Genomic DNA, 131482 nt, shown 5'->3' with positions numbered 1-131482 from the left:
GGAATTCTGGAAAAACAGCTATACAGGAATGGTGACCCATTTCTGCTATGTATGGTAAATGACAGTAGCAAGATTAAGGTTACTTTGAAGTTTGAAAACCTTGGAAAAAGGCCAAAACAAGGCACACCAATAGTACTGGAGCAACCATATATTGTCCTTTTTGGATTTTGGGCTATCTTTTGATCCTTTTTGGGATCTAACAGTGGCATTGCTTAGCTTTTTGCTGCAAATTGCAAGCCAACAAGAATATGAGCTAGCTTTTTGTTTTCTTATAATGGGAAAGTCTATGATGCGGAAAAGATATGGTATGGGAAGAATTTTACCAATCAAAACTCACCCATAAATTTTGATAAACAAGACCTGATTGACTACCATATTTATGATTACAGTTGACTGGTCAGAAGTTTTTCAGATATTATATCTTTTCCCTATCATAGTTGATCCCGAAATAACAATAATACTGATCAGTCTCAAGGCTATGGATTTGTTTGAGGTTGTAGCTTTATTCAGTCAGATGGTTTGTTATTCTTTAAGGATCCAACAAGCTATGGGCCCTGAACTGAATACGGGTCGAAATATTCATTCTTTCAGCTAGATGTGAGAAAGAAAAACCGAAATTAAAACCAAACTGAATCAAAGAAACAAACTAAAACCGAACAAAAAATCAAGATAACAGAACTGAACGGTTCGGTATTTTTAAAAAAGCTGAAGGTATTGATTTAGTTTCGATTAACTAATATAGAAAATCAGTAGTTAATCAGCAAACAGACTGGTATATATATAATATATATATATATATATATTTCTATATATTTTATGTATATTTATATATATTATATATATTTATATATATTTTATATTTCCTATATATATTATAAATTAATAAATATGCATTATATAAATATATCTATTTATAACATATAATATATTATTTATCATTAAAATAAATTGATAGTACCAGTTTGGTTTCAAAAATAGGCCCACAGTTATCGGTTTGGTTTCATTATTTAAATAGTTACTATTTATTTTTTATTTTCAAAAATTATAAAAAGTGAAAAATAAATTAACATTGTACAATATATTAAAAAAATAATTCTTAAAGAAGAAATGTAAATTGCTATATGGATATGATAGATCATCCACAAAATTATAGTATATTTGATCATTGTGATCTAATGATAAATTATAATTAATTATTAATTATTTTTTACTTTTAAAAATATACAAATAAAAAATTTATTAAATAAGAAATTTAATTGCTCTATGCATATGATAAATCATCCATAGAATTGTAATATTTTGAATTGTAGTGATAAATCCAAAGATCTAAAACATATTATGTCTTTATAAGCAGATAAAAAATTACCCTTTCAAACTTTTTGTTTATTTATATTCTCTCAAATCTCTTCACAGAATTTCCATAAATCTATTTATAACACAAAAAATTGTGATTTTGAATGTAAGGAATGTAGATAAACATAGATTTAAACATTCAACAACAAAAAAAAAAAAAAGAAATCACAAGATATTATGCAATGCATAAAAACTTACATTTTTTTTGCCATATTATTTCAAAATTTGAAAAACCTTCAAAAAACAATAAAGATTTATACTTGTTTATTGCATATTTTTGCATACCTAGAACTCTAGGCATGAGGTTTGGAGTTTTAAAGTCATTTAGGATGAAAGAAGGACTATTTCAGGGGAAAGAAGCTTTATTTTCCCTTTTATTTTTTTTTCATTTTGTTCGTATCTTTTTTGTAGAGTATCAGTCGATACAGTACCGATATTCATTGATACACTCCCGGTATGGCCCGATATAGTCCAATACGGGTCCGATATAGTGGAAAAAAATACAATACCACTAATTTTCCAACACATCTTATTCCAAGATTTTAAAGATATGATACGATATGCCCCATATCGTATGTATCGTATTGAAATTTGAAACCTTGGCTATTGATCCATATTAGGCATAGTGGGCTTGTTATAATTGAAGGTCTTCTAAAGGAGGCAGCCCTAGCTAGTGAGCCAAGTCTTACCCTTGACAACCTTGATAAATTCATTTTCCTGATAGGTTTTTGTTGGCTGCTAGGTGTATCATACTAACTTTTATCTGATTTCCTATCTAGATATAGATTATGCTCAAATGAAGAGGGTAACATTTGCCACCAACAAGAAAGACAAGGAGGAGGTCATGACAAAGAAGGCTGTAGCCGTAGCTAGTAAGAAGGGATCCTAGGTCTAGACAAGGAAGGTGTTCATTGTTGAGGCAGCCAAGTAAAAGGTGACGAGGTCGTGGCAGTCTAGAAGAAGAAGAAGATTGTGGCAAGCATGAGGCTTCCTGTTGCTACTACAAGTGAGAGGCTATAGAAGAAGAAGGTTATGAGACCAAAGGCTCATGGGACACAGGGCCAAGGCGAAGGTCTGCCAGTAGCTACTCTACAATATACTCCTGATCAGGTCACTCTCCCTCCTCCCTCCGACTCTATTGATGGTGTAGAGAGCTAACGACCCTTGGTAAACCTAGTGTTGGACAGTGGTATTGGGGTGAGAACGATTACCCCTTGCACTTTAAGTCTTGTCTTTGTGTTTTTGATTCCTGACACAACCTTATCAAAGTTGATTTTATTAGAGGTTTACCTCTGTGACCTGATTGAGGCCCAGGAGAAGGCATGGAGTAGGTTAGAGTAGAAGAAGGCAATGCCACTATTTTATTTAATATACAATTAATTATATGCTGCAATTCCTATTTATTTTTCTTTATTTTCGCCAAAAGAAATTAAAGAGCTCCACTTAGATTGATTGATGAAGAAGAAACAGTACAAGGAGCAGAGAGACTGCATTTATTACATAGAATCACTAACAAAAACGAAAGAGATTATTCAACCTAATTAGCAATAGACACAGACACAGGCACTGGTGGAAGATTCATCATTGTTAAAGCAAGTAGCTTGGCCACCAAAGTTTCTGGAGCACCAGGACTTGCATAATGGGAGATTACAAATACCCGGGGTAAAAACAACCTTTCTACAATTATCAGCGTCCAGAGCATCCGAACTAGGCAATACTGATGCAACTGCAACAACCATAGCAAATTAATGAATATCAAAAAAATAAATAAGTAAATATCAATACACATAAAATAAAAGAAAGAACAACAACATATTGGACTGTTAAAGGTTGCATCATTTGATGTTATCTGGTGCACTGTGATGTAACCATGGCTGCAACATAGTGTGGGAGAAGTGTATATAGCTTGCAACCTTTGCAAATAGCAAGTTGTTTCTTGATGTTGATACAGAAAGATGTATTCGTGTATTATAGAAATGACCATGAACGTATGGATAAACAGATACAAACAAGTGAAAATGAGGAAAGTACAACAAACCTGAGAGGACTAGGAGGACGCAGAAGAAGAAGCAGCCGAAAAACTTGGCCATTATTGTATCAACCTATTCGCAAGAGTGTGCTCTATTGTGCAAGAAAACTGTGTGGTATCTATCTTATGGAATGATAATGAGTTGTGATCAGGGTATTTGTAGATAGTTCTGGGTCTGTAGATGTATTCATAAATAGCATTCCAAGGTGGGTGAATTTCAAATGAAAAGAAAAGAAAAACAAAATCTGGATCGATTCATCTTATTCAAGGCCATAAATAAGCAAGGCAGGTAGTTAATGGGTCTTTGGATGGTGACCCATTTCTGCTACGCCTGGCAACTGACAGTAGCGAGACCAAGGTTACTTTTAAGTTTGATAACTCTTCAAAATTTTGGAAAATGGCCAAACCATGTTGAGGAACTATTGCCCTTTTTGTCCTTTTTGAAAATTGGGCTATCTTTTGATCCAGTTTGAAAATCCAAACAATGGCATTTCTCTGGCTTAGGTTATTACTGTAAATTGGTAGGATCATGCAACTGCGCATGCTGGCAAAAAGGGGTATTATGCTTAACTGCTCAAACAGCCCCTAACAGAAATAATTCAAGAATTAGCTTTTTAAGGATTGATGAAAACTAATTTTTAAATGAACTATTTCTAACTTTGTCGGAATCTGCCATACTGTCATCTCTAACATTCTCAAAATCAGTGCTCGCTTGGAAAGACTGAGCGATGAACAGGGAGTACCTTAGAATATGGTAATCAAGTTTATCTGGGCCGGTAACCTCCATTACTTGATTGACTATGGTTACCTTTTATAAGCTATAACTGCTTTTTTTCACACAGACGAGGTCTTTTGTAGAAAGGTTAGTTGTGCTGTGTTTGGTTGCAATGCAAATAAATTTGCATTGATACAAAATTATGATAGTACAAATGATTTGAGTGTAAATTCTGACTTATTTTTGTTTTAAATTTTAGTTTATTTTGTTTGATTGCAATATAAATGAATTAAATTAAGACATGAAGCAGAATAATATAAAATTCAGAACCAAATTAAATAAGAATTCGCATTTCTTACATGCACTTGAAATCCCATGCATTTGTATTAGTAATAGTATAAATAAAATTGCATGCAAGCAAACACAACCTTAAGAATTTAAGACTGACCAGTATGGAGGCTCTACATTTGTTCGAGGCTGTAGTTTTCTTGAATTATATTCCTTTTAGCAAGGCTCAGTTTGGAAAGATTCAATCTTTCAGCACTTGGGAAAATGGGTTGCCCATAACTCCATTTTTTCGTATGTGAAGAAGATGACTTTTGGCGAGTCTCTTAGAACTTATTTTCGAAGAACCCATGTAATGTATGATGTAGGTTCATTATAAAACAGTTGTTTGGTTTTGATGGCGTTTATAAAATAAACGTTTTGTATGATTTTGTCTTGAAAAATGAGACAAAATATGCTTTAAATATTTTGGCATTTTTTTGATAAACAACTATTACGATTTTCGAGAGAACTGTTTATCTTATAAGTGGCTCAACTAAATAACTTTTTTGATGGTTTTTATTAAACTTGTTTGCAATGCTGAGCTGGAACCATTTCTCTGAAAAGCTGCATTGATACCAAACACGCTCCAAGTTTTAACGGGCAATTTTGTTTTGGTTACCTGTATCATTTTTGAGTTTTGCTAAAACATAAGAATTATCTTTTAGAGGTGTTTCTCTACATCTTTCTTGATTGTGCGGTAAAGAGAGGGTTTAGTGAAGCATTTTTGTGTGTTTCTCACAGACAACGCCAATGGTCAGATAATCCTTGCCAACTGGGCGAAGTCGAGGTGGAAGGGAAAAGTTGCGCAATGAGATTTGAAACCAAGAAAAGGTCAGAGGCCCGAGTAGTGACCCCTAGGTAGGTACTTCATTGTTCAAGTCAGTAGAAAGTAGTGGGCGGTCGGGTTGAGCAATTAGAGAACGATGCTGGTTCGAGTAGAGTAATGGTATGAAGTCAAAAGTTGGATAATTTACCTTGAGTGGGAGGTACCTTTATATAGCTGAATATCCATGTCCTAGTTGAATGAGGCTTTTGGGGTTGTCAGGATGAGGTTAATTGCTGAGGTCTTCAGGATAATACCTAATCTCCAGCGGAGTTGTCCCCATTTGTGTGATGATCTCCTATCTTGGTCGCATCGTACCACCTATTTTGGGGAACAAGCACCGTAGCCATGAAAGTTAGACCTATCTCCACAATGATGCGACGTTGACATTCAACAACACCATTTTGTTGGTGCATATGAGGACACGAATGTCAATGGAAGATCACCATAGTCAGTAAGAGGCTTATATTCTGTGCCTTTATCTGTCTGAACAACTTTGATTTTGTAATCCAATAAATTTTCAACATGATTTTTGAATGATAGAAATAAGGATGGCACCTAAGATTTATCAGTCATAGGAATTATCCAAATACATTTACTAAAAGCATCCACAAAAGATAAATAATATTTAAATCCTTCAAATGAAGTGGAAGGGGCAGGACCCCAAACATCAGAAAAAAGTAATTCTAAATGGCTTTGTAAGAACTAAACTACTAGAGGAGAAAGAAAGAGAATGAGCTTTCCCTATAGGATAGGCCGTATAGAAGGAAAATGATTTATTAGAAATCGGTAAATCATAATTAGAAATAATATGAGAAGTAATTCTATGACTAGGATGTCCCAAATGCAAATGCCAAACATCATTGGAGGTGTGTTCTCCAATCAAAGCCATAAGACTGCTGGAAATAGATTGCACCTTGTATAAGCCATCTTTAATTGGTCCTTTGAAGAGAGTCTTCCCTATCATCCAATCCTTTACAAGAAAACTAGAGGCATCAAATATAAACACAACATTATTATCCTTGCAGAATTGGCTTACTAACAAAAGATTTTTAGTGCTCCGAGGTACATATAAAATGTTATGTAATTCAAAGGATCCAGAAGAGGTGTGAATAGTGGAAGAGTCAATATGAGAGTTGGGTAAATGCATACCATTACCCAAAATGATTTCTTCACAACCATTATATGGATCATGCAAGGATAAGTTATTAAGATTTGCAGTGAGATGATTTGTAGCCCTAGAATCCGGATACCAGATTGAGTCATGGGAAGAACTAGCAAATGAGGTAGTGTGATAACTCTGTACTTTGATGCCTTAGCAGGCATCATTTTAGGGTTACCTAGGCCTTAGAATAGCCAAAATATGCCCTTTTCCCAGTATAACTCAATGTTGTGATGTTTGAGGGTCCCTGTGTAAATTCTAGGTAAAAACTGAGAAATTTATAGAGTTTTCTACAGATTTTGGGAAACTGGTGAGAATTCCAGCTGAGATAGGGGGCGTTTCTGTAAAAAATTGAGCACAGGAAGGTGCCTCTTATCTGCTAAGCCCAGAAAGAAGCCCCTCTTACTGTATTAGCATACTCCCCTCTCCTTGGCAAACCCTAGGGCGATTCATCACTCATTCTTTTCACCTATAACAAACCCTAGCCACCCTAACTGCTAAATCTTCACCTTCCACTCCTCCCTAACATCTAATCTCAACCATTCAAGCCTTAGCAACCCCTTATACCCTTAGATATCTCCCTAGACAGCATCCTAGCCTTACACCTCACTCCTTAAACCTCAACCAATCACCTTAGGGCGCCACATCGACCAATGAATCACATTTCTCTAGCTTTAGGTGCCCAAATAAGCTCCTTCCATTCTGGGCACCCAAATCTCAGCCCTACATAATATTAGGCACCATCTCCTTATCTTCTTAACCTTAGGATCACCTTAGAACAATCCTAACCTTCCATTCCAACCATAGGGCACCCATATTTCTACAAAAACCCAACTGCCGCCCCCCTCTTTCTCTCTAATCCTAGTTTTGTCCACCATTCTCTATAAAAAGGACCCCAAGGTCCTTGGAGAGGGGGTTGGTCAATTCACCCAGTTCACAAGGCTAAGGTTTCCTGTGGAGTTCAATGGTTGTAGAAATGAAGAATGCCTAGATCTTGTCAAGAGGGGTTCCTGCAAGTAATCCAACCAATCTATAACTACCTCCACTGGATTTGATCAACCATCCTTTTCGTTTTCTTTATTTTCTTTTATGTTATTTTTATTTTGGCAATCTTTTAGATTTAATTTCGGTTGGATTCTGCCCCCAAGTAAGACGGAATGTTGTTCTTGAGAAATTCAAAGGTAGAGGAAGAGGAGAACACCTAGGCAAGAGGAGGAGTTCCTACTTGCAGTTCGCCTAGCCACTACTACCACCTCTGAATTCGGATCCCAACTAGTTTCTCATAATTTTAGATTAACTTTTTACGCATGTTTTTATTTTCCATTATTTAATTTCCAATTTTTATTTTATTTCTGCAATTTATTTTTATCAAATTTAATTTTTTTCTTCCTTTCCACAGATCTAAAATTCGGCCAGGTAAGACGGAAGTCCCAGCTCGAGGAGGTCATGGGTCAAAGGATAGATTTAGAGACTACTACCTCTGACCGAGTTGTATATTTTTTATTTAACTTTTTTTTTTTATTTCTGTTATTTATTTATTTTTTCTGCAATTTTTACTTTCAGCATTGTTAGAATTTTATTTTAATGGGTTCCAGTTTAGTTAATTAAAATTTTGTGTTTCTACAATATCAAATATTGTTATTTTGTCCGGATCGAAGTACGTAACAAATTTTCCCTCGCTTCCTTGTGGATACGACCCCTTTCTCACCACTAACTGCATTTTGTAGTTATTTTGAGAATAAAAGAATTTATAAATATTAAAACTAGTGTTCCAAAGTGGTTATCAATATGCTTCTGGACACACCATAGTGCGAGAGAAAACATTTGCGTTCTTGTTGGAGAACTTCTTGACACTTAGAAGCTCCAAATATTTCCTGCAAGCGGCAGTAGTGTGTCCAACATATCCACAAATCTAACAAATAACAAAATGTCCTTACCATTGGGTCAATTAGAACCATTGTTAAGATGTTTCTTATTGTCGAGGAAGAAGACTATTGCGACTTATTTGAGTAATGCTGCTGTGAGTTGTAGTGGTATTCCCCCTTTCTTTCTTGCAACATTAGTGGAGGGAGAATCAATAGAAATAGCATGCTGAGATAATCACTTCTCAAAGGTAAGAAGCAGACTTTACACATCTAGCATGGTCAAACCATCCAAACAGGCAGTAACTGTGATAACAAAAGTATCATATTCTAGTGGTAAACCATCGAGAAGATAGTGAATAAGATATAAATCTGATATAAAATAATTAGAAGTAGCAAGTGCATCAGAAATACCTTTAACTTTTTGAATGTAGTATGCAACTGATAGGTCACCTTCTTTAATATGTGCTAGCTCCAGCTCCAAATCATGGATTCTGGATTTTTTAGTGGAGGAAAATAAGCGGTTGAGCCGGTTCCATACTTCCTTAGAAGTTTTGCAGCCTATGACTTGGACAAGAACAAGTTTTTTGAGAGAAGAAAGAAGCTAGCTCAATATGAGCTGATCCTGTTCATACCAGGAGACAAATTCGGGGTTGGCCTATTGATCATTAGTACCAGCAACAAACTTTGATGGACATGGCTGAGATCCACCGAAATATCCAATGAATTGATACCCATTGAGTGCAGGGAGAATTTGTATGGACCATAGAAGATATTGTATCTATCTAGACGAACTATGATAACATTCCTGAAATTGGACAAAGTAACCAATCCACTAACTTTGGATGAGGATTCACCTTGAGAGTTGATCGAAGATATTTGGGTAGATATGATGTTCGTCTTTTATAGCTCTAGTACCATGCGAGAATCAATTGAATAAGTGAATTATCATTGTATTATTTATTGAGTTTATAGGGATTTATATATACAGAGAGAAAGAATTTAAAAATTCAAAAATCAAATGTATAGATAACTTGATAAGTACAACAAAATAATAGTTATATGAGGTTGATAACAAGATAATAGTTATATGGGGTTGATAAGTCCACAGATAACTATTTATTATTGTTATGTTGATGACATGGATAACTTGCATTTATCTCTAGCAAGGGGCCAGGGGGAATGAGACCAAATCTGTATACATTCTATCAGGATTCCCATTTTCACTGATAAACGATTGTATATATTGCAGAGGAGGCAAGCTCTACCAGGGTTCCCATTTTCACTGTTGAAGGTTGCACCATGTGATGTTATGTGGTGCACTGTGATGTAACCATGGCTGCAATACAGTGTGGGAGCAGTGTAGTTTGAAAGCTTTGCAAATAGCAAGTCGTTTTCATTTTTTGATGTTGATCGAGAGAGATGAGTTCGGCTTCAGTCAGGGCAAAGTCCATTCGGGCAACTTTTGCTGCCTTGCATTAAGAATATTTCCATACTTATGTGCTATATTTCATAGGGAGATATTCCCAATGTAAGGTTGTAAAAGGCTGTTAAAACGGTGCAGATACAAATTTTCCCTGATAGAAGCTGATATCGAGAGAGATGTATTCTTGTATTATAGAAATGATCGTAAAACGAAACAAACATAAGAAAATGAGGATAGTTTTAAGAAACCTGAGAGGACTAAGAGGTCAAAGAAGTGGCAGCCGAAAAATTTAGCCATCTTTGTGTCAACCTATTTGCAAAGTGTATTCTATTGTGCAAGAAAACTGTGTATATCTTATGGAATGATAAAGAGTTGTGGGGCTATTTATAGAGTTGTTGGCCCAGCATATCTTATTAAGAAGCCTAATTGGGACTTACGTAAACATGGCTGATAAAGCTTAACTTCAAGAAATCATGTGTACTTACCCAACTAAGAAATTAGTGGATCCACTTGTTCTCTGTCCTATTAAACTAAGTTATTTGCTAACAATGTAAACAAGTAAAGCTTTTCTTGACTCTTGGTTAGGATAAAGATTACAAATACTGTAAATGTTATAATTTTGGAGATAGTAAGCTGCATATTGCTAAACATGGTTTCTTGAAGTCATCTTAATTTATAGTTTAGGCTCTTACTTGTTGGTTAAGTATTTTCATGTTGGAATACTGGAAAAATAGCTACACAGGGATGGTGACCCATTTCTGCTACGTATGGTAACTGACAGTAGCAAGACTAAAGTTACTTTGAATTTTGAAAACCTTGGAAAAAGGTCAAACCATGTTAACAAGGCACACCATAGTACTGGAGGAACTTTTGTCCTTTTTGGATTTTGGGCTATCTTTTGATTGGGTATCCAAACAGTGGCGTTTCTCAGGCTTAGGTTTTTGCTGCAAATTGCATGTCAACAAGAGTATGAGCTAGCTTTTGGTTTTCTTATATTTAGACAACCATTAACGCCTATCAATTTGGGGTAGTTTGGTAGGAACATGCAACTGTGCGTGCTATTCATCTCGCTTGTTTAGGATTGATAAAAACTAACTTTTAAATGAATTAATATTGTTTTTTGTTTTTTGTCTTTATCCCTCTGACTTTCGGCCAACTCTCAAGCAAACTATTCATCTCTAACATTCTAAGAATCGCTGTCTTTAATTAATTATACTTCATATTTAATAACTTAATTTTGTTACGTTAATTAATATTACTAAATTATTTGTTAAAAACTAATTTAGGTAAATAAATTAATAAATAAATGACTGAATTATGTAATTATATTTATTAACAATACTAATTAAGTTAGCAAAACTACATAAATTAATAAACTACTAAAAATTATATTTATTAACAATACTAATACAAGCTCATAATAAAATAATTTTATTAATAAAATTTATTTGAATTATAAAATTAATAAAAATAAAATTGTGTAAATTTCTCAAACCTCCCCAATAGTTTTTGACAATTGCTTTAACCTCCCTTGAACTTTGACCTCTCCAAAAACCTCCCTCAACATTTCCGGCAAATTCTACAAATTGACACCTTTTGTTACTTCGTTCTAGAGATGTTAACAGAAAAAGTTGATTTCATTCTTTTAAACATTAAAACGTTCCAATTTTTATTAATTAATATTTTGTGCTTTATTATTATAATTATGTCTAAATGGAGACACAAGGGTAGTTTTATAACTTATCACTCTCTAACTACTCAAACAAATGAAAGGGGTTGGTTTATTTAAATTTTCCATAAGTGAGGGAAGATTTTTGGAGGGACCAAAGTTTAGGAGAGGCTAAAGCAAAATTTCCATAGCGGAGGTTAGTAATTTATCCTAAAACTAAATAAAATCTAACATATAATGTCCTTATTTGGCATCAAATGGTGCATTATTGCATTGGTCCTGGTTAGGGATGCAAACTGGATTGTAGATGGATTGATTGAACAAAATCCAAAAATAATGCTTGGGTGGAACTTGGATCGGCAATTCGGCATGATCCAATTAGAAATGTCATTGGGCTTCTTCTGCTTTAAGTTTGATTAATAAAGCCCATGTACCATACAAGTCTGGGAGTGATGACATAATTTTTTTATTTAATTAAAATGTGTTTAAAAGATAACCATGGGAGAGGGGTTTTGGTTCCTTAGTGAAATAAGGTTGGAGATAAGTCTACTGCAAAGTAAATAACTTATCCTAAAAATTAATAAAATCTAACAATAATCCAACTAGGGGGTTAACCTAACCCTTTATAGAGCTTAGTGAAAGCTCCTCTGATCATTTTCTCGACATGATGTAACTTTTTTTTATTAATATTTAACTTATTCTTTCCTTCTATCGAGCTTTCTTAGACTGGTTAATCAAATAATCCCAAACCAAGTAAGTGATCGTTGAGAGGGTACGACTAGGCGTAAGTGGGATGTTTATCTTCACATTCTTTCCTAGGTATTTGATTACGCGACATGAAAGGGTTCTCATCTTTCCTTCTTCCTCTCTTTTTATCCTAGTTGATTTTCCAATCTCATCTGAACTTGGAGATTTTGAGAATTGCACTTCATTTCTTTCAAACTCAGCATCTCAACCATGGAGTTGTCTTGAAGATGTTCCTACTCTATCATGTCCTTAACAGACTCATCGCCTTTAGTCAAGAGATAGAAAAGAGAAGAGTTTTCTTTCAAGTCCTCACCAGAGTTTTCTTTCTTTCTTTGTTGTTTGAACGTGGCTTTGAGCTCAACGAGAATTTCCATCTGTTTCTTTAGTGACTCTCCTCTCTTCATGAATTGCAGACCATCGCCAGAGGACTTACATAGAGGCAGAGGAAGACTATCAACAATGAAATTGCCCTTATTTGATATTTTTCCAAAAAAGATACCCTATTTTGATTGTTATATAAAAGTAGTATTCTTTATTGATATTAACAACAAAAAGTTGCCCTTATCTGCTATTAGCCCAAAAATAAATGCCATATGCAAAGCTAATGCACACTTACTAATAAGTTAAAGAGGCACAAATCGACTACAAAGATTATCTATTTGTCTAATTTTGATCAAGTTAAAGGGTGTTCAAAATTCAGTTCATTTAATTAACATTCAGGGGGGGGGGGGCATTGTCTAGGCTAATACATGTAGAGTTCCCTCACTAGCTTAGAATGTACGTGTTTTTTTGTATGAGAAAGGTGTTATATTTATAGATTTTTGGGGAGGATTCTAGAAGAGAATGGGAGGATAAAATAGGGAGATTAGGGAGATCAATGGATAGGGTTTAAAGGGTTTTTGGAGGAAGACAACTATGGGAGAGATCCTCTCAATCAATCTAGAAAATAAGTTGAAAGTTTTACTAATTTACTCAAACTGAACATTCCAAGCTTAGGTGATTGGCTTGATTGATTAGAGATTCTTTGGTGAAATTTTAAATTTAAGATGGTTTTAGAGGTTAGGAGAAAGACCCGGTCGTATGGGTTTCAAGGTTCAAAGTTATAGTGAAGAAGATTCCAAACGGAGGGTCTAGATCAAGTCTAGTGCTTTGAGATCAATGCATCTATTGGGTTAGATTTTTAATTTCTAGTGAGATATGGTTCACAATAAAAAATGATCCCGATCAAACGATTGAAATCGGTTTTGGCTTTGGATCTTTAGAATGAAGGGTAAATGGTATCTGATTTGGGTGAAGTTTAGGATCAAAATGATCCCAATTGGATGATTGGAATCGATTTTGGCTTTGAGTCTTATGGTAAAGTGGAAAACGATGTCAGATTTGGGTGATCTTGGTGTCATCAGATTTGGATTTTGGGGACTTATGTACCTATGATTTTTGGTTTCTTATTTGACATGATATAAGGTTCGAGATCAAAATGATCCCAATTGGTTGATTGGAATTGGTTCCGACTTCGGACGTTAAGATTAAGGGGCAAACGACATGGAACTTGGGTTATCTTGGTGTTGTCGAATTTGGAATTCTAGACTTTATGTACCTATGGTGTCAAATATCTGATTTGAATTAAGATAGGTTTTAGGATCAAAATGATCCCGATCGGATGATCAAAATTGATTTTGTCTTCGGGTCTTAAGATGAAGGGGTAAACAATGTCAATTTTGGGTGATTTTAGTGTCATTGGATTTGGATTTTTGGGGTCTACGTACCTATGGTGTTGGATTTTTTATTTTGACTTGAAATAGGGTTGATGATCAAAATAATCTTGATCAAGCAATCAGAATCGATTTCGGCTTCGGGTCTTAAGATGAAGAGGTAACTAGTGGCATATTTGAGTGATCTAGGTGTCATCGGATTTAGATATTTAGGCTCTACATAACTATGGTATTGGATTCTAGAGGTCTAGACTTTTATAAAATCTAGGAATGCCCCCGAATCGACTAAGAAGTTAGTTGAAGTATGCTTAAAGGTCGATGTGCTAAAAAAAACTGGAAGGCATAAAAATAAGATGTCTACATATAGGGGATGGCCCATGATGAAAAATAAGAAAGAGAAAAGAATAAATACGTAGTAAAAAGGTACATTGAGACAACATTCCATTTATATATCATCCAAAGACCACTAAAGAATCTATAATCAGTTTTTCTTCAAATGGAGCTTCTGATCCTTATTTGTGCAGCAGTAATTTTCTTACTTAGTTTCTAGTAACATACAATTAATGATGCCATTTGATCATGGAGGCACCATTGAATATTTCACAGATCTTTCGATCTTTCTCAAACCAATGCAGGGCTTGGGAGGGATAAATGTATATATGTAGTCTTACCCTGACAAACAAAGCGATTGTTTTCAATATTTGAACCCCGATCATCTAAGTCGCAATGGAGCAACGACCCACCCGTCGCAATGCCATTCTTTTATTTAATATACATTTAATGTAAGGAAGAAGATGACAGAGAAATTATTTAATACAGAGCTCCACTTAGATTGATGAAGAAACAGTATAAGGAGTAGAATGGCTGCCTTTATTACGTACAATCACTAAGAAAAGGGAAAGAGATTATTTAACTTAATTAGCAATTATAGATACAGACACAGTAATTGAAATCCCCATCTTTTTGGCAATGACCATGGCCATCGTAGGCTCGGTAGCACCAGGTCATGCATCCGCGGATATACACTCGTCGCTGCCGAGCGGCTTAACTTCCACACAAGGCGGAGGACTGTCAGCAGCATCCGAACTGGGCAAGATTGAAGCAACTGCAACAATCATGCATCGTTTATACAATAAGAAAATAAAATATCAAATAAATAATAAATAAAAAAAGGCTGAAAGAGGAGGGGCCAGGGGGATTGAGACCAAATCTGTATATATTCTACCATGCAGGATTTCCATTGTCACTGATAAACGATTGCATGTATAGCAGAGGAGGCAAGCTCTACCAACTCTAGATATCATCAATAATACTTAAAAGTAAAAGAAAGAACAACAATATTATTGGACTGTTGAAGGTTGCACCATGTGAAGTAACCATTGCAAATATATAGCAAGTCTTTTTTTGATGTTGATACAGAAAGATGTATTCATGTGTTATAGAAATGATCATAAACGTATGGATAAGCAGAGACAAACAAATGAAAATGAGGATTGTTTAAGAAACCTGAGAGGACTAAGAGCACAAAGAAGCAGCCGAAAAACTTAGCCATCTTTGTATCAACCTATTTGCACAGTGTGTAAGAAAACTGTGTATATCTTATGGAATGATAAAGAGATGTGGGGGGGGGGTATTTATAAAGTTCTGGGTGTGTAGATTTATTTATAAATAGCACTCTAAGGTGGATGGATTTTCGAAAAGAAAAAAAAAAAACTGTGGATGGTATCAACATTTGATGTATCAATTAAGTAATTAATGTATCCACCTGCTCTCTGTCTATTAAGCTAAGTTATTAATTTGCTCAAAGAGTAAGCAAGTTTTCTTTAAGTCTTGGCTTGGATCAAGAAGAGTACCAAGTACAGTAAATGCTATCTTTTTATGATAGTAAGCTAGCTGCATGTTGCTAAACATGGTTTCTTTATTTACCATATTCAATTAACAATTAAATACTGTTGGTCAAGCATTGGGGCTGTATATTTTTAATCCACAATTTTGGCCAACTATCAAAGTATTGACTTGAATGAATTATACTAAGGCGTTGTTCCGTTTTTTGTAAGTAGCACTTATCTGGGTAAGTCTTTTCGGTGGATAAGTGCATTTAATCAAGTTCTTTTATTTCACATGCACACAAGACAATAACCATTTTTTACATAAAAATCCATTATTACAAGGGACATTTTTCTCCCATTCAAGTATTCACAACTTCTCCCCAAGGTGGGAAAGTAGTTATCCACTTAGGAGATGGGTATGGTAAGTGATACCCACGAAAATAAACTTTCCTTGACTTAAAAAGAACATGGGATTTTGGTTAATGGTAATCAAAATCCCATAGATCAACTTTTCCCTCTTTCAAAATCTAAAAAATGAATGCCACCTAAGTGCAAATTTCGAATGACTCATCTCTACTAAATTTTATTTTGAATTGAAGATGTTTCAATTGACCCTTCGGTGGTGATTAATGCTAAACAGGTCAACAGTACAGAAGCTCTAGCTCTTGCGTTAGCAGTAAAGAAGCAAAAAACAAAGGGTTATTTCGGTTTTTTGTTGAATTAGATTGTCAAGTTACTCAGGGCCCAAAAGACTTGGTTTTTTTCTCAGAGAAGGCATGGCTAGCATGAGAGAAGGTATGGAGATCAGATTCAGTTGGTACCCCAGAAGTTTTAATGTAGCTGCCCATGAACTGGCGAAGCTTGGTTTCAATTCAGATTTGTGGTTTGATGGAGACTTACCAAACTGGTTACTGAATTTGTGTTATGTATACCCATTTCTGTTATAATTAGATAGTCCATAGAAGAAAACAGCTCTACAAGGATGGTAACCCATTTCTGTTATGTATGGTAACTGACAGTAGCAGGACCAAGGTTACCTGAATTTCGAAAACCCATTTCTGCTACGTATACTAACTGAAAGTAGCAGGACCAAGGTTACCTGAATCTTGAAAACTTTAGAAAAAGACCAAACCGTGTTAACATGGTTGACCAATCGTACTGTGACCTCCATTACTTTAGGCTATGTTTGGTTTGAAAGAAAAGAGAGGGAAAGGAAAGGAAATGTAGGAAATTTATACAACGCTTGTAAAGGTTTTCTTGCCTTTTCCTTCATTTTCCTATTTTCTCTTTCAAATTTATACAATGTTCCAAGTTCTCGGCAACCATGCCAGTTGGGTCAGTGAACCAGTCACAATTAAGGGTGTCAATGGACTGGTTTTGGATTGGACCTCATCCAATCCAAAATCAATTTTGATGAATTGCACAGATCAACAAAACATATTGGATTGGATCAATTTGATCGAAAATATTTATTAGATTGGATTGGACCTGATCCGTCTGTAACAAATTTATATTGGATTGGGTTGGGTTAAGCCAATATCTAGTCCATTGATATAAGATAATAATATATATTCAACAGACCGAATTTGAATTAAAACCAATCTAAATCAAAATAAATTTGAATAGATTGGATAGTCCAAACATTGAATTGGACCAATCCAAATTAATCCAAAACATTCATTGGATTAGATTGGACCTGATCCATTTATAATGGGCACACACTTGAATGGACCGATTGGACCAAATCCAGTCCAAATGACACCCCTACTCACAATACCAATTCAGGCCAACAACTCCGACCATATTTTACAAATAAAAGTATAAAACCCATTAACTTGATCAAAACCAATTGGTTGATGACTATATATTATAACAAATAATAAATAACAGAAAAGTGGTTGATGACATCACGGGTTGTCCCGTTGATGATTGAACCATTGAATCATTAACCCTGATAAAAGAACAGTTCAAGCTTCTGGTCAGATTTTAAAATATAAAAGGTGAAGGGGACAGAAAAGTGAAAGCTCTAAATATAACAATAAAAAAAGGAACGGATCTGTTATGTATGCAATATTCAAACCGTATAGAACTGTCAATATATAATACACTAGTTTTACAATTTAAAATCTAACCAAAGAACAGCTGAAAACCCTTAAAATAGTTTAGGGAACTATAAAATCAATAATGGTTTCTACAAAGGAGAAAAAAGGGATTTCACCTATTGATTAGCACTGTGGTCACCTATTATTAATCCATCTATATATACTCCAAATCTTGGTTTGGCGACATGGATAACGATCAATCAAAATCTTTCTTGTCTACCTTACCCCATTTATACTTTCAAGTCTCTAAACACATACATTCCTTCTCTATGAATGGTCCAATTATAAATCTCGTCGTGATCAAATGTCCCACAGACCAGGGTTGGGGTGGGAGTGGATTTAATGAATGTATGACTTTTGACATTGTTTTATATCTGTGTTTTGAAACCGACTTAGAGGATGAATTGTTTTTGATTGTGGGTTGTGGGTTAATGGTCCCAACCAATTAACTAGGTGATATGAGTGAGACCGTGGTATGTTCATACATCACCTTGGATGTATAGATTGCAAAAAATTTCTCAAAATAAAAAGAAAAGAAATAATCAGACAATCGAGCATACTGCAATGGCCTTTTAAAGTTTTCGGTAGTAATGGCAATGGGGCGGGGTGGGGACGGGGACCCTCTCCCCATTCCCGTTCCCGTGAAAATCCTCATCCCCGTCCCCGCTAACGGGGACAAGGTTATCCTCATCACCATCCCCTCGGGGATCCCTATCCCTGCAAGGATACCCATTTCCCATGATTCTTTATAATGCTAACCATTTTATTTTTGTTTTTTATTTTATTTAAATTAAATAAAAATAAAATAATTAACATTTATAGTCATATTAGAAAAATTCAACCATATTTTTAAAAATATTAATATATTGATGTATGTTTATATATTTACATATATATTATATGCATACATATATACAAATATATTAGTGGAGATCCCACGAAGCGGGGATCGAGGTCCTCACGAGGTGGAGAGTGCTCTCCCCATCCCCACCGCGTCCCCGTTAATGGCGATGAAAATTTTCCTATCCTTATCCCCACGGTGGAAAATCATCCCCATCGTTGCCCCATTCGAGGCGGATCCCCACGAGGATAGGAGGAAATGGGGAAAATCGCCATCCCTAATTTTCACTACATTGTCTATTATATATTTTTCATTTATTTTTTGTTATGTAAGATATATTTTTCATTTATTTAAAATATTAATATCGGTTCAAGCTTAAGCTTGGGCTGGGATCTATTTGAGAAACAGAGCTTGGCTCGCAAAAACTTGTGCTTAGTGTTTAGGGCCCTAGCCCGAGCATGTAGGCCTAAAACCTTGTCCAATCCCAATGATGAATGTCTCAAGCCAAGTCAGCCCGTCAAGCTATCAAGCCCATGAGCTACCAAGCCCAATGGATTAAGCCTAACTATTGGGTCTAGATCTTGAGTCCACTCCCAACTCTTATATAAAGATTGAAAAGAAGTTTTTTTTTTTTCTTTTGTTTTTATTCAACAACAAAACTATTTTATTTATATTAATCAACCTTGAAACCCAAAAATATTAACAGATTTCATTATAATTTGAAAGAAAGAGAATAGGAACAAACAAAACATAAATAAGTTACATATTTTTTATTATATAAAATATATTTTTAATTATATAAAATTATCAGGTTGGGCTTAGGCTTAGGCTTGGCTTTGATGAGAAAGCTGAATCCCAATGGAGGAAAAAGGTCAAGCTTAATGTTTTAGGTTTGGGCTTGAGCCCATGGGCCTAAAATCTTGTCCAAGCCCAACCATGAACAAGTCAGACCAGGTTAGTCCGCCAGGCTACATGAACCATGAATAGGTCTAATAATAACCCATTACTTTGTGTTTGGATCAATGGTTCAATCGCTTGGGTCGAATGGATTTTGACAAATTAAGTCTATGGTTTCTTAGTAAACAACGAGTTTTAGGGACCTGAAACCATAAGAATCAAATTCGTATACCCCCTTTTACCCTAACAAATCAGATTAAAATGGAAATGTCAATGCATTTAGTTAATAGATCAAATTCAAATACAGCCGGATCTGATATGCCCTGACCCGATCCAATATGTTTGTTATGAAATATTATATATGTATATTCTATACAAATTATATATAATTATAAATTATATATTATAATAGATTATTATATTATATAAATGAAGTTTTTTATTACAATCAAGTTCAATTAGATTCAAATAGGATATCTAATAAGATATCCAAATTCGAATCATAATCTTGAAAATTTATGAATTCTTGTCGACTTTGATCATCAGATTTCTTGTTGAATAGGATTTGATATATCCTTCATCGAATCTGATCCGATCTCTTTGTAGCCCTACAGTTCTACGGGTGCAATCGAGTTTAGCTAAGCCAAACATTGGCATGTCTTGGCTTGGCTTGACTAACATACTACTTGGTTGAGTTTGAGTTCATGTTCGACTCAAATTATATTTCTGGGCCCAAATTCAGCCTGATTAAATATTCAATGAATTCAAGTTTGACTCAAAAACTCGAAAATAACTGTATTTATTTGTGATATATATATATGATATTTTTTATAATAGATAGTATGTATATACATATGCATGTATATGTATGTATATATATGTATAGACGTACGTATGTATATATGTATTTATGTATGTACATATGTATGTATGTATGTATGAATAATATTTATATACGTACATATGTATGTGTTCAAACTCGATTTGAGCTTGATTAAAATCGAACTCAAATCGAACCTAACCCAATTCAAGCATGAACTATTTGATTAGAGCTCAATTTACACTACACTGATCCTAAAAACCCCCCACCTTCCTTATGCTTGTAAGGGTATTGCATTATTTTGGAAGAGTTACATATGGGGTTGTTTAGTAGGGTTAACAAGTTTGTTTTAATGGGCTCCATCCTGTATAAAGCGCATTGCTTCAAATGAATTTTTATATATAAGGCATCAAAATCAATATTAGGCTTCTGCAATACCTACTTAATAACACTTCTTGTGTTTCTTATTTGCCTAATTAAAATGGTTCCTTGCCCTCAGTCTAGCGGAGAGAACGAGGGCAATTCAGGTAGTTTAAAATCAGATGCTTCTTCTGGCAGCCTAGATTATCTTCCTGGTTGTATGACATTTTAGTAGCTAATCCTATTCTTCGAGGCACTAGTAGCTCCAGGGGGAGAGGTAGGAGAGGTCGTGGCAGACACCCGTGACGCAAGAAGCTATCTAATTTCCTTCCTTTTTTGCACCCTCCCGTGGTTTTATGATGGTTGTTGTAGAGTCAGGGGTGCAGGAGCTGTTTGATTGGAGGCTATTTGTATACTATAGTCATGGTGGGGATTGTAGACACTCACAATTCCCGGTTTCCCTTTTGGTTTATATAGCTTCTTGCTCTATTCGGTGGCAACTATACAACTTGTATGTTCTCTTTCTAGTTTCTTAATAAATTATTCAAAAAATAAATAGTTAAGTTGAATTACCTAGATTAATATGGTATTCAAATTGTTGATAGCCTAACTTTCTATCATATAGGGTATAATTCCTTGTGATGATGCACAATCTAGTAATTGCTTGTTGGATGGTAATTTCGATGTTGATTCACTTTGCTGGCTAGTTGAACTGCAAGGAAGTAGTATTTAGAGAATCCGGGGTGGTTTATCCAGTGTGGGTGCTTCGATGCTGAAGTAAGTATTTTGGTATTCGCGCTGAAAGTTTGGATGCTAGAGAGTTAGTGAGAAAGTAATCATGCATACCTTCTAAGGTTAGGGGTAAGGCCCTTATATAAGCATGGTTTGGCATGAGCTTCATGCACCGCGTCTGAGATCTCTAGGAAGACGTGCCTAACCGGTCCGAAGTCATCGGAGGTAGTCATACATGTAGACCAGTCTTTTCGCCTTATTCGGTTTCCTTTGGAACATTTGGTGTAAGAGCCAACTTCCGAGAGACCCAGGAGTGATGGGATCCATGTAGAATTGGTCAGTGAGCACACCTCGCAGGTCACCACCTGGACCTCAATCAGGTTGGAAAGCCTTCGAGGGAGGTCGCTACATACGTCGAGGCCACTTCGACTAGTACTGACGAGGTACCACAGGTGGGCCCTGAACAAGGTGCTGCTAGTCACCCTGTTGGGGTGCCCAAGTTGTGAATGATATCGCCAGGTTGGCGGAGGTAGGTCACTAGGTCGGTGGAAGCAAGTTGCTAGGTCGGTGGAGGCAGGTTGCCAGGTTGGCTGAGGTAGGTTGCTAGCTTAGACTTCATTATTTTGACTAAGGCAAGTCGTTGCCTTCGAAATATTGAGGTATCGTCCTGCTCTTTTCAGATGCCATTTGTCATGATGCCACTAGAGGGATATTAGAATGCATAAGAGATTACCTGTAGTTGGTAATTCAATCTTATAGGCAAGGTTCCTCCCAAAGGCGATGCAATGGGTTGTTCCTAAAGGTCCTGCATGTTGGACACCATTAAGACTCTATCTATAAGAGAATTAAACCTATTCAAAGACCTCACTTAACAGCTTAAGCTTTTAGGTTGAATGGTTCTTTGAAATGGTATAAGAGTCACTTTGACCAAGTGGTCTATTGTTCGATTCTTGTCACTCCCATTATAATTAATTAAGTTTCAATACAAGGCATGGGTGGGCTTGTGCTGTCTGCGATTCAAGCCCAATATGCTCTCGTGTGAGGGAGCATGTTAGAGAATAAAACCTATCCAATAACCTCACTTAACAACTTAAGCTTTTAGGATGAATGGTTCTTTGAGAATATTACATGCCCTCACTTCATGCCGAAGTGAAGGTTGTCATCTTGTCTTTAATCTTGGTGTTGGGTGATGGAAGTACTAGACTACTAGTAGATTATTCAAGAAGGTGCCATCGTTCTAGTGTGATGTCCTTTTCGCCTTTACCTATTAGTAAAGACAACGATTTGGGATTGAGGGTAGTAACTGCTCTAGACCACTCAGTTTAATGGATGAAGAGTTGGTTCATGATCTATCATCTTTTGTTTGGCGTCATTTTGGCTCCCAACGCAATCACCACATTGAATTCATGCGTATGGAAGACCGTTAAGGAGCAACCCTGGCAATTGAACAAGGCTGATCTGGATCATTAAATCTCCTACAAAAGGAGTTCTAGAGGGCTAGAAATTGTCATTTATTGCTTGAGTGTCTTTTGAGAACTTTATGACCAACTCAGACTTCTCGCAACGTTTACTCTTTAAAGTTCTTGCTTTTCTACATTCTTTTTAGTAAGTTTTCATCAGTTTCCATCATGTCCTTTGATTCAGACCAGCAGGATTATGAACTCTCATACTGGTCCATAACTAATGGGACTTGTTCCTCCTCCCATGGGTCCAAGTTAGATTCTAAGAGCTCTGCTCAGCTCCAGTGGTAGCGGTCCTGGGAAGGAGTGTTAGGTTTCTTGGGGCTGAGTGCAACAAACCTTCTTGCTTTGTTATAGGTGAGGACGAGGTGAGGAATTGGTCGAGTGCTAGAAAAGGTGAGACTTCTAGATAGACTTCAAAGTATCGAAAAATGCCAAGGGTATCTGAAATATATTTATAAAAGACATATTGGGATACGTCTCAAATTTGGTATATATACATTAAACTAATATATTTTAATGATTTTATGAAAAAATACATTATAGTTAATTATAATTTCGTTAAAAGCTTGTACTTAACTATAATTTGTAAATAGTAATTCTTAAGTTTTATGGGATGGGAAAAACCCAACTATCCTATCCAATCATAAAAAATACATTAACACAAATTCTAAGTGAAAATATAACTAATAATTGTTCATTATTTAAATAATTACAATTTATTTTTTATTCACAAAAATTATAAAAAGTCAAAATTAAATAAACATTGAACAATGTATTAAAAAATAATTAATTATTATTTATTTTTTAATTATATAAATGTAAAAAAATATTTTTTAAATAAAAAAGTTAATTACTCTATAGATATGATAAATCATCCACGGATTTATAATATATTCAATCATTGTGGTCAAATGATAAAACATAATTATTTATTTTTTGAAATAGTAAGGTATAATTTATTGAAAACAAAGAAAGTAGTTTACAAGAAGTATACAAAAGATGAGAGACTGAATTCAAAATTGGCCTACCAAAGAAACCAGGAAAACCCACAAAAAAACCAAACCTAAAACAACAAAAACCAAACCAGCGGACCCATACCACAAGGTACTACAAGACAACAAAAAACCCAACCCAAGCTACAGAGAAAAACCACCTCGATACTTAAACTCTTCCTCTCCTTCCTTTACTGCCTCTTGCAACCCCTTAATAGAGGTTTGACCACTACATCACCATAGAGATCCGCAATTTCCTTTGACCTTCTATTACTAGTAAGACAACCCAGGCTGCCAATGGAGCTGTTAGAGAAAGCACAATCAGTTTCTACCTCACTCCTTAGGTTGGGGCCCAAAGAAGATGCCTGGGTTTTAAATACTGAGGTCTCCTTAGAACTCATCCACTCACGTACTTGGGATTCTTTACCTTCAACAACAAAAGGCACACCAAGAAAATTTCCAAAAGCCAACAAACGATTCACATGCTCCACCACATCGTTGATCTGGGAAGGGGGGACTCGTTGGGGCTGGGCATCTTCATTGGCCAAAACCGGGTCTTCAACTGGTTCCTCCAAAGGACCTAAACCGGTCTGTTGTTGATCAAAAGCAAAATCCACCGAGGTGGGATGAGCCACTGCACCCAGTACGTCAACACTTAGAAGGATGTCCACATCACCCACCTTTCTAGAATCTAGGTGTATATCCTCTGTCCCAGTGGGCCCAAGTAAAACCTCAAATCTCTGCCAAACATCACGAAGAGGAACCAAACCATTGGATTGTTCGTTCGGAAGCACAGTCATAGAGAGGTCAATCGAACCCACACAAAATCTGTTCACGTTTACCCACATAACATCGATTACAACCACATATGAAGAATATCTCATTCTCCTACATAGTCTTATGCAGAGGAGATGTTCCCAATTCACAGGAGATAGTGTGTTATCGGTAGATGTGGACAGAATTCTCTTGGGCAGGATATCGGGAGTCACTTTTGAAATGGATTGAAAAAGGGACGCCTTCTCCATCCTATCACAATGCAAATTTTTGAAATTTGAAAAGCCTGCCTCATGGGGAAGCGAAACCAAAGCCTGAAGTGGTATGATCTGGAGATTGGTCTCCGGCATTGCTGTCATCCCCCCACCCTCCGCAAAGGACAATGGAGGACTAGCAGAAAGTGGCGATGTTTGTCCACCCGCCCTCATTGGCCAGTTTCACTTTCTTCGTCTCCATCTTCATTTCTTCTGTCTGTTCTTGGGGCTCAACGTCATTGAACCCCCTCTAAAGGTGGTAATTTTGCTCCCAACCTGCTGAAACTACCCAACCCACCCAGCATCTAACCTACCCAACCCACCCATTTACTTGGCGGGTTGGAAATGGGTTTGATTGCCCATTGGGTCAATTTAAATAGGTTAGATTGGGTTGGGTTGTGAATAACCATTAAAGATATAAGTGTTAATCCCTTAACCAATTTTTTTAATTTTCTTCGTTTGGATGAAATAATTTATAATTAATGCACTAATTTTCTATTAATTATTGTCTAAAGTTAGTTTTGTCTCAAATCAACACGCTTCACCCAAATAGACATAAATCCAAATCAACTTGACCCGAGTCCAAACCAGCTCAACTTGGTTTAAATATGAATAGATCCGATCACCTCGGTTCAGTTCGTTTGGGCTGGACAACCTAGACCGAACCTAACCTGAGCTAGGGCATGTCAATCCGAGTTGACCCAAATCCAAAGGGGGTTAGGTGGGGCGGGGTCTGGATCCCTAATCCACCCCGCTTGCTTTGCTCATTTGGATTATCCAACCCGACTCGTATCTGTACAACCTAACCCAAATACAGATTGGTCCAATTTACTTCTCTTGACGCACTTTGAGCCAGTCAGTTCATTCCCAAACCCATGCACAAAACTAATATGGGCCAATTCTAGTCACTCCACCATTGACTGAACCGGTTTGGTCTGATCCGACTAGACTGATCTAAATCTAAGCGGTTCAACCACTCTTGCTGTGATTAACTCGAAGACAATCTAATTAGATAGATCAAGTTGGTGTGACCGGTTTGAACCTAAGTAGTTCAATCAAATCCAAAACCCGAACATAGTCAAATGGCTTTGCCACTTGTGTAGAAATAATATGAATGTAATGTGATTTGAACTTTCACCACTTGTGTAAATAGCAATTACTATTATCACTAAGCTATAACCAACTTATTTGTCAAGAGAGAATTCATTTTTTGTTTTAAGTGCATAAATATAAGATTAATGGGTTTGGGCAGATTGGATTGGGTTAAAGCGGGTTTGGGTTGAACCCAACCCTTTAATTTTATAGAAATGGGTCATTAATGGGTTGGCGGGTTAGATGGACTGAGTTAAAACTCAACCCAAACTAAACCGGACCCAACCCGCCCAATTTCCACCACTAACCTCCTCACAGGGCAGGCTATTATCTAATGAGGTGGCACTCTTGGAACATTAACAATGTCCTCCACCACATGTTTTGAAACACCCTGACCAACCACATTTGTCCACTGCTTTGTAGGAAAAAACAGAGGGGGGTTCAATTTGAAAGGAAAATTGAGTCTTCCACCACCATGCAAGCATAAATCTCATGCCATTGACCACCAACTCGATGAATTTAGATATAAAACATATTAAGTCTTTATAAGTAGATAAAAAATTACCCTTTCAAAATTTTTGTTTATTTGCACTCTCCTAAATCTCTTCATGAATTTCTATAGATCTATTCATAACACAAAAGAATTGTGATTTTGAATATAAGAAATGTAGATCAATATAAATTTAAACATTCAAGAAAAAAAAAGAAATCATATGTTCTTGTGAAAAGTTTATAAAACTTACATACTTTTGCCATATTATTTCAAAATTTGAAAAACTTTCAAAAACATTAAATATTTACACTTGTTCATTGTATTTTTTGCATATCTAGCCCTCTAAGAATGATGTTTGGAGTTTTTGAGTCATTTAGGGTGAATGAATGATTATTTCAAGGGAATGAAGTTTTCTTTCCCCTTTATTTTATTTTTTCATTTTTGTTCATATCTTTTTTGTATGTATTGTTCGGTACATTACCAATATTCCCTGATACACTCCCGATATGGTCCAGTACAATCCGACGTTGTTGAAAAAAATGATACTACCAATTTTCAATCATGTCTCATTTCAAGCTTTTCAAGATATGATACGATATACCCCATATCGAATGCATTGAATTAAAACTTGAAATCTTAGCTATTAATCTAAATCAAGCACAGTTGGCTTGTTGTAGTTGAAGGTTTTCTAAAGGAGGCAGCCCTAATCAAGCCTAATCTTACCCTTAGCAACCTAACTTTATTGATAGGTTTCTGTTGGCTGCTAAGTGTAGCATACTAACTTTATTGACTATGTAAATATGGATTAAGCTCAAATGAAAAGGGCAACATTAATTTGCCACTAAAAAGAAAGACATAGAGGAGATCACGACAAAAAAGGTTGTAGCCGCAGCTAGTAAGAAGGGATCCTAGGTCTAAGGAAGATGGTCATTGTTGAGGCTGCCAAGTAAAAAGGTGACGAAATTGAGAAAAAACTAAAAAACAAATTATGTATACTAAAGTCCACACTACCCAATAAAAGAAACATTAAGAAAAACCACTACAATATTTGAAACATATTGAAAACCTAATTCAATAATTTTAGCATTTATTGAAATGATGAGAATTCCTAGAAAAGTTAATTAATGTAGTCATGTTCTACCCCAAATTCCTTAATCAATCTGCCCTTGTTGCACCAATCACATGTCCATTTGGCCTGATTGATTTCTTCTAATGTTTTTCCCAACCAAATGAGAACATTTTCAGTGATTGTATATACCTATTATTTGGCCCAACATATAAATAAACTCTGTTGAAAGCTTAATACTTTTCTGCAGTAACTATCAAATCAAAGCAGATTTCAACCATGTTTTCTAGGTTCTAGGATTGATGGTTATGAATATCTATGATTGAAGATAAAGCTGTTCTGACAACAACGGTATAGTAGGCTTGTGGGAGTGCTTGAACGCAATGGAGGTATTCTCATATAAATGATCCCAATCAGGTGATTAGAATTGGTTCCGAGTTCGGGTGTCAAGATGAAAGGGTAAATGACATGGAACTTGGGTGATTTTGGTATCATCGGATTTGAAATTTTAGGTTTTATGTATTTATTGTCTAAAATTTCTGATTTGACTTGAGATAAGTTTAAAGATAAAAATGATTCCGATTACACGATCATAATCAATTTCAGCTTCAGGTCTTAAGATGAAGGCTTAAACGGTGTCGGATTTGGATGATCTTGGTGTTGTTGGATATAGATTTTTGATATCTATATACTTATGGTGTTGGATTTCTGATTTGATTTGAGATAAGATTGAGGATCAAAATGGTCCTGATCGGGCAATTAAAATCGATTTCGGTTTTAGGTCTTAAGATGAGAGGATAACCAGTGTTGGATTTGGATGATCTACATGTCATCGGATTTGAATTTTTGGGCTCTATATAAGTACGGTATTGGATCTCGTAAGTCTAGAATTTTATAAAGTCCAAGACTGCCCCCAGGTCAACTAATATGTTAGTTAAAGTATGTTTAAAATTTGAGATGATGTTGAAAGACTAAAGGGCATAATGGCCGTGATGAAAGAAAATAAGAAATAGAAAATGAATAAGTAATTAGTAAAAAGGTCCATGAGGCCACATTCCATTCATATATCATCCAAATACCACTAAAGAATCTACAATCAGTTTCAGGTGGAGCTTTTGATCCTTATCTATCCGGCAGTAATTTTCTTATGTTCTAATAACATACAATTAAAGATGCGATTTGATCATTGAATACTTCACCGGCCGATCTTTCTCAAGCCAGTGCAGGGATTGGGAGGGATAGATGGATATATGTAGCCTTATCCTGGCAGACAAAGAGATTGTTTTCAATATTTGAACCCCGATCATCTAAGTCGCAAACTCGCAATAGAGCAACGACCCACCCGTGGCAATGCCATTCTTTTATTTAATATACACTTAATTTAAGGAAGATGGCAGAGAGAAATTATTTAGTACAGAGCTCCACTTAGAATGATGAAAAAACAGTACAAGGAATAGAGTGGCTGCCTTTATTAGGTACAATCACTAAGAAAAACGAAAGAGATTATTTAACTTAATTTGCAATTATAGACACAGACACAGTTATTTTCATTTCCATCTTTTTCGCAATGACCATTGCCACCATAGGTTTGGGAGCACCAGGCCATGCATGCGTGGATATTACACTCGTCGCTGCCGAGCGGCCGAACTTCCACACAAGTACCACCGCCAGCAGCATCGGAATTGGGCAACATTGAAGCAACTGCAACAACCATGCATCGTTTATACAATAAGCAAATAAATATCAATAAATAAATAAATAAATAAAGGCTGAAAGGAGTGGGAGAATTAATGAGAGCAAGTCTGTATATATTCTACCAGGATACCCATTTTGTCACTGATAAACGATTGCATGTATAGCACAGGCGGCAAGCTCTACCAACTCTAGATATCAATAATACTTAAAATATATAAAAGAAAGAAGAACAATATTATTGGACTGTTGAAGGTTGCACCAATGTGATGTAACCATGGCTGTAACACAGTGTGGGAGAAGTGCACCTTGAAACTTTTGCAAATATATAGCAAGTCTTTTTTTGGATGTTGATACAGAAAGATGTATTCATGTATCATAGAAATGATCATAAACGTATGGATAAGCAGAGACAAACAAATGAAAATGAGGATAGTTTATGAAACCTGAGAGGACTAAGAGCACAAAGAAGAAGCAGCCGAAAAACCTTGCCATCTTTGTATCAACCTATTTGCACAGTGTGTTCTATTGTGCATGAAAACTGTGTATATCTTATGGAATGATAAAGAGTTGTGGGGGGTATTTATAGAGTTCTGGGTCTGTAGATTTATTTATAAATAGCATTCTAAGCTGGATGGGTTTTCAAAAAGAAAATAAAAAAACTGTTGATGGTATCAACTTTTGAAGTATCAAATGGGGTCCAGTATATCTTATTAATTAAGAAGCCTAAATATTGGAACTTAATTACGTAAACATGGCCTTTTTTGTTGGGCAGCGTGTGGCCCTCTCTCAGATGAATCCCTTCTGATGAGAGAAGCTCTAGCTGTTGTGTTAGCAGTAAAGGAAGCAAAAAACAAAGGATTATTTCGGTTTTTTGTTGAACTAGATTGCCAAGTTTTGATCTCATATCTTAACAGCTCGCCCACTCAGGGCCCAAAAGACTTGTTTTTCTTTCTCAGAGAAGGCATGGCTAGCATCAGAGAAGGTATGGAGATCAGGTTCAGTTGGTGCCCCAGAAGTGTTAATGTAGCGGCCCATGAACTGGCGAAGCTTGCTTTCAATTCAGGTTTTGTGGTTTCATGGAGACTTACCAAACGGTTACTGAATTTGTTGTAGCTTTGTTTTTGTCTCAGCTCTTTAGGTTTGTTAGGTTGTTTCTGTTGTGGTCCTTAATTGATAGCACCCCAATATACTTCTTGTATGCTCTGTTTCATGTTGGAATGCAAATTTGAATGGGATTTAAGGCCTGAAATAAGCTGGCAGGTAATTAATAGGTATTTGACTATTTGTGTTATAATTAGATAGTCCAGAGAGGAAAACAGCTATACAAGGATGATAACCCATTTCTGCTATGTATGGTAACTGACAGTAGCAGGACCAAGGTTACCTAAATTTCGAAAACCCATTTCTGCTACGTATGCTAACCTCCGTTACTTTAGAAGTTATAACTGCTTTTCTCACAGACGATAAAAGCAGTCACAATAAGAGTACTGCATGTGCTTTTTGGTATGGAGAAGTGGGGCAGGGATCAGTGATGAGTTGTAAAAAAATAAAAACAGTGTTTCCAAGTTCTCGGCAACCGTGGCAGTTGGGTCAATGAACCAGTCACAATTAAGGGTGTCAAACGATTGGTTTTGCATTGGACCTTATTTTTAAGGGATTGGACGGACCAATAAATCTAAAACATATTAGATTGGATAAATCTGGTTCAAAATATTTATTAGATTGGATTGGATTTGGTTCATCCATAAAAAAATTATATTGGATTGGGTTGGATTAAGCCAATATCTGATGCATTGATATAAGATAAGAATACATGTGTCAATGGATGAATTTGGGTCAAAACCAATTTAAAGCAAAATGAATTTAAACAGATTGGATGATCCAAACATTGTATTGGATCGATCCAAATTAGTCCAAAATATTCATTGGATTAAATTGGACCTGATTCATTTATAATGGACTCATACCGGATTGAATTGGATTGGACCAAATCAAATCAAATTAACACCCCTAGTCATAATCCCAATTCAGGCCAACAACTCTGACCATATTTTACAAATAAAAGTATAAAACCCATTAACTTGATCAACAATCAAGTGGTTGATGACTACTACAAACAGAAAATAAAAAACAGAAAAATGGTTGATGGCATCATGGGTTGTCTCGTTGATGGTTGAACCATTGATCCATTAACCCTGGTAAATGAGCTTCGGTTCGGATATTAAAACATAAAAGGTGAAGGAGACAGAAAAGTGAAAGCTCTAAATATAACAATAGAAAAGGGACGGATCTGTTATGTATTCAACCAAAATCTACACACATACATTCCTTCGTTTTGTTTGGATAATGATCAATCAAAATCTCGTCGTGATCAAACGTCCCACAGACCAAGGTTGGGGTGGGAGTGGATTTAATGAATGCTTGACTTTTTGCATTGTTTTATCCAGTGTTTTGAAACCGACTTAGAGGAAGAATTATTTTTGCTTCTGGTTGTGGGTTAATGGTCAAACAACTAGGTGATATGAGTGGGTTAATGGTATCATCAATCGGGAGATGTTCCAATACATGGAGGCGATGTTGTGGGGAGCAATCTTATTGGAGCTGATTTGATCTTGTATATTATAACTATAGATGTTCACAAGATGTGCAATCTAGTTTTAGGCTGGGATTTGCCTCTACAGTAATAAATATACCTGTTCACAGGCTAGTGGGGCTGCTTTTGAGCCTTGATTTCCCTCTATATTAATAAAACATGTCTAGGCCTGAGCCTGAACCTGACCCTTGTATAAAGCCCCATTCTTGGGTTCAAGCTCGAAGCCTCACCAAGAACTTGGGCAAGAAGATTTTTATTATTCTTTATTCAACAATAAAAATGATTTATTTATATTAAATAGCTTTAAACCCAAAAATAGTAAAGGACCTCACTTGACTTGAAACAAGAGAAGAGGAACAGAGAAAAAAATATTGACTTGAGAAAGTCAGAGCTTGGCTCGTAAAAACTTGGGCTTAGTGCTTAGGGCCCTAGCCCGAGCATGCAGGCATAAAACCTTGTCCAATCCCAATGATGAATGGGTAAAGCCAAGCGAGCCCGTCAAGCTATCAAGCCTATGAGCTACCAAGCCCAATGGATTAGGCCTAACCATTGGGTCTAGATCTTGAGTCCGCTCCTAACTCTTATATAAAGCCTGAAAAGAAGCTTTTTTTTTTTCTTTTGTTTTTATTCAACAAAAAAACTATTTTATTCATATTAATCAACCTCAAAACCCAAAAATACTAAAAGATTTCATTATAACTTGAAGAAAAGAGAAGAGGAACAAACAAAACATATATAAGCTACATATTTTTTATTATATATAATATATTTTTAATTATATAAAATTATCAGGTTGGGCTTAGGCTTAGGCTAGGCTTTGATGAGAAAGCCTATTCCCAATGGAGAAAAAAGGTCAAGCTTAGTGTTTTAGGTTTAGACTTGAGCCCATGTGCCTAAAATCATGTCCAAGCTCAACCATGAACATGTCTTGGCTCCACTTAACTAAAATACTACTTCATTCAAGTTTGAGTTTAAGTTTGACTTTTACCATATTTTTTGGCCCAAGCTCTGTCCAATTAAATATTCAACGAGTTTGACTTTGGCTCAAAAGCTCGAAAATAACTGTATTTATGTGTTATATATATATGATCTTTTTTATAATATATAATATGTATGTATGTATTTATCAAGCCAAACTCATAAGCTTTCAAGCAAAACATTTTTTTACTTGAGTTTAATCTTGAATAACTAATCGAACTTACCCGAAGGTTAAAACTTAACTAATCGAACTTAACCGAAGGTTCAACGAGCTTTATTAGAGCTCAATTTAATTACAGTCTTACACTACACTACACTGATCGTAAACAACACCCCCCTCCCCCCTCCCCCACCCTTATGCTTGTAAGGGTATTGCATTATTTTGGAAGAGTTGCATATGGCGTTGTTTACTAGGATCAACATGATTGTTTTAATGGGCTCCACCCTGAATAAAGCGCATTGCTCCCAAATCATTATGTTGATCTCCTAGCTAACAAAGGAACTAATGAAATAGGCATGCTTAAAGTGATCAATTGTAATTCCCAAATTCCTAGAGATTTGGCTCATCTTTCCTATGCTTAGAATTAATTAGGTTTTTCTAGGCCTCTTTTCTGTGGGCCGACGATGGTGAGGGAGAGCTATCTATGCTTGGGTAATGGAGTAAGGCAGGCTAAGTCCTCCCCTGTTATTACAAATTTTCTTTTTAAAAATGGTTAACAAAATTTAAGATGATCACCCCTCCACTTGAAGTAAAGTTTGGGGTTAAAAAGAAAAGGTATTGAACCCACATTCCATTTAAATATCATCCAAAGACAATAAAGAATCTACGAGGTGGAGCTTCTGATCCTTATCTATCCAGCAGTATTTTTCTTACTTATTTTCTAATAACATACAATTACTAACGACATTTGATCATTGAATATTTCACCGGCTAATCTTCCTCAAGCCAATGTAGGGTTTAGGAGGGATAGATGTATACATGTAGCCTTACCCTGTCAGACAAAGAGATTGTTTTCAATATTTGAACCTTGATCATCTAAGTCGCAATGGAGCAACGTCCCACCCGTCAATGTCACTCTCTTATTTAATATATATTTAATGTAAGGAAGAAGATGACAGAGAGAAATTATAAAGAGCTCCACTTAGATTGATGAAGAAACAGTACAAGGAGTAGAGTGGCTGCCTTTCCTTTATTACGTGCAATCACTAAGAAAAGCGAAAGAGATTATTTAGCTTAAATTAGCAATTATGGACACAGAAACAGTTATTGTAATTTCCATCTTTTTGGCAATGACCATGACCATTGTAGGTTCGGTAGCACCAAGTCATGCAAGCGCTAATATTACACTTGTCACTGCCGAGCGGCTGGACTTCCACACAAGTACCACCGTCAGCAGCATCCGAACTGGGCAACATTGAAGCAACTGCAACAACCATGCACCGATAGTTTATACAATAAGCAAATAAATATCAAACAGGAAATAAATAAATAAAGGCAGAAAGGAGAGGGGGAATTAATCAAAGCAAGTCTGTACATATTCTACCAGGATTTCCATTTTGTCACTGATAAACGATTGCATATATAGGAGAGGAGGCAAGATTTATCAACTCTAGATATCAATAATATTTACGCCCATTCTCTTTTTGGTAAATTATTTATCTAGATAATGGTAAATGTATTTATTCATGTTTTTTTATTTTCCATGTAAATAAGATAATGTCATTTTAATCAAAAAAATACATTATTACAAGGGACATTTTTGTCACATTTACGTGTTGACAACTTTTCCCTAAGGCGGGAAAGTTATTTACCCACCAAGGAGATGGGTATCACTAATCCAGGTAACTGATACCCTGGTAAATAAACTTTCCCTGTTCCCCCAATAAATCTGAAAAAGAATATGGGATTTTTGGTCAATGGAAATCAAAATCCCATTGACCAAGTTTCCCCCCTCTCAAATTCCTGAAAAAAAATGCCCCATAAAGTAAAAGAAAGAACAACAATATTATTGGTCTGTTCAAGGTTGCACCATGTAATGTAACCATGGCTGTAACACAGAGTGGGAAAAATGTAACTTCAAACTTTTGCAAATATATAGCAAGTCTTTTTTTGATGTTGATACAGATAGATGTATTCATGTATTATAGAAATGATCATAAACGTATGGATAAGCAGAGACAAACAAATGAAAATGAGGATAGTTTATGAAACCTGAGAGGACAAAGAGGACAAAGAAGCATCTGAAAATCTTAGCCATCTTTGTATCAACTTATTTGAAGAGTGTGTTCTGTTATCTTTGATAAAGAGTTGTGGGGGTATTTATAGAGTTCTGGATCTGTAGATTTATTTATAAATAGCATTCTAAGCTGGATGGATTTTCAAAAAGAAAATAAAAAAACTGTGGATGGTATCAACTTTTGATGTATCAAATGGGTCCAGCATATCTTATTAAGAAGCCTAAATATTGGAACTTAATTACGTAAACATGGCCGATAAAGCATAACTTGAAGAAACTTTAATTAGTACTAACGACCTAATCATGTGTACTTGCCCAAATAAGTAATTATTATATCCACCTGTTCTCTGTCTATTAAGCTAAGTTATTTATTTTTTCAAAGAGTAAGCAAGTTTTCTTTTACTCTTGGTTAGGATCAAGAAGAGTACCAAGTACAGTAAATGCTATCTTTTTATGATAGTAAGCTAGCTGCATGTTGCTAAACTTGGTTCCTTTATTTACCATCTTCAATTTTGGCCAAATATCCAGCATTTGGGGCTGTAATTTTGGCCAAATATCAAAGTATTATTGACTTGAACGAGCTGAACTGAACTGAGTTCTACCATGAGTTATATTTGCAAATCTCGATCGACTCATCTCTACTAGTTTTTGTTTTGAACTTAACTGAACTAGTTTTTATTTTAAAGAGGTTTCAATTGACCCCTTGGTGGTGATTAATGCTATGAACAGGTCGACAGTAGAGATATCTCTACTCTTGCATCAGAAATTGGAAAACATTTCAGGTAAGGAGGGTTCCAGGATCCCACTTCTTTTTTATGGTATCCCCTCCTTGAGATGGCTTTGTGAAGATCGATGTGGACGGAGGTTTCAACGATCATAATAAAGCTTCTTTTGGTTTTACTGCAAGAGACTCAGCTGGCCTTTTTTGTCGGGCAGCGTGTGGCCTCTCTCACCTGAATCCCCTTTGATGGCAATGGCAGAAGCTCTAGCTCTTGTGGAAGCAATAAAGGAAGCAAAAAACAAAGGATTATTTCGATTTTTTGTTGAATTAGTTTGTGAAGTTTTGACCACATATCCTAACAGCTTGCCCATTCAGGGCCGAAAAGACTTGGTTTTTCTCAGAGAAGACATGGCTAGCATCAGACAAGGTATGGAGATCAGGTTCAGTTGGTGCCCCAGAAGTGGTGATGTAGCTGCCCATGAACTGGCGAAGCTTGGTTTCAATTCAGATTTATGGTTTGATGGAGACTTACCAAACTGGTTACTGAATTTGTTGTAGCTAAGTTTTTGTCTCTGCTTTTTAGGTTGTCTCTTTTCTGGTTCTTTTCCTGGTTGTTAGTGCTCTCTGGTCCTTAATTGATAGCACCCCAATATACTTCTTGTATGCTCTATTTCATGTTGGAATGCAAGTTTGAATGGAATTTAAGGCCTTAAATAAGCTGGCAGGTAATTAATGGGTTTTTGAATATTTGTGTTATAATTAGATAGTCCATAGAAGAAAACAGCTAAACAATAAGGATGGTAACCCATTTCTACTATGTATGGTAACTGACAGTAGCAGGACCAAGGTTACCTGAATTAATTCGAAAATCCATTTCTGCTTGTATCACATAGACGAGAAAAGCCGTCCCAATGTTTTTTGGTATGGAGAAATGGGGCAGTACAATTGGTGATCGATCAGTGATAAGTTGTTAAAAAATAAAAACAACGTTTCCAATTAATCTCATCGGCAACCGTGCCAATTGGGTCAATGGACCAGTCGCAATAAAGAACAGTTCAAGCTTCGGATCGGATTTTAAAACAGATATAAAATGGTGAAGGAGATCAGAAAAGTGAAAGCTCTAAATATAATAATAGAAAAGGAAACGGATCTCTTATGTTTTCAATATTCAAACCGTATAGAACTGTCAATATCTAAATGATCTAGAGGCATTCCACCGTGCAAGTGACAATATAGATATTAGAGACAAGGTTTTGATTTTCCATTTATTGTTTTCTTATGATATATATAACAAACTAGTTTTACAAACATAAAATCTAACCAGAAAAGGTATTATTAATACGGAGGAAGCCTTGTCCTTTAATTTAGAACAGTTGAGAACCCTTACAAAAGTTTAGGGAACTACAAAATCAAGAATGGTTTCTACAAATCTTGGGTTGACGATGTATAATGATCAATCAAAATCTTTCTTATCTACTTCAACCCACTTAAATTTTCTACCACGGTTTTTAAACCGATTTAGCCAACAAACCGGTCGGGGTCTGGTTATTGGGTTGAATAAGTCCAATACTTTGAAGTTTGAACTGAATGGACAGCATATTCTGACAAAAAATAAAAAATAAAAAAACAGACAAACCATTGAATAGTTCAAACAGTTCAACCACCTTGGTCAGCTGTTTTTTCATCAAATCATTGGTTTTGGGGAAAATAATGGTTCTAAGGTAAAACAGAACCAGTCATGTAATTAATTCTCAGTTTTTTCCGTCCAATCATTCGGTCAAGTCCGATTTTGAAAACCACGCTTTCTAAACACATACATCCCTTTTCTATGAATGATCAGTATTCATTGCTTATCTCTAAGTATGAGAATAAATCTCATCGTGATCAAATGTCCCACAGACTAGGGATGGGGTGGGAGTTGATGGTGCACGATCTGGTCGCTCCTACCTGGATGGCAGCTCGGATGTCAGTTGCTCAGGTGGACGGTCAAACTATAAGACAGGTAGGATCATAGAGCCCGGTGACTAAGCCGGCGTGTCACTCCGATGCTTAAGTTAGTAGCTATGATGTTGTGAACTAATTATTCGAGAATAAGAGAGCTAGAATGCACTGAATTACGCGTACTTGAGTCCCGAGGGCTGGTGCCCATATATATATGAGTTGTCCTAGCTCTCACGAAACACCTCCGAGATCCTCGGCCCGTGCTGTTAGGAGTCCGTTCCACCCTAGGAGTTGGATAACGTGCTAGCCAATAACATCTATCATATCCGTCCGATCCAAGCGGGATGAGGATAAGACCAATGGTCATGCGGCATGATCCCGAAGAGCTCAGAGATAGTTGGCATGCTTTTAGAAGTCTGCTACGTGTCATCTCGGTTGGTTCGGCCATTCCCGAGCTACTCGGACCTTGGTTTTGGCCGAGGTGCCCAAGACACCCAAAGTGGCCTAACTCATAGAGGTGACGGTGAACACTTATGTGGCAGAAAGATGCCTAGTCATAATCCAGTCATCAAGTTGTGTCCACGTGTTCATTTTTCATTAGGTTGGGCCAAATCATCCCTCATCAATTGCCCTCCACTCCTAGCGCTAGGTGTCTTGACCTAGTGCGGGGAGTTCACGACGAGATTAGGTGGATTGGCCCGGGTTCCTTCTAGGTCCGACAGTCAGATCATGATGACTCGCTTGGCTCGATCGTAAAACTAGATTGCATATCAAGGATGCATAGACGTCACGCAGGTTAAAAGCTCCATGGACGTCAAAACGCATGCTCAACCAATTCCGGCCTTGGGAGGCATGCAATCGGTTTTCACGAGAGTCGTCGAATCGTGTTGATCTGGACCATCTAGGATCGACTATTGTGGCTATAAATTGGGGCCTTGGGGTCCCATTTGCCTCGTCTCATCTCAAGTGTTTGAACTTTCAATATGAGTAGTAGTAGTAGCACGGGTAGCCTGCTCGACATGAGCAATGAGTGCGTTGGGGTCGAGGTGGGCACCTCGGTCCAGGACATGGAGTCTGGTCTAGCCAAGATGGCCACGTCTACCCACAGCCCGGAGTCCAGCCCAATCGAGCAGGGCACCTCAGGTCAAGAGCGAAAAGCTTCAAGTAAGAAGGCTTCATCCTCTGGTCGTACTTGTCCTTCTCAGGGTCTGGATTGCTTTGCTCCTTCTACCTTGACAAGGGAGAGGGTTAATGCACTGACCACCGACTTCAAATTCCCCGATGACTATGACTATAACGTTCTTTTAGAGGGGTTTCCTTGGGAGCATGACCACAATGAGGTTGTGGTATTCGAGGAGCAGCTAATTGTGGGGTGGCGCTTTCACTCCATTCTTTCACTATTGACTAGCTTCGTCCCAATTCTGTTCGTACCATAGTTAGTCGGGACCATCTTTGTCTTTCATGACTTCAACATGCCTTTAGACTAGACATCTTCAATTCGATCTGCTCCATTAAGAAAAATCATGACATCCTCCCAAGGGTAGATATGCGTAGTTATTATATTTCTTACCGACCTAGGTACAAAATTTTGCATAAGTGTCAAAACAAAGTCCTGGACTAGAAATGTAGGTACTTTGTCATTTCTTCTCTCGATGGGGTGGCCCTTCCTGACGCACTAGAGGATGGGCATTAACGACCCTTGGATAGGCTCAATACGAAGTAGAGGAAAGAGATTCGCTTCTCGGTAAACCCCAGTTTGCAATTGAAGGATTATTTAGCCGAGGAGAAACTAGTGAAAGCTGGACCAAGTCCTTTTTCTATATTTATCACTTCGACTAACTTGTTGCTCGTTTGTCATAGGCATCATGACAGACATTCCAATCACAAAGCTTTTCCCTAACATGAAGAAGGGGAAGAAGAGGAAGGCTACCTGCGATGTCCCTCAGGAGATGGTGGCTGAGCCCATTGTTCAAGTTGCACCTACTAGGGGTGATCATTTCAGCTCGACCTAGAAATTCAGGGCTTGGGCATGGGTTTTGTGTTTAGGCCCGGACTGGGCATGGGCCCATATTAGGCCTACAAATTTTAGGGTTGGGCTTGGGCTTAATACTTCATGCCCAACCCGGGCCCGACCCAGCCCACATATATTTAAACTTTCACATTTTGTGTATAACGTATACACATGCATACATGTTATTTTACATTATATTATATATTTTATATATAAATATTATAACAAGACCTGTTTAATTTATATTATATGTAATATTTTATATTATATAATATATAAAATAAAAGTTTATATGCATGTTATGTCATTTAATATAAAATGTTATAGATATGCAATGTTTTATATATGAAAGACATTGGCCCAGAATCAAGCCTGACCCAACCCAGGCCCGTGTAGACCTAGGCTAGGGTTTATGTTACAAGGCCAGAACCCCGGGCCGGGCCCAGACCTAAGCTATAGCCTTATCATAAGTGCAAAGGCCAGCCCGGCCCATGATCACCCCTGGTGCCTACTGCTCCAACCAAGGAAGGGATCCCTGTCGTCGACCTGGTTGAAGAAGATCAAGTCACGAGATTCACGCCTCGTGATGTGACGACGGAGAAAAGGCGCATTGACAAGCTAGTGAATGAGGTCAAGGAGGCAAAGAAGCATGTCGAGGAGGCCCGAAAAGATTTTTCTTCTTGTGAGGATGCTCTGACTCAGGGGATCAAGAATGCTGAGGTCCTTGCAGTTCAGGCTTACAAGAATTCTCCAGAGTTCGACAAATTTTGTGACGACGTCGCTACAAAGGCCTTTCAAAAGGGCTTCAAGCTTTCCCATTGGTTGACTAGGCATGCCTTCCCTTAGCTCGACTTTGTAGCTATCACCACCATCGGGGTCATCATAGAGATGGTACTTCGATCCGAGAAGGAAGACCCTGACTCCAAGGAGGAGAGCGACAACAACATCGATGAGGGAACTGTTGAGAAGCCGAGCAGCCCGGGTACCATTGTCGGAGAAGCCATGGAAACCGATGAGGTTGGCATTGCTGAGGATGCTATGGAGAATGAGCTAAGGAAGAATTCTTCTGAGGATGCTAAAGGTGGGGACGAGGAGCCCTGTGAGAACTGAAACTTGCCTCTTTTCTTAGACCCCTGTAAATGCAATGTGTACCGAAACTCCGAGCTTGGTTTAGGAGACTTTATTTTTTTCTTTCTCTCCTTTTTCTTTGCTTTTTTTTATTATGAATGTAGCAATCACTTTCCTTTGTTTTTGAAAAAAGTAATCAAACACTCTTCTTTTTGTCACTTCGTAGGTTACCCGAGGTGCCGAACAGACGAACTAGACACAGTGTGAAATAACCCAAAATCAATGTAACCCAAGTAAAAAGATGACGAGGTTGAGAAAAAACTAAAAAGCAAATTATGTATACGAAAGTCTATACTACTCAAAAAAGAAACATTAAGAAAAACCACTACAATTGAAACATAATGAAAACCTAATTCAATAATGTTATAAAATGCTAATATAATTAAGCTCTCTTCGGACATCTATTTAGTATTTGTTGAAAAGATGAGAATTCCTAGAAAACTAAGAAAAGGTAACAACTAATTGAATTCAAGTGGAGTACTTGACAGGGAATGTGATCTAAGTATATATCAAAACATGTAGGAATAGTTAATGTAGTGATGCTCTGTAACGCTAAATTACTTAATAAATCTTCCCTTGTTGCACCAATCACATGTCCATTTGGCCTGATTGACTTCTAATGTTTTTCCCAACCGCATGAAACCATTTTGAGTGATTTTATATGCCGAATATGTGGCCCAACATATAAATAAATTCTGTTGAAAGCTTAATAATTTTCTGCAGTAATCATCAAATCAAAGCAGATTTCAACCATGTGCAGGATTGATTTTTGGAGGCTTTTGGTTTTCTCAGCTTTTGGGTGAAGTGGAAAGGGAGTTGTTGTCGTGGGACCTAAATCCTAGGTACCTAAGATGAGTGGGAAAGGTTATGAATATCTATGAATGAAAACAAAGCTGTTATGACTACAACGGTATAATAGGCTTGGGGGAGTCCTTGAACGCAATGGAGGTATTCTCATAAGTTTGGACGTGGGACGTGGGTTAGGGAAGGTGGGAGTTGCTTTGGGACGTCAAGTGGGGGCATTGTCTGGGCTAATAGATGCAGGTAGATGCAGAGTTCCCTCCCTAGGCCAGAATGTGTGTTTTTGTGTGTGAGAAAGGGGGTGGTAAATGATCTTAATCAGGTGATTGGAATCGGTCCCGAGTTCGAGTGTTAAGATGAAGGGGTAAATGATATGGAACTTGGGTGATCTTGCTGTAATCAGATTTGAAATTCTAAGTTCTATGTACCTATGGTTTAAAATTTTTGATTTGACTTGAGGTAAGTTTCAGGATAAAAATGATCCCGATTGAACGATCGAAATTAGATTTTTGGGATTTGGGTTATCTTGGTAACGTTGGATTTGGATTTTTGAGATCTACGTATTTATGGTATTGGATTTCTGATCTGATTTTAGATAAAATTGATGATCAAAATAATCCTAATTAGACAATTAGAATTGATTTTGGCTTCGGGTCTTAAGATGAAAGGGTAATTGGTGTTGGATTTGAATGATTTAGATCCCATTGGATTTAAATTTTTGGGTTTTACATAACTATGGTATTGGACCCTAGAGGTCTAGTCTTTTGTAAAAGTCCAAGAATGCCCCTGAATCGGCTAAAAGATTAGTCGAAGTATGTTTCAAATTCAAAATGACGCAGAAACACTAAAGGGCATAAACAGAAAAGTATGTACAGGTCCAATGCAGATTTCTGAATTCCACTATAGGGTTATAAACATTCAAAATATCAAAAATCCTCATTTTATACACCAATGCCCTCCCCTGAATTTGCATCAATTCCAAGTTGACACCTATCCCAATTGTACTTTGGGCTTAAAAGTTCTGATGCTGTGCTGAACCGTCATTCACCCTAAAAATAGTGTCTATATAGAAAAGAGGGCACACGATGAAAAATAAGAAATAGAAAAAAAGAATAAGTACTTAGTAAAAAGGCCCACTGAGCCCACATTCCATTCATATATCATCCAAAGACCACTAAAGAATCTATAATCATTTTCAAATGGAGTTTCTGATCCTTATCTATCCAATAGTATTTTTCCTACTTAGTTTCTGATAACATACAATTACTGATGAGATTTGATTATTGAATATTTCACTGGCCAATCTTCGTCAAGCCAATGCAGGGTTTGGGAGGGATAGATGTATATATCTAGGCAGACAAAGAGATTGCTTCCAATATTTGAACCCCGATCATCTAATTCGCAATGAAGCAACTACCCATCGGTCGCAATGCCACTCTTTTATTTAATATACATTTAATGTAAGGAAGAAGATGACAGAGAGAAATTATTTAATACAGAGCCCCACTTAGACAGGAGTAGAGAGGCTGCCTTTCCTTTATTACGTACAATCACTAAGAAAAGCGAAAGAGATTATTTAACTTAATTAGCAATTATAGACACAGAGACAGTAATTGAAATCTCCATCTTTTCTGCAATCACCATGGCCATCGTGGGCTCGGTAGCACCAGGTCATGCATGCGCGGATATTACACTCCGCGCTGCCGAGCGGCTGAACTGCCACACAAGGCGGACCACCGTAAGCAGCATCCGAACTGGGAAACATTGAAGCAACTGCAACAACCATGCATCGTTTATACAATAAGCAAATAAGTATCAAATAATAAATAAATAAATAAATAAATAAAGGCTAAAAGGGGAGGGGACCAGGGGGAATGAGACCAAATCTGTATATATTCTACCATGATTCCCATTGTCACTCCATTGTCACTGATAAACGATTGCAAGTTTAGCAGAGGAGGCAAGCTCTACCAACTCTAGATATCAATAATACTTAGTAAAACAAAGAACAACAATATTATTAGACTGTTGAAGGTTGCACCATGTGATGTAACCATGGCTGTAACACAGTGTAGGAGAAGTCTATCTTGAAACTGTTGCAAATATATAGCAAGTCTTTTTTACTGATGTTGATACAGAAAGAAGTAATCATGTATTATAGAAATGATCATAAACGTATGGATAAGCATAGATAAACAAATGAAAAGGAGGATAGTTTAAGAAACCTGAAAGGACTAAGAGGACAAAGAAGAAGCAGCCAAAAAACTTAGCCATCTTTGTATCAACCTATGTGCACAGTGTGCTCTATTGTGTAAGAAAACTGTGTATATCTTATGGAATGATAAAGAGTTGTGGGGGGTATTTATAGAGTTCTGGGTCTGTAGATTTATTTATAAATAGCATTCTAAGGTGGATGAATTTTCAAAAAAAAAAACTGTGGATGCTATCAACATTTGATGTATCAATTAAGTATCTACCTGTTCTCTATCTATTAAGCTAAGTTATTTCTTTGCTCAAAGAGTAAGCAAGTTTTCTTTTACTCTTGGTTAGGATCAAGAAGAGTAACAAGTAAATGCTATCTTTTTTTGATAGTAAGTAGCCGCATGTTGCTAAACATGGTTTCTTTATTTACCATATTCAATTAACAATTAACAATTGTTGGTCAAGCATTTCGGGCTGTATATTTTTAATCCACAATTTTGGCCAATATCAAAGTATTGACTTGAATGAGCTGAATTGAACCGAGTTCTACCATCAGTTATATTAAAGCCCTGTTCGCTTTTTGGTAAGTTATTTATCCAAGTAAATGCACTTATTTGGGTAAGTGAATTTACCAATGCATTTTTATTTTACATGCAAACAAGACAATGACCATTTTTTCCCTAAAAGTCCATTATTACAAGGGGCACTTTTGCCCCATTCAGTGTTGGCAACTTTCCTCCAAGGTGGGAAAGTTATTTACCCAGACATGAGATATGTATCATAATTGATACCAATGAAAATAAACTTTACTTGGTCCCCACATAAATTTGAAAAAGAACATGGGAAATTTTGTCAATGTGAATCAAGCTTTTCCCCCTCTCAAAATCCAGAAAAAGAATGCCCCCTAGCTAAGTTTAAATCTCGAATGACTCATCTCTACTAGTTTTTATTTTGAACTGAACTGAACTAATTTTTATTTTGAAGATATTTCAATTGACACTTGGGTGGTGATTAATGCTATGAACAGGTCGACAGTAGAGACATCTCTACTCTTGCATCAAAAATTAGAAAACTTTCTAATTAAGGGGGGATTCCAGGACCCCTCTTCTTTTCGCTGGGTCCCCTCCTTCAGATGGCTTTGTGAAGATCAATATGGACGGAGGTTTTAACGATCATAATAAAGCTTATTTTGTTTTCATTGGAAGAGATTCAGCTGGCTTCTTTTGTTGGGCAGCATGTGACCCTCTCTCCGCGGAATCCCCTCTGATGGTAGAAGCTCTAGCTCTTGTGGAAGCAGTAAAGGAAACAACAAACAAACGATTATTTCTCAGAGAAGACATGGCAAGCATCAGAGAAGGTATGGAGATCAGGTTAAATTGGTGCCCCAGAAAGCTGCCCATGAACTGGCGAAGCTCAATTCGGACTTGTGGTTTGATGGAGAATTACCAAACTGGTTACTGATTTTGTTGTAGCTTAGTTTTTGTTTCTGCTTTTTAGGTTTGTTAGGTTGTCTCTTTCCTGGTTCTTTTCCTGGTTGTTAGTGCTCTCTGGTCCTTAATTGATAGTACCCCCAAATACTTCTTGTATGCTCCCTTTCACGTGGAATGCAAGTTTTAATGGGATTTAAGGCCTTAAATAAGCTGGCAGGTAATTAATGGGTCTTTGATTATTTGTGTTATAATTAGATAGTCCATAGAAGAAAACAGCTACACAAAGATGGTAACCCATTTCTGTTATGTATGGTATCTGACAGTAGCAGGACCAAGGTAACCTGAATTTCGAAATCCCATTTCTGCTGCGTATGCTAAATGGAAGTAGCAGGACCAAGGTTACCTGAATCTTGAAAGCTTTAGAAAAAGACCAAACCATGTTAACAAGGTCGACCTATCTTACTGTGACCTCCATTACTTTAGACTAAACTTTAGACTATGTTTGATTTGAAGGAAAAGGTAGAAAAAGAAAAGGAAAAGTAGGAAATTCATACAAAGTTTATAAAGGTTTTCTTGCCTTTCCCTATTTTTAGTCAAACCAAACACAACATTAAAAGTTCTAACTGCTTTATGGAGAAATGGGGCAGGGATCAGTGATAAGTTGTTTAAAAATAAAAACAATATTTCCAATTAATCTCTCGGCAACCGTGCCAGTTGGGTCAATGAACTAGTCACAATACCAATTCAAGTCAACAACTCCAACCATATTTTACAAAAAAAGTATAAAAGTATAAAACCCATTAACGTGATCAATAACCAAGTGGTTGATGTCATTATAAAAACTAATAAAATTAGAAAAATGGTTGATGACATCACGGGTTGTCCCGTTGATGGTTGAACCATTGATCCATTAACCTTGATAAAAGAACTGTGCAAGCTTCTGGTCGGATTTTAAAACATAAAAGGTGAAGGAGACAGAAAAGTGGAAGCTCTAAATCTAACAATAAAAAAGGGAACGGATCTGCTATGTATTCAATATTCAAACCGTATAGAACTGTCAATATATAATAATTAAACTAGTTTTACAATTTAAAATCTAACCAAAGAAAATGTATCAATATGGAGCAAGCCTTGTCCTTTAGGCTATGTTTGCTTTGAAGGAAAAAGTAGAGAAAGGTAGAAAAACCCATACAAGGTTTATAAAATTTGTTTACCTTTTCTTTCTTTTCCCTACTTTTTCCTTTAAACCAAACACATCCTTTATTTACAACAGCTGAAAACCCTTAAAAATGTTAGGGAACTATAAAATCAAGAATGTTTTCTACAAAGGGGAAAAAAGGAATTTCACCTATTGTTAATCCATTATATATATTCCAAATCTTGGTTTTACGACAGGGATAATGAATTAATGATCAATCAAAATCTTTCTTGTCTACCTTATCCCATTTATACTTTCTACACACATACATTCCTTTTCTATGAATGGTCCAATATTCATTGTTCATCTCTCAAGTATGAGGAATAAATCTCGTCGTCATCAAATGTCCCACAGACCAGGTTTGGAGTGGGAGTGGATTTAATCAATGCATGACTTTTTGCATTGTTTTCTCCAGTGTTTTGAAACCGACTTAGAGGATGAATTGTTTTTAGCATACTGTCATGGCCTCATGAAATTTTCAGTGCATTGTATATTATAACCATACAAGTTCACAAGCTGTCTAATCTAGGTTTAGGCTGGGATTTGCCTCTACAGTAATAAATATATTTATTCACAGGCTGGGTCGGGCTGCATTTGAGCCTAGATTTGCCTCTACATTAATAAAACATGTCTAGGCCTGAGTTTGAGCCTGACCCTTCTATAAAGCCCGATTCTGAGGTCCAAACTCGAAGCCTCACCAAGAACTTGGGCAAGAAGATTTTTATTGTTCTTTATTCAATAATGAATCTGTTTTATTTATATTAAATATTTTTGTTATCTAAAATATTAATATCAGTTCAAGCTTGTGCTCGGCTAGGGTCTTTTTGAGAAAGTCAGAGCTTGGCTAAAAAAAACTTGGGCTTAGTGTTTAGGGCCCTAGCCCGAGCATGTAGGCCTAAAACCTTGTCCAATCCCAATGATGAATGACTCAAGCCAAGCCAGCCCGTCAAGCTATCAAGCCCAATGGATTAGGCCTAACCATTGGGTCTAGATCTAGAGTCAGCTCCCAACTCTTATATAAATCTTGAAAATAAGTGTTTTTTTTTTTTTGTTTTTATTCAACAGCAAAACTATTTTATTTATATTAATCAACCTCGAAACCCAAAAATACTAAAAGATTTCGTTATAACTTTAAGAAAAGAAAAGAGGAACAAACAAAACAAATATAAACTACATATTTTTTATTATATAAAATATATTTTTAATTATATAAAATTATCAGGTTGGGCTTAGGCTTGTGCTAGGTTTTGATGAGACAGCCTAATCCCAATGTTTTTAAAAAATGTCAGGCTTAGTGTTTTAGATTAGGGCTTGAGCCCATGAACCTAAAATCCTGTCCAAGCCCAACCATGAACAAGTCAGGCCAGGCTAACCCACCAGGATACATGAACCATGAACATGTCTAATAATAACCCATTACATTGTATTTGGATCAATGGTTCAACCACTTGGTTCGAATGGATTTTGTCAAATTAAGTCAATGGCTTCTTACAAAACAATGAGTTTTAGGGACCTAAAACCAAGAATAGGACCAGGTGATTGTTTGATCATCTAAATCAACAGCATTGATCTTAGTATCTCTTTTCCACTGATCTAGGGCTGCAAATAAGTTGAATTAGATTCGACTTGAATAAGGATTCTATCTAGTAAGAATCAAATTAGGATACCCCCTTTGACCCTAACAAATTAGATTAAATTGGAAATGCCAATGCATTTAGTTAATAAATCAAATTCAAATACAGCCCGATCTGATCTGCCCTGACCTGATCCAATATGTTTGTTATGAAATGTTATATATGTATATTCCATACAAATTATATATTATAATAGATTATTATATTATATAAATCAAGTTTTTTATTACGATCCAAGTTCAATGAGATTCAAACCAGATATCTGATCCGATCCCTTTGCAGCCCTACAGTTCAAGGGGTGCAATTGAGTTGAGCTGAGCCAAACTTTGGCATGTCTTGGCTCGACTTAGCTAAAATGCTACTTAGTTTGAGTTCGAGTTCAAGTTCGACTTGAACTATATTTTTCGGACCAAACTCAGTTAAATTAAATATTCAATAAGTTCGAATTTGACTCAAAAACTTAAAAATAACTATATATATATATATATATATATATATATATATGATAGTTTTTATAATATATAATATGTATGTATGTATTTATGTATGCATATATATGTATGTATGTATGCATATATGTACGTTTATATGTAAAATTGAATCCAATTCAAACTTGAACTATTTGATTAGAAATCAATTTAATTACAGCCTTACACTACACTGATCCTAAACAACACCCCCCCTCCCCCATCCTTATGCTTGTAAGGGTATTGCATTATGTTGGAAGACTTGCATATCGCGTTGTTTACTAGGACCAACATGTTTGTTTTAATGGGCTCCACCCTGTATAAAGCGCATTGCTCCAAATGGTGTTTTATATACAAGGGTTCTGCAATACTTACTTGATAACACTTCTTATTATGGTAGAAATTATTGTGTTTCTTCCTTGCCTAATTAAAATAGTTCCTTGCCCTCAGTCTACCGCAGAGAACGAGGGCAATTCAGGTAGTTTAAAATCAGATGCTTCTTCTGGCAGCCTAGATTATCTTTCTGGCTGTATGACACTTTCTATTCGATGGAAGTTCAGATGTTGGTGCACTTTGTTGGCTGGTTGAACTGCAAAGAAGAAATACTCAGAGAAATACTACCTCGATACTTAACCTCTTCCTCTTCTTCATCTTCTGCCTCTTGCATAAGTGCTACATGACCCCTTAACAGAGGGTTTGACCACTATATCACCATAGAGATCGCAATTTCCTTTGACCTTCTGCTAAGAGTAAGACAACCCAGGCTGTCAATGGAGCTGTTAGAGAAAGCACTATCAGTTTCTACCTCACTCCCTAGGTTGGGGCCCAAAGAAGATGCTTGGGTTTTAAATACTGAGGTCTCCATAGAACTCATCCACTACGTACTTGGGATTCTTGAACTCCACAAAAGGCACACCAAGAAAACTTCCAAAAGCCATCAAACGACCTACGTGCTCCACCACATCGTTGATTTGGGAAGGGGGGACTCGCTGGGGCTGGGCATCTTCATTGGCCTAAACCGGGTCTTCAACTGGTACCTCCGAAGGACCTAGCCCGGTCTAATTTTGTTCATCAAAAGCAAAGTCCACCGAGGTGGGATGAGGCACTGCATCCAGTTCGTCAACACCTAGAAGGGCGTCCACATCACTCACATTTCTTGAGTCCGGGTGTATATCCTCTCTCCTAGAGAGCCCAAGTAAAACCTCAAATCTCTGCCAAACACCACGAAGAGAAATCAAACCAATCGATCTCAATAAAGGTTGAAACAATGAAAGAATCTGGATCTCCTACCCACACAAACTATGCTCACGTCTACCTACATAATATCATGCAGGAGAGATATTCTGAATTCATAGGGGTAGTGTGTGGTGGGTAGACGTGAGTAGAATTCTCTTGGACAGGAGATCCAGGAGATCCAGAGTCACATTTGAAATGGGTTGAAAAAGGGACTCCTCCATCCTATCACAATGCAAATTTTTGAAATTTGAAAATCTCCCCTTATGGGGAAGCGAAACCGAAGCCTGAAGTGGGACGATCTGGAGATTGGTCTCCTGCGTTGCTGTCATCTCCCCATCCTCCCCAAAGGACAATGGAGGAATAGTAGAAAGTGGTGATGTTTGTCCACCCATCCTCATTGGCCAACTTCGCTTTCTTTGTCTCTTTCTTCGTGTCTTCTGTCTGTTCTTGGGGCTCAAAGTACCGCGGGATGCATTTCCTGGTCGTTGAACCCCCTCTATAGGTGGCAATTTTTCACCCAATCCACCCAGCATCTAACCCACCCAACCCACCCATTTACTTCGCGGGTTGGAAATGGGTTTGATCAGCCATTGGTTCAATTTAAATGGGTTAGATTGGGTTGGGTCGTGGATAACCATTAAAGATATAAGTGTTAATTTTTTAGTCATTTTTTTTAATTTTCTTCATTTGAATGAAATAATAATTAATTAATACATTAATTCATAGCAATACACTTCACCCAAATAGACATAAATCCAAATCAAGTTGACCTGAGTCCAGACCAGCTCAACTTGGTCTAAATATGAACAGATTCGATCACCTTGGTTCAGTTTGTTTGGGCTGGACAGCCCAGTTTGAATTTGAAACAGGTCGGGTGGGACAGGAACAGGATCCTAAATCCACCCCATTTGCTTTGCCCGTTTGGATCATCCGGCCTGACTCGTATCTTTACAACCTGACCCAAATCCAGACCGGTCATATTTACTTCTCTTGACCCTCATCAAGCCAGTCAGTTCGGTTCCAAACCGTGCACAAACCTGATATGGGCCAATGCTAGTCGCTCTGTCATTGACTGAACCGGTCCTGTCTAGTCCAACCGAACTGATATGAATCTAAACAGTTCAACCACTCTTGATGTGATTAACTCGAAGACAATTCAATTAGATAGTTTAATTTGGTCTGACCGGTTTGAACCCAAGTGGTTTGAACCTTCACCACTCGTGTAAATAGCAAATATTATTACTAGTAAGCTATAATCAAATTATTTGTCAATAGAGAGTTAGTTTTTTTTTTAAGTGCATAAATATAAGATTAATGGGTTTGAGCGGGTTGGATTGGGTTAAAGTGGGTTTGAGTTGAACCCAACTCATAGGGTAGGTTAAATAAATTGGGTTCAAACTCAACCCAAACCCCAACCCAATCCACCTAATTGCCACCACTAACCCACTCATATAGGGCAGGCTATTATCTAACGAGGTGTCCTCCACAACATGTTTTAAAACACCATGAGAAACCACATTTGTCCATTGGTTTGTAGAAAAAAAACGGAGGGGTTGAATTTGAAAGGAAAAGTGAGTCTTTCACCCCATGGGAGCATAAATCTAATGCTATTGACCACCAACTTGATAAATTTAGAAATAAAACATATCAAGTCTTTATAAACAGATAAAAAATTACCCTTTCAAAATTCTTGTTGATTTACATTCTCCTAAATCTCTTCACGAAATTTCTATAGATCTATTCATAACACAAAAAAACTTGTGATTTTAATTATAAGAAACATAGATCAACATAGATTTATACATTCAAGAAAGAGAAAAAAGAAATCACAAGATCTTATGAGAAGTTTATAAAACTTACATACTTTTTCCATATTATTTCAAATTTTGAGAAACCTTAAAAAAACATTAAATATTTACGCTTGTTCATTGCATTTTTTGCATATCTAGCACTCTAGGAATGAGGTTTGGAGTTAGATTCATTTAAGGTGAAGGAAGGATTATTTCAGGGGAACAAAGTTTTTTTTACCCTTTATTTTTCTTTTCATTTTTTGTTCATATCTTTTTCATAGAGTATTGTTCGGTATACTACTGATATTCCCTGATACATGACTGATATGGCCCGATACAGTCTGATTCTATGGAAAAAAAAATGATACTGCCAATTTTCAATCATATCTCATTTCAAGTCTTTTAAGAAATGATATGATAGGCCCCATATCAAGTGTATCTAATTGAAACTTGAAACCTTGGCTATTCATCTGCATTAAGGCACAATGGGCTTGTCATAGTTGAAGGTCTTCTAAAGGAGGCAGCCCTAGTCGAGCCTACTCTTACCTTTAGCAACCTTGATAGATACATTTTCCTGATAGGTTTTTGTTGGCTATTAAGTGTAGCATACTAACTTTTATCTGATTGCCTATGTAGATATGGATTAGGCTCAAATGAAAAGGGCAACATTAATTTGCCACCAAAAATAAAGACAAAGAGGAGGTCGCAACAGAGAAAGTTGTAACCGCAGCTACTAAGAAGGGATCCTAGATCTAAGGAAGGTGGTCATTGTTGAGGCAGCCAAGGTGACGAGGTTGAGAAATAACTAAAAAACAAATTATGTATACGAAAGTCTACACTACTCAAAAAAGAAACCTTAAGAAAAACCACTACAATTGAAACATAATGAAAACCTGATTCAATAATGTTATAAAATGCAAATATAAATAAACTCTGTTCGGACATCAATTTAGTATTAATTGAAAAGATGAGAATTCTTAGAAAACTAAAAAAAGGTAACAACTAATTGAATTCAAGTGGAGTATTTGACATGGAGTGTGATCTAAGAATATATCGAAGCATGTAGGAATAGTTAATGTAGTGATGTTGTGTAACGCTAAATTCCTTGATCAATCTTCCCTTGTTGCACCAATCACATGTCCATTTGGTTTGATTAACTTCTAATGTTTTTCTCAATCACATGAAAATTGTTGGAGAAATGGGGTCATTGTAACTTTTGAGGAGAAGCTTTGAGGCGCGTCTGAAGACATCGTCTTTAGAACGTTATTTGCTCCCACTCAGTTTCACTGAGTTTTCTGTTGAGTTATAGGCAAATTCTTTTCCAGGCCTTGGGCGAGAATCTACAACCGATAAAAGAACTTTGAATTGTGCCTCTTGATCACACCCGATCAAATCGTGACCACTGATTTCATCAATAGTGATTAACGGTCAGCATCGAACCAAAATCAAAACCACCATACGCGAGCAACAAAGTATGCCTCTAAAGCGCCTCATTGCGCCACACATACGCATGCACCCATGTTGCACAATATCAAACCCCATACTCTCTTCTATTATTTCTAAGAAGTGTAAATCAGCTCTTATTAAAATACTGTCAATAAAGCTTATAATTTTCCAATGTGGGATAAGTTCAAAATTGGGTTTTGTAAGAGAAAAACTAATTTTTCAACCAAGTGTATGGGTGCAATTTCTCATGTAATCGACCAATTAAATCCATTAAATTTAACCTCTTATAAGATTAAAAATCCAACGAAAACATTTTGAGTGATTGCATATGACGAATATGTGGCCCAACATATAAATAAATTTTGTTGAAAGCTTAGTACTTTTCTGTAGTAACCATCAAATCAAAGCAGATTTCAACCATGTCCTCTATGTTCTAAGATTGATTTTGGGAGGCTATTGGTTTTTCTCAGCTTTTGGGTGAAGTGGAAAGGGAGTTGTTGTCGTGGGAAGTAATTCCTAGGTACCTAAGATGAGTGGGAAAGTTTATGAATATCTATGAATGAAGACAAAGCTGTTATGACAGCAACGGTATAGTAGGCTTGGGGGAGTCCTTGAACGCAATCGAGGTATTCTCGTAAGTTTGGACGTGGGACGTGAGTTAGGGAAGGTGGGAGCTGCTTTGGGACGCCAAGTGGGGGCATTGTCTGGGCTAATAGATGTAGAGTTCCCTCACTACCTCAGAATGTGTGTTTTTGTATGTGAGAAAGGGAGGTAAATGATCCCAATCAGGTGATCGGAATCGGTCCCAAGTTCACATGTTAAAATGAAGAGCTAAATGACATGAGATTTGGGTGATTTTGGTATTATCAGATTTGAAATTCTAGGTTTTATAGTTTAAATTTTTTTATTTGACTTGAGATAAGTTTTAGGATAAAAATGATCTCGATCGGATGATTGGAATCAATTTCGGCTTTAGGTCTTAGATGAACAAGTGAATAGTATTGGATTTGGGTGATTTTGGTATTATTGGATTTGGATTTTTGGGACTTACATACCTATGGTGTTGGAATCAATTTCGGCTTCAGGTCTTAAGATAAAAGGGTAACTGGTGTTAGTTTGAGATGATCTAGGTGCCAACGGATTTGAATTTTTGGGTTCTTCATAACTATGGTGTTGGACTCTAGAGGTCTAGACTTTTGTAAAAGTCCAAGAATGCCCCTATGTCAGCTAAGAGATTAATTGAAGTATGTTTAAAATTCAAAATGATGCAAAAAGACTAAAGGACATGAACAGAAAAGTACGAACAAGCCCAATGCAGATTTCCGAATTCTGCTGCAGAGTTATTAACATTCAAAATGTCAAAAACCCCCAATTCTACACACCAATGCCCTCCCATGAATTGCCATCAATTCCAAGTTGGCACCCACCCCAACTGTACTTTGGGCTTAAAAATTCTGACCCAGGGCTGAACCTTCATTCTCCCTAAAAATAAAATGTCTACACAGAAAAGATGATGGCCAATGATGAAGAAGAATAAGAAACAGAAAAAGAATAAGTGCTAAGTATAAAGGTCCAAAGAAATCTTTTGCAGAAATAGTTGTTGAAACTTGTGCTTTGGAGCATGTTAGAATCGGTGTTAAGTCGCCCTTTTTCACCCAATACGCTGAACCTGATGTGTTCTTCTCTGAAGAAGAAATAAATAAGGCTTGTGAGCCTTTCAGATTCGCGTTGGTTGCTAAATGCTCTTATGGTAGACCTCCCATTCCTGAAATTAAAAGCCTACTAATGAACAGATTTATTTTGAAGAAGGAGATAGTTATTTCCTCAATAGATTACACACATTTGCTGTTTCATTTTCAATGTGAAGAAGATTTCTTGAAAGTTTGGCTCCGGGAAATAATTTATCTTAAAGGCTTTCTTTTCAGATTCCTTAAATGGACACATTTCTTTAACCCTGGAAAGGATCCTACCAATTTGGATTAGTTTGCCCAAATTACCAGTCTATCTCTTTGGTGAAGATTTCATAAAGATCAATCACATGTAATGTTGGAAAAGTGTTGAAAGTCCATTTAGCAACTCTGCAATTTACCATGGCCAAGCAAGCTAGAGTTTGTGTGGAAGTAAACATTACCAAGCCGTTGATTGATCAGGTGTGGGTTGGTATAGGAAAAGATGGCTTCTTCCAAAACGTAACTTATAAAAATTTTCCAGTTTTTCGTGAGAAATGCAAGAAAATTGGTCATGAAGCCAAGGAATGTAAGAAAATCCAAAATGAAATCAGAGTTAAGGTGGAACAAGGAAAGAACAAACAAGAGAAAGAGGCAAGACCATCAAAAGAGGCAAGAATGGAGTGGAGGCCAGTGGGTGCCATTAGTAAATTTGCGGAATTAAGGTCCATAAATAATAAAGAACAACCTCATTCGGTCGAAGTTTCGTCAACATATGAAGCCATAAGCATTCTTAGCAATCAAGAATTAATTACAAATGAAATACGTCAAGCCATTGAAGATGCGTTTCAAGAAGCTTTTGTAACACCCTCTCCTTATGCAAAGTCTAAAGATGATTTAACTCCTATAATGGTAAAAGAATCTGATGGTATTGTAAGACCAAGGTCAGTGGATGGACTGAAGAATTAATTTGATAATCAAGGTACTGATACTTCAGTTTTTAATGCTTTTTATGATAGTTTGGAAAAAAGAGTTTCAGAAGCAATAAAAAGAGTTGGTGAGTAATCCACCAATGAAGAGGAAGGCTCATTTGTTGAAATTGAGGACACCAATGAATATAAAACTCCGATCAGGGAAGAAGAACATGAAACGGTGGTGGAGGAGACACCGGCATCTCGCATGGAGGTTAGACAAAACATTGAACCGAGAGCTGAACCGATTAATGATTTGGTGGTTTGTCCAAAGAGTAAGAAAAACGACTGGTTATAGAGGTGAGATCCCAACTAATTCTCCTACTTTTTAGCCATGCTAAATGCTCTTTTTTGGAATACTAGAGGAATTGAAAACACAAAAACGGATCGCCGTTTAAAAAAATTAATTCAAATCCATAACATTTCCATAACAATGGTAATGGAGCCTTTTATAGAAGCTTGTAGAGCTTCTCAAATTGCAATGGATTTTGGTCTTAACTGTTTTCTTATGGGTGATAGTAATGGCTGTAAAATTTGGGTCTTTTGGAGTCAATGCTTGGATGTGGAGCTAGTTGAAATTTCCAAGCAATTTATTACCTTGAAAGTCTCTATAATCCAAGGAGCCTATTCTTTCTATATTATTGCTGTTTATGCTAGTTGTAATTAATTAGAAAGGAGGGATATGTGGAGATGTTTAGAGATTTTCTCAAACAACTATAATTTCCCTTGGTTAATAGGAGGAGACTTTAATGTGGTTAGAAATAGAATGGAAGATTAGTAGGGAAGGTAGTGATGAGACATATTTTTGAATTTAATGATTTCATCTCTAATGCTGGTTTAATCGAGTTGGGTTTCACTAGAAGCCATTTTACCTGGTCAAATGGAACATCCTTTGCAAGACTTGACCATTGCTTGGTGAATGTAGAATGGAATTTGAATATCCAAAACACTGAAGTTTACCACTTGAATAGAAATTGCTCTGACCACACCCTCTTCTTGATTGTATTCTCAATGAAGCTGAAAGTGGTCCAAGACCTTTCCGTTTTCAAAGGATGTGGAGTTTGCACCCCGATTTCAAACAGTTGATTCATGATTGTTGGCAAATCCAGTTGAATGGAAATAACATATTTATTTTAGCTGATAAACTAAAATTGATGAAGGGGAAATTAAAAGAATGGAATGAAAGTGTGTTTGGTGATGTTTTTGCCAATGTCCATCATGCCGAATGGAAGGTGTGTGAGGCAGAAGCTAAATTAGAGAGAGACAACTCTGATGAAAATAAAATTTGGATTGATGATGAAGAAGTCCCACACATTAATAATATAAAAGTGAAGGCAGTGCATTACTTTAAACAAATTTTAATTGATGAGGGTAGTGAAAATCATGATTATTTATTTCAATATATTCCTCGTTTAATTACTAAGGAAGACAATGAAAGTTTGATTTGTATTCCTATTGATGAAGAGACCAAATCAACAATTTTTTCAATGAACCATGAAAGTGCTCCAGGAGCAGATAGTTTTGATGGCTCGTTCTTCATTAGTTGTTGGGATGTTTTTGGCATGGATGCAATTAAGGCCATTTTTACACATTGTTTGCCAACGTATTAAACTTCAACATTTATTGTTTTGACCTCGAAGAAAGAAAATCCCAAATATTTTGTAGATTTTAGACAATTTGGTGTAGGCAATGGCTGGGGAGCTTAATAGAAAATCAGGAGGAGGTAATGTTATTCTTAAATTGGATATGGTAAAAGCTTATGATAGAATGAATTGGGAATTTGTTCTTTTAGCTCTTCAATATTTTGGTTTTAGTAATATCTGGATGGAAATGATTAAATTGTGCATGTGCAATTGTTGGTTTTCTATAATTATCAATGGCACTCCAGTAGGATACTTCCATTCGACAAGAGGTTTAAAACAAAGAGACCCTCTTTCACCAAGTCTGTTTATTATAGCAGAAGAGGTATTATGTAGAGGTTTGCATGTTATTTATAAAAATGGATATGTTCCTTTTTATGCTCTTCCTAGAAGTTGTGAATTCATTTCTCATAGCCTATTTGCTAATGACACAATGATTTTTTCAAAAGGTAAAAAAAGAGGTCTGCAAAACTTGATGCAATTTATTTCAGCATACTAGTAAAACTTAAGGACAACTGGTGAATAAAGAAAAGTCTTATTTCATTGTTCAACAAAGCATGGGTGCTTCAAAGGTGAATATGATCAAACAAGTAACAGGTTTTTCTCAAAAGCATATTCCTTTTGTTTACCTGGGTGCTCCTATTGAATGTCTTCGAATTAAGGACTTTGAACCTATTTTGCAAAAAAATAAAAAACAAAATTGACATTTGGAGGTCTAAGTTTATAATTAGTGGAGGGCATCTAATTTTAATTAATCATGTCCTCCAAAGTCATTTAATCCATGTCCTTGGAGCTGCTTCTCCTCCTAAAACCATAATCCACATGGTCCATTGAATGTTAATTTGCTAATCTTTTGTGGGGAGCCTCAAAGTTTGGAAACAAAAAACATTGGATTGGAAGGAAAAAAATTTGTAACCCTATTGATGAAGAGGTTTGTGAGTGCAATCCATGTTTGATATTATTAAGGCTTTCAGGTTAAAATCATGGTTTAAAATCGTTAAAAAAGAGGGCATGTGAGCAAAGTTTATGGAATCAAAATATATAAAGTCCAGACCTATAACATTTCTCACTACTCCTTCCTCTAGTAGTAGATTTTGGAAAGAGATGTTGCATCAAAGATATTGCTATTAATTCTTGTCAATGGATAATAGGGAAAAGTGAAATTTCCTTTTTGTATGATAATTGGTTGGATTCTGGCCTTTGATTTGTCAAATTGATGAATTTGAAGTTGAAATTATGAAATTTATTTTAAATAAGATTTTCAACCAAGAGGGAGTATCTTCTTTTCGTGATGTTGAAACTATTCCTCATGCCATTCAATAGAGTGCTATAGAATCAAATTGTTGTTTAAGCAATGAAGATGATAGGTTAATTTGGAAATTTAATCAAAGTGGCACTTTCACTACAAAATCTGCTTGGAATATCATTAAGAATCATGGGCAGCACATCTACTGGCTTAAATATGTTTGGAAGGTTAATATCCCAGTTAAAATAGCCATTTTTATGTGGGGATTTATGCTTATTGTTGTTCCAGTTGATGAGATCATATCACGAAGAGGTGTTAATTTGGCTTCCAAGTGTTGTTGTTGCAGTAATCATGGGGTGGAATCATTTAATCATTTATTTTCCACCGGAGTTATGGCTTCTAAAATTTGGTCTTACTTTAATAATCTCTTTAATATTATCATTTATCCTACTCAACATGTAGTGGATCAAGTTTTTCATTGGTGGAATGTTTGTAAAAAGGATACTCAGGTGAATCAAGTTATTTAAATCACTTCGTCTATAATCCTTTGGATCATATGGAAAGAAAGATGTAAATATATATATGAAGGTAAGGGTTCTTCATCCTTATTACTTGTAGAAAATATTAAGAAATAGTTGAAGGACATCAATGCTCTTAATAATGATCCTTCAAATATGAATAATGGCCCACTTTCCAAGTAGCTTTGCTTAAAAGATGAATGCGGGTGGGGCTTGTCGCGGCAATCCCGGTCAAGGAGGAGGTTGGGGTTTACATAGAAACTCTTTTGAAACTCTCATATTTGCTTTTCACTATTACTATGGTCAGTCTACCACTACTCAAGTAGAATTTTTAGCTTTGTATGACGGTCTAAGCCTTTGTTTGCAAAGAGGCTATAAAGAGATTGGGGTTGAAAGAGATAACATGATTATTATTGACATTCTAATGAGTAGATCGGATTATCCTTGGAATTCTGTTTACATCTTGCACAGAATTGAAAACTTAGTACAGAGAATGAATATGGTGGACCCATATTTTATGAGAAGGAAATCGTTGTGCTGATCTCCTAGCTAACAAAGGAATTGATGAAAGAGGCATGCTTAAAGTGATCAATGGTAATTCCCAAATTCTAAGAGATTTTGCTCTTCTTACTCACAAAGATAATTTGGGTTTTCCTATCCTTATAATTAATTAGGTTTTTCTAGGTCTTTATTTTGTGGGCATGAGATGGTGAGGAAGAGCTATGTATGATTGAGTAATGGGGTAGGCAGGCTTAGTCCTCCCCTGTTATTACAAATTTTCCTTTTGAAAATGGTTAATAAAATTTAAGACAGTCGCCCTTCCACCTGGAGTAAAATTTGGGATTAAAAAAAAAAGGTCCACTAAGCCTACATTCCATTCATATATCATCCAAACACCACTAAAGAATTTATAATCAGTTTTAGATGGAGCTTCTGATCCTTATCTATCTAGTAGTATTTTTTTTACTTAGTTTCTAATAATATACAATTACTAATAACATTTGATCATTGAATATTTCACCGGCCGATCTTCCTCAAGCCAATGTAGGGTTTGGGAGGGATAGATGTATATTTGTAGCCTTACCCTGGCAGACAAAGAGATTGTTTTCAATATTTGTACCCCGATCATCTAAGTCGCAATGGAGCAACAACCCACCCATCGCAGTGCCACTCTTTTATTTAATATGCAGTTAACGTAAGGAAGATGGCAGAGAGAAATTATAAAGAGGTCCACTTAGATTGATGAAGAAACAGTACAAGGTGTAGAGAGGCTGCCTTTCCTTTATTACGTACAATCACTAAGAAAAGCAAAAGAGATTGTTTAACTTATTTAGCAATTATAGGAACAGAAACAGTTATTGTAATTTCCATCTTTTTGGCAATGACCCTGACCATTGTAGGTTCGATCGCACCAGGCCACGCATGCGTTGATATTACACTCGTTGCTACCGAACGGCTAAACTTCCACACAAGTACGATCGCCAGCAGCATCCGAACTGGGCAACATTGAAGCAACTGCAACAACCATGCATCGTTTATACAATAAGAAAATAAATAAAGGCTGAAAGGAAAGGGGGAATTAATGAGAGCAAGTCTGTATATATTCTACCAGGATACCCATTCCCATTTTGTCATTGATAAACGATTGCATATGTAGCAGAGGAGGCAAGCTCTACGAACTCTAGATATCAATAAAAATTAGGCCTCGTTTCTTTTTAGATAAGTTACTTATTTAGGTAGATACATTTATTCGGGTAAGTGTTTCTCAGAAAATACATACCTGGGTAAGTGCATTTATTCATTTTCTTTTATTTTCTATGCAAATAAGAGAATGATCATTTTACCCACAAAAATACATTATTACAAGGGGCATTTTTGTCCTATTTAGGTGTTGACAATTTTTCTCCAAGGTGGGAAAGTTATTTATCCACCTAGGAGGTAAGTGATAGCCAAGTAAATAAACTTTCCTTAGTCTCAGCGTAAATCTGAAAAAAAGAATATGGGATTTTTGGTCAATGGGAATCAAAATTTCATTGACAAAGTTTCCCCCCTCTCAAAATCCTCAAAAAAAGAGAATGCCCCTTTAGAATAAAAGAAAGAACAACAATATTATTGGTCTGTTGACTGCTCCATGTAATGTAACAATGGCTGTAACACAGTGTGGGAGAAGTGCAACTTGAAACTTTTGCAAATATATAGCAAGTCTATTTTTGATGTTGATACAGAAAGATGTATTCATGTATTATAGAAATGCTCATAAACGTATGGATAAGCAGAGACAAAAAATGAAAATGAGGATAGTTTAAGAAACCTGAGAGGACTAAGGAGACAAAGAAACAGCATCCGAAAAACTTAGCCATCTTTGTATCAACCTATTTGCAGAGTGTGTTCTATCGTGCAAGAAAACTATGTATATCTAAGGTGGATGGATTTTCATAAAGAAAAAAAAAAAAAAAAAAAAAAGAACTGTGGATGGTATCAACTTTTGATGTATCAAATGGGTCCAGCATATCTTTTTAAGAAGCCTAAATATTGGAACTTAATTACGTAAACATGGTCGATAAAGCATAACTTCAAGAAACTTTAATTAGTACTAATGACCTAATCATGTGTACTTGCCCAATTAAGTAATTATTGTATCCACCTATTCTCTGTCTATTAAGCTAAGTTATTTATTTGCTCAAAGAGTTACAAGTTTTCTTATACTCTTGGTTAGGATCAAGAAGAGTACTAAGTACTGTAAATGCTATCTTTTCATGATAGTAAGCAAGCTGCATGTTGCTAAACATGGTTTCTTTATTTACCATCTTCAACTTTGTCCAAATATCAAGCATTTGGGGTTGTATATTTTTAATCCACAATTTTGGCCAAATATCTAAGTAATGACTTGAACGAGCTGAACTGAACTGATTTCTACCATGAGTTATATTAAGTGCAAATCTCGATCGACTCATCTCTTCTAGTTTTTATTTTGAAGATGTTTCAATTGACCCTTTGGTGGCGATTAATGCTATGAATAGGTCGACAGTAGAGACATCTCTACTCTTGCATCAGAAATTGGAAAACATTTCAGGTAAGGGGGTTCCAGGACCACTCTTCTTTTTTCTGGTATCCCCTCCTTAAAATGGCTTTGTGAAGATCAATGTGAACGGAGGTTTTAAGGATCATAATAAAGCTTCTTTTGGTTTTATTGCAAGAGACTCAGCTGGCCTTTTTTGTTGGGCAGCGTGTGGCCTATCTCACCTGAATGCCCTCTGATGGCAATGGCAGAAGCTCTAGCTCTGGTGGAAGCAATAAAGGAAGCAAAAAAGAAAGGATTATTTCGATTTTTTGTTGAATTAGATTGTCAAGTTTTGACCTCATATCTTAACAGCTTGTCCATTCAGGGACCAAAAGACTTGGTTTTTCCTTGAGAAGACATGGCTAGCATCAGATAAGGTATGGAGATCAGGTTCGGTTGGTGCCCCAAAAGTGGTGATGTAGTTGCCCATGAACAGGCGAAGCTTGGTTTCTATTCGGATTTATCGTTTGATGGAGACTTATCAAACTGGTTACTGAATTTGTAGTAGCTTTGTTTTTGTTTCCGTTCTTTAGGTTTGTTGGGTTGTCTCTTTTCTGGTTCTTTTTCCTGCTTGTTAGTGCTCTCTGATCCTTAATTGATAGCACCCCAATTGTATGCTCTATTTCTTGTTGGAATGCAAGTTTGAATGGGATTTAAGGCCTTAAATAAGCTGACAGATAATTAATGGCTCTTTGACTATTTGTGTTATAATTAGATAGTTCATAGAAGAAAACAGCTGCACAATAAGGATGGTAACCCATTTCTACTATGTATGGTAACTGACAGTAACAGGACCAAGCTTACTTGAATTAATTCGAAAACCCATTTCTGCTATTTATGCTAACTGACAGCAGCAGGACCAAGGTTACCTGAATTTTGAAAACTTGAGAAAATGACCCAACCATGTTAACAAGGTCGACCAATCGTACTGTGACCTCCATTACTTCAGAAGTTATAACTGCATTTATCACACAGACGAGAAAAGCAGTCACAATAAGACTGCATGTGTTTTTCGGTATGGAGAAATGGGGCAGGGATCAGTGATAAGTTGTTAAAAAATAAAAACAATGTTTCCAATTAATCTCTCGGCAAACGTGCCAGTTGGGTTAATGAACCAATCACAATACCAAAGCAGGCCAACCATTGATCAGGATGGTTGACGACATCACGGGTTGTCCCGTTGATCAGGATGGTTGAACCATTGATCATTAACCCTGAGAAAATAACAGTTCAAGCTTCGGGTCGGATTTTAAGTGAAAGAAATCAGAAAAGTGAAAGCTCTAAATATAACAATAGAAAAGGAAACGGATCTATTATGTTTTCAATATTCAAACCGTATAGAACTGTCAATATCCAAATGATCTGGAGGCATTCCACCGTGCAAGTGACAATATAGATATTAGAGTCAAGGATTTTGATTTTCCATTTATTGTTTTCTTATGGTATATATAATAAACTAGTTTCACAAACATAAAATCTAACCATAGAAAAGGTATTAATACGGAGGAAGCCTTGTCCTTTAATTTAGAACAGCTGAGAACCCTTGCAAAAGTTTAGGGAACTACAAAATCATGAATGGTTTCTACAAATCTTGGGTTGACGACATGTATAATGATCAATCAAAATCTTTCTTGTCTACCTTACCCCACTTAAGTTTTCAACCAAGGTTTTTAAACTGACCTGGACAATGAACCGGTCAAGGGTTCGGTTATCGTGTTGAATGGTTCGACAGTTTGAACTGAACGAACGGCCAATTCTGACAAAAAATAAAAATAAATAAAAACCAGCCAAATTATTAAGTGGTTCAAATGGTTCAACCGCATGAGTCAGTGGTTTATTGACCAAATCAATGGTTTGGGGGGAAATAACGGCTCTGGGGTAAAATGGAACCGATCACCCGTTTAGTCCAATCAAGTTTTGAAAATCATGCTTTCTACACACATACATTCCTTTTCTATGAATGGCCTAGTAATTATTGTTCATCTCTCAAGTATGAGAACAAATTTCGTCATGATCAAATGTCCCACAGACCAAGGATGGGGTGGGAGTTGATGATGTGTGATTTAGTCGCTCCTAGCTTGATGGCAACTCAGACGTCGGTTGCTCAGGTGGACAGTCAAACTACAAGACAGGTAGGATCAGAGAGCTTGGGGTGGCTAACCCGGCATGGTTACTCCGATGCTTAAGTTAGTAACTATGATGTTGCGAGTTGATAATTCAATAATAAGAGAGCTAGAATGCACTAAATTACATGTACTTGGGTCCCAAGGGTCAGTGCCCTTATATAAATGAGCTGTTGTGGGTCTCACGAAACACCTCCAAAATCCTCAGCCCACGCCGTTAGGAGTCTATTCCGCCCTAGGAGGTGGATAACGTGCTAGCCGATAAGGCCTATCATATCCATCAGATCCGAGCGGGATGAGGATAAGACTAATAATCGTGTGGTGTGATCCCGAAGATCTTGGAGATAGCTGGCATGCTTCTAAAAGTCTGCTATGTATCACCTTGGTTGGTTGGGCCATTCCCAAGCTACTCGGACCTCGTTCCTACCGAGGTGCCCGAGACACCCGAGGTGGCCTGACTCACCAAAGTAACGGGGAATGCTAATGTGGTAGGAAGACGCCTAGTCATAGTCTAGTCATTAGGTCATGTCCATGTGTCCACTGTTTGTTAGGTTGGGCCAAATCACCTCTCATCATGAGTGGGTTTAATGAATGACTTTTTGCATTGTTTTCTCCAGTGTTTTGAAACCGACTTAGAAGATGAATTGTTTTTGATTGTGGGTTGTGGGTTAATGGTCCCAACCAATGAACAAGGTGATATGAGTGAGACCGTGCATGGCATGTTCCTACATCCCAACTCTAAGTTTTCAGTACATTGTCTATTATAACTATACATGTTCACAAGATGACCAATTTAGGTTTAGGCTGGGCATTGCCTCTACAGTAATAAATATACCTTTTCACAGGCTGGGTCGGGCTGGGTTGAGCCTAGATTTGCCTCTATATTAATAAAACAAGTCTAGGCCTGAGCCTTGTATAAAGCCGGATTCATGGGCCCAAACTCAACGCCTGACTAAGAACATGGGCAAGAAGATTTTTATTAATTTTTATTCAACAATAAAACTGATTTATTTATATTAAATGACTTTAAACCCAAAAATACTAAAGGACCTCACTTGACTAGAAAAAAGAGAAGAGGAACAAAGAAAAAATATTGTATATTTTTATTATGTAAGATATATTTTTCAAATATTTAAAATATTATCAGTTCTAGCTTAGGCTTGGGCTAGGGTCATTTTGAGAAAGCCAAAGCTTAGCTCGAAAAAAGTTGGGCTTAGTGTTTAGGTCCAATCCCAACAATGAATGGGTCAGGCCAAGCCAGCCCATCAAGCTATCAAGCCCATGATCTACCAAGCCCAATGGAATAGACCTAACCATTGGGTCTAGATCTTGAGTTGGCTCCCAGCTCTTATATAAAGCTTGAAAAGAAGATTTATTTTTTCTTTTGTTTTTATTCAACAATAAAACTATTTTATTTATATTAATCAACCTCAAAACCCAAAAATACTAAAGGATTTCCTTATAACTTGAAAAAAAAAAGAGAAGAGGAACAAACAAAAAAATATAAGCTATATATTTTTTATTATATAAAATATATTTTTAATTATATAGAATATTATTAGGTTGGGCTTAGGCTTAGGCTAGGCTTTCTTAAGAAAGCCTAATCCCAATGGAGAAAATAGATAGGCTTAGTGTTTTAGGTCTGGGCTTGAGTCCACGGGTCTAAAATCTTGTCCAAGCCCAACCATGAACAAGTCAAGCCAGGCTATCCCGCCAGGCTACATGGCTCATAAATGGGTGTAATAATAACCTATTACTTTGTGTTGGATCAATGGTTCAACCAGTTGGGTCGAATGTGTTTTGACAAAGCCAATGGTTTCTTACAAAATAACGAGTTTTATTGTCATGAAACAAAGAATAGGACCAGGTGATCATTTGATCATCGAGATCAACATCATTGGTCTTAGGATGTCTTTTCCACTGATCTAGGGCTGCAAATAAGTCAAGATTAAATTTGAATCCGGATTCTATCTAGTAAGAATCGAATTCGGATACCCCCTTGACCCTAACAAATTCGATTAAATTTGAAATGTCGATACATTTAGTTAGTAGATCAATTTCAAATATAGCCCAGTCTGATCCGCCCTGACCCGATCCAATATGCTAGTTATGAAATATTATATATGTGTATTCTATACAAATTAAATTTAATTATAAATTATATATTATAATAGATTATATATATTATATACATCAAGATTTTTATTACAATCCAACTTGAATGAGATTCAAGTCGGATATCTGATAAGATATTCAAATTCAAATCATAATCTTGATAATTTGATGAATTCTTGTCGAATTTGGATCATCAGATTTGTTATTGAATGTGATTGGATATATCCTTTATTATCCAATCTGATTTGATCCCTTTGCAGCCCTATAGTATTAGGGGTGCAATCGAGCTGAGCTTTGCCAAATTTTGGCATGTCTTGGCTTGGCTTGACTAAAATACTACTAAGTTCGATTCAAACTATATTTTTCAGCTCAAGCTCGATCTGATTAAATATTCAATGAACTCGAATTCAGCTCAAAATCTTGAAAATAACTATATTTGTGTATTATATATAAATATATGATACTTTTTTATAATATATAGTATATGTATGTAAGTACTTATATTTGTATATGTTATCAAACCAAGCTCATAAGCTTTTGAAACAAACTTTTTATTGCTTGACCTCAAGCTTGAATAACTAATTCAGCTTACTCGAAGGTTCGAGTTTGATTAGACTCGAACTGGAATCGAACCTAACCCAATTCAAACTTGAACTTTTTGATTAGAGTTCAATAAGGCATCAAAATCAATATTTGGCTTCTCCAATACCTACTTAATAAAACTTGTTATTATGGTAGATTTTCTTGTGTTTCTTCCTTGCCGGATTAAAATAGTTCCTTGCCCTCAGTCAAGCGCAGAGATCGAGGGCAATTGAGGTAGTTTAAACTCAGATGTTTCTTCTGGCAGCCTAGATTATCTCCCTGGCTGTAGAAGATCCAAAAATCTGGCGGAGCTGTATGACATTGTAGTAGCTAAGCCTATATTCTTCGAGGCACTAGTAGTACTAGATCGAGGGGGACAGGTAGGAGATGTTTGATTGGAGGCTAATTGTAAACTATAGTAATGGTGGGGATTCAAGACGCTCACAATTCCCGGTTTCCCTTTTTGTTTTTATAGCTTTCTGGTGCTTTCTGCTCTATTCGGTAGCAACTATACAACTTGTATGCTCTCTTTCTAATTTCTTAATAAATTATTACTTGTATCTCCATTTCTATGATATAGGGTACAATCCCTTGCATCTCCATTTCTCACTTTTGTGTAATGGAATCTAAATCTATAATTATAACCATCCAACAGTACCTAAATCAATCATTAATTAACTTTTCTACAAATACACACACAAAAAAAGAAAGGTTAGATTGGGAAGGAACTATGATTTCCAGTTACCAAATCTCTTAAATTTATTTCGAAATTCCTTGCTTATTGTGACGAAAGTACCTTTTATATGATTTTTTCTTATTAATCCGTTTTTAATGATTCTTATTAATTAACCTTATGTATAGAAATTTAATGCTTAATATACAACCACATTTGTAGTTTCGAAGGATTATATAGGTTTTGTGCATTTCTATAGGGGTCAGTTCTAGGTTTTTGAAACCGAAACCTATATACCCTATATATCAAGGTTGTTTTTAAGGTTGGTTCTAGGGTTTACATGTAGAACTTGATCCTTGAAAACTTGATTTTTTTAATAATTGATGTTGATATTTGATTAATTGGGACAATCATGGAATTTCTGACGTCCAATAGCTGAAGATCCCACCTATCGATACAAAAAGATGTCAGAGGCCCTGGTGTTATAACTATCATTAAGGCTCAGTTTGGAAGGAGTACAAATACAAATATGTAGAACACAAAGCCTTATATTTTGTATTATTTTGTATGTATTTACACAGTACATATTTGTATTTGTACTCCTTTCAAATGGAGCCTAAAGAATCAAGAGACTCGGCTAAGGTCGTAACACTTGTCATTATGGCCCCTCATTAAGTCGACATGGGAAATGTTGGCTTAATAATAATAATAAGTTAAATGTCATAAATGTTACCTTTTACATTATATATTATATATGAATATTAAATTAAAGATAATGATCAAATCACTTAATTAACAAAAAGGTCAAGTGAGATCATGATCTTTGCAACAATGAATGCTTGAATTCAAATCTTTACATCCTCAAAGTATTTTGGAATTTCTTTCAGTTAACTGAATTTTCAAATTCAAAGCCGGAACTGAATTAACCCGAAAACCAAAATAGTTCAACCAAAAAAGACTAACACCGATATTTTTTTAATTTGAACCAAATAATGTTGATCCCTAATTTAAAACCACATTTCCAAATTTCAATACGACACATACAACAATTCTATCATAACTATGAAACCCAAAATCCAAAATATCCCAATACTAAGCTCTAGATAATGGAAGCTCCCATCATCAGCCGAAAAGTTTAATTCAATAGTTGGTTTAAAACCATGAAACTTATAGCCCACAACATCAATTCACTGAATTTTGCTCTCCTTCCAAAGTTGTCAATTCATTCATAGCTTCATTGGGTAATCATTAAGGAAGTGTTTGGCAAATCTTTTTGTGTGGCCTCTTGGGTCTTTTCAGAGCTCAGAAGACTAAAGTTTGGTCTTCTTTATTTTAGCAATAAAAGACAAGAAGCTGGAAAGACTTGTGCAACAAAAAGCTTATGAAAGCTCAAAATGGCCAATAAATTTAAAATATTCAAACAAAGCTTTAAGGACAAGAATTAAACCCATCGGCACCTAAAACAATTAAACCCATCGATACAGTCACAAATCAGTGGGTTCTCTCTCTTCTCAATCCTTCAAAATGCCCAAATTTACAAACCTTCTATGGTAATCGACCATCTATCAACTAAGATCAAGTGTTTAAAATTCTATTTTACAATTGAACCAAGAAGTCGCCATTGAATGGACAAGAAACTTTCTTGGTTCAGTTACAAGTCTCAACAAAATTAGCAAAGATATCATTTGTCTGATCGTCTCAATTTATCTGACCAGGAAATATCAAGTAGTCGTGTTTTGATGTTGATACAGAAAGATGTATTCATATATTATAGAAATGATGATCATAAGTGTATGGGTAAACAGAGTCAAACAAATGAAAATGAGGAAAGTTCAAGAAACCTGAGAGGACGACCAAGAAGCTGGATTAAAACTTAGCCATTTTTGTATCAACCTATTTGCAAAGTGTGATATATTGTGCAAGAAAATTGTACTTATGGAATAATGATAAAGAGTTGTGAGGGTATTTATAGAGTTCTTGGTCTGTAGATTTATTCACAAATAACATTACATTCTATGGTGGATGAATACTATCAAAAAAAAAAAAGGAAAAACACAGAAAAAACTGCAAGTTATTTGCTAACAATGCCTTTAATTTTCAAAACTTAGCAATTAATTAGTCATTTGGCCGAATGGGATATGATAATTAAATAATAAAATTAAGAAATATTGAAACATAAAAAATAAATTATGTAGAAAATATTTGAATATATCTCTAGTATAATATATTGAACAAATTACGCATAGAAATTGTACAGTAGTTTAGGGAGATTGAGTTGTCTGGGCGGTTTCCAGTGGAGTTAGCGAAAAAAAAAATTTGAGAATCAGGACTCGAACTCTTTTCCAATCCAAGAAAAAGGAGAATTGGAGGCTATAAGGCTATTGCCATATTTCAATGCGGAGGCTTGGAAAAAAGACAACACAGCCCACGATCTTGATAAAGGAAGTTCCTTATGAACAAAGGGAAGAGACAGACATGATCAGTGGAAGAGGAGCATAGGTCTGTAGAGTCCCATGTAGAGAAGGATCTACCGGTGGAAAAGTCGTTGGGTTTGCATTTACAGGGTGGGGAAAATTTCGCTAGAGATCTAGGCTTTCCGAAGGTTTGAGGGAAAAGCCAAAAACACACAAGAGAGAAAAAGAAGTGATAGTAATGATGAAGACTTTTATGCAGGTAGTAAGGGGTTCAGGTTCAAAACCGGATTCAGTCAATGCAAAGCCCCTTCCAGCAATCATTATAGCCTTCTATTAGAAATATCTCTCCCATGAAATAAAGGCTGTTGATGGTGCTCGAACAGGCCTTGCACTGACTGAAGCCGATCTCTTCGGATTCGGTGGAGTTCCAAGCTTGTAAAATTTTATGTGGATGCTTCAATAACAGTAGATGCCAGGGGGGAGAAGTAAGGCCACCTGCTAGCCATGTTTATGTAGGGCGGGGTTTATGAAAGTCCTGGTTTTTGTGTATTCAGTCGATGCTTTTTGGGGTTATTTGTTAACTCTTGAAGATGGAAGGTTTTTGATTGTCTTTCATAGCTCTTGGAGCTGTTTTCGTAGTTCAGTTCCAACCTCCGGGAGACCGTGCCCACAGAAAACTGTCGAATATATTGGAATTTGGAAACAACTTCCTATGAATCAAAAGAAAGATATTCCCAATATGCAACTGTTATTTTTAGTGGGTTGAGACGTAAGAATAATGGATAGCAGACTCGAGCCCGACCATACCAGTTGGGTCAATTAACCTGTCACAAATACCATATTCAAGCCAATAATCTCCAAAACATTGTTTTACAAATTAAACTCCTTAACTTGGTCAACAATCCATCGATTCAAGTGGATGATGACTATTATTAAAAAAAAAAAAACCAAAAATGCGGTTGATGAATGACAACACGGGTTGTCCCCTTAACCGGGATGGTTCAACCACTGATCCATTGACCCAAAGAGACGAACAGTTCAAGACCCGGGTCAGATTTTAAGAAGGTGAAAGAGATTGAAAAGTGGAAATTGTAAATATATACCAAAAGAAGAAAAAGGAAATGGGTCTGTTATATATTGAAACCGTATACAGCTGTCAATATCCAAATGATCCGGAGGCATTCCACATTAAACTTAGTTGAGATCCCTCTCTGTGAAGCCGATTTTTCCTACTTAGTTTCTAAAAGCATACAACTGGTGGAGCCATTTGATCATGGAGGCACCACTGAATATTTCACTAATCTCGTCCCTTCACCCAATCCAGCCTTACTCCGGCAGATAGAGAGATTGTTTTCAATATTTGAACCCTGCTCATCCACTCCTTTATTTAACCTCCTTCATTTACATATACTCTGTAAGTCGTATTTATTTATGTATTTTTGCCAAAGGAAATTAAAGAGCTTCACTTAGATTGATTGATGAAGAAACAGTACAAGGAGCAGAGTGGCTGCTTATACAATCGCTAATGAAAACGAAAGAGATTATTCAACTTAATGGCAATAGTCACAGTTACAGGCATGGTAAGATCCTTTGTCGTAACAACTAGCCTTGCCACCGTAGTTTTGGGTGCACCAGGACGTGCATTCAGCGAGATTACATTTTTGAAACAACAGGTTAGAAACTATCTCACAAGGACCGCCTCGAGCATCCGAACTGGGCAACATTGAAGCAACTGCAACAACCATGCATCGTTTAATTTATACAATAAGCAAATAAATATCAAATAATAAATAAACGAATAAAGGCTGAAAGGAGAGGGGGAATTAATGGGAGCAAGTATGTATATATTCTACCAGGATTCCCATTTTATCACTGATAAACGATTGCATGTATAGCAGAGGCAAGTTCTACCAAATCAAGACATCAATAATACTTAAAATATATAAAACAAAGAACAACAATATTATTGGACTGTTGAAGGTTGCACCGTGTGATATAACCATGGGGAGAAGTGTAGCTTGAAACTTTTGCACATATATAGTAAGTCTTTTTTTGATGTTGATACAGAAAGATGTATTCATGTATTATAGAAATGAAAATAAACGCATGGATAAGCAGAGATAAACAAATGAAAATGAGGATAGTTTAAGAAACCTGAGAGGACTAGGAGGACCATGAAGAAGCAACCATAAAACTTAGCCATCTTTGTATCAACCTATTTGCGGAGTGTGTTATACTTTTGCATCTTATGGATTGATAAAGAGTTGTGGGGTATTTATAGAGTTATGGGTCTGCAGAATTGTTCATAAATAACATTCTAAGGTGGATTGGATTTTCAAATAAAAAGAAAAAAAAAAAACTGTGGATGGTATCAATTTTGGATGTATCAAATGGGACCAGCTAGCATATCTTATTAAGAAGCCTAAATAATGGAACTTAATTATGTAAACATAGCCAATAAAGCATAACTTCAAGAAACTTTACTACTAATGACCTAATCATGTGTACTTGCCCAATTAAGAAATTAATGTATCCACCTGTTCTGTCTATAAAGCTAAGTTATTTATTTGCTCAATGAGTAAGCAAGTTTTCTTTTACTCTTGGTTAGGATCAAGAAGAGTACCAAGTACAGTAAATGCTATCTTTTTATGATAGTAAGCTAGCTGCATGTTGCTAAACTTGGTTCCTTTATTTACCATCTTCAATTATGGCCAAATATCAAGCATTTGGGGCTGTATATTTTTAATCAACAATTTTGAACAAATATCAAAGTATTGATTTGAATATGCTGAACTGAACTAGTTCTACCATGAGTTATATTAAGTGCAAATCTCGAATGACTCATCCCTACTAGTTTTTATTTTGAACTGAACTGAACTAGTTTTTATTTTGAAGATGTTTCAATTGACCCTTCGGTGGTGATTAATGCTATGAACAGGTCGACAGTAGAGACATCTATACTCTTGCATCAGAAATCGGAAAACATTTCAGGTAAGGGGGGTTCCAGGATCACTCTTCTTTTTCCTGGTATCCTCTCCTTGAAATGGCTTTGTGAAGGTCAATGTGGACGGAGGTTTTAAGGATCATAATAAATCTTCTTTTGGTTTTATTGCAAGAGACTCAGCTGGCTTTTTTTGTTGGGCAGCGTGTGGCTCTCTGCTCTCTCTGCTGAATCCCCTCTGATGACAGAAGCTCTAGCTCTTGTGGAAGCAGTAAAAGAAGCAAAAAACAAAGGATTATTTCGGTTTTTTGTTGAATTATATTGTCAAGTTTTGATCTCATATCTTAACACCTTGCCCACTCAGGGCCCAAAAGACTTGGTTTTTCTCAGAGAAGACATGGCTAGCATTAGAGAAGATATGGAGATCAGGTTCAGTTGGTGCCCCACAAGTGGTAATGTAGCTGCCCATGAACTGGCGTAACTTGGTTTCAATACAGATTCGTGGTTTGATAGGGACTTACCAAACTGGTCACTGAATTTGTTGTAGCTTTGTTTTTGTTTCCGCTCTTTAGGTTTGTTAGGTTGTCTCTTTTCTGGTTCTTTTCCTGGTTGTTAGTGCTCTCTGGTCCTTAATTGATAGCACCCCAATATACTTCTTGTATGCTCTATTTCATGTTGGAATGCAAGTTTGAATAGGATTTAAGGCCTTAAATAAGCTGGCAGGTAATTAATGGGTCTTTGAATATTTGTGTTATAAATAGATTGTCCATAGAAGAAAACAGCTACACATTAAGGATGGTAACCCATTTCTGCTATGTATGGTAACTGACAGTAACAGGACCAAGGCTACCTGAATTAATTCGAAAACCCATTTCTGCTATATGTAAGGTAACTGACAGTAGCAGGACCAAGGTTACCTGAATTTTGAAAACTTTATAAAATGACCAAACCATGTTAACAAGGTCGACCAATTGTACTGTGACCTGCATTACTTTAGAAGTTATAACTGCTTTTCTCACAGAGACGAGAAAAGCAGTTACAATAAGACTGCATGTGTTTTTAGGTATGGAGAAATGGGGCAGGGATCAGTGATAAGTAGTTAAAAATAAAAACAATGTTTCCAAGCTCTCGGCAACCGTGCCAGTTGGGTCAATGAACCGGTCACAATTAAGGGTGTTAATGGACCGGTTTTGGATTGGACACCATCCAGTCCAAAATCAACTTGGAGGCATTGGACAGACCAACAAAATATATTGGATTGGATCAATCTGGTCTAAAATATTTATTAGATTGGATTTGACCTGGTCCGCTCATAACAAATTTATATTGGATTGGGTTGGATTAAGCCAATATCTGATTCATTGATATAAGATAAGAATACATGTGTCAAAGGACAGTATTTGGCTTAAAGTCAATCTAAATCAAAATGAATTTGAACAGATTGGACATTGAATTGGACCAATCCAAATTAGTACAAAACATTCATTGGATTGGATTGGACCTCATCCATATAAAATGGACTCACACTGGACTGGATCGGATTAGACCAAAACATTCAGGCTACCAACTCCAACCATATTTTACAAATAAAAATATAAAACTCATTAACTTGATCAGCAACCAATGGGTTGACGACTATATATTATAAAAATAAATAAATAACAGAAAAGTGGTTGATGACATCACGGGTTGTCCCGTTGATGGTTGAACCATTGAATCATTAACCCTGAAAAAAGAGCAGTTCAAGCTTCGGGTCGGGTTTTAAAACATAAAATGGTGAACGAGACAGAAAATCGAAAGCTCTAAATATAACAATAGAAAAGGGAAAGGATCTGTTATGTATTCAACATTCAAAGTTCAAACCGTATAGAACTGTCAATATATAATAAAATTTAAAATCTAACCAAAGAAAAGATATTAAAATCTAACCAAAGAAAATATATAATAAAATCGAAAGCTCTAAATATAACAATAGAAAAGGGAAAGGATCTGTTATGTATTCAACATTCAAAGTTCAAACCGTATATTACTGTCAATATATAATAAAATTTAAAATCTAACCAAAGAAAAGATATTAATAAGGAGCAAGCCTTGTCCTTTAATTTAGAACAGCTGAGAACCCTTTCAAAAGTTTAGGTAACTATAAAATCATGAATGATTTCTACAAAGGAGAAAAGAGGAATTTCACCTATTGATTAGCACTGTGGTTATGTTTTAGGGCTTAGTTCATTTTTTGGTAAGTTATTTATCTAGGTAAATGCAATTATTTGGGTAATTTTTTCCTGGATTAAATATATTTATCCATGTTTTTTTTTTCTCATGTAAATAATGTATTGACCATTTTAGTCATAAAAATCCATTATTAAAAGGGGCATTTTTATCCCATTCAAGCGTTAGCAAGTTTCCTCCTTAGTGAAAAAGTTATTTATTCATCTAGGAGATGGGCAGATACCCAGGAAAATAAATTTTTCCTGTTCTCCACATTAATCTAGAAAATGAATGGTATTCTTGGTCAATTAAAACCAAAATTCCATTGACAAACTTTACCCCCCTCAAAATCCAAAAAAAAAAAATACCCCCTTAATGAATGACTTTTTGCATTGTTTTATCCAATGTAGTCTTGAAACTGACTTAGAAGATGAATTGTTTTTGTTTCTGGGTTGTGGGTTAATGGTCCATGCAACTAGGTGATATGAGTGAGACCGTGGCATATTATACATCACCATGGGATGTATAGATTGCAAAAAATTACTCAAAATAAAAAGAAAAGAAATAATCAGACAATCCAGCATACTGTCATGGCGTCTTGAAGTTTTCAATGCATTGTATATTATAAAACTAGACATGTTCACTAGACTTGTTCATGGGCCGGGTGGTCCGACGGGCTAGCTTGGCCCGACCTGGCTCCGGGACGGGCTTCAACAGGTTTATAGGCCCGTAGGCTTAAATTCGGGCTAAAAAGCCCGACCTGTAATAAATTCAAGCTGGGCTCGGGTTTTGTCAAAATAGCCCGGCCCGAGCCCAGCCCGACCCAACCTAATATTAGACTTAAAATGAGTAATGTGATTATGTCTATTTGAATAAATTTTTTGATTTAAGAATGTAAAATTGTGTTTTAAAATATAAAAGAAAGGGGAAAAAAACCATCTTGTAGGCCCATTGTTCATTTAAATAGGAAAAAAAACTATCTGAATTTTTAATTCTAATTTGAATAGGAAAATTTGTTTTTTTATTAGGTTGGGCTTCGGGCTTTTTATTAGGGCCGGGCTCGGGCCCAAGTTATAGGCCCATTGGTCGGGTCGGGCTTGTGCTCAGGCCTAGCATATTTCCCTTAATGACAAATAAAAGCCCGACTCGAGCCTGGCCCGACCCAGCCCATGAGCAGGTCTAATGTTCACAACATGACCAATCTAGGTTTGGGCTAGGCTTGCCTCCACAGTAATAAATATACCTGTTCACAGGCTGGGTCAGGCTGCGTTTGAGCCTGGATTTTCCTTTATAACCCTTGTATTAAGCCTGCTTCTTGGGCCCGAGCTCAAAGCCTGACCAAGAACTTGGGCCAAAAGATTTTTATTATTTTTTATTTAACAATAAAACTGATTTATTTATATTAAATAACTTTCAAACCAAAAATACTTGAAAAAAGAGAAAAGGAACAATGGAAAAATATTGTATATTTTTATTATGTGAGATATATTTTTCATTTATTTAAAATATTATAAGTTCAAGCTTAGGCTCGAGCTAGGGTCTTTTTGAGAAAGCTAATCGAAAAAAATTGGGCTTAGTATTTATGGCCCTAGCGCGAGCATGTAGGCCTAAAATCATTTCCAATCCCAATGATTAATGGGTCAGGCCAAGCCAGCCAGTCAAGCTATCAAGCCTATGAGCTACCAAGTCCAATGGATTAGGCCTAACCATTGGATCTGGATCACGAGTCTGCTCCCAACTCTTATATAGAGCTTGAAAAGAAGATTTTTTTGATTATTTGGCTGTATTTGGTTGCAGTGCAAATTTATTTGCATTAGTAGAAATGCATGGGAGAGAAAATGTAAAAAATGCAAATTCTTGTTTAATTTTGTATGGATTACATTTTATTCTGTTTTATCTCTTAATTTATTTCATTTGTACTGCAATCGAACAAAATAAATTAAAATTTAAAATAAAAATAGGTCAGAAATTGCACTCAAATCATTTGCACTGCCATGGCTTTGCTTCAGGACAAATTTATTTGCATTGCAACCAAACACAGCCTTTTGTTTTTATTAAACAATAAAACTATTTTATTTATATTAATCAACCTCAAAATCCAAAAATACTAAAAGATTTCATTATAACTTGGAAAAAAGAGTAGAGGAACAAAAAAGCATATATAAGCTACATATTTTTTATTATATAAAATAGTTTTAATTTTATAGAATTATCAGGTTAGGCTTAGGCAGGCTAGGCTATCTTGAGAAAGCCTAATCCCAATGGTGAAAAAAGGTCAGGCTTAGTGTTTTAATTTGGACTTGAGCCCATGGGCCTAAAATCTTGTCCAAGTCCACTATGAACAAGTCAGGCCAAGCTAGCCCATCGGACCACACGAACCATGAATGAGTCTAATAATAAGCCATTACTTTGTGTTTGAATCAATGGTTCAACCACTTGGGTCAAATGGATTTTGACAAAGTCAATGGTTTCTTACAAAACAACAAGTTTTAGGGACCTAAAACCAAGAATAGGACCAGGTGATGGTTTGATCATCTAGATCAACAGCATTGATCTTAGTATGTCTTTTCCACTGATCTAGGGCTGCAAACAAGTTGAATTAGATTCGACTTGAATACGGATTCTATCTAGTAAGAATCAAATTTGGATACCCCCTTGACCCTAACAAATCGGATTAAACTGGAAATGTCGATACATTTAGTTAATAGTTCAAATTCAAATACAGCTCGATCTGATCCGCCCTGACCCGATCCAATATGTTTGTTATGAAATATTGTATATGTATATTCTATATATATAAATTATATATAATTATAAATTATATATACTATAATATATTATTATATTATATAAATCAAGTTTTTTATTACAATCCAAGTTCAATGAGATTCAAATCAGATATCTAATAAGATATTCAAATTCGAATCATAATATTGAAAATTGATGAATTTTTGTCAAATTCGATCATCATATTTTTTATTGAATAGGATTGGGTATATCTTTTATCGAATCTAATCCGATCCCTTTGCAGCCCTACAGTTCTAGGGTTGCAATCGAGTTAAGCTGAGTCAAACTTTGGCATGTCTTGGCTCGGTTTGACTAAAATACTACTTGGTTCGGGTTCAAGTTCAAGTTTGACTCGAACTATATTTTTCGGCTCAAGCTCAGTCCAATTAAAAATTCAATGAGTTTGAGTTCGGCTCAGAAACACGAAAATAACTATATTTATATGTTATATGTAAATATATAATATTTTTTATAATATATAGTATGTATGTATGTATACATGCATGTATGTATATATGTACGTATGTACATGTATATGAATATATGTATTTATCATGCCAGATTTATAAGCTTTTGAACTAAACATTTTATTGCTTAAGCTCGAGCTTGATTAACTAATTGACCTTACTCGAAGGTTTAAACTCATTTCGAGTTTGATTAAAATTGAACTCAAATCGAACCTAACCCAATTCAAGTTTGAACTATTTGATTATTTCAATTTATGTACATGTATATAAAGCGCATTGCTCTAAATGGTGATTGATTTTTATAAAAGGCATCAAAATCAATATTAGAATTCTCCACTACCTACTTAATAACACTTCTTATGGTAGATTTTCTTGTGCATCTTCCTTGCGCAGAGACCGAGGGCAATTGAGCTAGTTTAAACTCAGATGTTTCTTTTGGCAGCCCAGATTATCTACCTGCTGTAGAAGATCCAAAAATCTGGCGGAGCTCTATGACATTGTAGTAGCTAAGCCTATTCTTCGAGGGGAGAATGACGGTTCAGTTCAGGGTCAAAATTTATAGGTTCAAAGTAAATTTTGGATAGGTGCCAATTTAGAATTGATGATACCAATTCACGGGTGAATATAAATTTATAAAGTATGGGTTTTTGACCTTTTATAATGTTCATTGTTTTACAATGCAAATCAAAAATCTGCATTAGGCCTATCAGTACTTCTTAGCTTCTTCGAGGCACTAGTAGATCGAGAGGGAGAGGTAGGAGAGGTCATGGCAGACACTCGTGGTGCAAGAAGCTATATGACAGTCAGACGGTTCCCTTTTCTCAAGGTCGTAATCCATCCAAAAAAAGTGGGCCCTCAGTGAATGCCTATGATCGTGATATTCTTTCTTAATTTGAAGGCAACGTTTGTATAGAGCTGTTTTTATTTCGGATAATTTGAATGCCATAATCAATCAAATTCAAATATCCTATTTATACCGTTTAAATAATTGAGTCAAATTCAGATATTACTTGATTCGATTTGATAAATATCTGAATTCGACCAGTTATTTAATTTTTATATATAATATATAAAATATTTAAACATTTTATATAATGTATATATAATATTTAAATTATATAATTTATATATTTTATATCAATAAAATATTTATTAATTATATACCTAAAATAATTAATTAGTCAAATATGAATTTAATAAAATATTTGAATACTTAATCAAATTCAAATTTTAACATTGGCTTTTAATATTTGTCAGATATCAAATCAAATATTGATATTGAATTTTCTACTTCAATTCGAATTTAGATATTGCTTGTTATAATCCGAATTTGATCAATTTACACCCCTACCATTGACAGCCCTATTTTTTAAGAAGTGTAAAATGTGATGATTGGTGACAAATAAGGGAGTGCCAAACTATGGATATATGGACACATGAATATGGATTAGTTTATTTGGAATTTTAAAAGCAAGCCTGTGCAAAATTATGTTAGTCCTCCCTCACAAGTGCTCTTGCTTATGAGAGGGGAGATCTACTTCTGTTTTGTAGTTTATTTCTTTTATAATATCAGGTTGAATAAAAAAACAAGTGTTATCCTAAAGGGCTTTAAAAAATCAAGTGTAATTCAAATGGGACCCACATATGACATAGAAGCAAATCAAGGGTCCCGTTTGTTTTATAGTCGGAATTGGAATCAAAATCCTTTAGAATCGAAATTAGAATGGCCCATTCCCATAGTCTGTTTGGTTCAAACAGGAATGGAGAATGGAAACCGGAACCAATAAGAATGGTATTTCACTCCCAAGGGAGGGGCAAAGAATGGCCATTCCCTCAAATTGGAAAATGCCATTCCAGTAGGAATGAGATTGGGATTCCAATTCTGTCCAATCAACATATGAACTTGGAATAGCCCATTCCGATTCTGATTCCAGACCCCTATTTCAATGAACCAAGCAAGGGCTAAAACTTGACTAAAACGTCTACTATCTGAAGCCAGCTGCCTGATATACCCGGGCCCAATTACTATGGACAGATCCACAAATTTTGGAGTCCATGTTACCTTATAGGATTTTTGTCAATTTTCACATATACACAATTGCTTAATTCCAACCATATCTGTTGGTGGGATTTATTCACAACTCTGAATTGAGTTTGAATGTATCTAGTCCGAACTTAACTGGCTGACACCCCTAAATGGAGTGGGTAGTAAAATTTTCTTTATTATATAAATAAATACATACATACATATATATAGTAAAATTTTCTTTATTTACTCAAGGCCCCAAACAGTATGACAAATGGTTATAAAGTTTAGCAGTTTGATCTCTAGGTTTTATTATGGGTGGAAAATTTTTAGAAAATGCTCATATGGTCTCCAATAAATACTTATTGTTCCATCTCAATTTGGAACAAATACATATTATAAAGATCAATACGTATAAAATACAAGGTTTTACACTCTACATATTTCCATTTGATTTTACACACACACACAGTGTTGAAACAGAGCAGTTTGACTCATTTCACCTGAATAGTCGAACTAATGACCCATGGCCCAAAGAAAAAAGCCTCCAGATCGATTTTAAAAACATTGTTTATCTTACTTATTATTGTTTAATTTGTCAAATATATGATGTTAAAAACGTTTTTATTTTTAAATTTATATATTTTTTTGCATTTTATAGATTTTTGAATTTTATTATTTAAATGTAGCAATATGGATTGACACATTTGACCCTAAATGGTTTAATTTCTTACCACTACCTAGATGAAAACACTATTTTTTCTACGTAGATTTTAAAAGTATAGGATTTATGTTATTGAAATTAATATTTAATTATAGAATTAAATGATGATAAGAAACAAAGAAGCATTAAATATATGATTCAATGAACGTGAATGCAAAATAATACCTTAAGTGTTGGATTTAATGAGAGATAATTGAATGTATTGAATATCCTAAAATTAACTCTTTTAAATTCATTTAATGTCAATAACTAATTACCCTATTTGCCCTCATTTTTTTATCGATAAATTTAAATATAGAGATAAATTTTGTCATCACAAAATTCCAGAAAATTCTTGAGGCTATTAGTACTTTTAAGTCTGGAAGCTGAAAGGTTTTTGATTGTCTTTCAGAGCTCGTGGAGCTGTTTTTGTAATTCAGTTTCAATTGTAAAATATTTCTTTTTTCTTTCTAATAAATTATCTTTTATTCTTCGATATATATATATATATAGATTGTAAAAAAATTATATACATATTATTACCATCATCATAATATAAAATATTCACAAACAAAATATATACAAATTCGCTAATTATATTAAAATGGATCTACAAGGGTATTGTAATATATGGGAGTTTCTGGAGAATGAAAACAAGGTTTAGAAGAAATTAAAGAAACTGTCAGAGAACCATTGTCGAGGTTAGTAATTTATCCTATAACTTATTGCAATTTAATAAATTAATAATGGCCTTGTTTGGCACCCGCAAGTGTTTGATGAAAAATCTGAAATCGCAAATCATCCGTCAGTATGTCACGTCACTTGGAGCATTGTCTGCCGCTGACTCTTTGAATAGCTAAGAGCATTTTCTGTCAAAATATAATTGATTTATTTTCTAGGATGAATTAATGACTTTGTATAATTGTTGAAACAATATTTTCCACTCGGAGATCGTGCCCATTTCGAATCTGCTACCCACATTTATACTTACTGAATACTACTGCCGTCATAGAAATGAAAAGAGAGATGTGAGAACAAGTAATGCATAACTGTTATGTATCGTAGGTTGAGATGTGAGAACAAGTAATGAATACCATGCTACTTGGGTCAGTTAACCAATCAATCACAATACCAATTCAAGCCAATAATCTCAAAAACCTTATTTTACAAATTAATTAAAACCCTTAATTTATCAACTATCCATCGATAAAAAGTGGTTGATGACATCACGGGTTATCCCCTTGACCGGAATGGTTCAACCACTGATCCATTGACCCAGAGAGACGAAGAATTCAAGGCCCGGGTCAGATTGTAGAGCATAGAAGTTGAGAGAGATTGAAAAGTGGAAGATGTAAATATATTAACCAAGGCGATGTAAATGGGCTTTTTCATAACAGCTTCGCACATCAGACGCGATTAGGGCCAGGGCCATTATGGTGATCAATGTGGCCGACTGTTAAGCTAGGAGGCTCATTAAGCCAATGGGGGAAATGTCAGATTTACCCTTTGAGACCTATGCATCGATTGTTTATCCTTCTAAGTTGTAATAATAATAATAATATAGTCCAAATTTATCTGTAAATATGATCTTTTGTATTATTTATTTTCCAAAGATTCTAAGGCTGTGTTTGGTTTGAATGGAAAGATAGGAAAAGGAAGGGAAAATCTGGGAAACTTAGTTCTATAAGATTTATACATATTTTCCTTCCTTTCATAGTTTCCTTTCTTTTCCCTACTTTTTCCTTCAAACCAAATACAGCCTAAATAATCTACAACCAGAGTCAGATGGAACTTGAGATCCCTATCAGTGAAGCAGATTTTTCCTACTTAGTTTCTAATAACATACAAGAGCAGCACTGAATATTTCACAAATCTCGTCCATCCACCCAATCCAGCCTTACTCCGGCAGGTAGAGAGATTGTTTTCAATATTTGAACCCTGCTCATCCACACCTTTATATAACCTTCATTTACTTATACTCTGCAATTCCTATTTATTTATATATTTATGCCAAAAGAAAAGAGTTCCACTTAGATTGATTGATGAAGAAACAGTACAAGGAGCAGAATGGCTGACTTTATTACATAGAATCACTAACAAAAACGAAAGAGATTACTCAACCTGATTAGCAATGGACACAGACACAGTTATGAGGGTCGTGGCAGATACCACGGCCATTCCAGTTTTGGACGCACCAATAACTGCATCCGATTGGATCACACACCTGCATGGTAGGCAGAACTTCCACACAAGTACCATCGTTAGCCGCATCCGAACTGGGCAACATTGAAACAACTGCAACAACAATGCATCGATCGTTTATACAATAAGCAAAAAAATATCAAAAGAAGAAAGGCTGAATGAAAGATACAGAAATAATATTGGACTACTGTTGATGTTTTGTGGTGCACTAGCTGGGTTGTAACCATGTCTGGCTGCAACACAGTGTGGGTGAAGTGTATCTTGCAGAAACTGTGCAAATAGCAAGTCGGATTTTGATGTTTAACGCAGAAAGATGCACTCATGTATCATAGAAATGATCATAAATGTAGGGGTAAACAAAGACAAATTAACAAGTGAAAATGAGGAAAGTTTAAGAAACCTGAGAAGACTAGGAGGACAAGGAAGAAGCAGCAGGAAAGCTTAGCCATCTTTCTATCAACTTATTTGCAGACTGTGCTCTATTATTGAAGAAACGGTGTGTATCTTATGGAATGATAATGAGTTGTAGGGGTATTTATAGAGTTCTAGGTCTGTAGGTTTATTAAAAAAGAAATTAGGGTTGGCATCAACTTTCAATGTATCAAATGGGCCCAATATATTTATATCTATAAACTAACATAAAATGCACGCATGGGGCCTGAGATTTCGGGAATGTTACTTGACTAAATATCCCTTATTTTGAATTTACGCACTCTTTATTTTTGGAGCAAAAACTGTAATTTCAATGCCATTATTCAGTTCTTTCAATACTTATCTCCGGTTAAATCCCATATTTAAGGAATTAATTCATATTAATTTCTAGAAATTTTCTTAGCTAAATTAACCCCCATTTTGAATTTGGACAGTTTTATTTTGGGGGAAAAAGATGCAATTTCAATACTACTATTCTACTTATTCAATTCCAGCCCTCACATTAAATACCATAATTAAGGGATTAACTCCCTATTCTCTTAGGAAAAACATTCAAATTCAAAGTGAAGGTTATTTCGCCAAGAAATTCTCTAGAAACCAATGCAAATTAATACATTAAAAATGGGATTAAATGAGATTAGATTCAATGAACTGAACAGCGGTTTTAAAATTACAATTTTTACACCAAAATAAAGAGTGTCTAAATTCAAAATAAGGGGTTTTTTAGTCAAGCAAAATTCTAGAAATTTAAGGCCTTATTAGTGCAAATTTTTATAATTTTACTTGACTAAAATACCCCTCAAATATGAATTTACACACTCTTTATTCTAAGACAAAAACGTAATTGCAACACCACTATTCAATTCATTTAACTCCCTCTCGTTAAATCCCATATATATTGGTTGGGGAATCGCCCTAGAATAGTGTGAAACTTGCATTACCCACTGAAGACCCAGGTTAGATTACATTCCTATATCCAAAACAAGTTCAAAAAAAATTTGGCTCTGAAGTCTACATGTTTAATATCTAAAAACCATCTCGTGTGAAACCAAATAGGTTGGCTTACGTTGTCCAGTAGCCTCCAAAGATTTGAAAAAGGAAAATAAAGAAAAATTGTATTAACATTGGATCTAGAAATATATTCTCAAAAAATTTGGAAAAGCTAGCTCCAAAAGAAAATGTAGAGTTTATGAGTAGACAAGCAGGAGGGTTTCAAAATCTTGGATTTAAAGATTTTGATTATCGTAACCATTTGCAAACTAAAAGAAAGTAAGACATGGAAAATGGTGGTGCAGGAGTAATATTAGAATGCTTCGACAAGTTGCAAGATAAGAACATGGCATCATTCCATTCGATTCAAGTTGATAACGAAAGTATGATAACTAACATATTCTGGGCTGATGCAAGAATGGTACAGATTATATTAAGCATCTTTGTGATGTTGTTTGTTTTGATACCACATTTGGAACAAATGCTGAGCACTGACCATTTGCGCCCCTTTTGTTGGAACTAACCACCATAAGCAAACAATTATTTTTGGAACTGCTCTAATGTATGATGAGACTATAGAATTAACCACCATAACAAAGTAAGCAAGTATAGTTCCTTTACCCAATTAAATAATTAGTGGATCCACCTGTTCTCTGTCCTATTAAACCAAGTTCATTATTTGCTAACAATTACAGTAAATTCTCATATTGCTAACCATGGTTTCTTTACCACCTTTAATTCACTATATGTGGGTCATGCATTCAAAGTATTGATTTGAATGAGCAGAACTGAGCTGAGTTCTGCTTCAGTTATTGAGTGCAAATCTGAACCGACTCATCTCTACCAGTTTAGGTTCCAACTTGTTGGTGAGGAATTTTCATGTTGGAATGCAATATTGAGTGGGATTCAAGCCACACAAGGATGGTGACCCATTTCTGCTACGTGTGCCAACTGACAGTCAGACAGTTCCTTTTTCTCGAGGTCGTAATCCAACAAACTATGGGCCGTCACTGAATGCCTATGATCGTGATATTCTTTCTTGAGGGGCAAGGTTTCTATATCCCCTCTGTTAGCTGGTTTTTCTTATATTATTAAAAAATTTATGGTGTCTCCCCTCTATCAAGAGATAATTTTGGGGCATAAAATGATGATATAAGCATATCTCTTTTATTTTAAAAACTACTCAAAAACAACACGTACAGAGAAATTATAAGTTTAGGGAGATGATAATAGAACCACTTGCCTTTTATGTTCTTTTTTTTATAATAAAAGGATCACGTCACATATAAATAAATAAAAGTGGGGTGCAGCATGAGGACTTTCCAGGAGGTCACCCATCTTAATACTATTCTCACCCAAGCACGCTTAACTTCAGGGTTCTGATGGAATCTGATACATTAGTGCTGGTATGATCGCACCCTAATATAATTGGGATGCAACACAATGACGTTTTAGGAGGTCACCCATCCTAGTATTACTCTTGCCCAAGCATGCTTAACTTTAGAGTTTTGATGGGATCCGGTTCATTAGTACTAGTATGATCGCACCCAAAGGTGGTTTAAAATCATTAATTTTAAGTACATGCCTTTTATTTTCAAAACTTAGCAATTAATTAGTCATTTGCAAAGAATGGGATATGATAATTAAATAATAAAATTAAGAAATATTGAAACATAAAAAATAAATTATGTAGAAAATATTTGAATATATCTCTAATATTATATATTGTCATATTGAACAAATTACACATCGAAATTATACAATAGTTTAGAGATATTGAGTTGTCTGGGTGGTTCTCTCTTAAGTCTTGAGGATGCGTAATGCCGACGTATCTAAAAGTGGGGAAGCCTCCACCAAAGTCTCAAAGGCTGGTGCTCGTGTGTGGTGGGGGGATCCAGGAGTGGTAGGTTTCGATTGATTCACAGGGGTCAATCTCATCAGAAGGAGGTTCTAGATAAACGGAAAGCCTCCCCCTCCCCTGTTCGCTGGAGGGAGATGGTTGTTTCACTTTGGTTCTATAGAGTCAGAGTTGAAGGAAGTTGGGGATGTGGGCCTCTCTACTAAGTAAAGTTCAAATCAAATCTTTGCGCATATGAGGTTCCTTAGGCCTATGAGCCAGTTATTTTTGGGAGCTATTACCATAGTTTCAATGGGGAGACTTGGAAAGAAGACAACACAGCCCAAGATTTTCGTAAAGGAAGTTCCTCTAGAATGAAGGGAAGAGATAGAGATGATCAATGGAAGAGGAGCATAGGTTTGTAGAGTCCCATTTTCGAAGGTTTGAGGGAGAAGCCAAAAACACACGAGAGAAAAAGAAGTGATAGTGATGATGAAGACTTTTATGTAGGTAGTGAGGGGTTCAAGTTTGAAACTGGATTCAATCAGTGAAAAGCCCCTTCCAACTACCATTACAGCCTTGTATTGGGAATATCTCTCCATGAAATAAATAACATAAATGTAGAGACATTCCAGATACAAGGATGTAAAGGTTGTTCGAATGGTGTTCAAACAGGCCTTGCACTGGCTGAAGCCGATCTCTTCAGGTTCGGTAGACTTCCTAAAAGTAGGAAATTGCAAAAGCTTGTAAATTTTTACACAGATGCTCCAATAATAGTAGATGTCATGGGGAAGAAATAAGGCCACCTATTAGCCATGTCTATGTAGGGCGGGTTTATGAAAGCCTTGGTCTTCAGTTGGTGCTTTTTGGGCCTCTAGTTAACATGTACGTGCATTTTCACATGGCAGTATCTCTAAGACAAAAACATACATTTTAGAAATCATGTGCTTTTTTTGAACAATTATAAATGGACAGCTTTTGGAGTAAGAGTAGAAGACATATATGCCCTCTTTATGCCCTTTGTATGCTACTTAGATAAGGGTTAGAAAACATCCAATAAAAAATTCAGAAAGAGGGGACATTCTCTCTTTTATAGATAGTATAAATTTGTTAAGTCTGGAAGATGGAAGGTTTTTTATTGACTTTCAGAGTTCTTGGAGCTGTTTTTGTAGTTCAATTTCTACTATAATATATTTACTTTTTTATTAAATTATCTTTTATTCTTTAATATTTATAATAAATCATAAAAAAAAATTATATACATATTATTACCATCATCATAACCTAAAATTTTCACAAACAAAATACATACAAATTTGCTAATTGTATCAAAATGGATATATAAGGGTATTGTAATATATGGGAGTTTCTTGAGAATGAAGCCAAAGTTTAGAAGAAGTTAAAGAAGATATTAGAAAACCATAGTAGAGGTTAGTGATGAAACAAAACTAAATTTCTGTGAATGAACTCACTATAAATTTAGTGAGTGGAGAGTATATATATATATATAGATATATAAGTTGTCATTGGTACAGATTACACAATATAGATAAAATTGACAATTATACTAGATAAGCTTTACATGGAGATAACGTTAGCTTTGGCTATCTATTCAATTGAGATTTACTTGATTGACTTGTAATTGGACTCTTCTTCTTATCCTTATCAGCCCCCACAAGTAGATGGGGAGTGGATGCACCATTAGCTTATTCCTCAAGAAGAAAAACCAGGAAGAGCTTAGTGGTTTAGTAAAATTATTTGCTGGATGATTTGCACTAGAGATGAAGCAAACATCTAAGGCCTTGTGAACAACTTGCTCCCAAACAAAGTGATAATCAATCTCTATATGCTTGGTGCGAGCATGGAAAATAGGATTTGCACTTAAGTACGTGGCACCAAGATTATCACACCAAAGGAGGAGAAATAGGAAAAATTACAAGTTCACGAGGAACAGATTGAAGCCAAAGTAATTCTGAAGTAGCACAGGCTATGCTTCGATATTCAGACTCAGTACTAGACCGAGAAATAGTATCTTGCTTTTCATAGGACCATGAGATCAAATTGGGGTCTAAGTAGATACAAAAACCACCCTGAGATCTTCTGTCATCCAAGCATCCTGCCCAATCAGCATCGGAGAATGCATGAAGGCGAAGAAAAGAAAAATGAACAACAATCAAGTGAAACCCATAATTAATAGTGTGTTTCAAATATCTGAGTATGTGCTTTGACTGCACTCCATTGCTCAGTAGTAGGTGCATGCATGTAGTGACATACCTTGTTGACAGAAAAGGCTATGTCAGGACATGTTATGGTTAAGTACTGCAAAGTACCCACAACAATCCTATATTAAGAGGGGTTTAGAAGAACATCTCCAATGTGCCATTGAAATTTAAAAGTGGATGCCATGGGAGTTCCATAAGGTTTTGCACCATCCATGTGATCTTTCTAAAGAAGATTCATTATGTATTATTTTTGAGACAAAATGATGTTGCTAGAGCTATGAACCACTTCAACACCAAGAAAAAAATGTAAAGGACCCAAGTCCTTAACAGCAAAGGTGGTGCTCATGGTAGCAATAAGATATGATACAGTAGCGGAGTCTAAACAAGTAATGATAATGTCATCAACATAGATGAGTATAAACATAATACATGTAAGAGATGTAAATATCAATAAAGAAGTATATGCTATAGATGCCTTAAAACCAGCCTGAAGTAAGAATGTACTAAGCTTCTGAAACCAAGCCTGAGGAGCTTGTTTTAACCCATAAAGAGACCTATGTAAATGACAGACATGAGTAGGAGACTTTTGATCAACAAAGCCTAGGGGTTGCCTCATGTAAACATTTTCTTCAAGATCACCATGAAGAATCACATTTTGAATATCAAGCTGCCTTATAGTCAAATTCTTGGAGAAAGCAATGGTAAGAACAATGCTTATAGTACCTGGCTTTATAATTGGACTGAATGTTTTAGTAAAATCAATCCCAAGTCGTTGATTGTAACCTTGAGCAACAAGTCGGGCCTTATAACGGTTGACAGTGCCATATGGGTTTCTCTTGGTTTTGAAAAACCACTTACACCCAATGAGATTCATATCATCAATGCGGGGAACAAGAGTCCAAGTTCCATTTTGCTAAAGAGAATCAATTTCTGCTAACATAGCATTTCAACACTGAGCACTTTTGTTGGCTTGAATGAAATAGGTTGGCTCATCGCCATCGACTTCTAGTGGGTGATGAGAGGCAAGATAAACTTTGGGTTTATAAATACTAGCCTTCCCATGAGTAATCATAGAGTGTACATTGGTTATAGGTGGTGGAGTAGGAACAACACTTTCAATAGAAACCTCAAAAGGAATAGCTTGAGCATTAAAACTAGCAGAACTTGATGATGTGGCAGCAATGGAAGGAGAAACATTATCACTTGAAATGGGAGAAGCCATTGAATTAAGGACACCCATAATAGAGGAGGATGATTCGGTATTGCATAGTGAAACTTCAACAATAGGAGGAGGTCCAATAGATGTGGTGGAGCCCTGTACCGATGAAAAAGAGTTAAAAGCAACTAAAGTTGCATAATGAGACTTGAAAGAAAATGTATCTTCATCAAACTGAACATGTCGTGAAATAAAAACTCTACTTGTAGAGAGATAGAGACATCTGTACCCACTATAGCCTTGAGGATAACCCATAAATACACAAACAATAGAACAAGCTTCAAGTTTATTCCTATTGTAAGGTCAAAGAAGAGGATAATAGGTGTAACCAAACACTTTCAACATGCTATAATCAGACTTAGTATGATATAGTACCTCCCAAGGAGATTTCATAGCAAAAACTTCTATAGGAAGTCAATTAGCAATGAAAACTGAGGACTGAAAGGATTTCTCTAGTAAAGTTATGCCCATTTCAACTATTTCTCTATGGCGTCTCTCAACATGCCCATTTTTGTTCCTGCGTGTGAGGACAAGAAAAATGATGCAAGACCCCACATTGATTCAGAAAGGATTTAAATTTGACAAACCCTCCTCCTCCGTCTATTTGAATGGATTTAATCTTGACATTGAAATAAATTTTAACTTGCAATTTAAATTTGACAAAAGTATTAAAAGCATTTGATTTCTTAACAAGTGGAAAAATCCATTGATATGTAGAATGAGCATCAACAAAGAGAAGATAGTAATTAAATCCATGAACTAAAGTTACAAGCGATGCTCCCCAAACATTTCAAAATAATAAGTCAAAAGAAGCATTGTATGAGGACTCATTAACCGTAAAAGGTAACTTAAGGCTTTTTCCAAGAGGACACACATGGCAAAAATCCATTCTTTTATTTATTTGTAGACACTGACAACGAGCTGGAGTTGAGAACATGCCTAACAATGCGAGGTGCACAATGACCCAATTGCTCATGCCATTTATTCACCAAAGTTTTGACACCTAGGAATGCTGATAGAGTAGAACCTAGATTAGATACTTTACTTCCTCTCACCTATAACTCATAGAGACCATCTCTACTATACCCCTACAGCATGACTTTCCTTGTCTGCTGATCCTTCACAAAGAATTTGTCTGAGTGAAACTCAAAATAACAATTGTTATTTTTAGCAAATTTTGATACTACTAGTAAGTTTTTCCAAACTTAGGTACATGAAGAATATCTTTCAGAACAAAGGAATCTGATGAAGAATAAATAATAGTAGACCTACTGTGTTTAATTGACAAACCTTTTCCATTTCCAATAGTGATTTGTTCTGGTGCAGAGTATTCAAATTACAAGTGCAAATTGGCAAGGTCAACTATCATATGATGGCTAGCACCTGAATCTGGGTACCAATTGTTGTCAATTACTGGCCCTTTAAACGTAGTATATGTAGTAGGAAGCTCTTTTCTGGATGAAAATCTTTGTCAAACCTGGCTCTACACTTGTAGGTTGTATGGTTTAGCTTGTGACATATTTGGCATTTGATTCCTTGAAAGGGATTCGGTTTCTTATTCTTTCCATCAAAAGTCTTTTGTTTGATTTTGTAGTCATCGGTCTTAAAAGTCTGATAACATTTCTAAACAGCCATATTAGCTTGTAGTTGAAAAGATTCAAATAGAATCTGAGTGTGTTATAACCAAAGTTCATGGTTGGTGAATAGAGCTTGAATATCATCAAAGGTGTGCTCACTAGCACGCAACAACAATGGAGTGACCAAAGACTCATAATCTGGGCCAAGTCCACCAAGGACAAATTGTATTAATTCAGGGTCTGAAACTAACTCTCCAATAGCAACTAGAGTATCTGATTGACCTAGATTTTTGTAGATAATCCACCATGGATAAATTTGTTTTCTTCAGATGAGTCAACTCAAACCTGAGTTGTTTAATACGTGCCTGTGATTTTGAAGCAAACAGGCGAGTAAGGGCATTCTATACACTTTTTGAAGTAGTATACCCTATTACCTAGGCTAAAACTCCTTTAGGGTTGTTAACACTTTGAGCATTTTCAGTAATAGTCTTTGTGGGTGGTGTAATGGTTCCATCTGTATAACTTATAACCTTAAAACCTTTGAGCACAACAGTAAATTGAGATTGCCACAATAGATAGTTAGTGTGGTCTAACTTAAAGTCGAGCTTGACAAGGTGAAACCTAGCTTTGATACCATGAAACGAAACTAAATTTCTGTGAATGAACTTACTATAAATTTAGTGAGTGGAGAGAAGGAAATGTCAGACTTACCCTTTGAGGCCTATGCATGGACTGTTTGCCCTCCTTAGTGAGTGGAGAGAATGAACTTGCTATAAATTTAGTCTGACATTTCTTTTATCGCCTTTTCCTTGCTCATCAAGGCGATGAATGAAATGTCAGACTTACCCTTTGAGGCCTATGCATGGACTGTTTGCCCTCCTTAGGCAATTTAGGTTATAATAGTAATTAACATAATCCAAATTTATCTGTATATATTACATTTTATATTATTTATTATATGTAAATATTAAATTGAAAAAAAAAAATGATCGAATAACTTAATTGACACAATGGTCTAGTAAGAAGATGATCTTTGAAGAATTTTCATTTTTAAGAAGTTCCTCTCTACCGGTACTAGACTAGGTAACAAGAACGCCCACTGAGGCTGCATTCCTTTCCTATATCATCCAAAGACCCTAAACACAATGTACAATCAGATTCAGATGGAGATTGAGATCCCTATCTATGAAGCAGATTTTTTCTACTTAGGCTCAGTTTGGAAGCAATACAAATGCAAATATGTACAGCATAAATACGTACAAAATAAGTATAAGATTTTGCACTCTAAATAGTAGCATTGTACACCTTCCAAACTCAGCCTTAGTTTCTAATAACATACAACTGATGATGCCATTTGATCATGGAGGCACCACTGAATAATTGCATATTTCACTAATCTCGTCCCTCCACCCAATCCAGCCTTACTCCGGCAGATAGACACATTGTTTTTAATATTTGAACCCTGCTCATCCACTCCTTACTTATTTAATCTTCATTTACTTAAATTATACTCTGCAGGTCGTATTTATTTATATATTTTTGCCAAAACAAAAGAGCTCCACTTAGATTGATTGATGAAGAAACAGTACAAGGAGCAGAGTGGCTGCTTTTTATTACATAGAATCACTAACAACAACGACAGAGATCATTCAACTTAATTAGCAAACGACACAGACACAGGTATGGGGGTCCTGGCAGCTACCACGGCCACCGAATTGTGTGTCGCACCAATAAATGCATCCGCGGGGATTACAAACCTCAATGGTTGGAAGAACATGCACACAATTATCATCGTCAGTAGCATCGGAACCGGGCAACATTGAAGCAACTGCAACAACCATGCATCGTTTAATTTATAAAATAAGCAAATAAATATCAAAAAAAGGAAGGCTGAAGGGGGAGGGGAGAATGAAAGATACAGCAACAATACTGGAGTACTGTTGAAGGTTGCACCATGTGATAGTTTTGTGGGTGAAGTGTAGCTTGCAGCAACTGTGCAAATAGCAAGTCGAATTTTGATGTTTGATACAGAAAGATGCACTCATGTATCATAGAAATGATCATAAATGTATGGATAAACCGAGACAAATTAACAAGTGAAAATGAGGAAAGTATAAGAAACCTGAGAAGACTAGGAGGACAAGGAAGAAGCAGCAGGAAAGCTTAGCCATCTTTCTATCAACTTATTTGCAGACTGTTCTCTATTCTTGAAGCAAACGGAGTGAATCTTATGGAACGATAATGAGTTGTAGGGGTTTTATAGAGTTATAGGTCTGTAGATTCATTAAAAAAATAAAAGAAACAAATTAGGGTTGGAATCAATTCAATGTATCAGATGCATGGGTCCAGTATATCTATATGTATAAACTATCATAAAAAGCACGCATGGGGCCTGAGATTTCGGGAATGTTACTTGACTAAATATCCCTCAATTTGAATTTATGCACTCTTTATTTTTGGAGCAAAAACTGTAATTTCAATGCCACTTTTCAGTTCTTTCAATTCTTATCTCCCATTAAGTCCCATATTTAAGGAATTAAATTGTATTAATTTTTGGAAATTTTCTTGGCCAAAAGAACCTCCACTTTGATTATGGACAGTTTTTTATTTTGGGGGAAAAGGTGCAACTTCAATAGTAATATTCTATTTATTCAATTCTCTCACATTAAATACTATTATTATGGTATTAACTCCTATTCTCCATGAAAAAACGTGCAAATTCAAAATGAAGGTTGTTTCAGCCAAGAAATTTTCTAGAAATCAATGGGAATTAATACGTTAAATTTGGGATTAAATGAAAGTGGATTCAATGAATTGAAAACTAGTATTAAAGTTAATTAGAATTTTTGCCCCAAAATAAAGTGTCTAAATTCAAAATGAAGGGTATTTTAGTCAACTAAAATTCTAGAAATTTAAGGCCTTATTAGTGTCAAGTAACTTGTCAAGTAAAAATAAGCAAATTGAACCACCCCTTAAATTTAAGGCCTTATTAGTCTTTAATGTATGATGAGACTATGGAATTAACCACCATAACAAAGTAAGCAAGCAAAGTTCCTTTTCCCAATTAAATAATTAGTGGATGGACCTGTTCTCTGTCTTATTAAACCAACTTTATTATTTGCTAACAAGTATAGTAAATTCTCCTTTTAGAAATAGTAATCTGCATATTTCTAACCATGGTTTTTTTAGGGTCTTGCCTTTGGGGTTGTATATTTCTAATCCACCATTTGGCCTAACATCAAAGTATTGATTTGAATGAGCAGAACTGAGCTGAGTTCTACTTCATTTATTGAGTGCAAACCTGGATCCACTCATCTCTACCAGTTTAGGTCCCTACTTGTTGGTGAGCAATTTTCATGTTGGAATACAAGATTGAGAGCGATTCAGTCTACACAAGGATGGTGACCCATTTTTGCTACGTACGCCAACTGACAGTCAGACGGTTCCTTTCTTTCTCTCGAGGCCGTAATCCATCAAACTATAGGCCCTCACTGAATGCCTATGATCGTGATATTCTTTCTTGAGGGGGAAGGTTTTATATCCCCTCTGTTAGCTGGTTTTGCTTATATTAATAAAAAATGATATAAGCACATCTCTTTTATTTTGGGGCATAAAAAGATGATATAAGCACATCTCTTTTATTTTGGGGCATAAAAAGATGATATAAGCACATCTCTTTTATTTTGGGGCATAAAAAGATGATATAAGCACATCTCTTTTATTTTGGGGCATAAAAAGATGATGTAAGCACATCTCTTTTATTTTCAAAACTACTCAAAAACAAACTACAGATAGAAATTGTTAGTTTAGGGAGATGATAATATAATCACATACCTTTTATTCTTTTAAAATAAAAAGATCATGTCACATATAAATAAATAAAATTGGGGTGTAATAAAAGGACTTTCCAGGAGGTCACCCATCTTAGTACTATTCTCATTCAAGCATGCTTAAATTCAAAGTTCTGATAGAATCTGGTGCATTAGTGCTGGTATGATCACACCTTAATAAAATTGAGGTGCAACACAAGGACTTTTTAGAAGGTCACCAATTTTATACTATTCTTGCTCAATCACGCTTAACTTTAGTGTTTTGATGGAATCTGATGCATTAATACTGGTATGATTGCATTCAAAATTGGTTTAAAATCGTTAATCTTAAGCACATGCCTTTTATTTTCAAAACATAGCAATTAATTAGTCATTTGCATTGAATGGGAAATGATAATTAAATAATAAAGTTAAGAAATATTGAAACATAAAAAATAAATTATGTAGAAAATATTTGAATATATGTCTAATATTATATATTATCATAATGAACAAATTACACATGGAAATTGTACAGTAGTTTAGGGAGATTGAGTTGTCTAGGCGATTCTCAGTTAAGTCTTGAGAATGACTGATCTTGACGCATCGGAAAGAGGACAAGCCTCCACCAAAGTCTCAAAGGCCGGTGCTCATGTGTGGGTGGGGTTCAAGAGTGATAGGTTTCGATTGATACACGGGGGTCGATCTCATCAGAAGGAGGTCCTAGATTGATGGAAAACCTTCCCCTCCCCTGTTTGTAGGAGGGAGATGGTTGTCTCGCTTGGGTTCCATTAGAGTTAGAGTCGAAGGAAGCTGGGGGTGTGGGCCCCTGGGCCCTTAGGCCCATGGGCCAGTTATTTTTTGGGGGTCTTTGAGGGTGGGACTTGGAATTATGAGCTTTCTGTTCCAATGTTAGTGACAAGTGCAAGCTGGTCGAGAAATTTTGAGAGGTCACATTTTGAGTGATGTGTCCCAAAATTATCAATTTGTTCCTAGACGAGCCAAAATGCACTCCACTCTGTCTAGGAGCTTGAGAAACTTATTCTTAGCCAAGAATGCAAAAAGGGCAGGATGGAGGATGTTATGTAAGAAGCATATAACACAAGGGAGTGTGGTTCTCAATGGAGTTGGTGATAAAAGTTTTTGAGAATCAAGACTCGAACTCTTTTCCAATCTTATAAGGAGAGTTGGAGGCTATTTAAGAGCTTAGCGAGGAATTTTTTATGAAGGAGGCCAAGATTTATGGATGAGCCATAGGGGGCCAAACACCGGGTAAAAAGTGAGAGGACGGAGGAAACTTACATAAAAAAATGTATTCAGTGTACTGATTTCTGGACCGTGGGAGGGGCCATGGCTCCCCTGGGTCTTCCCCTAGCTCCACCCATGACTAATGCCGTAGTTTCAATTGGATGACTTGAAAAGAAGACAACACCACCCAAGATTTTGGTAAAGGAAGTTCCTCTATAACGAATGGAAGAGACAGATATGATTAGTGGAAGAGGAGCATAGGCCTGAAGAGTCCAATGTAGAGAAGGATCTACGGTGAAAAAGTCATTGGGTTTGCATTTATAGGGTGGGGACAAATTCGAAACCAGATTCAATTGATGCAAAGCCCCTTCCAACAACCAGTATAGCCTTGTGTTGGGAATGCCTCTCCATGAAATAAAGCACATAAGTGCGGAGATATTCCCAATACAAGGCTGTTTATATAGACCTTGCACTAACTGAAGTCGATCTCTTTAGGTTTGGTGGACTTCCTGAAAGTAAAAAATTGCAAAAGCTTGTAAATTTTGAGGCAGAAGCTTCAATAATAGTAGATGTACAAGGGAAGAAATAACGCCACCGGTTAGCCATGTCTATGTAGGGTGGGTTTGGGGCTATTAGTAAACATGTACATGCATTTACACATAATAGTATGTCTAAGACAAAAAACTTTTTACAATTCATGGGCGATTTTTGAATGGTTATAAATGGACAAATTTTTGGAATGAGAGTAAAAGACATATATACCCTCATTATGCCTGTTGTATGCTACTTAGATAAGGGTTGAAAACATCCAATAAAATTTTCATAAGAAAGAAGGGACGTTCGCACTTTTTTAGATAGTATAAATATAGATTTGTTAAACCTGGAAGTTGGAAGGATTTGGGTTGTCGTTTAGAACTGATGGAGCTGTTTTTTTAGTTCAATTTCGATTATAATATATTTATTTTTTCTTTTTAATAAATTATCTTTTCTTCTTTAATATATATTCATATTATTACCATCATCATAATCTAAAAATTTCACGAACAAAATACATGCAAATTTGCTAATTATAACAAAATGAATATATATGGGAGTTTTTGGAGAATGAAGACAAAGTTTAGAAGAGGTTAAAGAAACTGTCAGAAAACCACAGTAGAGGCTAATAATTTATCCTATAATTTAATTAATACAATCTAACAAATAATGGCCTTGTTTGGCACCCGCTAGTGTTTGGTGAAAAATCTGGACATCCCAAATCATCCGTCAGTATGTCATGTCACTTGGAGCGTTGTCTGCCACAGACTCTTTGAATAGCTTATACAGAGAACTTCAATTAATGACTCTGTATTCACTAGCAATAACCTGACTGTCAACCTCAAATGGGCTCCATTACCAATACATCAAAATAGAGGAGACTGCATGTGTTATGTGATCTGGATAATTTGGGCAGGGCAGATCAGTGATAAATTGTTAAAAACAAATTTTCCAACCTCTTGGAGACCGTGCCCACTCCGGATATGCTTCCCACATCTATACCCACCGAATACTGTCGCGTATATTGGAAAGTGAATACTGTCGCGTAGATTCGGGTCCGACCACGCCAGTTGGGTGAATGAACCAGTCACAAATGCCAATGCAAGCCAACAATGTCTAAAACTTTATTTTACAAATTAAACCCCTTTATTTGGTCAACGATCCATCGATTCAAGTGGTTGATGAAAATTATAAAAAGAAAAAAAACCAAAACAGTGATTGATGACATCACGGGTTGACCTGAATGGTTCAACCACTGATCCATTGACCCAGAGAGACGAACAGTTGAAGACCCGGGTGAGATTTTAAAACATAGAAGATGAGAGAAATTGAAAAGTGGAAGTTGTAAATATAGATCAAAAGAACAGGGCATGGATCGGTTATATATTGAAAACGTATACAGCTGACAATATCCAAATGATCCAGAGGCATTCCATATTAAACTTTCGCAATACCTACTTAATAGCGCTTTTTCATATGATATATGCTTTTGTGCTTCATTGCCTAAACAAAATAGTTTGATTTAATTACCCAAGGCGATTTAAATGGGCTTTTCATAACAGCTTCAGACGCGATTAAGGCCAGGGCCATTTAGACTGTGTTTGGTTCCAAAGAAAAAGTAGGAAAAAGAACAAAAAGATAGGAAAACATTTACAAACCTTTTACATAACCTTAAGGTGATCGTCATGTGGCTGAGTGTTAAACTAGGAGGCATTAAGCCGATGTGTGAAATGTCAGACTTACCCTTTGAGGCCTATGCATGGACTGTTTGCCCTCCTTGGCAAGTTTGGTTATAATAGTAATGTAGTCGAAATTTATCTGTAAATATTACATTTTATATTATTTATTATGTATGAATGTTAAATTGAAAAAAAAAAATGATCAAATAACTTAATTGACAAAATGGCCTAGTAAGAACATGATCTTTGAAGAATTTTCATTTTCTAAGTACCTCTCCACCGGTACTAGACCAGATAACAAGAACGAACGCCCACTAAGGTTGCATTTCTTTCCTGTATCATCCAAAGACCCTAAACAATCTACAATCAGATTCAGATGGAGTTTGATCATGGAGACACCACTTAATATTTCACTAATCTCGTCCCTCCACCCAATAATCCAGCCTTACTCCGGCAGATAGAGAGATTGTTTTCAACATCTGAACCCTTAGATGGTAGGGAGAAATTAAATTATACTCAGCAAGTCGTATTTAGTTATATATTTTTGCCAAAACAAAACAAAAGAGATCCACTTAGATTGATTGATGAAGAAACAGTACAAGGAGCAGAGTGGCTGCCTTTATTACATAGAATCACTAACAACAACTAAAGAGATTTTTCAACTTAATTAGCAAACGACACAGGCACAGTTATGGGCGTCGTGGCACATACCACGGCCACCTAACTGTGTGGCGCACCAATAAATGCATCCGCGGGGATTACACACCTCCGTTGTTGGATGAAGTCGCACACAATTATAATCATTAGCACCGTCAGCAGCATCCGAACTGGGCATCATTGAAGCAACTGCAACAACCATGCACCAATCGTTTATACAATAAGCAAATAAATATCAAAAGAAGAAAGGCTGAAGGGGGAGGGGGGAATGAAAGATACAACAAAACTACTGGAGTACTGTTGATTGAAGGTTGCACCATTTGATGTTCTGTGGGGTAACCATGGCTGTGTTGTAAGTTGTAACCATCGCTGGCTGCAACACACAGTGGGTGAAGTGTAGCTTGCAGCAACAGTGCAAATAGCAAGTCGGATTTTGATGTTTGATACAGAAAGATGCACTCATGTATCATAGAAATGAACATAAATGTAGGGATAAACAGAGACAAATTAACAAGTGAAAATGAGGAAAGTATAAGAAACCTGAGAAGACTAGGAGGACAAGGAAGAAGCAGCAGGAAAGCTTAGCCATCTTTCTATCACCTTATTTGCAGACTGTGCTCTATTGTTGGAGCAAACGGTGTGTATCTTATGGGAGGATAATGAGTTGTAGGGGTATTTATCGAGTTCTAGGTATGCAGGTTCATTAAAAAAAGGAAACAAATTAGGGTTGGTATCAACTTTCAATGTATCAAATGGGTCCTGTATATCTATATCTATAAGCTATCATGAAAAGCACGCATGGGGCCTGAGATTTCGGGACTGTTACTTGACTAAATAAGTAAATATCCCTCATTTTGAATTTAGCCGCTCTTTATTTTTGGAACAAAAAATATAATTTCAATGCCACTATTCAGCTCTTTCAATTCTATCTCCCGTTAAGTCCCATATTTAAGGAATTAATTCATTGATTTCTGGAAATTTCCTTGGCTAAAGGAACCTCCAATTTGAATTTGGATAGTTTTTTATTTTGGGGGCGAAAGGTTCCACTTCAATACTTCAATAGCACTATTCAGTTTATTCAATTCCCTCACATTAAATACCATAATTAAGGTATTAATTCCTATTCTCTATGAAAAACGTGCAAATTCAAAATGAAGATTGTTTCAGCCAATAAAATTTCTAGAAATCAATGGGAATTAATACGTTAAATATGGTATTTAATGGAAGTGGATTCGATGAACTCAATAGTGGTATTAAAATTACAATTTTTGCCCCAAAATAAAGAGTGTCTAAATTCAAAATGATGGGTGTTTTAGTCAAGTAAAATTTTAGAAATTTAAGGCCTTATTAATGTAAATTTCTATAATTTTATTTTACTAAAATACCCCTCAAATTGAATTTTGACTCTTTTTATTCTAGGACAAGAATGTAATTTCGACACCACTATTCAGTTCATTCAATTCCCTCTCATTAAATCCCATATTTACCATTGGTTGGGGAAACGCCCTAGAATAGTGTGAAAGTTGCATTACCCACTGAAAACCCAGGTTAGATTACACTCCTATGTACCCAAAAAGAGTTGAAAAAAATTGGCTCTGAAGTCTACACGTTTAATCTCTAAAAACCATCTCGTGTAAAACCTAATAAGTTGGCTTACATTGTCTAGTAGCCTCCAAAGATTTGAAAAAGGAAAATAAAAAAAATTGTATTAACATTGGATCTATAAAATATATTCTCCAAAAATTTGGAAAAGCTCCAAAAGCAACTATGGAATTTATGAGTAGACAATCAGGAGGGTTTCAAAATCTTGGATTTAGAGATGTTGGTTATCGTAACTACTTGCAAATTAAAAGAAAGAAAGATATGAAAAATGGTGGTGGAGGAGCAAATATTAGAATACTTTGACAAGTTGCAAGAGAAGAACATGGCATCATTTCATTCCATTCAAGTTGATAATGAAAGTATGATAACCAACATATTCTGGGCTGATGCAAGAATGGTGGCAGATTCACTACGGGCAGTCGGCAAAAAGCCGCTAAAAATTCTAGTGAAAGTTTTCTCGACTGCCAGTAAAGAACAAAAAACTGCCACTAAAAAGACTTGTAGCGCCAGTCAAAAATGTATTTAGCGGCAAACGCAACTGCTGCTAAAGAATATATATATATATATATATATATATATATATATATATATATATATATATATATATATATAACCTGTTTTTTAATTTATTTCTAATTTTCTTAAAATAATATGTTTTCACTACATTCATTTAACTTAAAATGAAACACAAAAACTGCAATACTACTTGATATAGCCTCTTCTTATTGTTGCCATCCCACATATTGACATATCCATCACAACCTCCAGTGGCAAATGTGCCGTAGCTGCCACACTTGGAAGCATAGACAAAAAATGAGTCTTGAACCAATTACTCAATGAAATGGGAAAGCAACGCCTACCTTTAGGATTGAATTCTTACATCCACATGCAGAGAGAAGACCAATTACCATCAAACAAATAATCAATGAGTAACCCAGTTAACTATATTAATTATTGGATCGACGCTACCCAACCACCCCACCCCCACCCCAACACAAAAAAGGGTTCACAATATCAGATAAACTTTGCTAAGCCTTAACCAAGTTGATACCAGGATGAGTATCAATATGCTAATCCACTCTACAGCTTGTATATATCTGTAACTGCTCAAATCATTTCTTATCAGACATCTTACAACATGAAAGACATTCTTTTGTCCCACTTTTCAGAGCCATTATAGGCGTGCTCTCCAATTCACATAACAGAACTATCTCAATCAAATGTTGTCCATGTTCTTCTAGGTTTCCATTTACATGTCATCCTTCTTGGTCTTGTATCTCTCCAACAATCCATCTTGGCAAGTCGCTTATGTTACACTCAGTCCTATAGCTCCCCCACTGAGAAAGGAAAAGACTTACACAGGATGGAATGCAATTGCATTAACAGGATAGACTGTGTCTCTCCCAGCCTCTGATTTTCGATGGCACTTGAATTCCATCCACCCCCACCCCCTCAACCCAAAATAGAATTCCATCCAAACATCTTGGAGCAGAGCCAAAATCTCTTCTTTAATGGAATCACAATCTCCATATGGACGAGGAAAAACTAAGATGATCTCCCCGTACTATGGCCTCTAAAACCACCTCTTAACCCGTATGCCTAATGGTCCAAGCCTTCAAGATTCCCCAACAAGAACACACCCAAATTAATCTTAAAGGCACCATCTGAGGGAGGTGACAATAACTTCAATCACAACATGTAAACTAAAAGTAAAAGAGCTCATGAAAAGCTACAGATCACTGGATCCAAAAAGATACCTCAAAATTGATTTCTCATTACTAATCAATTTACCACTTTGACAATTGCAAGTTCAAATGCTTAATGATGAATGTCCAATAAAACAGAAATTAAATAACCAATACCCAAGTAATGGAAATCAGAGGTGTAATGACTTCCATTTCTTTATTTTTCTATGGACCTGTCACTTGCCTCTTTACACTTAAATGCTTCACCCTCCACATCAAAAAAGTGATTAATAACTTATTGGACATCATTCTTATTATCCAAAGTAGCAGAAAGTACCATTCCTAAACTGTTTCCAAATGAATAGAAATAAAAGTCCATATAACCAATCTTGATGATTCCAATAATTACTGTTATGATTCGGCCTACCTTAGAATTCTATCTATCTGACATCAGTTAGGTAGAAAGAGATAGAAAGGTGGAAGAAAGAGAGAAAAAGAGAAGGGGAAATTCTGGTTCGAATTGGAAGTCTCAACATGACCTTCTCTCAGTCGGCCAGACAGAACTTATATTATTAAAAAAGATTGAAAAGATATATGTGCCCTTATTTAAGTTAGGAGCACTGGTTCCAACACAACATTACAGATCAACAACATTAATCTAGGTATAAAGACAGAAATACCTCTACGCTAACACTCCCCCTCAAGCTGGTGAGTATATATCACCAACTTGTTATATATGTAGTCCACTCTTCCCTGATTCAAGCCTTTTGTAAATAAGTCAGCCCACTGATTTCCTGTATTAACATGTGTAGTGTCTAATTCTCCATTTAGTACCTTCTCCCTCACAAAGTGGCAGTCAACTTCAATGTGTTTGGTTCTTTCATGAAACACTGGATTAGAGGAAATATGAACTGCAACCTGATTATCACAATAGAGCTTCATTGGAGTGTTGATGTTGTACCCTACTTCCTGTAGAAGGTTCCTTAGCCACACTAGTTCACAAGCGGAGTGCGCCATAGCCCTATATTCTGCTTCTACACTACTTCTTGCCACAACCGTCTGCTTCTTACTTTTCCATGTCACTAGGTTACCTCCCAGGAAAGTGCAATAGCCTGTAGTAGACCGCCTATCAAACATAAAACCGGCCCAGTCAGCATCAGAATACATTTCTATTTCAAGTTTTTCGCCACTCTTGTATATCAGACCGCGACCCGGAGCCCCTTTTAGATACTTTACAATTCTTAGAACTGCATTCCAATGAGGAATCAAAGGTTTTTGCATGAACTGGCTTACCACACTAACCGCTAATGAGATGTCTGGTCTAGTAATGGTTAGGTAGTTCAGTTTACCCACAAGTCATCGGTATCTTCCGGGGTCTTTAAACACTTCACCCATATCACTGCTTAGCTTGGTATTTGTGTCCATGGGTGTTTCAACTGGTTTGGCACCCAACAAGCCTGTTTCTTCCAGCAAATCAATCACATATTTTCTCTAGCACAGGTTAATACCATACTTGGATCTTGCTACCTCTATCCCCAAGTAGTTTAGCTTACCAAGATCCTTTGTCTGAAAATGATCCTACAGATAAGTCTTCAACCTCTCAATACCCATATTATCATTTTCAGTAATAACAATATCATCTACATACACCACCAACGGTATTTTTCCTCCCAGAGAGTGATGACTAAATACAGAATGGTCAACTTTGCACTGTTTCATACCAAACTTCTTTACCACCTCACTGAACCTACCAAACCATGCTCGATGAGATTGTTTAAGCCCATATATAGCCTTTCTTAGCCTGCACACCTTACCATCCCCCCCCTGAGCAACAAACCCTAGAGGTTGCTCCATGTAGACCTCCTCGAGTGTCACCATGAAAAAAGGCATTCTTGATATCAAGCTGATATAGTGGCCACTCATACATGGCTGCAAGAAAGATCACAATATGAACCGACCCTATCTTAGCAACTGGTGAGAAAGTCTTTGTGTAGTCAATACCATAGGTTTGGGAGTATCCGTTTGCAACAAATCGCATTTTCAGGCATTCAACACTACCATCAGGCAAATACTTAACCGTATAAACCCATTTACAACCTATAGCTTGCTTCCTAGGAGGAAGAGCAGTGAGGTCCCAAGTATGATTATGATGAAGGGTAGGGAGTTCTTCTTCCATGGCTCGACACCACCCTAGAGAGGCAAGGGCTTCCTAAACATCCTTAGGGACAACAACTGATGATAACAAGGGGAAAAATTGGCGATGGGAAGTGGAAAGGTGAGTAAGTGAAATATAATTAGAAATTGGGCGAAGGGTGCAAGTATGTTTACCTTTCCGAAAAGCAATGGGGAGGTCAAGCTCAGATGCTGAGTGCAGGTTTGGTGTCGGATTTGTCGACGGAGATGTAGCTGGAGGAGTAGTAGCTGGTAAGCATGGAAGATGTGTATACACATGACGGATAGGTGGGCATTCAATAGGTGGTGGCACCAGAGGCAAGGGTTTGGTCACGGCTGGAACCAAGGGAAGAGGATCGACGACAGCAAGTGGAAGAGGAGGAGGTGATGAGGAGAAAGAAGCATCACCAGACCCCAAAAAGAACAGAGTAGACTCAAAGAAGGTGACATCAACACACACAAAGGACCGTCGAGAACTACAATGGTAACACCTATACCCTTTATGGGTCCAAGAATAGCCAAGGAAGATGCACTTAAGAGAATGGGCATCGAACTTATCATTCCCGAGACCTAGATTATGAACAAAGCAGACACACCCAAATACCCTCGACGTAAGAGGAAACAGAGACAAAGCGGGAAACAAGACCTGAAACGAAGAATGACCATCAAGGATGAACGTGGGCATCCGATTAATCAGAAAGCACGAGGTAAGCACTACATCACTCCAAAAGGGTTTGAGAACATGCATGTGATGCATGAGGGATCTTGCTGTTTCCAGGAGATTGCGATTCTTTCTCTCAGCCACTTGGTTTTGTTGTGGGGTGTAGGTACATGAGGTCTGATGTATAATGCCGTGTTGGTCCAGGTATTCCTGAAATGATGAGGATAAATATTCGCGGTAATTATCAGAACGGAAAACTTTGATGTGGGTACCAAATTGGTTACGAATCTCAACATAAAATTTTTGAAAAATGGTAAACAATTCACTTCTTTCTTGCATTAGATAGAGCCACGTCATCCTTGAAAAATCATCAACAAAAATGACAAAGCATCTGTATCCATTATATGACATCACTTTATAAGGACCCCAAACATCTGAATGAATTAAAGAAAAAGGAGTTGACACACGACTATCAACCCTAAAACTAAAGGGAACACGATGGTGTTTCCCAAACTGACATGACTTACAATCCAAAACAGACAGTTGACTCAAGGATGGTAAGGTGTGCAGACTAAGGAAGGCTATATAATTCTCTCCATTTAGTTTAATGGAGGCCATCTAAACATTCAGGTAGTATATAGGCACCATCACACTAGGTTTACAATCACTGTTATCTCCCATTATGTTATCACCGATTTTGCACACTTGTTGAATTCTATTACCACTGAATTTTGCACACTGCACACAACTAGATCCCACCTGTCACACTGATTTCAACACTTGTTGTTGCTGAAAAGTGTGCTCTTTACACCACAAACCCTACTCCTACAACTACCTGAAATCTCACCACTATATGATCATAACTCCTCCTTCGAAATACACAAAAACCAGCATAAACCCTAGCACATTACTATCTGAAACCCTAGCATATGGTCTGAAACACACTTCCTATTTGATCCATAATACATATCATGCACTGAGATCTCTTACCTTATCACTAAAGTAACAACCACACGAGTAGGAATTCAGTCCACACACGACAACCACTGCACCACACAGATCGGCCCTCTATTCTTCATCGATTAGGGGAGGGTGATCGTAGAAACCACAAAAACCGACCACACACAACCTGACTAGAGGCATAGAAACCTCCAAAGGAAGAGGGCGATCACTCCTATTCAGTCCTTTCCCTTATCTCCAGTCGAATGCAGAAAAAAAGGGAGAAACCCTAGATTGGGTGCACAGAGAATAAAAATCTAGGCAGACAGAAATCTAGGCAGATTCAATCAGTTCTGATACCATGTTATGATTCGGCCTGCCTTAGAATTCTATCTGTCTAAGATCGGTTAGGTAGAAAGAGGTAGAAAGGTGGAAGAAAGAGAGAAAGAGAGAAGGGGAAATTCTAGTTCGAACTGGAAGTCTCAACATGACCTTCTCCCAGTCGGCCAGATAGAACTTATATTATTAAAAAAGATTGAAAAGACATATGTGCCCTTATTTAAGTTAGGAGCACTGGTTCCAACACAACATTACAGATCAGCAACATTAATCTTGATATAAAGACAGAAATCCCCATACGCTAACAACTACTAAGCCCACATTACATGAATAGTACCTAAAATAACAATACGAACATTTTTAAGGTTTATCATATCACACAGTCCCTTTAACGGTAATTACTATGACAAATAACATCAGCCAATTGAGATCTTCATACAAGATTAAAGCAAGGCTTCTCCAATGTTGTGTTAAAATGTTTCTTATATATCTATCTCAGAGAAAGTAGAATGATACTTTTCTCACAAATGAAGTGTACAAGAGCACATATGTTTACTAATTGGAATAAATGATTATTTAATAATCCAAAAAGTAACTAACTTGGAATAAAGTGATAGTAATAGTACCTATAGAACATTCTTGAAGAAGAGACTCATCAGTTCTCCAAAAATCTAATGAAATGCAAATACTAGTGAACCTTTGTTAGTTATGATGCCTATCACTAGCAACCAAAATCCTAAGCAAAAGAATGATAAAAGTATGTATCAGTTACAAATATACCAGTCATAGTTTTCCAACATTAATGTAGAAAGAGTCAAGCCAGGTTATTTACAGAAATCATACTAATGAAATGCAGATACTAGTGTGCCTTTGTAAATTATGATGGCCTATCACTACCAACCAAAATTCCAAGCAATAGAAAGATAAAAGCAGGTATCAGTTACAGATATACCAGTCTTAGTTTTCCAGCACTAGTGTTGAGTTTGTGAGAATTGATCCAATCCTGCTCAAAACAAAAAAGTTACACTTATTGTCAAGACATTGGAAGGAGGAAAATGGTCGGCACAGCCACTAAGAAATTAAATATTTTTTTAATTAACTTGTTGTTCCTGTAACTTTGCATTCATTTCCTCCATGACCTTCCCATAATAAGTTCTGCACCAATACAGCAAAGCAAATTTATTTGGCTCTCTAAAACACAATCTAAATTCATGTCCATCTTTATGGTTCATAGATTGATATTACTTCTTCTCTTTCAGTTTGGCAGAGGTATTGACCCGTTCTTGTATAATAAGTTCTAGGGTCTGTACAGAAAGGGACATTGTCAAAAAAAAAGAAAAAAACTGAAGAAGAAAAAAGAAAATAAATATTGCAGAGTATTGAAGTACCTCTAGCATGTCCTGGAAAAGAATTACAACCTTATCCCTGTCTTCTTGTTTGTTGTCCAAATGTCACAATTAAATTTATTCAGTTAGAGGAACTTTGTTAACAACCAGATAAGAAATGCTGGAGGAAAACTTTTGGACTCTTGAGCTGTGGGACCAATAAATGGGTACGGAGCACCATAACTTGACCCTTGACCTAGCACAGATCATTGGAATCCACCTCTTGAAATGCAAGAGGTAACAAGTTATATGGACCCCGGAAAGCAAATAAAGCTCCTACATCCAGACCAAAGCCATCCCCAATAATCTATATATCATAAGTTTTATGTGTTTACCTAACATTTGATTACAGTTGCACAGCCAACATCACCAAGCTTATTGATTATAGTTGCACAGCCAACATCACCAAGCTTATAAATTTCATTCTTGACATAAATATTATCAGGTTTTACATCAAAGGTGACTATTCCTCGTTCATGTATGTACTACAATGCCTGAGCAATCTATAGATATCTTGGTATCATAGTAACCAGAAATAACATTTAGTGGAAAGGACTGAAATTTGCCAAGTTGAAAGATATCAGTTATTAGTAATAATTAAACCTTTTCCCAAATTTAAATTAAAACATGATATAAAAAAGTGTCTGAATAGTGTACATCACATTGTTTGAGTTAGTCCACAACCACCCACAAGTTTCCTCCTTGGGGAATCACCTTCAATAAATAGAGCTATCAATGATTTAGGAAGGCAAGAGAACCAAACCAAAGTACACCCAATCACTCTCCCCACCACGAGTTGCACTTGCACACTCCAAAGAGAACCACAATACAAATGTCCAAGTATATCGGGTACGTTGTTATGTCATAATTTATCCACATGTAGCAATCTGAATTCCATGTTAGAAAAAACATCCAACAAATTATGTATTCTACCAATTTCAGAAAGGGAAAATTTGTGGGTGTGAAGTCAATATGGAAAAAACATTTGGAGGTTATTATCTTTCTAACAAAACCAATTTTTCAAAACAAAGAAAATAACCTAGAGATTCTAAAATAATCCTCCATTAAATTAAAAACAGAAGACCGAACTAAATTTATACCTATTGACTTTGCTCTCCGGATACCAAGAGGATCTAGATTCCTGATGCAAGAGGGAGGTAGAACACGACAGCGCAAAGCCACAGCAGATTGTTAAACATAATCTTTTTCTTTTCTAATGCAACTACAGATGGCTTTTCTGTCTTAAGCTCATCCTGATCAAAAGAATCAGATTCAAGATCCATCACTTGATTGCAGAGCGTGCTGGAACTGAGAGAATTAGTCAAGAAACCCTTTGAGAAAATGAGGAATGTTTACATGCCAAATAAGCGGGAAAACACTAGAAGAAATCAAAATTCAAAAAGGAAAGAAAAAAAGGATAGAAAAGCATTCATTTACAAGTATTAAGAAAAACAAAACCATAAAATGCAACTAAAATTCAGAAACAAAATTTTCCTACTGTAATTACTGCAACGAAGAGAATTTTATAACAGAAACAATAGAAGAAATATAGGTAATATATAGATATTTAGCAATCATCAATTCATAATACATGACCCAAATTGCTCTTTTCTTTTTCCTATCAGGAGGTAACTGAAAAAAAAAATAACATGTCAATGTAAATTTAAGGTAAATACGCAAAGAAAATCAAATATCAGATTAAATACAGAAGAGAGAGAGAGAGAGAGAGGGGATAGATAGAAGCGCGAGCCGCGAGGGAGAAAACATTGGCCATTAGCAGTTGTCACCTAGTCTTTAACGGCAGTTTTAATTGACTGCCGCTAAAGACCAATATTTCTAGCGGTAATCACCGAACAGCCGCTCCAAAAACTGCCGTTATAGTGATTATCAGTATTTTGGGGATTTTGTTTGCTTTGGTACCACATTTAGAACAAATGATGAGCACCGGCCATTTGCCCCTTTTGTTGGAATTAACCACCATAAGCAAATAATTATTTTTGGAGCTGCTCAAATGTATGATGAGACTATGGAATTAACCACCATAACAAAGTAAGCAAGTAAAGTTCCTTTACCCAATTAAATAATTAGTGGATCCACCTGTTCTCTGTCCTATTTAACCAAGTCCATTATTTGCTAACAAGTATAGTAAATTCTCCTTTTAGAGATAGTAATCTGCATATTTCTAACCATGGTTTTTATTAGGGTCTTGCATTTGGGGTTGTATATTTCTAATCCTCCATTCGGCCTAATATCAAAGTATTGATTTGAATGAGCAGAACTGAGCTGAGTTCTACTTCAGTTATTGAGTGCAAATCGGGATCGACTCATCTCTACCAGTTTAGGTCCCTACTTGTTGGTGAGGAATTTTCATGTTGGAATACAAGATTGAGTGCGATTCAAGCTACACAAGGATGGTGACCCATTTTTGCCACGTACGCCAACTGACAGTCAGACGGTTCCTTTCTCTCGAGGCCGTAATCCATCAAACTATAGGCCCTCACTGAATGCCTAAGATAGTGATATTCTTTCTTGATGGACAAGGTTTCTAATCCTCCTCCGTTAGCGGGTTTACTTATATTAATAAAAAATTTATGGTGTCACCCCTCTACCATGGGATAATTTTGGGGCATAAAAAGATGATATAAGCACATCTCTTTTATTTTCAAAACTACTCAAAAACAAACTACACATAAAAATTGTAAGTTTAGGGAGATAATAATATAATCACATGCCTTTTATTTTCCTTTTTTTTTATAAAAAGATCACATCACATATAAATAAATAAAATTGGGGTGCAACACAAGAACTTTTCAGGAGGCCACCCATCTTAGTACTATTCTCACCCAAGCACGCTTAACTTCGGAAATCTGATTGAATCAGGTGCATTAGTGCTGGTATAATTGCACCACGATAAAATTTGGGTGCAACACAAAGACTTTTCAGGAGGTCACCCATCCTAATGCTACTCTCGTCCAAGCACGCATTACTTTAGAGTTTTGATGGGATCCAGTGCATTAGTACTGGTATGATCGCATCCAAAGGTAGTTTAAAATCTTTAATCTTAAGCACATGCCTTTTATTTTCAAAACTTAGCAATTAATTAGTCATTTGCGTCAAATGGGATATGATAATTAAATAATAAAATTAAGAAATATTGAAACATAAAAATTAAATTATGTAAAAAATTTTGAAAATATCTCTAATATTATATATTGTCATATTGAACAAATTACACATGGAAATTGTACAGTAGTTTAGGAAGATTGAGTTGTCTAGCCGGTTCTCAGTTAAGTCTTGAGGATGACTAATCTCGATGTATCAGAAAGTGGACAAGCCTCCACCAAAGTCTCAAAGGCCAGTGCTCGTGTGTGGTGGGGTGGGGGGTCCAGGAGTGGTAGGTTTCGATTGATTCACAGGGGTCGATCTCATTAGAAGGAGGTTCTAGATGGACAAGAAACCTCCCCCTCCCCCGTTCGTCGGAGGGAGATGGTTGTCTTGCTTTGGTTCCATTAGAGTCAGAGTTGAAGGAATCTGGGGATGTGGGCCCCTCTACTGAGTAAGGTTCAAATCAAATCTTTGCACATAGGAGGTTCCTTAGGCCCATGGGCCAGTTATTTTTGGGGAGTCTTTGAGGGTGGGACCCAAAGTGATGAGTTTTCCATTCCAAGGTTAGTGACAAGTGCGAGCTGGTCGAGAAATTTTGGGAGGTCAGGTTCTGAGTGATGTGTCCCAAAATCAACAATCTGCTCCCAGAGACAAGCTAAAATGCACTCCACTCTTTCTAGGAACTTGAGAAACTTATTCTTAGCCAACAATGCAAAAAGGGCAGGATGGAGGATGTTATGCAAGAAGCATGCAAGATAAGGGAGCGTGGTTCTCAATGGAGTTAGTGAAAAAAAATTTTGAGAATCAGGACTCAAACTCTTTTCCAATCCTAGAAGGAGAGTTGGAGGTTATTCAGGGGTGCAGCTAGGAATTTTTTATGAAGGAGGCCAAAACAATGGATGAGCCATGGCTCCCCTGGGTATTCAGTGTGTTGATTTCTGGACCATGGGAGGGGGGCCATGGCTCCCCTGGGTCCCCCCTAGCTCCACCCCTGACCATTGCCATAGTTTCAATTGGGTTACATGGAAAGAAGACAAGACAGCCCAGGATTTTGGTAAAGAAAGTTCCTCTAGAACAAAGGGAAGAGACAGAGATGATGAGTGGAAGAGGAGCATAGGTCTAAAGAGTCCCATGTAGAGAAGGTTCTATAGGTGAAAAAGTCGTTGGGTTTGCATTTATAGGTTGGGGAAAAATTCGCTAGAGTCTTTCCGAAGGTTTGAGGGAGAAGCCAAAAACACACGAGAGAAAAGAAGGTGATAGTGATGATGAAGACTTTTATGCAGGTAGTGAGGGGTTCAAGTTCGAAACCAGATTCAGTCAATGCAAAGCCCCTTCTAACAACCACTATAGCCTTGTATTGGGAATATCTCTCCATGAAATAAACCACATAAGTGCGGAGATATTCCCTATACAAGGTTGTTTGAACAGGCCTTGCACTGACTGAAGCATATCTCTTCAGGTTCGGTGGACTTTCTGAAAGTAGAAAATTGAGAAAGCTTGTAAATTTTTATGCAGATTTTTCAATAATAGTAAATGTACGGGGGAAGAAATAAGGCCACCTGTTAGCCATGTCTATGTAGGGCGAGTTTATGAAAGTCCTGGTCTTAAGCTGGTGCTTTTTGGGGCTACTAGAAAACATGTACGTGCATTTTCACATGACAGTGTCTCTAAGACAAAAATCTTTTTACAATGCATGGGCAGTTTTTGAACAATTATAAGTAGGCAGTTTCTGAACTGTTATAAGTCAGGTGTTTTTGGAGTGAGTGTAAAAGACATTCATGCCCTCTTTATGCCTGTTGTATGCTGCTTAGATAAGGGGTAGAAAACATCCAATAAAAATTTCAGAAAGAAGAGACATTCGCTCTTTTATAGGGAGTATAGATACAGATTTGTCAGGTCTCTTAGATAGAAGGATTTTTATTGCCTTTCAGAGCTGATGGAGCTGTTTTTCTAGTTCAGTTTCGATTGTAATATATTTCTTTTTTCTTTTTAATAAATTATCTTTTATTCTTTAATATATATAATAAATAATAAAAAAATTACATACATATTATTACCATCATCATAATCTAAAATTTTCACAAACAAAATACATGGAAATTTGCTAATTATATCAAAATGGATATATAAGGGTATTGTCATATATGGGATTTTCTGGAGAATGAAGCCAAAGTTTAGAATAAATTAAAGATGTTAGAAAACCACAGTAGAGGTTAATAATTTATCCTATAACTTAATACAATGTAACAAATAATGACCTTATTTGGCACTCGCTAGTGTTTGGTGAAAAATCCGGAGATCCTAAATCATCTGTCAGTATGTCATGTTGCTTGGAGCATTGTCTGCCACAAACCCTTTGAATAGCTTATACTGTAAAATCTGAGTCAATTGTATATCTTGTTTATTATATTCAACAGTATTTAAGAATGTTATAGGAGTTTTGGTACTGGTGGCATCCTTGAGATAGGATAAGATAAGATGAAGTACATTTAGAGATAGCGATAAAGAGGGAGAGGGATAAGTAATGAAAGTAGAATAAAGAACTGGAGTCTCCAACTGTGTTGGTTTCACATAGGTGACGTACACGTAATACTCCTCGTCAAGTAGGACCTCGAGCAAAAATAGATTGGACCAACGTGCAACATAGGCGCTGGAAAGCTTCTTTGCCCAGTGCTTTGGTAAAAATGTCAGCCACTTGAGAGGAAGAATAAATGTAGGCTGGCTGAAGAAGACCGTTTTGAACCTTTTCGCGAACAAAATGACAATCCAACGCTATATGTTTTGTTCGCTCATGAAAATAGCAGCCTGATTGTCACAAAAAATGGTGGTGGATGGGAGTGAGATGTCGAGGTCATGAAGCAAATAATGGAGCCATTGCACTTCACAAGCTGTGTGGGCCAGTTAATGGTACTTCGCTTCTTCCAAAGAATGTGATACAAAGGACTGCTTTTTAGATTTCCATGTAATTAGGCTGGAACCAAGGAAGATGCAGTACCAAGTGACGGAGCGTCGAGTGGCGGTGCAGCCACCCCAATCACTATCTGTATAAGCATGAAGAGTCAACTTGCTTGTGGATGACAATAGAATACCAGTGCCCATCGTTCCTTTGATGTAGCGCAAAATGCACAGACCAACATGCCAATGCGGTACGTGGAGCACTGAGAAATTGACTAAGGCTATTAACAGCAAACACTAGATCCGGGCGTGTGATAGTATTGTAAGCGCCCAATGAGTTGCCGAAATGGGCCTGGATCCTGAAGTAAGGGGTTGCCATCGGTGTCCAACTTGTTTTGTTGTTGGGGAGGAAAATATGCTGCCTTTGCACCTTGGAGACCAGTATCATTAAGTATATCAAGGAGTGTTGTGCAAGGGGAAACTCTCAAGAACAACAGTAGTGGATTCAAATGAGGTCTGAAGTGGTTTAGGAACTGATGGGGACTTTAAAGTGCTAGTATGAAGGAAACTCTCATTACCATCTGGAACTTGTTCATGGACAGGTAAAGGAAGGGTTGGTGTGACGCTTGCAGTCGATAACGAGGAGTGTTGTGCAAAGGGGAAAATGTGTTCATGGAAGACCACATCATGACTAGTAAAAACATTATGGCTGTCAAGGTCAAGAAGTTTGTATGCCTTTTGACCATGTGGGCATCCTATGAGGATGCAGCGAAGCACTTGTGGGCCAAATTTGTCATGGGACAGATGACCAATGGAAGCAGAGAGGCAACCAATGACCCGAAGATGGTCAATGCGGGGTGGCTTCCCATGGAGTAGCTCATATGGAGTTCGCCAATTTAGCAGTGGCGTGAGTGTGCAATTAATTATGAGGGTTGTAGTGAGAACACAGTCCCCCCAAAATTGAGGCGGAAGATTGGCTTGGAAACGAAGAGCCCGAGCTATAGTGAGGAGGTGGCAATGCTTTCGTTCAACCACATTTTGTTGTGATGTGGCAACATTGCTATGATGGTGAGTGATACCATGGTGATTCAAAAAATCCACAAGGGCTGAGAAAAGAATTCAAGTCTATTATCACTACGAAGGGACTTGATGGTTGTGAGGAATTGGTTGGCAACAAGGGCAAGAAAAAATGGAAGAGGGAAAGGGTTTCAGACTTGAAGTGCATTAAGAAAACCCATGTGCAACGGGTGTAGTCATCCACAATAGAAAAAAATAACGAGCGCCGGAAAGAGAGGGAACAAAATAAGGTCCCCATATGTCACAACGAACAAGTTCGAATGGTGCATGAGTGGAAATCGTACTAGCATTAAATGGTAAGCGAGTTTGTTTTGCAAGAGGGCAAACATCACAATGAGAATGCAAATTCATACTAGGTAGAGAAAGAAATAGTTGACAAAACTTATTTAAATGAGCCACAGAAGGGTGGCCTAGGAATTCATGCCAAATCTTGGGGTCGTGATGGTTGGTGAACATGGAGGCTGGTGGATTATGTTGGCTGGAGCTGGGCTGATCATAGTCGAGGTAGTAGAGGCGTTCACTCCCCCGTCCAATCACCGTCTTGGTTGTGAGGTCCTAAAAAAGGCACTAGTTAGGATAGAAAGTGACTGAACAATTGAGAGCAGATGTGAGTTTACTAACTGATAATAAATTAAATTTAAAGTTGGGCAAGTGAAGGACAATATCAAGATGCATGTGCTCATTGAGGGAAACAGAACCAATGGAGGTTACTTTGGAAGTACTACCATTAGGTAGAGTGATGGGTGCAAGGGTTGTTGTAGGGGGCTGTGTATACTTGAGAATTTCCTGGGTAGAAGCCATGTGATCGGTGGCTCCAATGTCAATGACCCAGCTTGTATTAGACCAGGCTTGTGAGAGAAAGCAAGAAGTACCTGCAAAGTTTGCTATGGAGGGACCAAACTTAACCTCATTAAGGAGCTTGATGAATTGATTGTAATGTTCGAGAGTTAACTGAGGAATAGAGGCATTGCTGGAGGTTCCTGATAAATTTGTTGTGCTTTGCTGTTGTGGCTTGTTGTTCCCACGATGATTCCCTTTTAGATGAGGGGGATAACCATTTAATTTATAACATACCTCTTGGGTGTGACCAAGGATGTAGTAGCAACTACACCTCTCTTTGCTCTTAGTATTACCACGGTTGGAATTGGCAATGTTTGCAGTGAATGTTTTCTCATCGGGTGCCTTCGCAATCAAACCGCTTCCTTCAATGGTGCTAGATTGAGAGTGTACAAGTCTCTGTGTTTCATCTTGTAGAACTAGTAAATAGGCCTTACTAATGGAGGGCGGTGGATCCAACAATATTTGGGACCAAACGTTGGAGTATGTATCATTTAGTCCCATAAGGAACTACATAAGTTGGGTTTGTTGTAGATAAGTGGAAAATTCCTTCGAACCCGAACAAGTGCAGGATGTCCCAATGTCCTTTGAGGGTGTTGTAGTAAACTGCAATAGATTGAGAATAATGTTGTAGTGTGGCTATAGACCTCTGCAACTGATAGATCCTGAGGCCATTGCGAAGTTAAAAACTCTCCTTGAGATCACTCCAAACATCGAGGGCTGATTCTGCATAAAGAATGCTAGGTGCCAGGTCTCTATAAACTGCATTCAAGATCCAAGATAGGACCATATTGTTGGCTCTCAGCCAAACTCCAAAATATGCATCGATGTTATTTGGTTTCTCAATGCTCCCATCTACGAAGCCCAATTTGTTCTTGACTAATAATGCCATTGTCATGGCATGAGACCAAGAAGCGTAGTTCTCACCAGTGAGAACATTGGTAACAAGGATCATTCCAGGATTGTCAGAATGATGAAGGTAATATGGGCTGCTAGGGTCATCGATGGTCATTGGCGCATCAGCTGGATTTTGGGTTTGTGAAGAGATGCTGGAAGCCAAGGATCGAGCCTGGGATAATTAGAGCTCTGATACCATGTAAAATCTGAGTCAATTGTATATCCCATTCAATATATTCAACAGTATTTAAGGATGTTACGGGAGTTTTGATACAAGTGGCATCCATGAGATAGGATGATAAGATGAAGTACAGGGAGAGATAAGTACAGTTAGAGATAAAGATAAAGAGGGAGAGGGATAAATAATGAGAGTGTAATAAAGAGCTAGAGTCTCCAACTGTGTTGGTTTTACATAGGTGACGTACACGTAATATATACAGAGCACTTCAAGGCATTTGAACCGGTTTAGCTGAATCTTCAGTTCAGCCTTCCCAAACTGGTCCTCGTATTAGTATGAGAAAACTGTATTTCCGGATGGTCAGACCAGAAAAATCGGGAATCGGTCAGGTGACCGGTTCCATTTCCCTAAAATCTGGATTTCCCCCTAAAACCGTTGATTTTGGTCAATAAACCGCTGAACCGGACAGTTAACCATTCGAACTGTTCAAACAATTTTGATCATTTTTTATTTGTTTGATTTTTTTGAATTTTTTTATTTTTTGTTACAACGGGCCGAACATTCGATTCAAACAATCGAACCATTCAACCCGATAACCGGACTCTTGACCAGTTTGGTCACCAAGTCAGTTTTAAAATCCATGTCACGGGTTGACCGAGATGATTCAACCACTGATCCATTGACCCAGAGAGACGAACAGTTCAAGACCCGGGTTAGATTTTAAAACATAGAAGGTGAGAGAAATTGAAAAGTGGAAGTTGTAAATATATACCAAAAGAAAAGGAAAGGGATCAGTTATATATGGAAACCGTATACACCTGACAATATCCAAATGATCCGGAGGCATTCCATATTAAACTTTCGCAATACCTACTTAATAGCACTTTTTTCATATGATATATGTTTTTGTGCTTCTTCATTGCCTAAATAAAATGGTTGGATTTAATTACCCAACAAAGTATAAGATTTTGCACTCTAAATATTAGCATTTGTACACCTTCCAAACTCAGCCTTAGTTTCTAATAACATACAACTGATGATGCTATTTGATCATGGAGGCAGCACTGAATATTTCACTAATCTCGTCCCTCCACCCAATCCAGCCTTACTCCAGCAGATAGAAAGATTGTTTTCAATATTTGAACCCTGCTTATTTAATCCTCATTTACTTAAATTATACTCTGCAGGTCGTATTTATTTATATATTTTTGCCAAAAGAAATTAAAGAGCTCCACTTAGATTGATTGATGAAGAAACAGTACGAGGAGAAGAGTGGCTGCCTTTATTACATAGAATCACTAACAACAACGAAAGAGATTATTCAACTTATACAGGTATGGGGGTCCCGGCAGGAACCACGGCCACCATATTGTGTGGCGCACCAATAAATGCATCCGCGGGGATTACACACCTCCATGGTTGGATTTACTCGCACACAATAATAATTGTAACCACCGTCAGCAGCATCCGAACTGGGCAACATTGAAGCAACTGGAACAACCATGCATCGTTTAATTTATACAATAAGCAAATAAATATCAAAAGAAGAAAGGCTGAAGGGGGAGGGGGGAATGAAAGATACATCAACAATATTGGAGTACTGTTGATGTTTTGCGGTGCACTAGCTGTGTTGTAACCATGGCTGCAACACAGTGTGGGTGAAGTGTACGTAGTTCGCAGCAACTGTGCAAATAGCTAGTCGGATTTTGATGTTTGATACAGAAAGATGCACTCATGTATCATACAACTGATCATAAATGTAGGGATAAACAGAGACAAATTAACAAGTGAAAATGAGGAAAGTATAAGAAACCTGAGAAGGCTAGGAAGACAAGGAAGAAGCAGCAGGAAAGCTTACCCATCTTTCTATCAACTTATTTGCAGACTGTGCTCTATTCTTGAAGCAAACCGTGTGTATCTTATGGAATGATAATGAATTGTAGGGGTATTTATAGGAGATCGGCTTCAATCAGTGCAAGGCCCATTCAAACACTGTTTGAACACCCTTTACAGCCTTGCATTGGGAACATCTTTGTACTTTTATACTTTATTTCATGGGGAGATATTCCCAATGCAAGATTATGATGGTTGTTTGAACGGGCTTAGCACTGACTGAATCCCATTTCTATTTATAGAGTTCTAGGTCTGTAGATTCATTCATTCATAAAAAAAGAAAAAAAAATTAGGATTGGTATCAACTTTTCACGGATCAAATGGTTCAGTATATCTATATCTTTAAACTATCATAAAAAGCACACATGGGGCCTGAGATTACCGGAATGTTACTTGACTAAATATCCCTCATTTTGAATTTAAGCACTCTTTATTTTTGGTGCAAAAACTGTAATTTCAATGCCACTATTTAGTTCTTTCAATTCTCTTTTTAAATCTCATATTTAAGGAATTAATCCATATTGATTTTTTGAAACTTTCTTGGCTAAAATAATCTCCATTTTGAATTTGGACAGATTTTATTCTGGGGGCAAAAGATGCAACTTCAATACTATTATTCTGTATATTCAATACCATAACTAAGGTATTTAGTACTCCTATTCTCTATGCAAAACGTTCACATTCAAAATGAAGGTTAATCAGCCAATGAACTTTCTAGAAATCAATAGGAATTAATACTTTAAATATGGGATTTAATGCGAGTGGTTTAAATGAACTGAATAGTCATATTAAAATTACAATTTTGACCCCAAAATAAAGAGTGCCTAAATTCAAAATAAGTAGTGTTTTAGTCAAGTAAAATTCTAGAAATTTAAGGCCTTATTTGTGCAAATTTTTATAATTTTACTTGACTAGAATACCCCTCAATTTGAATTTTGATACTCTTTATTCTAGGGCAATAAAGTAATTTCAACACCACTATTCAGTTCATTCAATTCCCTCTCATTAAATCCCATATTTACCATTAGTTGGGGATATGCCCTAGGGAAACGCAATTGCTGGCTCTACATGTTGCATGATACATGTATGATATTCTCTCACGACTAAAAAAGAACCTTGTATCGACAAGTTTTCACTCACAAATAAAAATAAAAATAAATCTAAAAAATTAGAATGGGCATTTGAATTTTACTGTTAAGCAAATTACTATTATAGAATTCTAATTATTTGCCTTGTTGGTAATTTACTAAAATTTAATTACACAAAAAACTGTTAATAAGTTTATTTATAATTAAATTTTATATTTGAAAACTATATATTGACTATTAATTAATTCCTTATTAAGTTATTAGTAAATTACAATGAATATGTCGGTAATTAGTTAACTGTTAGTTAAATGTTAATTTAAAAAATTAATATAATTTCTGTCGATTAATTAAAATTTTTTGTTTATCAATTATCGAAGACCTTGCATATTCTATTTAATCTATTGTGTCTAGTTGGTGTAAGGTTCAATTTGGATCCACATGGCCTTTCATTCAATGATTAGTCTGGTTGAAAACTTTAAATCTGCAAAAATACCCTAGATAGGGAAGCATAAAAGCTGTTGCCTATTGTAATGGGATAATATATATAAGATAGGTCATAAGTCCATGGGTTATCATTACCTACATCTATAGGCCTTAATACTTTATTAAAAGTTATAAACATCAATTAAACATAAAATTACTTCTTATGTATAATACTTACTTTTGTTCAATAAAATGAATGAATAATATTAGAGATGTACACAATATTTTATTTTTTATAAATATATAACATTAGATATGCACCCATATTTTTTTCTATTTTTTTACTTGTTCAAATTACTTGTATTTTCTATTTTAAAAAATTTTATTATTTGATTATAATATCATTTCATTTCTATGTTGATTTTAAATTTTTCATTCCATTTTCATCATTAATAAAAATAACTCCTACATAACATACTTATTTTTGTTTTATATAATGAATATACAGTATTAGAGATATGCCCAAATGGTTGAATTTCTTACCCACCACAAGAAGGGAATAAAATGGTTTTGCTTTCAATTTACTTTCAAAATATTTATTTTTATACTACTAAAATTAGTATTGTGGATTTAATTAATATAATTTAATGATGAGATAAATATATCTAAAAAATAGGGTTTAATGAGAGAATATATCTTACATATGAGACTTAATGAGAGAGAATAGGAAAATAATTTTATTTTCATTTGGTTTAAATTTTACATTCCATATCCATTATTAAGAAAAATATTTCTTATTTATCATACATATTATTGTTTAATATGATGAATATATGATTTTAAAAAGTTCTAAAATATATTTTAATTTCTATGTTCTTTATATTTTAGCTTTTTTTAATTTTATTATTTAATTTTGTCAACATGGATTGACCCATTTGACCCAAAATGTTTTAAATTCTTACAACCACCTAGATGAAAACACTATTTTTAGATAGATTTTAAAATTATAATTTTTTATGTTATTAGAATTATTAATTTATTATTTATGAGTTTAATTAATAGAATTTAATAGTGAGAAAAAACAGAAAAAAAAGCGTTCCCAATTTTTTTACTTTCTAGATTTTTACATTTTATATATTTTTTATTTTATTATTTAATTGTGGCAACATGGATTGACCCATTTGACCCAAAATGATTTAATTTATTACAACCACTTAGATGAAAATACTATTTTTAGGTAGACTTTAAAAGTATAATTGTTTATGTTATTAGAATTATTAATTTATTATGTATGGATTTAATTAATAGAATTTAATAATGAGAAAAAAATGTCTTAAATATATGATTGAATGAAGGTGAACGCAAAGTAATATCTTAAATATTGAATTTAGTGAAAGGGAATTGAATGCATTGAATATCTTAAATGACCTCTTTTCAACTCATTTAATATAAATAACCAATTACCCTGTTTGCCCTCATCTTTTATCAATAAATTTAAAAATAGAGGGGTAAATATTGACCTCATAAAATTCTAGAAATATTCTTGAAGCTATTCGTGCTTTTTAAAGTAGTATAGATGATAGGAGTTAATACCTTAAATATGGTATTTAATGTAAGGGAATTGAATAAACTAAATATTAGTATTGAAATTACATCTTTTGCCTCCAAAATGACAAACGTTCATATTCAAAATGAAGGTTATTTCAGGCAACAAAAATTCCAGAAATAAATAGGAATTGATACCATAAATATGGGATTTAATGAGAGGGAATTGCTTCTCCACCACTTGGATGGAAGAGGGAATTTCTTCTCCACCACTTTAATGAGTGGGAATTGCTTGCAGGCGTGCGGCGTGATCCCGAAGAGGTCGGAGACAACTAGCTAGCTTCTAAAAGTTGGCTACGTTTCACCTCGGCAGTCGGGCCATCGAGAGCTACTCGAACCTCGAACAGGAATGTCGAGTCAACAGTCCGAGGTGCCCGAGGTAGCCGAGGTGACCTGACTTGCTGAGGTGGCAGGGAATGCCGAGTCATCATCCAGTTAGCAGGTCGCTTCCATGCATCCAGGTGTTGACAGGTTGGGCCAAATTACCCCTCATCAATTGCCCCCCACTCCCGTGTCAGGGGTACCTAACCTAGTATAGGAGGTCATGACAACCCTGAGTAGATTTGGCCCGATCTTCCTCTTGGCCGAGGTTTGGTCCGTGGGTCAAACCTTGGCGAGCAATTTGGCTCAATCGTGGAGCTAGATCGCATCTTGGCATCTCGGGAACGCACAGGCATCACCCGGATTGTAAATTCAATGGACATCAAACACACTCTCAACCGATTTCGATCTCGAGAGTCATGTGACCGACATCACGAAAGTTGTTGGATCGAATTGATCTGAGTCATTCGTAATTGACTATATCATCTATAAATAAGGGCCTTGAGGTTTCATTTCTTTTGTCCCATTTTGATTTTTCACATTTTGGAGGTCGCACGCTAGCTTTGGTGTTTTAGGTTGGTCTTTTGATTCGTTCTTGAGGTTGGTCTACTTTCTTTAGGGTAAGCTTTCTTACCTTGCCAGTCTTTCCTTTTTTTCATTTCCATAATGTCTAGTAGTAGTAGCCTATTCGAGGAGAGTAGGGAGTCCGATCAGGCTGAGGAGGGCACCTTAGCTCAGGACCTAGAGCCTGGCCAGGCCAAGGAGGTTACCTCAGCTCAAAGCTCAGAGTCCAGTCCAGCCAAGGTGGACACCTCAGTTCGGGAACGGAAGGCCTCTAACAAAAAAACATTATCTTCATGTCACGTTCATCCACCTCTGGGGCCAGACTGCTCCGGTCCTTCAATCATGTCACCCGAGCGGATCAGGGCTTCCCTTGGGAGCACGAGCATGAGGAGATTATGGTCTTTGAGGAGTAATTGCTCACCAGGCTTCACTTCCCTCTTCACCCTTTCATTGTTGAAGTCCTTAAATTCTTTGACATCACCATTAATCAGCTCCACCCGAACTCGGCCCACACCCTGGTCAGTACCATCTCTCTTTTCCACAACTTCGATCTTCCTTTAGACTTAGCCACATTCGGCTCGCTATGCTCTACTAAGAAAAATCCAGCCAGCCCTAAGGAAGTAGATATATTCAACTACTATATAGCTTACCGACCTAGATACAAGCTTCTCCACGAGTATCCCTCCAAGGTCTCAGCCTGGAAGAGGAGATACCCCGGGGCCAAGTTGGATAGAAAATGAAGAAGAAGATGCATTCCATGGTGGAGTTCATCCTGAGGCTAGAGGACTACTTGGCTAAGGAGATGCTCGTTAACGTCAGGCTAAGTCCCTTGGGTAGGTTGTCACTTCGGGCGCACATACTTTCTTTCCATGCTTACTTTACTCTGTATTGCTTCAACTAAACTAGTGCTCGTCCTCCACAGGTATTATGGATGATATTCCGATGTCCAAACAATTTTTTTATATGAGGAAGAGAAAGAAGAGGAAGGCGTCCCGATGCGACTCTTCCGAGAAAAAGGCGACCGAGCCCACTTCAACCGTTGCACCTACTAGGGACGAGGAGGTCCCCGTTATCAAATTGGTTGAGGAGGACCAAGAGAAGAAGTCGCCGCTTCACCAACTCGAGGTGGCCCAGACTCTTGAGCCAAGGTCTAGTCATCTTGGGGCCGGCTCTTTAGGCAGAGGCCGCAAGGAGAGTCGAAGCGTCATGGATATCCCAGTCACCCTGACCAAGAGCAAGGAGGCGGTTTTCTCTGAGGAAGTCTCCAAGTATGGCAAGTTGCAGCCAACCGAGGTGGTCGCCAAAGCTCTGGGTCACCTCATGGTGGTATGCCTCTGATCTCAATACTATGCTCTTACTCATGTTTTCTTTTGCACTTGGTGAATTTTGCTCCTTTTGCAGATGAACTCAATGATCCAATCACTTATGAAGCAGTCTGAGCAACAGGCTTCAAGGATACAAGTTGCCAATGCAAAGGCACAAGCTGTCGAGTCGAAGGCCATGGAGTGTCGAACTAAGCAGATGAAGGTTGTCGAAGCAATCAGAAAGTTGGAGGTTGAGGTGGTGGCAAAAAATGAGCATATTGAGAGGTTGATGAAGGAGGCCGAGGAGCAGAGGATTGCTTTTACCAAGCAAGAGGCCTCTCTTACTCAAGGAATAATGGACACCAAGGTCATTGTTGTCAAAGCTTACACGGACTCACTAGAGTTCAATAAACTTAGGCAGGACCTCGGTACAACGGCCTTCCAGAAGAGCTTCAATCTTTATTGCTGGTTGGCCATACGTGTGTTCCCCAAGCTAAACCTTGGAGCCATCACCACAATCGGGGTCACTAAGGAGATGGTGCTAGAAGCTAAAAAGGATCCAGACTCCAAGGAGGAAGGTGACGATGACGTCGACAAGGGAACCATGTAGAAGAATAGTTCGGATGCCACTGCCGAGGAGGCCATGGAGATTGAAGAGAATGTTGCTGCCGAGGAGGCGATGGAGACTGAAGAAGCAAAGGGCAATTCTGAGACTACTGAAGGTGGGGACAAGGAGCCTTATGATGATTGATCTCTGCCTCTTTTCTTGGACCCCCCTATACAAACAACATATGTCGAACCTCCGAGCTCTGCCTAGTAGACTTTTCTTTTTCTTTTTTTTTTTTTTTTTGCTTGATGTACAAATTTATCTTCTCCGAAGCAATGAAATAGAACTCTTCTTTTCTCCACCTCACAAATAATGTTCCATATAAAATGTTTAGGTGTAGGTTTTTCCGAGGTGCCTAACCTCTAAAACAACTAGGCATAGTATAAAGTAGCCTGAGGTAACTGTAAGCCAGGGCAAATAGGCAAAGTAAGGTATATGACCCAAACTGCCTATACGCTAATAAGGCCTAAGTAAAATTTTTTCAAGCTGCCTATATGCTTAGAAAGTGATTGGGTCTTATCATATTGTGGAACCGAGATCATTATCTGCCCGGCACTATGGCCCTTAGGCTTAGAGTGACTCATGGTCCATTCTTCAATATATCATTTAGCCGACGTGCAACCTAACCGGTTTGCTTGAACAGGTGGTCATTTGGACTTAGATAATTTTTTATATGGTGGATGCTTGACTCCCGAGCTCATAGGTAGTACTTCCTTAGGTTGTTGACATTCTAGGAAGAATACCTGCCTCCCTTCCAATGTCTCGAGCTTGTACATCCCTTCACTGAATACCCATCTTACTCTACAGGGACCCTCCCAATTCGATCCAAGCTTACCTACACTAGGCACATGTACAATTACTTTCTGAAGAACAAGGTCACCAACTCGGAAGTGGCGTCGCTTGACTCGGGCATTGTAGTACCGAGTTACTCGTTGCTGGTAGGCCATAGTCTGGATATAGGTCAGGTCGCATACTTCTTTAATCAGGCCGAGATTGGTCCGTACCTCGTCATCATTGGCTTCCTCATTGTATGCGTCTAACCACAAGGTCTGTACTTCGATCTCAGCTAGGATGACGAGCTCCACACCATATGTCAGGTTGAATGGGGTATCTCTAGTTGCAGCCTTGATGGTGGTTCGATAGGCCCATATATAGGACACTGGGCAGCTTGTCAACCCACAAACCCTTAGCTCGTTCAAGTCAAGCTTTGAGTTCACGGAGAATCACCCTATTTGTAACCTCGGTCTGTCCGTTTGCTTATCGATGCACCACCGATGTGAAGTTCTGTTGGATCCCCATCTCAACACACCAATTCTGAAACTGAATATCTTCAAATTGCTTCCCGTTGTCAGATATTAGCAGCTTTGGAAGTCCAAATCTGCACACTATGTTCCTTCAGAAGAAGTTCTATACATTCTAGGCTGTGATGGTCATCAATGTCTCAGCCTCCACACACTTCGTGAAGTAGTCAACCGCAACGACCAGGAATCTTCTCTGCCCGGTTGTAGGTGGGAATGGACCAAGGATGTCTATCCCACACTGGGCAAAAGGCCACATGCTGGTTAGATACTTCAGGTTGGTTGTAGGCTGGTGAAGTATGTTGGCGTGCCTTTGGCAGTTATAACACTTCCGGATGAGCTTGAGTGCATCCAATTTCATTGTAGGCCAGTAATATCATTGCCTTAGCGCTTTCTGGGCAAAAGAGCCCTACCCCCCAAGTGTCCTCCATAGAGACCTTCGTGGATCTCATTAAGCAACTAGCTTGCCTCTATAATTCACAAACAATGCAGGTAGGGGAGTGTGAAAGATCTTCTATACAGCCGTTTGACAATGAGAACATAGCGGGTTGACTGGCGCTCTACCCTCCGAGATGCATTACGCTCTGTTGGTAGGGTCCCGTAGAGTAGATAATAAACAAGCGGGTCTACCCAGCTCAGTTATGTTGGCAACATAGGAACAACCTCTTCTATCACCTTGATGATGCTAGGTCGCACCAGGTCTTTAATATATACTATCCTTATGATGATGTCATTAGTGCTAGCAAGCTTCGATAGTGCATCAACCTCAGTTATCTCTGATCTCGATACTTACCAGATGAACCAAGAGTGAAAGCCAGGTAGGAGTTCCCTCACTTTGGCCAGATAGGCCATCATGGTAGATTCTCAATCCTCATACTCACCATTCACTTGGTTCACAATCAATTGAGTCACTGCATACCACGACGTGCTTTGTGCCGACTTCTTTTGTCAATGTCAGCCCGACTATCAGTGCCTCATACTCCCCTTCATTGTTCGATGCTTCGAATCCAAAAAACGGAGAGCATATTCCAGCTTCACCTCGCTTGGCCTGTATAGCATGAGTCTAGCTCTACTTCCTCGCTGATTAGATGAGTCATCAACGTGAAGGATCCAAGGCTCCTCGTCCCAGACCGGGATCTCCCTCACTAGAATGGTTACTGTGTTGTTTGATGCTTTTGATGTGAAGGTCGGCTCAGCCACCTCGGGAATCGGCGTGCTAAACGTGCATTCAAAGATGAAGTCCGCTAAGACCTATGCTTTAATGGTTGGGTGCATCTTGAACTTGATGTCATATTCACTTATCTTGATGGCCCACTTAGTCAACTAGCTTGAGACCTCAGGCTTCTAAAGAATGTGCCTCATGGGTCTATTAGTTAGAACAATAATGGTGTGGGATTGGAAGTAAGGGCGTAGCTTCCGAGCTACAATGACTACTGCGAAGGCCAGCTTCTCGATATCGGGGTACCTAGTCTTAGCTGCCTGCAAAACTTTACTGATATAGTAGATAGACTTTTGAACTTGCTCTACTTCTCTTTTTAGTACCGAGTTGACCATCTCGTCACCCATAGAGAGGTAGAGTCTTAGCTCGTCTCCAGGTTTAGGTCGGGTCAAAACTAGGGGTGAACATAAATATCTCTTGAGCTCATCAAAAGCGAGCTGTCACTCTTCGGACCATTCGAAGTCCTTGTTCTTTTTTATGGCCTTAAAGAAGGGTAAGCACCAACCAGCTGATTTAGACATAAACCAGATCAGGGCAGCAATTCGACTAATTAACCTTTTTACTTATTTTATCATTTAGGGTGGTCTCATATCTAGAATAGCTTTTATTTTATAAAGGTTAGAATCGATGTCACGACAGTTTACAATATAACCAAGGACCTTACCCGATGTGACCCCAAAGACACATTATTCGGGTTGAGCTTCATGTTGAATTTTCTTAAAATTTGAAAAACACATTTTAAATTATCGATCAAAGAAGAGGAAAACTAGGTCTTCATGACCATGTCATCTACATTGCCACTCAAATTTATTTCCTATTAAAGGCTCAAAAATTTTATTTACAAGGCTAGGTCCATTTGAACTTGGTTGTAGACAGAGTAGATGTTCATGAAGCTCAACAACTTGTGCCCCGAGGTTGCGTCTACCAGGCGGTCAATTCTGTGAAGGGGGAAGCTATTTTTTGGATAGACTCTATTAAGTTCGGTGTTATTGATGCACATGTGCCACTTGCCGTTGGCTTTCTTCACGAGCATAGGATTTGCTACCTAGCTCGGATACTGGTCCTCCTTAACAAAGTTTGTAGTGAGGAGCTTCTTGACCTCCTCATCTATTATCATCCACCTCTAGGTGAGGTTTCATTTCCTTTGCCTGACTATCCTGACTAAAGGGTCCATATTAAGTTTATCAGTAATAACACTAGAGTCAATGCTAGGTATTCCTGCTTCCAACCAAGCAAAAACATCTAAATTTTTAAATAAAAATATTATCATTTGCGACCGAAGTGGTTCATTTAGATGAGCGCCAATTTGGAGTCTTTGTGGGCTTGGTATTTGAGACCGGGACCTAGACAATATCCTCAACTGGTGCAACTTGCTCGTCAGTGTACTCGGGTGGTGGCCCAAGCTTGACGTCTTTTGCTAGCTATGCTTTTCCCTTAAGTGCTGCGACATAGCACTTCCATGATTCCAATTGGTCACCTCGTACCACCCCCACTCCGTACGTCATCAGAAACTTCGTCGAGACATAGTAGGTCGACACTACCGCACGAAGTGCTTGCAAGATGGGCTGGCCTAAAATTGCATTGTAAGGGGACGGGGTGGTGACCACAAGGAAGGAGTGCTCAAATCGGGCAATGTTGGGCTTTGCTCCTGCTACCACCAACACTTTGATCCTACCAACGGGCTTCACAATGTCTCTGCTAAAACCGACTAAGGGCATATCTGCAGGCTGGAGGTCCTTCCGATCTAGCTCCATATTTTCAAAGGCTTCTAGGAATAGAATGTCTTCGGAGCTGTCTGAATCAACTAGAATCCACTTTACCGCAAAATCGCCAATTACCATTTTGACAATGAGGGCATCATCATGCAGATACTGGACCCCGTGAGCGTTGTCCTCAATGAAGCAAATCACCTCCTCCACCAGAGGGCACTTCAGGAGGTTCTCGTCTTCATGCTCTAGATCTCAGACTGTTATCTTACTTGTTGTCGTGTTGCAACCTGCTATAATAGATCCTCTTGTAATCATGTTGATCACCCCGTGGATCGGCCTCTCTAATGCTGGTGGATCCTAGGGTGGCTACTCTCTGTCATTACGCCTGCTCAACTCCAATTCATATTTGTGTCATTCGACAGGTTGAAGATCTCTGTCCTTGTACATGATGAATTGCTTGAAGTAGTCACAACGGATCAGCTCCTCAATCTCATCCTTTAAGTTACGGTAACTTTCTGTATCGTGCCCAATATCCCGGTGGAAATGGTAGTACCGGTTCGGGTTGTGGCTGGCAGGGTCTCCTCTCATCCTGGGTGGCCATTTAACATAGCTGGCCTCCTTGATTTACATTAAAATTTCACCCTGCTTGGCATTCAGAGAGGTGTAGTTCTGATTCTAGACTGGGGGGGTCCTAGATCGTCAACATGATCTAGAACCCCAATGTGGTGACTGACTTTTTCTTGGCGACCTGCTTCACTTGTTGTGTAGTAACCTACTTCTTTTGGCGACTTGCTCTTTCGCCATTGGTGCTTGCTACTGTTGGCTTCTTCTTCTGTTCTTTTCCTTTCCCTGGCCTGGTGTAGCTCTAATCGGGACCCGAGAGCCTCCACCGCCTTGATGAACTTATCGGCTTTAGTGAGGAACGCCTCCATAGAACTAGGTGGGTTCAACTCAAGCTGCCAATGAAGGTTAGGGTGACGGTCTCCCTTGTAAGCCACAGTGAGTTGTATGGTCGGGTCAAGGTTTGGTACCTGTAGCCTTTTTGAGTTGAATCTTTTAATATAATCCCTTAGGGTCGTTCTCTCATTGGACGACAGTCAACAAGCTAGTCACTTACTTAGGGCACTTCTTTCTTGTGGCGAAGTGCATAGTGAAGGGATCTACAAATTGGCTCCAACTTTTGACTAGGTAGGGGGTAGGCCACGGTACCACCATATGGCAATTTCACTAAAGGTCGTACAGAATACCATATAGAGACAAGCTTCATTCGCCCCATGGAGCAACACTAGGGACTAGAAACCATCAACGTGATTATTAGGATTAGTGTTCCCATCATAGGTCTCCAGGGCAGGTGTCTTGAAGTTCTTCAGCCGTGGGGCCGAGAGGATTTTCGGTGCTAGGGGAGAAGGCTGGCTCAAAGGAATGGTGGTCGGCTTACATGAGGCAACGGTGCGATAACATGTTGTAGGGGGAACCTTGGGTTCTACGATGTTGACACTCCTAGAAGAGTGAGGGGCACTGTGAACTACCCAATGGTCACAGAGGGGGTCTCGAGATTAAGTGTAGGTTGATCTTGCCCCCCAGTGACCAGCATTTCAACGTTCTTGCTGTTACTCAAGGAAGTCATTGGCGTTCTCAAAGGTAAAATCAGAGGTAGGAACTTAGCTTTTATGTAGCAGTTCCCACAGACAGTGCCAATTGATGGTTCCCAATCTGGATTCTCTTAGCAAGAGGAAAGCTCGGACATAGGTATGCTTTGCTGGCTGGTCGAACTACAAAAGAAGAAAACTCAGAGGACTCGGGGTGGCTTACCTAGTGTGGTTGCTCCAATGCTTATGTTAGTACTCTTGTGCGAGGTGAAAGCTTAAATGCTAGTAACCTTAGTGAGCAAATAATAGCACATACCTTATGTCATTGGGGTTGGTGCCCTTATATAAGTGAGCTACCGTAGGCCTTACGAAACACCTCCGAGATCCCCGGTCCATGCTACTAGAAATCCATTTTGCACTAGGAGGTGGACTTCGTGTGGGCTGATAAGGCTTATCGAGTCCATCCGACCCGGGCAGGATAAGGATAAGGCTTGCAG

General features: G+C 36.8%; 2 protein-coding genes, 10 long non-coding RNA genes and 3 pseudogenes across 12 annotated transcripts; all 15 read right to left on the bottom strand.

Annotated features, from left to right (window-relative positions):
* Window positions 1-2752: 2752 nt before the first annotated feature.
* On the bottom strand, window positions 2753-3629 carry LOC148843442 (uncharacterized). The gene is made up of 2 exons (XR_016102957.1): window positions 3392-3629; window positions 2753-3079 (listed from the first exon to the last, which is right to left on the bottom strand). It is a non-coding gene; the product is annotated as an uncharacterized LOC148843442 (long non-coding RNA).
* An 11002-nt stretch (window positions 3630-14631) lies between these two features.
* Window positions 14632-15451, bottom strand: LOC148843441 (uncharacterized). The gene is made up of 2 exons (XR_016102956.1): window positions 15332-15451; window positions 14632-14930 (listed from the first exon to the last, which is right to left on the bottom strand). It is a non-coding gene; the product is annotated as an uncharacterized LOC148843441 (long non-coding RNA).
* A 13493-nt stretch (window positions 15452-28944) lies between these two features.
* On the bottom strand, window positions 28945-29799 carry LOC148843440 (uncharacterized). Its single transcript, XR_016102955.1, has 2 exons — window positions 29679-29799; window positions 28945-29241 (listed from the first exon to the last, which is right to left on the bottom strand). It is a non-coding gene; the product is annotated as an uncharacterized LOC148843440 (long non-coding RNA).
* Window positions 29800-33932: 4133 nt separating this feature from the next.
* On the bottom strand, window positions 33933-35103 carry LOC148843439 (uncharacterized). The gene is made up of 2 exons (XR_016102953.1): window positions 35019-35103; window positions 33933-34230 (listed from the first exon to the last, which is right to left on the bottom strand). It is a non-coding gene; the product is annotated as an uncharacterized LOC148843439 (long non-coding RNA).
* An 8028-nt stretch (window positions 35104-43131) lies between these two features.
* Window positions 43132-43992, bottom strand: LOC148843438 (uncharacterized). Its single transcript, XR_016102952.1, has 2 exons — window positions 43871-43992; window positions 43132-43418 (listed from the first exon to the last, which is right to left on the bottom strand). It is a non-coding gene; the product is annotated as an uncharacterized LOC148843438 (long non-coding RNA).
* A 27502-nt stretch (window positions 43993-71494) lies between these two features.
* On the bottom strand, window positions 71495-72306 carry LOC148843437 (uncharacterized). The gene is made up of 2 exons (XR_016103837.1): window positions 72213-72306; window positions 71495-71790 (listed from the first exon to the last, which is right to left on the bottom strand). It is a non-coding gene; the product is annotated as an uncharacterized LOC148843437 (long non-coding RNA).
* A 10888-nt stretch (window positions 72307-83194) lies between these two features.
* Window positions 83195-83985, bottom strand: LOC148843436 (uncharacterized). Its single transcript, XR_016103577.1, has 2 exons — window positions 83793-83985; window positions 83195-83485 (listed from the first exon to the last, which is right to left on the bottom strand). It is a non-coding gene; the product is annotated as an uncharacterized LOC148843436 (long non-coding RNA).
* Window positions 83986-86115: 2130 nt separating this feature from the next.
* LOC148843435 (5S ribosomal RNA) lies at window positions 86116-86234 on the bottom strand (annotated as a pseudogene).
* Window positions 86235-93202: 6968 nt separating this feature from the next.
* On the bottom strand, window positions 93203-93928 carry LOC148843434 (uncharacterized). The gene is made up of 2 exons (XR_016103037.1): window positions 93789-93928; window positions 93203-93494 (listed from the first exon to the last, which is right to left on the bottom strand). It is a non-coding gene; the product is annotated as an uncharacterized LOC148843434 (long non-coding RNA).
* Window positions 93929-99477: 5549 nt separating this feature from the next.
* On the bottom strand, window positions 99478-100561 carry LOC148843433 (uncharacterized). Its single transcript, XR_016103880.1, has 2 exons — window positions 100134-100561; window positions 99478-99782 (listed from the first exon to the last, which is right to left on the bottom strand). It is a non-coding gene; the product is annotated as an uncharacterized LOC148843433 (long non-coding RNA).
* A 10604-nt stretch (window positions 100562-111165) lies between these two features.
* LOC148843432 (5S ribosomal RNA) lies at window positions 111166-111284 on the bottom strand (annotated as a pseudogene).
* A 10-nt stretch (window positions 111285-111294) lies between these two features.
* On the bottom strand, window positions 111295-111413 carry LOC148843431 (5S ribosomal RNA; annotated as a pseudogene).
* Window positions 111414-116972: 5559 nt separating this feature from the next.
* Window positions 116973-117302, bottom strand: LOC148843430 (uncharacterized). Its single transcript, XM_088959414.1, has one exon. It carries the CDS (start codon window positions 117300-117302, stop codon window positions 116973-116975), a length of 330 nt encoding a protein of 109 aa, XP_088815540.1.
* A 1189-nt stretch (window positions 117303-118491) lies between these two features.
* Window positions 118492-119450, bottom strand: LOC148843429 (uncharacterized). The gene is made up of 2 exons (XR_016102773.1): window positions 119224-119450; window positions 118492-118856 (listed from the first exon to the last, which is right to left on the bottom strand). It is a non-coding gene; the product is annotated as an uncharacterized LOC148843429 (long non-coding RNA).
* Window positions 119451-129108: 9658 nt separating this feature from the next.
* LOC148843428 (uncharacterized) lies at window positions 129109-129528 on the bottom strand. Its single transcript, XM_088959413.1, has one exon. The coding sequence runs from the start codon at window positions 129526-129528 to the stop codon at window positions 129109-129111; it is 420 nt and encodes a 139-aa protein (XP_088815539.1).
* Between the last annotated feature and the right edge of the window lie 1954 nt (window positions 129529-131482).

The sequence above is a fragment of the Nelumbo lutea genome, chromosome 8, assembly GCF_056320005.1.
Source record: "Nelumbo lutea isolate HS-2025 chromosome 8, American lotus-T2T, whole genome shotgun sequence".
In the NCBI taxonomy this organism is placed as follows: domain Eukaryota; kingdom Viridiplantae; phylum Streptophyta; class Magnoliopsida; order Proteales; family Nelumbonaceae; genus Nelumbo; species Nelumbo lutea.
The sequence above is the reverse complement of the archived record's forward strand: the minus strand, read 5'-3'. Positions and strand labels throughout refer to the sequence as shown.

Coding starts and splice junctions, on each gene's coding strand:
- LOC148843430 (XM_088959414.1), bottom strand. CDS start 117,302: ATGACCATCGATGACCCTAGCAGCCCATATTACCTTCATCATTCTGAC.
- LOC148843428 (XM_088959413.1), bottom strand. CDS start 129,528: ATGGTAATTGGCGATTTTGCGGTAAAGTGGATTCTAGTTGATTCAGAC.